Below are 144,179 nucleotides of genomic sequence, written 5' to 3'. Positions count from 1 at the left end.
TTTTTCGTTAGGGCAAGTCCGATCGGCAGGAGGCCACGGGGAAGACCCAGGACACATTGGGAAGACTATGTCTCAGGCTGGCCTGGGAACGCCTCGGGATCCCCCGAGAAGAGCTGGACAAAGTGGCTGGGGCTTCTCTGCTTAGGCTGCTGCCCCCGCAACCCGACCTCGGATAAGCGGAAGAAAATGGAAGGATTTAGTATCACAGTTATACTGTCATATTGAGTAAAAAAACTATTTTTCATAGATTCAATATTACAGGCATCTTTAGATGGATTGCATGTTTGGTTTTGGAGATATGTTTATACAACTTTCATATTTAGTATGACAGTTATACTGTCATATTGAGTAAAAAAAAAAAAACTTGTGTCTGCAAACCTTACAAAAGATTATTATTCTAGTAAAACTAACACAGATACATTTTTCCAAGCATTATTAGCATTTGTTGTTTTGGAGTTGTAATGCTTGCGTTGAGAGGCGATGGGCTCGGGTGGCAATTCTTGTTGCCCCCCGGCTCAAAGCCTGCACGTTGGAGTTCAACCCAGTGGACCAGTGGGTAGCTTTCCTCCGCCTTCGGGTAGGGGGAAGGGTCCTGACTGTTGTTTGGCCTTACGCGCCAAACGGCAGCTCAGAGTACCCACCCTTTTTGGATTCACTCGAGGGAGTACTGGAAAGTGCTCCACCGGGTGATTCCCTCGTTCTACTGGGGGCCTTCAACGCTCATCTTGGCAACAACAGTGAAACCTGGAGAGGCGTGATTGGGAAGAATGGCCACCCGGATCTGAACCCGAGTGGTGTTTTGTTATTGGACTTTTGTGCTCGTCACAGATTGTCAATAACAAACACCAAGTTCAAACATAAGGGTGTCCATATGTGCACTTGGCACCAGGACACCCTAGGCCGCAGTTCCATGATCGATTTTGTAGTTGTGTCATCGGATTGATTTTTCTCATGTTTTGGACACTCGGGTGAAGAGAGGGGCGGAGCTTTCTACCGATCACCACCTGGTGGTGAGTTGGCTGCGATGGTGGGGGAGGATGCCTGACAGACCTGGCAGGCCCAAACGCATTGTGAGGGTTTGCTGGGAACGCCTCCGGAAGAACTTTGAACATGTCACGAGGGAGGCGCTGGACATTGAGTCTGAGTGGACCATGTTCCGTGCCTCTCTTGTCGAGCCGGCTGATTGGAGCTGTGGCCGCAAGGAGTTTGGTGCCTGTCGTGGCTGTAATCCTAGAACCCGCTGGTGGACACCAGCAGTGAGGGATGCCGTCAAGCTGAAGAAAGAGCCTATCGGGTCCTTTTGGCTCTTGGGACCCCAGAGGCAGCCGACAGGCCAAGCGAAGTGCGGCTTCAGCGGTCGCAGAGGCAAAAACTCGGACATGGGAGGAGTTTGGAGAAGCCATGGAAAACGACTTCCAGACGGCTTCGAAGCGATTCTGGACCACCATCCGCCGGCTCAAGGGGGGGCAGCAGTGCACTGTAACACCGTGTATGGTGAGGATGGTGCGCTGCTGACCTCTACTGCAGCTGTTATTGATCGGTGGAGGGAATACCTCGAAGACCTCCTTAATCCCACCAACATGTCTTCCTATGAGGAAGCAGTGCCTGGGGAATCTGTGGTGGGCTCTCCTATTTCTGGGGCTGAGGATGCCAAGGTAGTTAAAAAGCTCCTCAATGGCAACGCCCTGGGGGTGGATGAGATCCGTCCGGAGTTCCTTAAGGCTCTGGATGCTGTGGGGCTGTCTTGGTTGACAAGACTCTGCAACATCGCGTGGACATCGGGGGCGGTACTTCTGGATTGGGAGACCGGGGTGGTGGTTCCTCTCTTTAAGAAGGGGAACCAGAGGGTGTGTTTCAACTATCGTGAGATCACACTCCTCAGTCTTCCCGGTAAGGTCTATTCATGTGTACTGGAGAAGAGGCTACGCCGGATAGTCGAACCTCGGATTCAGGAGGAACAGTGTGGTTTACGTCCTGGTCGTGGAACTGCGGACCAGCTTTATACTCTCGGCAGGGTCCTTGAGGGTGCATGGGAGTTTGCCCAACCAGTCTACATGTGCTTTATGGACTTGGAGAAGGCATTCGACCATTTACCCCTGGAAGTCCTGTGGGGAGTGCTTAGAGAGTATGGGGTAACGGACTGTCTTATTGTGGCGGTTCGCTCCCTTTGCAAGAGTCAGAGCTTGGTCCGCATTGCCGGCAGTAAGTCGGACCCGTTTCCAGTGAGGGTTGGACTCCGCCAAGGCTGCCCTTTGTCACCGATTCTGTTCATAACCTTTATGGACAGAAATTCTAGGCGCAGTCAAGGCGTTGAGGGGATCCGGTTTGGTGTCTGCAGGATTAGGTCTCTGCTATTTGCAGATGATGTGGTCCTGATGGCTTCATCTGGCCAAGATCTTCAGCCCTCACTGGATCGGTTCGCAGACGAGTGTGAAGTGACTGGGATGTGAATCAGCACCTCCAAGTCCGAGTCCATGGTTCTCGCCCGGAAAAGGGTGGAGTGCCATCTCCGGGTTGGGGAGGAGATCTTTCCCCAAGTGGAGGAGTTCAAGGACCTCAGAGTCTTGTTCACGAGTGAGGGAAGAGTGGATCGTGAGATCGACAGGCGGAACGGTGCGGCGTCTTCAGTAATGCGGACGCTGTATTGATCCGTTGTGGTGAAGAAGGAGCTGAGCCGGAAGGCAAAGCTCTCGATTTACTGGTTGATCTACGTTCCCATCCTCACCTATGGTCATGAGCTTTTTGTCATGGCCAAAAGGACAAAATCACGGGTACAAGCGGCCGAAATGAGTTTCCTCCGCTGGGTGGCGGGGCTCTCCCTTAGAGATAGGGTGAGAATCTCTGTCATCCGGGAGGAGCTCAAAGTAAAGCCATTGCTCCTCCATTTCGAGAGGAGCCAGATGAGGTGGTTCGGGCATCTGGTCAGGATGCCACCCGAACGCCTCCCTAGGGAGGTGTTTTGGGCACGTCCGACCGGTAGGAGGCCCAGGAAGACCCAGGAAACGGGAAGCTTATCTCTCCCGGCTGGCCTGGGAATGCCCCAGGATCCCCCGGGAGGAGCTGGACGATGTGGCTGGGGAGAGGAAAGTCTGGGCTTCCCTGCTTAGGCTGCAGCCCCCGCGACCCGACCTCGGATAAGCGGAAGAAAATGGATGGCTGGATGGATGGAGTTATGTTTAAATAACAGTCATAAAGAGTAAAACCTAATTTTTGTATTTGTAAACCTTACCAAAACAACTGATTTTAGTAAAACTCACACAGATTCAATATTACAGGCATTTTTAGACATTTTGCTTATTTGGTGTAGGAATTATGATGGAATACATTGTTTTTGCTTATTTCGCATTATCTCAGGATTTTAAGAACTTTACTGTCATATTGAGGAAAACAAATACTTTTTGTGTTTGCAAGCCTTAAAAAAGCATATGTTTTCACAAGAATGCCTTATTTCAGGCATTATTAACCATTTTTTATGTGTAGTTTAGGCATACTTGCCAAGCCTCCTGGATTTTCCAGGAGACTCCCGAAATTCAGCGCCTCTCCCGAAAACCTCCCGGGACAAATTTTCTCCTGAAAATCTCCCTAAATTCAGGCTGATCTGAGTGAGGACAGCCTGTATTCACGTCTGCTTTCCCACGATATAAACAGCATGCCTGACCAATCACGTTATAACTGTAGAATGATCGAGGGCGAGTTCTTGGTTTCTTATGTGGGTTTATTGTTAGGTAGTTTCATTCACGTCCTCCCAGCACGGTAACAACACAACACAACAGCAGTCACGTTTTCGTCTACCGTAAGCAGTTCGTCTGCCGTAAACAGCAATGTTGTGACACTCTTTAAACAGGGCAATACTGCCATCTACTGTACATGCATATGTGACAATAACATCCAGGGCTTTTAGAGAGTGCAGTGCACAACTGCGCACACAACAAGGAGACGAAGCAGAAGAACGCGGAAGATACAGCCATGGCGACGCCGACGACGAGTAAGATGAAGAAACACGCTTATAAGTTCCAAGCCGCAGCTGCGATTGGACCTAGATAGCCTCCGGGAAGAAGTAGTGGAATACCAAGTGCTTGGCAGTGAAGATCTTCCTCAGGAAGCAAAGATTGACCGGTTTTTGGCCATGCTCGGGAGGGATGGAAAATTCCAGACTCTCGTGCATTTGATGAAAGCACTTTTGTGCGTGCCACACAGCAATGCATCATCAGAGAGGGTGTTCAGCATGGTTATAAAAATAGTGACAGAGAATAGAACAAGGATGGACAATTCAACCCTTAACTCAACAATGAGTAGATGAGTGTTATGTGTGTGTATATGTGTAAATAAATGAAAACTGAAATTCAAGTATTTATTTTATTTATATATATATATATATATATATATATATATATATGTATGTCTTATATCTCCTGATGATTGAGGGAACCCCTCATGAAACAGGCCTGTAGAGATGAAGTAGTCTTGTGATTTTTTCCCCACACATACATATATATATATATATATATATATATATATATATATATATATATATATATATACACACATATATAAAAAAAACTTGACTTTCAGTGAATTGTAGCTATATATGTATATATATATATATATATATATATATATATATATATATATATATATATATATATACATATATAGCTACAATTCACTGAAAGTCAAGTTTTTTTTATATATGTGTATATATATATATATATATATATATATATATATATATATATATATATATATATATATATATATATATATATATATATATGAAATACTTGACTTAGTGAATTCTAGCTCTAAATATACTCCTCCCCTCTTAACCACGCCCCCACCCCACCCCCGACCAAACCTTCCCCACCCCCACCTCCTGAAATCGGAGGTCTCAATGTTGGCAAGTATGAGTTTAGGAGTTATGTTTAAATAACTGTCATAGTGAGTGTGGCAGCTACACTGTCATATTGAGTAAAAAAAAACTAACTTGTGTCTTTGCAAACCTCACAAAAGAAAACTTTTCTAATAAAAATCACAAAGATACATTTCTTCACGCATTATTAGACATTTTTCATGTGTGGTTTAGGAGTTATGTTTAAATAACTGTCATATTGAGTGTGGCAGTTATACTGTCATTATGTGTAAAACCTAATTTTGTATTTGCAAACCTTATAAAAACAACTGATTCTAGTAAAACATAGATTCAATTTTACAGGCATTTTTAGACATTTTACATGTTTGGTTTAGGAGTTGTGTTTGAATACATTTTTTATTGCTATTTTCGTTAGGGCAAGGCCGACCGGCAGGAGGCCACGGGGAAGACCCAGGACACATTGGGAAGACTATCATTCAAGTACCTTGGGGTGTGGGTGGACAATAAGCTGGACTTGACTGTTAACACAGACCACTTGTACAGGAAAGGACAGAGCTGTACTTCCTGAGGCGGCTGTCCTTTGTCCCACACGCCATTAGACTGTACAACTCTTCTCTGGGGGGAGGGGGGCTACTAGGATGACAGGGGATGCAAATCAATAAGAGTGCAATATTTTTTCAAAACATGGTCACTACTGCCTAGTTTCTCTTGTTATATTCTTATTTTACTGTTATATTTTTATTCTCATTGTTGCTTTTTATTTTTATTCTATTGTAATATGTTTCTATTTTGTTTCAATTTATACCCCCATTATTTACTTTTCACTTTTTACAATTTTGTACACTACTGCTGGAATTTAAATTTTCCTGAGGGAACTCTCCTGAAGGAATCAATAAAGTACTATCTATGTATCTATCTATTTATGTCTCCTGGCTGGCCTGTAAATGCCTCGGGATCCCCCGAGAAGAGCTGGACAAAGTGGCTGGGGAGAGGAAAGTCTGGGCTTCTCTGCTTAGGCTGCTGCCCCCGCAACCTGACCTCGGATAAGCAGGAAGAAAATGGATGGATTTAGTATGACAGATATACTGTCATATTAAGTAAAAAACTAACTTGGGTCTTTGCAAACATTACAAATTATATTTTTTCTAGTAAAACTCACAAATATACATAACTCAAGGCATTATAAGCCATTTTGCATGTGTGGTTTAGGACTTATGTTTAAATAATCGTCAGATTGAGTGTGACAGTATACTGTCATAGTGAGTAAAACCCATATTTTGTAATTGCAAACCTTATGAAAACAAATGATTCTACTAAAACTCACATGGATACAATATTACAGGCATTTTTAGACATAATGCATGTTTGGTTTTGGAGTAATGTTTATATAACTTTCATATTTTGTATGACAGTACTACTGTCATATTGAATAGAAAAAACTAACTTGTATCTGTACAAACCATAAAAAATATTTTTTTTTCCAGTAAAACTCACAAAGAGACATTTCTCCAGGAATTATTAGCCATTGTGCACGTGTGGTTTAGGAGTTATGTTTAAATAAATGTCAAATTGAATGTGGCAGTTATACTGTTATTATGAGTAAAACCTAATTTTTGTAAATGTTAACCATACCACAATACCTGATTCTGGTAAAACTCACATAGATTCAATATTACAGGCATTTTTAGACATTTTACATGTTTGGTTTAGAGTTGTGTTTGAATACATTTTTATTGCTTTTTTCATTAGGGCAAGTCCGACGGGCAGGAGGCCGCGGGGAAGACCCAGGACACATTGTGAGTGAAACCTAATTTTTGTAATTGTAAACCTTACCAAAATACCTGATTCTGGTAAAACTCACATAGATTCAATATTACATGCATTTTTAGACGGATTGCATCTTTGGTTTTGGAGTTATGATTATACACCTTTCATATTTAGTATGACAGTATACTGTATATTACCATTGAGTAAAAAAAAACCTAACTTGTGTCTTTGCAAACCTTACAAAAGATCGTAATTCTAGTAAAGACTTAGACTTAGACTTAGACTTTCTTTTTATTGTCATTCAAATTTGAACTTTACAGCACAGATAAGAACGAAATGTCGTAGTGCAGGATAAAAAAGCAATAAGGTGCATATTTCGATAAATAAATATATAAATACTATATATGGGACGGCGTGGCGCAGTGGAGGAGTTGTCGTGCGCGACCCGAGGGTCCCTGGTTCAATCCCCACCTAGTACCAACCTCGTCATGTCCGTTGTGTCCTGAGCAAGACACTTCACCCTTGCTCCTGATGGGTGCTGGTTAGCGCCTTGCATGGCAACTCCCTCCATCAGTGTGTGAATGGGTAAATGTGGAAGTAGTGTCAAAGCGCTTTGAGTACCTTGAAGGTAGAAAAGCGCTATACAAGTACAACCCATTTATCATTTATTTATATATATATATATATATATATATATATATATATATATATATATATATATATATATATATATATATATATATATATATAATAAATAAATATATATAAATAGATAAATAGATTACTGTGCAGATAAATATATTGCACTTTTTCCACATGCGGCCACGTTTATGGGTGTATGTTATATTGTTTTTTCATTCCAGCGAATTAATTAATTTTGAGGGGAGTTGAGGAGATAATTTAATTATGATGCGTTCAAGAGTCTTACGGCCTGAGGGAAGAAGCTGTTACAGAAGCTGGAGGTTCTGCTTCGGAGGCTGCGGAACCTCTTTCTAGAGTCCAGAAGTGAAAACTGTCCTTGGTGGGGGTGGGAGGAGTCTTTGCAAATTTTCTGAGCCCTGGTCAGGCAGCACTTTTTGCCATCTCCTGGATAGGAGGAAGAGGAGTCCTGATGATCTTTTCCGCCGTCCTCACCACTCTCTGGAGATACTTCCAGTCTGAGGCACTGCAGGCTCCAGTCCAGACAGAGATGCTGTTGGTCAGCAGGCTCGCTATAACAAAGATACATCTCTCCAAGCATTATTAGCTATTTTGCATTTGTTGTTTAGGAGTTATGTTCAAATAACTGTCATAGTGAGTAAAACCTAAATTTTGTATTTGCAAACCTTTCAAAAACAACTGATTCTAGTAAAACTCACACAGATAGAATATTGCAGGCATTTTTAGACATAATGCATGTTTGGTTTTGGAGTTATGTTTCTATAACTTTCATATGTATGACAGCTATACTGTTATATTTAATAAAAAAACACTAACTTGTGTCTTTACAAACCTTACAAAATATTGTTTTCCCAGTAAAACTCACAAAGATACATTTCAACAGTCATTATTAGCCATTTTGCATGTGTGGTTTAGAAGTTATGTTTAAATAACTGTCATATGGAGTGTGACCGTAAAGTCATAGTGAGTAAAACAAACTAACTTGTGTCTTTGCAAACTTTACAAAATATAATCATTCTAGTAAAACATACAAAGATACATTTCTCCAAGCATTATTAGCCATTTTGCATTTGTTGGTTAGGAGTTATGTTTAAATAACTGTCAAAGTAAATAAAACCTAATTTTGGTATTTGAAAACCTTACAAAAACAACTGATTCTAGTAAAACTCACACAGATACAATATTACAGGCATTTTTAGACATAATACATGTTTGGTTTTGGAGTAATGTTTGGCGCAGTGGAAGAATGGCCGTGCGCGACCCGAGGGTCCCTGGTTCAATCCCCACCTAGTGCCAACCTCGTCATGTCCGTTGTGTCCTGAGCAAGACAGACTCTTGCTCCTGATGGGTGCTGGTTAGCGCCTTGCATAGCAGCTCCCTCCATCAGTGTGTGAATGGGTAAATGTGGAAGTAGTGTCAAAGCACTTTGAGTACCTTGAAGGTAGAAAAGCGCTATACAAGTACAACCCATTTATTTATTTATTTATATCTAGTAAGACAGCTATACTGTTATATTGAGTAAAAAAAACTAACTTGTGTCTTTACAAACCTTACACAATATATTTTTTCTAGTAAAACTCACAAAGAGACATTTCCCCAGGTATTATTAGCCATTGTGCATGTGTGGTTTAGGAGTTATGTTTAAATAAATGTCAAATTGAATGTGGCAGGTATACTGTCATGAGTAAAACCAAATTTTTGTAATTGTAAACCTTACCAAAATACCTGATTCTGGTAAAACTCACATAGATTCAATATTACATGCATTTTTAGACGGATTGCTTGTTTGGTTTTGGAGTTATGTTTTTACAACTTTCATATTTAGTATGACAGTTATACTGTCATATTGAGAAAAAAACAACTAACTTGCGTCTTTGCAAACCTTACAAAAGATCATTATCCTGGTAAAGACTTAGACTTTCTTTTTATTGTCATTCAAATTTGAACTTTACAGCACAGATAACACAATTTCGTTACATAAGCTCATGGTAGTGCAGGATAAAAAAGCAATAAGGTGCATATATAAATAAATATAAATAATAAATAAATATATATATAAAATAAATAAATATACTAAATATATATAAATAAATAAAAAGATTACTGTGCAGATAAATATATTGCACTTTTTCCACATGCGCCCACGTTTATGGGTGTATGTTATATTGGGGGTTTTTTTATTCCAGCGAGTTAATCCATTTTGAGGGGAGTTGAGGGGATAATTTAATTATAATGCGTTCAAGAGTCTTACGGCCTGAGGGAAGAAGCTGGAGGTTCTGCTTCGGAGGCTGCGGAACCTCTTTCTAGAGTCCAGCAGTGAAAACAGTCCTTGGTGGGGGTGGGAGGAGTCTTTGCAAATTTTCTGAGCCCTGGTCAGGCAGCGCTTTTTGCGATCTCCTGGATAGGAGGAAGAGGATTCCTGAAGATCTTTTCCGCCGTCCTCACCACTCTCTGGAGAGACTTCCAGTCTGAGGCACTGCAGGCTTCAGTCCAGACAGAGATGCTGTTGGTCAGCAGGCTCTCTATAACAAAGATACAGTTCTCCAAACATTATTAGCTATTTGCATTTGTTGTTTATGGCTTCACGGTGGCAGAGGGGTTAGTGCATCTGCCTCACAATACGAAGGTCCTGAGTAGTCTTGGGTTCAATCCCGGGCTCGGGATCTTTCTGTGTGGAGTTTGCATGTTCTCCCCGTGACTGCGTGGGTTCCCTCCGGGTACTCCGGCTTCCTCCCACTTCCAAAGACATGCACCTGGGGATAAGTTGATTGGCAACACTAAATTGGCCCTAGGGTGTGGATGTGAGTGTGAATGTTGTCTGTCTATCTGTGTTGGCCCTGTGATGAGATGGCGACTTGTCCAGGGTGTACCCCGCCTTCCGCCCGATTGTAGCTGAGATAGGCTCCAGCGCCCCCCGCGACCCCAAAGGGAATAAGCGGTAGAAAATGGATGGATGGATGGGTTTAGGATTTATGTTTAAATAACTGTCATAGTGAGTAAAACCTAAATTTTGTATTTGCAAACCTTACAAAAACACTTGATTCTAGTAAAACTCACAGATACAATATCACAGTCATTTTTTAGACATAATGCATGTTTGGTTTTGGAGTTGTGTTTGTATAACTTTCATATTTAGTATTACAGTAAAACTGTCATATTGAGTAAAAAAAAAAACAACTAACTTGTGTCTTTACAAACCTTACAAAATATGTTTCCCAGTAAAACTCAAAGATACATTTCTACAGGCATTATTAGCCATTTTGCATGTGCGGTTTAGGATTTATGTTTAAATAACTGTCATATTGAGTGTGACAGTAAAGTCATAGTGAGTAAAACAAACTAACTTGTGTCTTTGCAATGCTTACAAAAGAAAATGTTACTAGTAAAACTCACAAAAGATACATTTCTTCATGCATTATTAGAAAATGTTCATGTGTAGTTTAGGAGTTATGTTTTAATAACTGTCAAATTGAGCGTGGCAGTTATACTGTCATTAAGTGTTAAACCTAATTTTTGTATTTGCAAACCTTACAAAACAACTGATTCTAGTAAAACTCACATAGATTCAATATTGCAGGCATTTTAGACATCTCACATGTTTGGTTTATGAGTTGTGTTTGAATACATTTTAATTGCTTTTTTCGTTAGGGCAAGTTCAACCGGCAGGAGGCCACGGGGAAGCCCCAGGACAAATTGGGAAGACTATGTCAGCCGGCTGGCCTGGGAACGCTTCGGGATCTCCCGAGAAGAGCTGGACGAAGTGGCTGGGGAGAGGGAAGTCTGGGCTTCTCTGCTTAGGCTGCTGCCCCCGCAACCCGACCTCGGATAAGCGGAAGAAAATGGATACATTTAGTATGACAGTTATACTATTATATTGAGTAAAAAAAACTAACTTGTGTCTTTCAAAACCTTACAAATTATATGTTTTCTAGTAAAACTCACAAAGATACATCTCCAGGCATTATAAGCCATTTTGCATGTGGTTTAGGGGTTATGTTTAAATAACTGCCATATTGAATGTGGCAGTTATACTGTCATTATGAGTAAAACCTAATTTTTGTAATTGTTAACCTTACCAAAATACCTGATTCTGGTAAAACTCACATAGATTCAATATTACAGGCATTTTTAGACGGATTGCATGTGTAGTTTTGAAATTATGTTTATACAACTTTCTTATTTAGTATGACAGTGATACTATCATATTGAGTAAAAAAAAACTAACTTGTGTCTTTGCAATTCTTACAAAAGAACATTTTAGTAAAACTCACAAAGACACATTTCTTCATGCATTATTAGAAAATGTTCATGTGTAGTTTTGAAGTTATGTTTATATAACTTCCATATATAGTATGACAGTTATACTGTTATATTGAGTAAAAAAAACTAACTTGTGTCTTTACAAACCTTACAAAATATTGTTTCCCAGTAAAACTCACAAAGATACATTTCTACAGGCATTATTAGCCATTTTGTATGTGTGGTTTAGGAGTTATGTTTAAATAACTGAAATTGAGTGTGACAGTATACTGTCAAGCTGAGTAAAAAAAAAACTAACTCGTGTCTTTGCAAACCTTACAAAAGAAAATTTTACTAGTAAAACTCACAAAGATACATTTCTTCATGCATTATTAGAAAAATGGTCATGTGTAGTTTAGGAGTTATGTTTAAATAACTGTCATTTTGAGTGTGGTAGTATAACTGCCACACATATTGAGTTATAAAGTTAAGTGTAAAACCTAATTTTTGTATTTGCAAACCTTACAAAAACAACTGATTCTTGTAAAACTCACATAGATTCAATATTGAAGGCATTTTAGACATTTTACATGTTTTGTTTAGGAGTTGTGTTTGAATACATTAGTATTGTTTTTTTCGTTAAGGCAAGTCCAAACGGCAGGAAACCACGGGGAAGACACAGGACACATTGGGAAGATTATATCAGCTGGCTGGCCTGGGAACGCCTCGGGATCCCCCGAGAAGAGCTGGACGAAGTAGCTGGGCTTCTCTGCTTAGGCTGCAGCCCCCGCAACACGACCTCGGATAAGCGGAAGAAAATGGATGGATTTAGTATGACAGTTATACTATCATATTGAGTAAAAAAAAAACTAACTTTTGTTTTTGTAAACATTCAAAATATATTTTTTCTAGTAAAACTCACAAAGATACATAGAGTTTAAATAACTGTCATAGTAAGTAAAACCTTACAAAAACAACTGATTCTAGTAAAACTCACATGGATTCAATATTACAGGCATTTTTACACATTTTGCATGTTTGGTTTAGAAATTATGATGGAACACATTTTTATTGCTTTTTTCGCATTATCTCAGGATTTTAAGAATATTACTGTCACATTGAGTAAAAACTACTTTCTGTGTTTGCAAGGTTTAAAAAAGCACATTTTTCGAGTAAAACTCCTAAGGATGCATTATTTCAGGCATCATTAGCCATTTAGCATTTGTAGTTTAGGAGTTATGTTTAAATAACTGTCATTAAATGTAACAGTATACTCTCATATAGAGTAAAACCTAATTTTTGTATTTGCAAACCTTACAAAAACAACTGATTCTAGTAAAACTCACATGAATTCAATAGTACAGTTATTTTTAGACATTTTGCCTGTTTGGTTTAGAAATTATGATGGAATACATTTTTATTGCTTTTTTCGCATTATCTCAGGATTTTAGGAATATTACTGTCATATTGAGTAAAAAACTACTTTTCGTGTTTGCAAGCCTTAAAAAAGCATATGTTTCGAGTAAAACTCACAATAATGCATTATTTCAGGCAATATTATCTCATTTTTATGTGTAGTTTAGGGGTTATGTTTATTTACTGTCATATTGAGTGTACATTGTCATGGTGAAAAAAACCTAATTTTTTTCATTTGCAAAAATTTCAAACACAACCGATTCTAGTAAAACTCACATGGATTCAATATTACAGGCATTTTTTACACATTTTGCATGTTTGATTTAGGAAATATGATTGAATAAATTTTCATTGCTTTTTTCGCATTATCTCAGGATTTTAGGAATATTACTGTCATATTGAGTAAAAAACTACTTTTTGTGTTTGCAAGATTTGAAAAAGCATATGTTTCGAGTAAAACTCTGTAGAATGCATTTTTTGAGGCATCATTAGCCATTTTGCATGTGTATTTAGGAGTTATGATTACAAAACTGTCATATTGATTGTGACAGTTTACTTTCATAAAGAGTAAAACCTAATTTTTGTTTTTGCAAACCTTACTAAAACAACTGATTCTAGTAAAACTCACATTGATTTAATATTACAGGCATTTTTGGACATTTTGCATTGTTGGTTTAGGAATTATGTTGGAATAAATTTTTATTGCTTTTTTCGCATTATCTCAGGATTTTAAGAACATTACTGTCATATTGAGTAAAAAACTACTTTTTGTGTTTGCAAGCCTTAAAAAAGCATATGTTTCGAGTAAAACTCACAATAATGCATTAGTTCAGGCAATATTATCTCATTTTTATGTGTAGTTTAGGAGTTATGTTTATTTATTGTCATATTGAGGGTACTTGTCATGTTGAAAAAAACCTAATTTTTTTATTTGCAAAAATTTCAAACACAACCGATTCTTAGAAAACTCACATGGATTCAATATTACAGGCATTTTTACAAATTGTGCATGTTTAGTTTAGAAATTATGATTGAATACATTTTTATTGCTTTTTTCGCATTATCTCAGGATTTTAGGGCTATAACTGTCATATTGAGTAAAAAACTACTTTTTGTGTTTGCAAGATTTAAAAAAGCATATGTTCCGAGTAAAGCTCCGTAGAATGCAATATTTGAGGCATCATTAGCCATTTTGCATGTGTATTTAGGAGTTATGATTACAAAACTGTCATATTGATTGTGACAGTTTACTTTCATAAAGAGTAAAACCTAATTTTTGTTTTTGCAAACCTTACTAAAACAACTGATTCTAGTAAAACTCACATTGATTTAATATTACAGGCATTTTTGGACATTTTGCATTGTTGGTTTAGGAATTACGTTGGAATACATTTTGATTGCTTTTTTCGCATTATCTCAGAATTTTAAGAACATTACTGTCATATTTAATAAAAACTACTTTTTGTGTTTGCAAGCCTTAAAAAGCATATGTTTCGAGTAAAACTCACAAGAATGCATTATTTCAGGCAATATTAGCTCATTTTTAAGTGTAGTTGAGGAGTTATGTTTAATTTACTGTCATATTGAGTGTACATTGTTATGGTGAAAAAAAACAAATTTTTGTATTTGCAAAAATTTCAAACAACCTAATCTAGTAAAACTCACATGGATTCAATATTACAGGCATTTTTACACATTTTGCATGTTTGATTTAGGAAATATGATTGAATATATTTTCATTGCTTTTTTCGCATTATCTCAGTATTTTAGGAATATTACTGTCATATTGAGTAAAAAACTACTTTTTGTGTTTGCAAGATTTGAAAAAAGCATATGTTTCGAGTAAAACTCCCAAGGATCCATATTTCAAACATTATTAGCCATTTTGCATTAGTAGTTTAGGAGTTATGATTAAAAAACTGTCATATTGATTGTGACAGTTTACATTCATAAAGTGTAAAACCTAATTTTTGTTTTTGCAAACCTTACTAAAACAACTGATTCTAGTAAAACTCACATGGATTTAATATTACAGGCATTTTTAGACATTTTGCATTGTTGGTTTAGGAATTATGTTGGAATACATTTTTATTGCTTTTTTCGCATTATCTCAGGATTTTAGGAATATTACTGTCATATTGAGTAAAACACTACTTTTTGTGTTTGCAAGATTTGAAAAAGCATATGTTTCGAGTAAAACTCCGTAGAATGCATTATTTGAGGCATCATTAGCCTATTTGCATGTGTAGTTAGGAGTTATTTTTAAATAACTGTCAATTGAGTGTGACAGTATACTGTCATAGTGAGTAAAACTTAATTTTTGTATTTGCAAACCTTATAAAAACAACTGATTCTAGTAAAACTTACATGGATTTAATATTACAGGCATTTTTAGACATTTTGCATTGTTGGTTTAGGAATTATGTTGGAATACATTTGTATTGCTTTTTTGCATTATCTCAGGATTTTAAGAACATTACTGTCATATTGAGTAAAAAACTACTTTTTGTGTTTGCAAGCCTTAAAAAAGCATATGTTTCGAGTAAAACTCACAATAATGCATTATTTCAGGCAATAGTAGCTCATTTTTATTTGTAGTTTAGGAGTTATGTTTATTTACTTTTATATTGAGTGTAATTGTCATGGTGAAAAAAACCTAATTTTTTTATTTGCAAAAATTTCAAACACAACCGATTCTAGTAAAACTCACATAGATTCAATATTACAGGCATTTTTACAAATTTTGCATATTTAGTTTAGAAATTATGATTGAATACATTTGTATTGCTTTTTTCGCATTATCTTAGGATTTTAAGAACATTACTGTCATATTGAGTAAAAAAATACTTTTTGTGTTTGCAAGCCTTAAAAAAGCATATGTTTCGAGTAAAACTCACAAGAATGCTTTATTTCAGGCAACATTAGCTCATTTTTAAGTGTAGTTTAGGAGTTATGTTTAATTTACTGTCATATTGAGTGTACATCGTCATGGTGAAAAAAAACCTAACTTTTGTATTTGCAAAAATTTCAAACACAACCTAATCTAGTAAAACTCACATGGATTCAATTTTACAGGCATTTTTAGACATTTTGCATTGTTGGTTTAGGAATTATGTTGGAATACATTTTTATTGCTTTTTTCGCATTATCTCAGGATTTTAGGAATATTACTGTCATATTGAGTAAAAAACTACTTTTTGTGTTTGCAAGATTTGAAAAAGCATATGTTTCGAGTAAAACTCAATAGAATGCATTATTTGAGGCATCATTAGCCATTTTGCATGTGTAGTTAGGAGTTATTTTTAAATAACTGTCAATTGAGTGTGACAGTATACTGTCATAGTGAGTAAAACTTAATTTTTGTATTTGCAAACCTTATAAAAACAACTGATTCTAGTAAAACTCACATGGATTTAATATTACAGGCATTTTTAGACATTTTGCATTGTTGGTTTAGGAATTATGTTGGAATACATTTTTATTGCTTTTTTGCATTATCTCAGGATTTTAAGAACATTACTGTCATATTGAGTAAAAAACTACTTTTTGTGTTTGCAAGCCTTACAAAAACAACTGATTCTAGTAAAACTCACATGGATTTAATATTACAGGCATTTTTAGACATTTTGCATTGTTGGTTTAGGAAATATGATTGAATATATTTTCATTGCTTTTTTCGCATTATCTCAGTATTTTAGGAATATTACTGTCATATTGAGTAAAAAACTACTTTTTGTGTTTGCAAGGTTTGAAAAAAAGCATATGTTTCGAGTAAAACTCCCAAGGATCCATTATTTCAAACATTATTAGCCATTTTGCATTAGTAGTTTAGGAGTTATGATTAAAAAACTGTCATATTGATTGTGACAGTTTACTTTCATAAAGAGTAATACCTAGTTGTTGTTTTTGCAAACCTTACTAAAACAACTGATTCTAGTAAAACTCACATGGATTTAATATTACAGGCATTTTTAGACATTTTGCATTGTTGGTTTAGGAATTATGTTGGAATACATTTTTATTGCTTTTTTCGCATTATCTCAGAATTTTAAGAACATTACTGTAATATTGAATAAAAACTACTTTTTGTGTTTGCAAGCCTTAAAAAAGCATATGTTTCGAGTAAAACTCACAAGAATGCATTATTTCAGGCAATATTAGCTAATTTTTAAGTGTAGTTTAGGAGTTATGTTTAATTTACTGTCATATTGAGTGTACATTGTCATGTTGAAAAAAACCTAATTTTTGTATTTGCAAAAATTTCAAACAACCTAATCTAGTAAAACTCACATGGATTCAATATTACAGGCATTTTTACACATTTTGCATGTTTGATTTAGGAAATATGATTGAATATATTTTCATTGCTTTTTTCGCATTATCTCGTATTTTAGGAATATTACTGTCAAATTGAGTAAAAAACTACTTTTTGTGTTTGCAAGATTTGAAAAAGTATATGTTTCGAGTAAAACTCCGTAGAATGCATTATTTGAGGCATCATTAGACATTTTGCATGTGTAGTTTAGGAGTTATGATTAAAAAACTGTCATATTGATTGTGACAGTTTACTTTCATAAAGAGTAAAACCTAATTTTTGTTTTTGCAAACCTTACTAAAACAACTGATTCTAGTTAAACTCACATGGATTCAATAATACAGGCATTTTTAGACATTTTGCATTGTTGGTTTAGGAATTATGTTGGAATACATTTTTATTGCTTTTTTCGCATTATCTCAGAATTTTAAGAACATTACTGTCATATTGATTAAAAACTACTTTTTGTGTTTGCAAGCCTTAAAAAAGCATATGTTTCGAGTAAAACTCACAAGAATGCATTATTTCAGGCAATATTAGCTCATTTTTAAGTGTAGTTTAGGAGTTATGTTTAATTTACTGTCATATTGAGTGTACATTGTCATGGTGAAAAAAACCTAATTTTTGTATTTGCAAAAATTTCAAACAACCTAATCTAGTAAAACTCACATGGATTCAATATTACAGGCCTTTTTACACATTTTGCATGTTTGATTTAGGAAATATGATTGAATATATTTTCATTGCTTTTTTCGCATTATCTCAGTATTTTAGGAATATTACTGTCATATTGAGTAAAAAACTACTTTTTGTGTTTGCAAGATTTGAAAAAAGCATATGTTTCGAGTAAAACTCCCAAGGATCCATTATTTCAAACATTATTAGCCATTTTGCATGAGTAGTTTAGGAGTTATGATTAAAAAACTGTCATATTGATTGTGACAGTTTACTTTCATAAAGAGTAAAACCTAATTGTTGTTTTTGCAAACCTTACTAAAACAACTGATTCTAGTAAAACTCACATGGATTTAATATTACAGGCATTTTTAGACATTTTGCATTGTTGGTTTAGGAATTATGTTCGAATACATTTTTATTGCTTTTTTCGCATTATCTCAGAATTTTAAGAACATTACTGTCATATTTAATAAAAACTACTTTTTGTGTTTGCAAGCCTTAAAAAAGCATATGTTTCGAGTAAAACTCACAAGAATGCATTATTTCAGGCAATATTAGCTCATTTTTAAGTGTAGTTTAGGAGTTATGTTTAATTTACTGTCATATTGAGTGTACATTGTCATGGTGAAAAAAACCTAATTTTTGTATTTGCAAAAATTTCAAACAACCTAATCTAGTAAAACTCACATGGATTCAATATTACAGGCATTTTTACACATTTTGCATGTTTGATTTAGGAAATATGATTGAATATATTTTCATTGCTTTTTTCGCATTATCTCAGTATTTTAGGAATATTACTGTCATATTGAGTAAAAAACTACTTTTTGTGTTTGCAAGATTTGAAAAAAGCATATGTTTCGAGTAAAACTCCCAAGGATCCATTATTTCAAACATTATTAGCCATTTTGCATGAGTAGTTTAGGAGTTATGATTAAAAAAACTGTCATATTGATTGTGACAGTTTACTTTCATAAAGAGTAAAACCTAATTTTTGTTTTTGCAAAACTTACTAAAACAACTGATTCTAGTAAAACTCACATGGATTTAATATTACAGGCATTTTTAGACATTGTGCATTGTTGGTTTAGGAGTTATGTTGGAATACATTTTTATTGCTTTTTTCGCATTATCTCAGAATTTTAAGAACATTACTGTCATATTGAATAAAAACTACTTTTTGTGTTTGCAAGCCTTAAAAAAGCATATGTTTCGAGTAAAACTCACAAGAATGCATTATTTCAGGTAATATTAGCTCATTTTTAAGTGTAGTTTAGGAGTGGTGGTGATCGGTAGAAAGCTCCGCCCCTCTCTTCACCCGAGTGTCCAAAACATGAGACCGCAAATCCGATGACACAACTACAAAATCGATCATGGAACTGCGGCCTGGGGTGTCCTGGTGCCAAGTGCACATATGGACACCCTTATGTTTGAACTTGGTGTTTGTTATTGACAATCTGTGACGAGCACAAAAGTCCAATAACAAAACACCACTCGGGTTCAGATCCGGGCGGCCATTCTTCCCAATCACGCCTCTCCAGGTTTCACTGTTGTTGCCAAGATGAGCGTTGAAGGCCCCCAGTAGAACGAGGGAATCACCCGGTGGAGCACTTTCCAGTACTCCCTCGAGTGAATCCAAAAAGGGTGGGTACTCTGAGCTGCCGTTTGGCGCGTAAGGCCAAACAACAGTCAGGACCCGTCCCCCCACCCGAAGGCGGAGGAAAGCTACCCACTGGTCCACTGGGTTGAACTCCAACGTGCAGGCTTTGAGCCGGGGGGCAACAAGAATTGCCACCCGAGCCCGTCGCCTCTCAACGCAAGCATTATAACTCCAAAACAACAAATGCTAATAATGCTTGGAAAAATTTATCTTTGGTAGTTTTACTAGAATAATAATCTTTTGTAAGGTTTGCAGACACAAGTTGTTTTTTTTTTTACTCAACATGACAGTATAACTGTCATACTAAATATGAAAGTTGTATAAACATATCTCCAAAACCAAACATGCAATCCATCTAAAGATGCCTGTAATATTGAATCTATGAAAAATAGTTTTTTTTACTCAATATGACAGTATAACTGTCTTACTAAATCCATCCATTTTCTTCCGCTTATCCGAGGTCGGGTTGCGGGGGCAGCAGCCTAAGCAGAGAAGCCCCAGCCACTTTGTCCAGCTCTTCTCGGGGGATCCCGAGGCGTTCCCAGGCCAGCCTGAGACATACTCTTCCCAATGTGTCCTGGGTCTTCCTCGTGGCCTCCTGCCGATCGGACTTGCCCTAACGAAAAAAGCAATAAAAATGTATTCAAACATGTGAAATGTCTAAAAATGCCTGTAATATTGAATCTATGTGAGTTTTACTAGAATCAGTTGTTTTTGTAAGGTTTTCAAATACAAAAATTTGGTTTTACACATAATAACAGTATAACTGCCACATTCAATATGACAGCTATTTAAACATATTTCCTAAACCACACATGAAAAATGTCTACTAGCCTGGAAAAAATAATTTTTGTGAGTTTTACTGGAAAAACATAGTTTGTAATGTTTGTAAAGACACAAGTTAGTTTTACTCAAGATGACAGTATAACTGTCATAATACATATGAAAGTTATATAAACATAATTCCAAAACCAAACATGCATTATGTCTAAAAATACCTGTAAAATTGTATCAATGTGAGTTTTACTAGAATCATTTTTTGCGATGAGGTTGCGACTTGTCCGGGGTGTACCCCGCCTTCCGCCCGATTGTAGCTGAGATAGGCTCCAGCGTCCCCTGCCACCCCAAAAGGGAATAAGCGGTAGAAAATGGATGGATGGGCATTTTTTGTTGTCGTTACTAAATCCATCCATTTCCTTCCGCTTAACCGAGGTCGGGTTGCAGGGGCAGCAGCCTAAACAGAGAAGCCCAGACTTCCCTCTCCCCAGCCACTTCTTCCAGCTCTTCTCGGGGGATCCTGAGGCGTTCCCAGGCCAGCCGGGAGACATAATCTTCCCAATGTGTCCTGGGTCTTCCCCGTGGCCTCCTGCCGGTCGGACTTGCCCTAAACACCTCCCTCGGGAGGCGTTCGGGTGGCATCCTGAGCAGATGCCCGAACCACCTCATCTGGCTCCTCTCAATGTGGAGGAGCAGCGCTTTACTCTGAGTTCCTCCCGGATGACAGAGCTTCTTATCCTATCTCTAAGGGAGAGACCCGCCACCCGGCGGAGGAAACTCAATTTGGCCGCTTGTACCCGGGATCTTGTCTTTTCGGTCATAACCATGACCATAGGTGCAGGATGGGAATGTAGATCGACCGGTAAATTTAGAGCTTTTAATTCTGGCTCAGCTCCTTCTTCACCACAATGGATCTATATAGCGTCCTCATTACTGAAGACGCCGCACCGATCCGCCTGTGGATCTCATGATCCACTCTTCCCTCACTCGTGAACAAGACTCCTAGGTACTTGAACTCCTCCACTTGGGGCCATCTAGTATGTGCCATCGCCTCCTCAACCTGGAAATGGCACCCCACCCTTTACCGGGCGAGAACCATGGACTCGGACTTGGAGGTGCTGATTCTCATCCCAGTCGCTTCATACTCGGCCATCCAATGAGAGCTGGAGATCCTGGCCAGTTGAAGCCATCAGGACCACATCAACTGCAAAAAGCAGAGACCTAATCCTGCAACCACCAAACCGGATCCCCTCAACGCCATGACTGCAATTCTGTCCATAAAAGTTAACAACAGAATCGGTGACAAAGGGCAGCCTTGGCGGACCAAGGCTGCCCTACACTGATCATACAGGGAGCGACCCGCCACAATCAGACAGTCCGATACCCCATACTCTTGTCTTTGAGCCGGGGGGACAACAAGAATTGCCACCCCAGCCTCTCATTGCTTGCAACGCCATAGTGGAAGAGAGTCCAGCACCTCTCGAGGGAACAGGTTCCTGTGCGTAGAAGTGAGTCCAACTATATCTAGCCGGAACTTCTCCACCTCGCACACCAGCTCAGGTTCCTTCCCTCCCAGCGAGGTGACATTTCACGTCAGAAGAGCTAGCTTATGTAGCCGATGATCGGACCGCCAAGTGCCCTGCCTTCGGCTGCCGCTCAGCTCACACTGCACCCGACCTCTATAACCCAGCCCATGAGTGGTGAGCCCATTGGTGGAGGGAACCACGTTGCTTCATTGAGCTGAGCCAGCCAACAGGCGCTCGCCATCGTGCCCCACCTCTGGGCCTGGCTCCACAGGGGAGCCACGGTGACCCGCGTCCGGGCGAGGAAAAATCTAGGACCTCGATTTGTACTTTTCATAAAGGTCTTTGAGCTGCTCTTTGTCTGATCCCTCACCTAGGACCTATTTGTCTTGGGGGAGCCTACGAGGGGGCATAGAAGCCCACAGACAGCATAGCTCCTAGGATCAGTGGGCCCCGCAAACTCCTCTACCACGATAAGGTGGCGGCTCAGAAAGGAGGTTATATAAACATAACTCCAAAACCAAACATGCATTATGTCTAAAAATGCCTACAATATTGTATCTGTGTGACTTTTACTAGAATGGGTTGTTTTTGTAAGGTTTGTAAATACAAACATTTGGTTTTACTCACTATGGTAAATGGGCTATACTTGTATAGCGCTTTTCTACCTTCAAGGTACACAAAGCGCTTTGACACTATTTTTACATTCATCCATTCACACACACATTCACACACTGATGGCGGAAGCTGGCATGCAAGGCCCTAACCACAACCCATCAGGAGCAAGGGTAAAGTGTCTCCCTCAAGGACACAACGGACGTGACGAGGTTGATAGAAGGTGGGGATCGAACTAAGAACCCTCAGGTTGCTGGAACGGCCACTCTCCCAACTGCGCCACGCCTTCCCCATGTATACTGTCTCTGTCTCTGTATCTGACAGTTATTTAAACATAATTCCGAAACCACACATGCAAAATGGCTAATAAGAGAAATGTATCTTTGTGAGTTTTACTGGAAAAAAATATTTTGTAAGGTTTGCAAAGACACGTCTTTTTTTTTTTTACTTAATATGACAGTATAACTGTCATACTAAATATGAAAAGTTATAAACCTAACTCCAAAACCAAACCTGCATTATGTCTAAAAATGCCTGTAATATTGTATCTTTGTGAATTTTACTAGAATCAGGAGGTTTTAAGGTTTAAAAATACAAAAATTAGGTAACTAACAGCCACACACAATATGACAGTTATTTAAAAACTCCTAATCCACACAAGAAAAATGGCTATTTATGCCTGAAATAATGCATCCTTAGGAGTTTTCCTTGAAACATATGCTTTTTTAAATCTTGCAAACACAAAAAGTAGTTTTTTACTCAATATGACAGTAATGTTCTTAAAATCCTGAGATAATACGAAATGAGCAAAAAAAAATGTATTCCATTATAATTCCTAAACCAAACATGCAAAATGTGTAAAAATGCCTGTAATATTGAATCAATGTATGTTTTACTAGAATCAGTTGTGTTTGAAAGGTTTGCAATTAGAAAAAGTGGGTTTTTTTCACCATGACAATGTACACTCAATATGACAGTAAATTAAACATAACTCCTAAACTACACATAAAAATGAGCTAATATTGCCTGAAATAATGCATTCTTGTGAGTTTTACTCGAAACATATGCTTTTTTTAAGGCTTGCAAACACAAAAAGTAGTTTTTTACTCAATATGACAGTAATGTTCTTAAAATTCTGAGATAATGCGAAAAAAGCAATAAATGTATTCCAACATAATTCCTAAACCAACAATGCAAAATGTCTAAACATTTCTGTAATATTATATCCATGTGAGTTTTACTAGAATCAGTTGTTTTAGTAAGGTTTGCAAAAACAAAAATTAGGTTTTACTCTTTAGGAAAGTAAACTGTCACACTCAATATGACAGTTTTTTAATCATAACTCCTAAACTACTCATGCAAAATGGCTAATAATGTTTGAAATAATGGATCCTTGGGAGTTTTCCTCGAAACATATGCTTTCTTAAGGCTTGCAAACACAAAAAGTATTTTTTTACTCAATATGACAGTAATGTTCTTCAATTCCTGAGATAATGCGAAAAAAGCAACAAAAAAAATCTTCAATCATAATTTCTAAACCAAACATGCAAAATGTTTAAAAATGCCTGTATTATTGAATCCATGTGAGTTTTACTAGAATCAGTTGTTTTAGTAAAGTTAGCAAAAACAAAAATTAGGTTTTACTCTTTATGAAAGTAAACGTCACACTCAATATGACAGTTTTTTAATCATAACTCCTAAACTACTCATGCAAAATGGCTAATAATGTTTGAAATAATGGATCCTTGGGAGTTTTCCTTGAAACATATGCTTTCTTAAGGCTTGCAAACACAAAAAGTTTTTTTTTACTCAATATGACAGTAATGTTCTTAAAATTCTGAGATAATGCGAAAAAAGCAATACAAATGTATTCCAACATAATTCCTAAACCAACAATGCAAAATGTCTAAAAATGCCTGTAATATTAAATCAATGTGAGTTTTACTAGAATCAGTTGTTTTAGTAAGGTTTGCAAAAACAAAAATTAGGTTTTACTCTTTATGAAAGTAAACTGTCACAATCAATATGACAGTTTTTTAATCATAACTCCTAAACTACTCATGCAAAATGGCTAATAATGTTTGAAATAATGGATCCTTGGGAGTTTTACTCGAAACATATGCTTTTTTCAAATCTTGCAAACACAAAAAGTAGTTTTTTACTCAATATGACAGTAATATTCCTAAAATACTGAGATAATGCGAAAAAAGCAATGAAAATATATTCAATCATATTTCCTAAATCAAACATGCAAAATGTGTAAAAATGCCTGTAATATTGAATCCATGTGAGTTTTACTAGATTAGGTTGTTTGAAATTTTTGCAAATACAAAAATTAGGTTTTTTTCACCATGACAATGTACACTCAATATGACAGTAAATTAAACATAACTCCTAAACTACACTTAAAAATTAGCTAATATTTCCTGAAATAATGCATTCTTGTGAGTTTTACTCGAAACATATGCTTTTTTAAGGCTTGCAAACACAAAAAGTAGTTTTTATTCAATATGACAGTAATGTTCTTAAAATTCTGAGATAATGCGAAAAAAGCAATAAAAATGTATTCCAACATAATTCCTAAACCAACAATGCAAAATGTCTAAAAATGCATGTAATATTAAATCCATGTGAGTTTTACTAGAATCAGTTGTTTTAGTAAGGTTTGCAAAAACAAAAATTTGGTTTTACTCTTTATGAAAGTAAACTGTCACAATCAATATGACAGTTTTTTAATCATAACTCCTAAACTACTCATGCAAAATGGCTAATAATGTTTGAAATAATGGATCCTTGGGAGTTTTACTCGAAACATATGCTTTTTTCAAATCTTGCAAACACAAAAAGTAGTTTTTTACTCAATATGACAGTAATATTCCTAAAATACTGACATAATGCGAAAAAAGCAATGAAAATATATTCAATCATATTTCCTAAATCAAACATGCAAAATGTGTAAAAATGCCTGTAATATTCAATCCATGTGAGTTTTACTAGAATCAGTTGTTTTAGTAAGGTTTGCAAAAACAAAAATTAGGTTTTACTCCTTATGAAAGTAAACTGTCACAATCAATATGACAGTTTTGTAATCATAACTCCTAACTACACATGCAAAATGGCTAATGATGCCTCAAATAATGCATTCTACGGAGTTTTACTCTGAACATATGCTTTTTTAAATCTTGCAAACACAAAAAGTAGTTTTTTTACTCAATATGACAGTTATATCCCTAAAATCCTGAGATAATGCGAAAAAAGCAATAAAAATGTATTCAATCATAATTTCTAAACTAAACATGCAAAATTTGTAAAAATGCCTGTAATATTGAATCCATGTGAGTTTTCCTAGAATCGGTTGTGTTTGAAATTTTTACAAATAAAAAAATTAGGTTTTTTTCAACATGACAAGTACCCTCAATATGACAGTAAATAAACATAACTCCTAAACTACACATACAAATTAGCTAATTTTGCCTGAACTAATGCATTATTGTGAGTTTTACTCGAAATATATGCTTTTTTAAGGCTTGCAAACACAAAAAGTAGTTTTTTACTCAATATGACAGTAATATTCCTAAAATCCTGAGATAATGCGAAAAAAGCAATAAAAATGTATTCCATCATAATTTCTAAACCAAACAGGCAAAATGTCTAAAAATAACTGTAATATTGAATTCATGTGAGTTTTACTAGAATCAGTTGTTTTTGTAAGGCTTGCAAACACAAAAAGTAGTTTTTTACTCAATATGACAGTAATGTTCTTAAAATCCTGAGATAATGCGAAAAAAGCAATAAAAATGTATTCCAACATAATTCCTAAACCAACAATGCAAAATGTCTAAAAATGCCTGTAATATTAAATCCATGTAAGTTTTACTAGAATCAGTTGTTTTTATAAGGTTTGCAAATACAAAAATTAAGTTTTACTCACTATGACAGTATACTGTCACACTCAATATGACAGTTATTTAAAAATAACTCCTAACTACACATGCAAAATGGCTAATGATGCCTCAAATAATGCATTCTACAGAGTTTTACTCGAAACATATGCTTTTTCAAATCTTGCAAACACAAAAAGTAGTTTTTTACTCAATATGACAGTAATATTCCTAAAATCCTGAGAAAATGCGAAAAAAGCAATGAAAATATATTCAATCATATTTCCTAAATCAAACATGCAAAATGTGTAAAAATGCCTGTAATATTGAATCCATGTGAGTTTTACTAGAATCGGTTGTGTTTGAAATTTTTGCAAATGAAAAAAATTAGGTTTTTTTCACCATGACAATGTACACTCAATATGACAGTAAATAAACATAACTCCTAAACTACACATAAAAATTAGATAATATTGCCTGAAATAATGCATTATTGTGAGTTTTACTCGAAACATATGCTTTTTTAAGGCTTGCAAACACAAAAAGTAGTTTTTTTACTCAATATCACAGTAATATTCCTAAAATCCTGAGATAATGCGAAAAAAGCAATAAAAATGTATTCCATCATAATTTCTAAACCAAACAGGCAAAATGTCTAAAAATAACTGTAATATTGAATTCATGTGAGTTTTACTAGAATCAGTTGTTTTTGTATGGTTTGCAAATACAAAAATTAGGTTTTACTCTATATGAGAGTATACTTTTACATTTAATATGACAGTTATTTAAACATAACTCTATCTTTGTGAGTTTTACTAGAAAAAAATATATTTTGAATGTTTACAAAAACAAAAGTTTTTTTTTTTTTTACTCAATATGATAGTATAACTGTCATACTAAATCCATCCATTTTCTTCCGCTTATCCGAGGTCGTGTTGCGGGGGCTGCAGCCTAAGCAGAGAAGCCCAGCTCCCAGGCCAGCCAGCTGATATAATCTTCCCAATGTGTCCTGTGTCTTCCCCGTGGCTTCCTGCCGTTTGGACTTGCCTTAACGAAAAAAGCAATACTAATGTATTCAAACACAACTCCTAAACAAAACATGTAAAATGTCTAAAATGCCTTTAATATTGAATCTATGTGAGTTTTACAAGAAACAGTTGTTTTTGTAAGGTTTGCAAATACAAAAATTAGGTTTTACACTTAACTTTATAACTCAATATGTGTGGCATTTATACTACCACACTCAAAATGACAGTTATTTAAACATAACTCCTAAACTACACATGACCAATTTCTAATAATGCATGAAGAAATGTATCTTTGTGAGTTTTACTAGTAACATTTTCTTTTGTAAGGTTTGCAAAGACACGAGTTAGTTTTTTTTTTTACTCACTTTGACAGTACTGTTGCACTCAATTTCAGTTATTTAAACATAACTCCTAAACCACACATACAAAATGGCTAATAATGCCTGTAGAAATGTATCTTTGTGAGTTTTACTGAGAAACAATATTTTGTAAGGTTTGTAAAGACACAAGTTAGTTTTTTTTTACTCAATATAACAGTATAACTGTCATACTATATATGAAAGTTATATAAACATAACTTCAAAACTACACTTGAACATTTTCTAATAATGCATGAAGAAATGTATCTTTGTGAGTTTTACTAAAATGTTCTTTTGTAAGGTTTGCAAAGACACAAGTTAGTTTTTTTTACTCAATATGATAGTATCACTGTCATACTAAATAAGAAAGTTGTATAAACATAATTTCAAAACTACACATGCAATCCGTCTAAAAATGCCTGTAATATTGAATCTATGTGAGTTTACCAGAATCAGGTATTTTGGTAAGGTTTACAATTACAAAAATTAGGTTTTACTCATAATGACAGTATAACTGCCACATTCAATATGGCAGTTATTTAAACATAACCCCTAAACCACATGCAAAATGGCTTATAATGCCTGGAGATGTATCTTTGTGAGTTTTACTAGAAAACATATAATTTGTAAGGTTTTTAAAGACACAAGTTAGTTTTTTTTTACTCAATATAATAGTATAACTGTCATACTAAATGTTTCCATTTTCTTCTGCTTATCCGAGGTCGGGTTGCGGGGGCAGCAGCCTAAGCAGAGAAGCCCAGACTTCCCTCTCCCCAGCCACTTCGTCCAGCTCTTCTCGGGAGATCCCGAAGCGTTCCCAGGCCAGCCGGCTGACATAGTCTTCCCAATGTGTCCTGGGGCTTCCCCGTGGCCTCCTGCCGGTCGGACTTGCCCTAACGAAAAAAGCAATTAAAATGTATTCAAACACAACTCCTAAACCAAACATGTGAAATGTCTAAAATGCCTGCAATATTGAATCTATGTGAGTTTTACTAGAATCAGTTGTTTTGTAAGGTTTGCAAATACAAAAATTAGGTTTAACACTTAATGACGGTATAACTGCCACGCTCAATTTGACAGTTATTAAAACATAACTCCTAAACTACACATGAACATTTTCTAATAATGCATGAAGAAATGTATCTTTTGTGAGTTTTACTAGTAACATTTTCTTTTGTAAGCATTGCAAAGACACAAGTTAGTTTGTTTTACTCACTATGACTTTAATGTCACACTCAATATGACAGTTATTTAAACATAAATCCTAAACCGCACATGCAAAATGGCTAATAATGCCTGTAGAAATGTATCTTTGAGTTTTACTGGGAAAAATATCTTGTAAGGTTTGTAAAGACACAAGTTAGTTGTTTTTTTTTTTACTCAATATGACAGTATTACTGTAATACTAAATATGAAAGTTATATAAACACAACTCCAAAACCAAACATGCATTATGTCTAAAAATGACTGTGATATTGTATCTGTGAGTTTTACTAGAATCAATTGTTTTTGTAAGGTTTGCAAATACAAAATTTAGGTTTTACTATCTATGACAGTTATTTAAACATAAATCCTAAACAACAAATGCAAATAGCTAATAATGCTTGGAGAACTGTATCTTTGTTATAGAGAGCCTGCTGACCAACAGCATCTCTGTCTGGACTGGAGCCTGCAGTGCCTCAGACTGGAAGTCTCTCCAGAGAGTGGTGAGGACGGCGGAAAAGATCTTCAGGAATCCTCTTCCTCCTATCCAGGAGATCGCAAAAAGCGCTGCCTGACCAGGGCTCAGAAAATTTGCAAAGACTCCTCCCACCCCCACCAAGGACTGTTTTCACTGCTGGACTCTAGAAAGAGGTTCCGCAGCCTCCGAAGCAGAACCTCCAGCTTCTTCCCTCAGGCCGTAAGACTCTTGAACGCATTATAAATAAATTATCCCCTCAACTCCCCTCAAAATGGATTAACTCGCTGGAATAAAAAAAAAACCAATATAACATACACCCATAAACGTGGGCGCATGTGGAAAAAGTGCAATATATTTATCTGCACAGTAATCTATCTATTTTTTATATATTTATATATATTTATTTATTATATATATATATATATATATATATATATATATATATATATATATATATATATATATATATATATATATATATATATATATATATATATATATATATATATACAGTATTTATATATTATTTATATATATTTATGTATCGAAATATGCACCTTATTGCTTTTTTATCCTGCACTACGACATTTCGTTCTTATCTGTGCTGTAAAGTTCAAATTTGAATGACTAAAAAGAAAGTCTAAGTCTAAGTCTTTACTAGAATAACGATCTTGTGTAAGGTTTGCAAAGACACAAGTTAGGTTTTTTTTTTACTCAATGGTAATATACAGTATAACTGTCATACTAAATATGAAAGTTGTATAATCAAAACCAAACATGCAATCCGTCTAAAAATGCATGTAATATTGAATCTATGTGAGTTTTACCAGAATCAGGTATTTTGGTAAGGTTTACAATTACAAAAATTAGGTTTCACTCATAATGACAGTATATCTGCCACATTCAATTTGACATCTATTTAAACTTAACTCCTAAACCACACATGCACAATGGCTATTAATGCCTGGAGAAATGTCTCTGTGAGTTTTACTAGAAAAAAAATATTTCGTAATGTTTGTACCGACACAAGTTAGTTTTTTTTACTCAATATGACAGTGTTACTGTCATACTAAACATGAAAGTTATATAAACATAACTCCAAAACAGAATCAGTTGTTTTTGTAAGGTTTGCAAATACAAAATATGGGTTTTACTCACAGTATACTGTCACACTCAATCTGACAGTTATTTAAACATAACTCCTAAACCACACATGCCAAATGGCTAATAATGCCTGGAGAAATGTCTCTTTGTGAGTTTTTCAGGAAAAAAAATATTTTGTAAGGTTTGTAAAGACACAAGTTAGTTTTTATTACTCAATATGACAGTATTACTGTAATACTAAATATGAAAGTTATATAAACACAACTCCAAAATCAAACATGCATCATGTCTAAAAATGCCTGCACTATTGCATCCATGTGAGTTTTACTAGAATCAGTTGTTTTTGTAAGGTTTTTGCAAATACAAAAATTAGGTTTTACTCACTATGACAGTTATTTAAACATAACTCCTAAACAACAAATGCAAAATGACTAATAATGCTTGGAGAAATGTATCTTTGTTAGATTTACTGGAAAAAATATATTTTGTAAGTTAGTTTTTTTTACTTAATATGACAGTATAACTGTCATACTAAATCCATCCATTTGCTTCCGCTTATCCGAGGTCCGGTTGCAGGGGCAGCAGCCTAAGCAGAGAAGCCCGGACTTCCCTATCCCCAACCACTTCGTCCAGCTCTTCTCGGGGGATCCCGAGGTGTTCGACAGCCCAGCCGGGAGACATAGTCTTCCCAATGTGTCCTGGGTCTTCCCCGCGGACTACTGCCCGTCGGACTTGCCCTAATGAAAAAAGCAATACAAATGTATTCAAACACAACTCTAAACCAAACATGTAAAATGTCTAAAAATGCCTGTAAAATTGAATCTATGTTTTACTAGAATCAGTTGTTTTTATAAGGTTTGCAAATACAAAATTAGGTTTTACACATAATGACAGTATAACTGCCACACTCAATATGACAGTTATTTAAACATAACTCCTAAACCACACATGAAAAATGTCTAATAATGCGTGAAGAAATGTATCTTTGTGATTTTTATTAGAAACGTTTTCTTTTGTGAGGTTTGCAAAGACACAAGTTAGTTTTTTTTACTCAATATGACAATATGACACTCACTATGACAGTTATTTAAAGATAACTCCTAAACTCATACTTGCCAACATTGAGACCTCCGATTTCAGGAGGTGGGGGTGGGGAAGGCATGGTCGGGGGTGGGATGGGGGCGTGGTTGGGGGTGTGGTTAAGAGGGGAGGAGTATATTTAGAGCTAGAATTCACCAAGTCAAGTATATATATATATATATATATATATATATATATATATATATATATATATATATATATATATATATATATATATATATATATAAATATATACACACATATATAAAAAAAACTTGACTTTCAGTGAATTCTAGATATATATATATATATATATATATATATATATATATATATATATATATATATATATATATATATATATATATATATATATATACATATATATATATATATATATATATATATATATATATGTGTGGGGGAAAAAATCACAAGACTACTTCATCTCTACAGGCCTGTTTCATGAGGGGTTCCCTCAATCATCAGGAGATATAAGACATATATATATATATATATATATATATATATGTATATATATATATATATATATATATATATATATATATATATATATATATATATATATATATATATATATATATATATATATACATATATATATATATATATATTTAAAAAATAAAGACTTGAATTTCAGTTTTCATTTATTTACACATATACACACACATAACACTCATCTACTCATTGTTGAGTTAAGGGTTGAAGTGTCCATCCTTGTTCTATTCTCTGTCACAATTTTTATAACCATGCTGAACACCCTCTCTGATGATGCATTGCTGTGTGGCACGCACAAAAGTGCTTTCATCAAATGCACGAGAGACTGGAATTTTCCATCCCTCCCGAGCATGGCCAAAAACCGGTCAATCTTTGCTTCCTGAGGAAGATCTTCACTGCCAAGCACTTGGTATTCCACTACTTCTTCCCGGAGGCTATCCAGGTCCAATCGCAGCTCCGGCTTGGAACTTATAAGCGTGTTTCTTCATCTTACTCGTCGTCGGCGTCGCCATGGCTGTATCTTCCGCGTTCTTCTGCTTCGTCTCCTTGTTGTGTGCGCAGTTGTGCACTGCACTCTCTAAAAGCCCTGGATGTTATTGTTACATATGCATGTACAGTAGATGGCAGTATTGCCCTGTTTAAAGTGTGTCACAACATTGCTGTTTACGGCAGACAAACTGCTTTACGGTAGACGAAAACGTGACTGCTGTTGTTTTGTGTTGTTACCGCGCTGGGAGGACGTTAATGAAACTACCTAACAATAAACCCACATAAGAAACCAAGAACTCACCCTCGATCATTCTACAGTTATAACGTGATTGGGCAGGCAGGCTGTTTATATCGTGGGAAAGCAGACGTGAATACAGGCTGTCCTCACTCAGATCAGCCTGAATTTTGGGAGATTTTCGGGAGAAAATTTGTCCCGGGAGGTTTTCGGGAGAGGCGCTGAATTTCAGGAGTCTCCTGGAAAATCCAGGAGGCTTGGCAAGTATGCCTAAACTACACATAAAAAATGGCTAATAATGCCTGAAATAAGGCATTCTTTTGAGTTTTACTCGAAACATATGCTTTTTGTAAGGCTTGCAAACACAAAAAGTATTTGTTTTCCTCAATATGACAGTAAAGTTCTTAAAATCCTGAGATAATGCGAAATAAGCAAAAACAATGTATTCCATCATAATTCCTACACCAAATAAGCAAAATGTCTAAAAATGCCTGTAATATTGAATCTGTGTGAGTTTTACTAAAATCATTTGTTTTGGTAAGGTTTACAAATACAAAAATGAGGTTTTACTCTTTATGACAGTTATTTAAACATAACTCCATCCATCCAGCCATCCATTTTCTTCCGCATATCCGAGGTCGGGTCGCGGGGGCTGCAGCCTACGCAGGGAAGCCCAGACTTTCCTCTCCCCAGCCACTTCGTCCAGCTCCTCCCGGGGGATCCTGGGGCGTTCTCAGACCAGCCGGGAGAGATAAGCTTCCCGTTTCCTGGGTCTTCCTGGGCCTCCTACCGGTCGGACGTGCCCGAAACACCTCCCTAGGGAGGCGTTCGGGTGGCATCCTGACCAGATGCCCGAACCACCTCATCTGGCTCCTCTCGAAATGGAGGAGCAATGGCTTTACTTTGAGCTCCTCCCGGATGACAGAGCTTCTCACCCTATCTCTAAGGGAGAGCCCCGCCACCCGGCGGAGGATACTCATTTCGGCCGCTTGTACCCGTGATTTTGTCCTTTCGGTCATGACACAAAGCTCATGACCATAGGTGAGGATGGGAACGTAGATCGACCGGTAAATCGAGAGCTTTGCCTTCCGGCTCAGCTCCTTCTTCACCACAACGGATCAATACAGCGTCCGCATTACTGAAGACGCCGCACCGTTCCGCCTGTCGATCTCACGATCCACTCTTCCCTCACTCGTGAACAAGACTCTGAGGTCCTTGAACTCCTCCACTTGGGGCAAGATCTCCTGGCACTCCACCCTTTTCCGGGCGAGAACCATGGACTCGGACTTGGAGGTGCTGATTCACATCCCAGTCACTTCACACTCGTCTGCGAACCGATCCAGTGAGGGCTGAAGATCTTGGCCAGATGAAGCCATCAGGACCACATCATCTGCAAATAGCAGAGACCTAATCCTGCAGACACCAAACCGGATCCCCTCAACGCCCTGACTGCGCCTAGCAATTCTGTCCATAAAGGTTATGAACAGAATCGGTGACAAAGGGCAGCCTTGGCGGAGTCCAACCCTCACTGGAAACGGGTCCGACTTACTGCCGGCAATGCGGACCAAGCTCTGACTCTTGCAAAGGGAGCGAACCGCCACAATAAGACAGTCCGTTACCCCATACTCTCTAAGCACTCTCCACAGGACTTCCAGGGGTAATTGGTCGAATGCCTAAAGTCCATAAAGCACATGTAGACTGGTTGGGCAAACTCCCATGCACCCTCAAGGACCCTGCCGAGAGTATAAAGCTGGTCCGCAGTTCCACGACCAGGACGTAAACCACACTGTTCCTCCTGAATCCGAGGTTCGACTATCCGGCGTAGCCTCTTCTCCAGTACACATGAATAGACCTTACCGGGAAGACTGAGGAGTGTGATCTCACGATAGTTGAAACACACCCTCTGGTTCCCCTTCTTAAAGAGAGGAACCACCACCCCGGTCTCCCAATCCAGAAGTACCGCCCCCGATGTCCACGCGATGTTGCAGAGTCTTGTCAACCAAGACAGCCCCACAGCATCCAGAGCCTTAAGGAACTCCGGACGGATCTCATCCACCCCCAGGGCGTTGCCATTGAGGAGCTTTTTAACTACCTTGGCATCCTCCGCCCCAGAAATAGGAGAGCCCACCACAGATTCCCCAGGCACTGCTTCCTCATAGGAAGAAAATGTTGGTGGGATTAAGGAGGTCTTCGAAGTATTCCCTCCACCGATCAATAACAGCTGCAGTAGAGGTCAGCAGCGCACCATCCTCACCATACACGGTGTTACAGTGCAATGCTGCCCCCCCTTGAGCCGGCGGATGGTGGTCCAGAATCGCTTCGAAGCCGTCTGGAAGTCGTTTTCCATGGCTTCTCCAAACTCCTCCCATGTCCGAGTTTTTGCCTCTGCGACCGCTGAAGCCGCACTTCACTTGGCCTGTCGGCTGCCTCTGGAGTCCCATGAGCCAAAAGGACCCGATAGGCTCTTTCTTCAGCTTGACGGCATCCCTCACTGCTGGTGTCCACCAGCGGGTTCTAGGATTACCGCCACGACAGGCACCAAACTCCTTGCGGCCACAGCTCCAATCAGCCGGCTCGACAAGAGAGGCACGGAACATGGTCCACTCAGACTCAATGTCCAGCGCCTCCCTCGTGACATGTTCAAAGTTCTTCCGGAGGCGTTCCCAGCAAACCCTCACAATGCGTTTGGGCCTGCCAGGTCTGTCAGGCATCCTCCCCCACCATTGCAGCCAACTCACCACCAGGTGGTGATCGGTAGAAAGCTCCGCCCCTCTCTTCACCCGAGTGTCCAAAACATGAGACCGCAAATCCGATGACACAACTACAAAATCGATCATGAAACTGCGGCCTAGGGTGTCCTGGTGCCAAGTGCACATATGGACACCCTTATGTTTGAACTTGGTGTTTGTTATTGACAATCTGTGACGAGCACAAAAGTCCAATAACAAAACACCACTCGGGTTCAGATCCGGGCGGCCATTCTTCCCAATCACGCCTCTCCAGGTTTCACTGTTGTTGCCAAGATGAGCGTTGAAGGCCCCCAGTAGAACGAGGGAATCACCCGGTGGAGCCCTTTCCAGTACTCCCTCGAGTGAATCCAAAAAGGGTGGGTACTCTGAGCTGCCGTTTGGCGCGTAAGGCCAAACAACAGTCAGGACCTGTCCCCCCACCCGAAGGCGGAGGAAAGCTACCCACTGGTCCACTGGGTTGAACTCCAACGTGCAGGCTTTGAGCCGGGGGGCAACAAGAATTGCCACCCGAGCCCGTCGCCTCTCAACGCAAGCATTATAACTCCAAAACAACAAATGCTAATAATGCTTGGAAAAATGTATCTTTGTTAGTTTTACTAGAATAATAATCTTTTGTAAGGTTTGCAGACACAAGTTGTTGTTTTTTTACTCAATATGACAGTATAACTGTCATACTAAATATGAAAGTTGTATAAACATATCTCCAAAACCAAACATGCAATCCATCTAAAGATGCCTGTAATATTGAATCTATGAAAAATAGTTTTTTTTACTCAATATGACAGTATAACTGTCATACTAAATCCATCCATTTTCTTCCGCTTATCCGAGGTCGGGTTGCGGGGGCAGCAGCCTAAGCAGAGAAGCCCAGACTTCCCTCTCCCCAGCCACTTTGTCCAGCTCTTCTCGGGGGATCCCGAGGCATTCCCAGGCCAGCCTGAGACATAGTCTTCCCAATGTGTCCTGGGTCTTCCCCGTGGCCTCCTGCCGATCGGACTTGCCCTAACGAAAAAAGCAATAAAAATGTATTCAAACATGTGAAATGTCTAAAAATGCCTGTAATATTGAATCTATGTGAGTTTTACTAGAATCAGTTGTTTTTGTGAGGTTTGCAAATACAAAAATTTGGTTTTACACATAACAGTATAACTGCCACATTCAATATGACAGTTATTTAAACATATTTCCTAAACCACACATGAAAAATGTCTAATAATGCCTGGAAAAAATTATTTTTGTGAGTTTTACTGGAAAAACATAGTTTGTAATGTTTGTAAAGACACAAGTTAGTTTTACTCAAGATGACAGTATAACTGTCATAATACATATGAAAGTTATATAAACATAATTCCAAAACCAAACATGCATTATGTCTAAAAATACCTGTAAAATTGTATCCATGTGAGTTTTACTAGAATCATTTTTTGTTGTCGTTACTAAATCCATCCACTTTCTTCCGCTTAACCGAGGTCGGGTTGCGGGGGCAGCAGCCTAAACAGAGAAGCCCAGACTTCCCTCTCCCCAGCCACTTCTTCCAGCTCTTCTCGGGGGATCCTGAGGCGTTCCCAGGCCAGCCGGGAGACATAATCTTCCCAATGTGTCCTGGGTCTTCCCCGTGGCCTCCTGCCGGTCGGACTTGCCCTAAACACCTCCCTCGGGAGGCGTTCGGGTGGCATCCTGAGCAGATGCCCGAACCACCTCATCTGGCTCCTCTCAATGTGGAGGAGCAGCGCTTTACTCTGAGTTCCTCCCGGATGACAGAGCTTCTTATCCTATCTCTAAGGGAGAGACCCGCCACCCGGCGGAGGAAACTCTTGTCTTTGATCTTGTCTTTTCGGTCATAACCATGACCATGGGTGCAGGATGGGAATGTAGATCGACCGGTAAATTTAGAGCTTTTAATTCTGGCTCAGCTCCTTCTTCACCACAATGGATCGATATAGTGTCCTCATTACTGAAGACGCCGCACCGATCCGCCTGTGGATCTCATGATCCACTCTTCCCTCACTCGTGAACAAGACTCCTAGGTACTTGAACTCCTCCACTTGGGGCCATCTAGTATGTGCCATCGCCTCCTCAACCTGGAAATGGCACCCCACCCTTTACCGGGCGAGAACCATGGACTCGGCTTGGAGGTGCTGATTCTCATCCCAGTCGCTTCATACTCGGCCATCCAATGAGAGCTGGAGATCCTGGCCAGTTGAAGCCATCAGGACCACATCAACTGCAAAAAGCAGAGACCTAATCCTGCAACCACCAAACCGGATCCCCTCAACGCCATGACTGCAATTCTGTCCATAAAAGTTAACAACAGAATCGGTGACAAAGGGCAGCCTTGGCGGACCAAGGCTGCCCTACACTGATCATACAGGGAGCGACCCGCCACAATCAGACAGTCCGATACCCCATACTCTTGTCTTTGAGCCGGGGGGACAACAAGAATTGCCACCCCAGCCTCTCATTGCTTGCAACGCCATAGTGGAAGAGAGTCCAGCCCCTCTCGAGAGAACAGGTTCCTGTGCGTCGAAGTGAGTCCAACTATATCTAGCCGGAACTTCTCCACCTCGCACACCAGCTCAGGCTCCTTCCCTCCCAGCGAGGTGACATTTCACGTCAGAAGAGCTAGCTTATGTAGCCGATGATCGGACCGCCAAGTGCCCTGCCTTCGGCTGCCGCTCAGCTCACACTGCACCCGACCTCTATAACCCAGCCCATGAGTGGTGAGCCCATTGGAGGAGGGAACCACGTTGCTTCATTGAGCTGAGCCAGCCAACAGGCGCTCGCCATCGTGCCCCACCTCTGGGCCTGGCTCCACAGGGGAGCCACGGTGACCCGCGTCCGGGCGAGGAAAAATCTAGGACCTCGATTTGTACTTTTCATAAAGGTCTTTGAGCTGCTCTTTGTCTGATCCCTCACCTAGGACCTATTTGTCTTGGGAGAGCCTACGAGGGGGCATAGAAGCCCACAGACAGCATAGCTCCTAGGATCAGTGGGCTCCGCAAACTCCTCTACCACGATAAGGTGGCGGCTCAGAAAGGAGGTTTTATAAACATAACTCCAAAACCAAGATTAGGTTGTTTTTTTTCACCATGACAATGTACCCTCATCCATCCATCCATTTTCTACCGCTTATTCCCTTTGGGGTCGCGGGGGGGCGCTGGAGCCTATCTCAGCTACAATCAGGCGGAAGGCGGGGTACACCCTGGACAAGTCGCCACCTCATCGCAGGGCCAACACAGATAGACAGACAACATTCACACTCACATTCACACACTAGGGCCAATTTGGTGTTGCCAATCAACCTATCCCCAGGTGCATGTCTTTGGAGGTGGGAGGAAGCCGGAGTACCCGGAGGGAACCCACGCAGTCACGGGGAGAACATGCAAACTCCACACAGAAAGATCCCGAGCCTGGGATTGAACCAAGGACTACTCAGGTCCTTCGTATTGTGAGGCAGACGCACTAACCCCTCTTCCACCGTGCTGCCCAATGTACACTCAATATGGCAGTAAATTAAACATAACTCCTAAACTACACTTAAAAATGAGCTAATATTGCCTGAAATAATGCATTCTTGTGAGTTTTACTCGAAACATATGCTTTTTTTAAGGCTTGCAAACACAAAAAGTAGTTTTTACTCAATATGACAGTAATGTTCTTAAAATTCTGAGATAATGCGAAAAAAGCAATAAAAATGTATTCCAACATAATTCCTAAACCAACATTGCAAAATGTCTAAAAATGCATGTAATATTAAATCCATGTGAGTTTTACTAGAATCAGTTGTTTTAGTAAAGTTTGCAAAAACAAAAATGTGGTTTTACTCTTTATGAAAGTAAACTGTCACACTCAATATGACAATTTTTTAATCATAACTCCTAAACTATTCATGCAAAATGGCTAATAATGTTTGAAATAATGGATCTTTGGGAGTTTTCCTCGAAACATATGCTTTCTTAAGGCTTGCAAACACAAAAAGTATTTTTTTACTCAATATGACAGTAATGTTCTTCAATTCCTGAGATAATGCGAAAAAAGCAAAAAAAAAAAGTATTCAATCATAATTTCTAAACCAAACATGCAAAATGTGTAAAAATGCCTGTATTATTGAATCCATGTGAGTTTTACTAGAATCAGTTGTTTTAGTAAAGTTTGCAAAAACAAAAATTAGGTTTTACTCTTTATGAAAGTAAACGTCACACTCAATATGACAGTTTTTTAAAAACCTTACAAATTATTTGTTTCCTGTAAAACACACAAAGATACATTTGTCCAGGCATTATTAGCCTTTGAGCATTTGGTTTAGGAGTTATGTTTAAATAACTGTCATATTGAGTGTGGCAGTGATACTGACATTATAAGTAAAACCTTAATTTTTGTATTTGTAAACCTTACCAAAATAACGGATTCTGATAATACTCACATAGATACAATATTACAGGCATTTTTAGGCATAATGCATGTTCAGTTTTGGAGTTATGTTTATATAACATTCATATTTGGTATGACAGTTATACTGTCATATTTAAATAGAAAAACTAACTTGCATCGTTGCAAACCTTACAAAATATGATTTTTTTGGTAAAACTAAAAAATATAAATGTCAACAGGCATTATTAGACATTTTGCATGTTTGGTGTAGGAATTATGTTGAAAAACATTTTTATTGCTTTTTTCGCATTATCTCAGGATTTTAAGAACATTACTGTCATATTGAGTAAAAAACTACTTTTAGTGTTTGCAAGCCTTAAAAAAAATGTTTCGAGTAAAACTCACAAGGATGCATTGTTTTAGGCTTTATTAGCCTTTTTGCATGTGTGGTTAGGAAGTTATGTTTAAATAACTGTCAAATTGAATGTAGCAGTTATGCTGTCATTATGAGTAAAACCTAGATTTTGTATTTGTAAACCTTACCAAAATACCTGATTCTGGTAAAACTCACATAGATACAATATTACAGGCATGTTTAGACTTAATGCATCTTTAGTTTTGGAGTTATAATTATATAACTTTCATATTTGGTATGACAGTTATACTGTCATTTTGAATTAAAAAAACTAATTTGCGTCTTTGTAAAACTTACAAAAGATAATTTTTATAGTAAAACCAACAAAGATACATGTCTTCAGGCATTATTAGACATGTTGCATGTTTGGTGTAGGAATTATGTTGAAAAACATTTTTATTGCTTATTTCGCATTATCTCAGGATTTTAAGAACATTACTGTCATAATGAGCAAAAAACTACTTTTTGTGTTTGCAAGCCTTATAATAGCATATGTTTCGAATAAAACTTACAAGGATGCATTGTTTTAGGCTTTATTAGGCGTGGCGAAGTTGGTAGAGTGGCCGTGCCAGCAATCGGAGGGTTGCTGGTTACTGGGGTTCAATCCCCACCTTCCATCCTAGTCACGTCTGTTGTGTCCTTGGGCAAGACTCTTCACCCCTTGCTCCTGATGGCTGCTGGTTAGCGCCTTGCATGGCAGCTCCCGCCATCAGTGTGTGAATGGATGCATGTGGAAATACTGTCAAAGCGCTTTGAGTACCTTGAAGGTAGAAAAGCGCTTTACAAGTATAACCCATTTATTTGCATGTGTGGTTAGGAAGTTATGTTTAAAAAAACTGTCAAATTGAATGTAGCAGTTATACTGTCATGATGAGAAAAACCCAATTTTTGTATTTGTAAACCTTACCAAATTACCTGACCTGGTAAAACATTCAATATTACAGGCATTTTTAGACTGATTGCAAGTTTTGGTTTTGGAGTTATGTTTATATAACTTTCATATTTAGTATGACAGTTATACTGTCATATTGAGTAAAAAAAAACGAACTTGTTTTTTTACAAACCTTACAAAATATATTTTTCGAGAAAAATTCACAGTTATACATTTCTCCTGGAATTATTAGTCATTTTGAAAGTGTGGTTTAGGAGTTATGTTTAAATAACTGTCAGATTGAATGTGACAATATACTGTCATAGTAAGTAAAACCAATATGTTGTATTTGCAAAACTTACAAAAACAAATTATTCTAGTAAAACTCACATGTATACATCATTACAGGCATTTTTAGACATAATGCATGTTTAGTTTTATAGTTATGTTTATATAACTTTTACATTTAGTATGAGAGTTATACTGTCATATTGAGTAAGAAAAAAACTAACTTGTGTCTTTACAAACCTTACAAAATATTTTTTTTCCAGTAAAACTCACAAAGATACCTTTCTCCAGGCATTATTAGCCATTTAGCATGTTTGGTTTAGGAGTTTTGTTTAAATAACTGTCATTTTGAATGTGGCAGTTATACTGTCATTATGAGTAAAACCTAGTTGTTGTATTGTAAACCTTACCAAAATACCTGTTTCTAGTGAAACTCACATGGATTCAAAATTACAGGCATTTTTAGACATAAGGCATTTTTGGTTTTGGAGTTATGTTTATATAACTTTCATATTTAGTATGACAGTAATACAATCATATTGAGTAAAACCAATATTTTGTATTTGCAAACCTTCCAAAAACAACTGATTCTAGTAAAACTCACATAGATAGAATGTAGGCATTTTTAGACATGATGCATGTTTGGTTTTGGAGTTATGTTTGTATACTTTTTACATTTATTAAGACAGTTATACTGTCATGTTAAATTAAAAAAACTATTTTGTGTCGTTGCAAACCTTACAAAATATAATTTTTCTACTAAAACAAAGATACATGTCTCCAGGCATTAGACATTTTGCATGTTTGGTGTAGGAATTATGTTGAAAAACATTTTTATTGCTTTATTCGCATTATCTCAGGATTTTAAGAACATTACTGTCATATTGAGTAAAAAACTATTTTGTTTGTAAGCCTTAAAAAAGGTTATGGTTCGAGTAAAACTCACAAGGATGCAATGTTTTAGGCTTTATTAGCCATTTTGCATGTGTGGTTAGGAAGTCATGTTTAAATAACTGTCAAATTGAGTGTAGCAGTTATCCTGTCATGAGTAAAACCTAATTTTTGTGTTTGTAAACCTTACCAAAATACCTGATTCTGGTAAAACTTACATAGTTAAAATACTACAGGCATTTTTTAGACATAATGCATGTTTAGTTTTGGAGTTATGTTTATAAAACTTACATTTAATATGACAGTTATACGGTCATATGGAGTAAAAAAAAAATTGTGTCTTTACAAACCTTACAAAAAAAAAATTTTTCCAGTAAAACTCAAAGATACATTTCTCCAGGCATTATTAGCCATTTTGCATGTGTGGTTTAGGAGTTATGTTTACATAACCGTCTTATTGAGTGTGGCAGTTATCCTGTCATGAGTAAAACCTAATTTTTGTATTTGTAAACCTTACCAAAATACCTGATTGTGGTAAAACACAGATTCAATATTACAGGATTTTTTTTTAGACATAATGCATGTTTGGTTTTGGAGTTTTGTTTTTATAACTTTCATATTTAGTATGACAGTTATACCATCATATTGAGTAAAAAAAAACTAATTTGTCTCTTTACAAACCTTACAAAATAATTTTTTCCAGAAAAACTCACAAAAAAACTGACAACTCTGTGTTGCAGGGTTCTCTCCAGGACCGACAAACTGTGGCCAGGCGTTACCAAGGTTACAATGTTTTTATTTTTCTTTCCAGTTCAAAAGTCTTTTTCCTCTTTCAGTTCAACAAGTCTTTCTCCTTCCCTTCTCTCTCGCCTTCTGGTTTCCCTCTAAATTTTCAGCTCCCCCTCTGCGGTCACCAACGCTGCTAATAAAGAGACAGGTGATTAGATAACTCGTTCCAGCTGAGACATTCACCTGTCATCTGCTTCACAGCCGGCTCCTGCACATGCCCCGCCCACAGGCGACGCGTGGACCACGCCCCCTCAAACATGCCTCCACCGCCAGTCTCAGGCCGGCAGCCGTCCCGCCGCGCCGCGCCGACTTCCTCTCGCGGCCCTCTACGGGGGGAGTTTGCCACGGCCATCTGGGCCCCCGGTCTGTGGACCACCTGGAAGTTGTAGGGTTGCAACGCGAGGTACCGCCGGGTGATCCTCGCATTGGCATCCTTCATGCGGCGGAGCCATTGGAGCGGTTTGTGGTCCGAGCAGAGGCTGAAGGCGCGCCCCAACAGGTAGTACCGAAGGGCCCCGACTGCCCACCGGATGGCGAGGCACTCCCTCTCTACCGTGCTGTACCTCGCCTTCCGGTCCGAGAGTTTTCGGCTGATGTACAGGACGGGGCGGTTGACGCCCCCCACTCGCTGGGACAGTACCGCCCCCAGCCCCCTGCCCGACGCGTCTGCCTGCAGACAGAAGGGAATGGCAAAGTTAGGCATGCACAGTATCGGCTCCTCGCAGAGGGCTTTCTTTACCTTCTCAAACACCCGCTGGCACTGCTCCGACCACTGGACCAGTTCTGGAGCCACTTTCCGGGTGAGGTCAGTCAGTGGGCTGGTCAGGTCCAAAAACCGGGGAATGAACCGGCGGTAGAAGCCCGCCAGCCCCAAAAACCGCCTCACCTCTTTTTTTGTCTTGGGAGGTGGACAGGCTGCGATAGCCGCTGTCTTGTTCATCTGTGGCCGCACCTGTCTACCCCCTCCAACAAGTGGTACCCCAGATACTGTACCTCCCTCCGGCCAACTGCGCCCCAACTCCTCCTCTTCCCTCACTACCTTCACCATGGAATCAGGCTCCGCCTCCCTCCACTCCTTCAGTAGGTTTAGATGGTAAATTTGGGTGCCTCCGCCCCGGTCCGAGCGCCGAACCTCGTAGTCCACATCACCCACTTGCTGTGTGACCTCAATAGGACCTTGCCAGCGCTCAAGTAATTTGGAGCTGGAAGTTGGGAGCAATACAAGCACTTTTTCTCCCGGTGAAAATTTTCTTAGCCGAGTCCCCCTGTTATACGTGCGCTGCTGACGTTCCTGGGCACGGAGCAAATTCTCGCGTGACAAGTGCCCCACCGTGTGGTATTTTGCTCGCATGTCCATGACATACTGGATTTCGTTTTTGCTGGAGCTTGGCCCCTCCTCCCAGCTTTCCTTAATTATGTCCAGCACTCCGCGCGGCCTCCTGCCGTATAATAAGTCAAAGGGCGTAAAGCCGATGGAGGCCTGAGGTACCTCCCGCATCGCAAACATTAGGGGCTCCAGCCATTTATCCCAATTTGGTTTGTCCTTGTGCGTGACCTTACGGATCATGGTTTTCAGCGTCTTGTTTAACCGCTCCACCAGCCCGTCTGTTTGTGGGTGGTACGCACTGGTGCGGATCGCTTTAATTCCCAATAATCCGTATAGTTCCTTTATTGTGCGCGACATAAAGGACGTGCCCTGGTCAGTCAGAATCTCTTTCGGGATTCCGACTCGGGAGATGACCTGAAACAGCGCTTGCGCCATGCTCTTGGCGGAGATAGAGTGCAGAGGCACTGCTTCGGGATAGCGCGTTGCGTAATCCACCAGGACTAGCACAAAGCGGTATCCCCGTGTGCTCGGGTGAAATGGTCCGATGAGGTCCATTCCAATTCTCTCGAATGGGACCTCCATAAGCGGCAATGGGCGCCTTCCGGATGGCCGCTGGATTCACCAGCTGGCAGTCCGGGCAGGCAGCGCACCAGCGGCGCACGTCTGCCCGAATGTCCGGCCAATAGAATCGGACCTTGACCCGATTGAGTGTTTTATCGTAGCCCATGTGGCCAGACATGGGGTTAAAATACGCCACCTGGAAAACCATTTCCCGGTGGCGTTTTGGCACAGACAACTGGGTGGATTCTTCTCCGGTTTGAGTGTCACGGGTCACTCGGTATATAACCTGTACCTAATAATCGAAAAGTGGGGGTAAATCCGTGCTTTTCCCGGGCGCACCAGCTGACCGTCGATGTAATCCACCTGGTCCCAGGCCGCGCGCAAGGTTTCATCACGGGACTGCTCGAGGGGAAAATCCTCCGTAGGGTGCCAATGGGGCCCCGGGGGGACTTCCTGCGAAGCCCCCGCCGGTTCCCACTCGGCAGTGTCGGATGAACCCGCGTCGCCACAGAGAAACGCGCGGATACTCCCGCGTCGCCACAGAGAATAGCGCGGATACTCCCCTTTCCTACACCCCGTGAACGCATCCCCACACATTGCGTCACTAGGAAATTAAATCCCGGCCAATTTGTCCCTAATATTACGGGATGCGTAAGATGCGTGCTTACCGCAACCTTGACACTATACTTTTGTTCCTGATACCAAATTTGGTATCAGGGACAAAAAAATGGGATACGTGTGCACATCCCCATGAATACACCTTATTTGCCCCCGTGTCGAACCAGGTTTTGGTGGATCATGGACTGTCTACAGCCCGAATCCACCATTGCCCGATATGTACTCCCTTGTACCCTTACCGGGACACAGTACATCTCCCCTGGATCGGGGGCGGGCGCTGGGGGACCGACAACCCGCATCACTTTTTCTTCCGCCTGGGCCACCGCGGAATGGGGGCGTCAATCTCCCGTGTGTGCCTCGTATGCCGCTTTTGCCAAAGCCATGAAGAACATTTTCCAGCGCGAAAGACCAGGACGTGAGGCAGCACGGTCATTACTTCGTCTACAGCAAGGTCAGCGCAGCGTCACGGACTTCGCCATCGAATTCCGAAGGCTCGCTGCTGAGAGCGGATGGCCCACTTCCGCATTGGTGGACGTCTTCTCCCTCGGTCTGGCTGAGCGAGTCCGGAAACACATGATCCCGCTCAAGACTCCCGACAACCTCGACGAGCTTGTCGCTCTGGCGGGGAGGGTTGAAAATCGCCTCGTTGACTGGGAGAGAGAGAGTTTTCGACGTCAGGGACTCTGCACTTCGTCGCGCAGTGGGAGTGGCCATGGAGCGCGTCAAACATTTGCACCGATACCCAGTGTCGATGCCCTGCCGATACCACAGGAAGAGGAACCCATGCTGCTCGGAGGTAATCGTCTATCTCCAGCTGAGAGGGATCGTCGCATCCGCCTCCAGCTGTGTTTATATTGTGGAGAAATGGAGCATCGCCTCTCCCACTGTCCTCATCGTCCTGTTCGCCGCCGCACTCAAGCGCCGCCACCTCTACGCACTCAAGCGTCGCCAACTCTACGCACTCAAGCGCCGCCACCTCTACGCACTCAAGCGCCGCCACCTCTACGCACTCAAGCGCCGCCACCTCTACGCACTCAAGCGCCGCCACCTCTACGCACTCAGGCGTCGCCTCCTCGCCCTGTTCCAGCTTCACATCCTCCAGCGATCGACCATGCCCCTCTACTGTCCGCTACAGGTCAGACACTGTCCAGACTTCAACTATCGTGTACGCTAGCCTGGGACTTATCCCAGAAATTGGACATTAGGGCACTTGTTGATTCTGGTTCCGACGATAATTTCATCGATGAGTCTGTAATTAAGCGTTATTCCATACCCGTTACTAAGTTACATAAACCTAGAGTTGTCCGATCCCTCGACGGAGGCCACCTGGCGAGCGTTATACATCAGACCCTTCCGTTATCTCTTCAATTATCTGGGAACCATTTTGAATCAATCATTTTTCTAGTCATACCCTCTCGTTCTGCTCCGGTTGTGCTTGGGCTTACCTGGCTAGCTAAACACAATCCCCATATTGACTGGGCCAAAGCTACAATAATTAATTGGGGAATTTTTTGTCATTTACATTGTCTGCGGTCTGCATGCCCTCGCACAAGGTCCTCGCGCGTCGTCACACAGGAAGTCATTGATTTGTCGGTTGTGCCCACTGCTTATCACGACCTTAAAGAAGTTTTTAGCAAAGATCGAGCGTTGTCGTTACCTCCACACCGTCCCTACGATTGTGGTATTGATCTCCTCCCTGGTGCTACACTCCCTTCTTCGCGACTATACAACATTTCTCGACACGAAAGACATGCTCTAGAGGACTATATCACTACTTCACTTGCTTCTGGTCTTATCCGCCCATCCAACTCTCCACTAGCTGCCGGGTTCTTTTTTGTGGAGAAGAAGGACAAGACACTTCGCCCCTGCATCGATTACCGTGCCCTCAATAATATTACTGTTAAGAATAAATATCCGCTTCCGCTTCTCGACTCAGCTTTCAACCCACTACACACTGCTAGACATTTCACCAAATTGGACCTCCGCAATGCTTACCATTTAGTTAGAATTAAGCAAGGAGATGAATGGAAAACTGCTTTCAACACATCCCTAGGACATTTTGAATACCTGGTCATGCCTTTCGGCCTCACCAATGCTCCTGCCGTTTTTCAGGGCCTCATAAATGACGTCCTGCGCGACATGCTCGACCGTTTCGTGGTAGTTTATTTAGACGATATACTAATTTTCTCACCTACCCCTGAACTACACGTCCAGCATGTTCGCTTAGTGCTCCAACGCCTTCTTGAAAATCGTCTGTATGTCAAAGCTGAGAAATGTGTTTTTCATTCTGAGTCGGTTCCTTTTTTGGGTTTTATTGTTGAAAGGGGTCAACTCCGAGCAGATCCGGCGAAAATACAGGCAGTGGTTGATTGGCCCACACCCACTTCTAGGAAGCTCCTTCAAAGGTTTCTAGGTTTCGCTAATTTTTATCGTCATTTTATTCGTAATTTTAGTCGAGTAGCGGAACCATTAACAAGACTTACTTCCATTAAGCTTCCCTTTTTGTGGACCTCAGAGACTCAATCTGCTTTTGAGAAACTCAAGTCTTTGTTCACCTCTGCACCTGTTCTTATCCATCCTAACATATCCTCTCAATTTGTTGTCGAGGTTGACGCATCTGACTCCGGCGTGGGGGCTGTGCTCTCCCAGCGCTCCACCACCGACCAGAGGCTGCACCCCTGTGCCTTTTTCTCACGCCGCCTGACTCCTGCTGAACGTAATTATGACATTGGCAATAGAGAACTACTCGCTGTGGTGTTGGCACTACAAGAATGGAGGCACTGGCTGGAGGGCTCGGAGACCCCGTTTTTGGTGTTCACAGACCACAAGAATCTGGCCTATATCCGTACTGCTCAACGGCTCAATCCTAGACAAGCGAGGTGGGCGTTGTTCCTAGCCAGATTTAATTTTACCATGACCTTCCGCCCCGGTTCCCAGAATGGTAAACCAGATGCTCTGTCAAGGATGTACTCCTGCCCCGAGGAAGAGGTCAAGACCGAGACAATCATCCCTCCATCACGAGTACTGGGAGCGTTGCAGTGGGACAATGAAGGCCGCGTTAAGGAGGGACTCAAGAACGTTCCCTCTCCTAAGAACTGCCCTCAAGGGCGTTTGTTTGTGATCCCAGAGCTCCGTCCTGAAGTACTAAACTGGGCCCACAGCTCCAAGGTCGCTTGCCACCCGGGCATAACCCGTACTTTTTTCCTCCTGTCCCAGCGCTTCTGGTGGCCAACCTTCAGGGCTGACACAAAGGACTTTGTATCGGCCTGTGCCTCTTGTGCCCGTAATAAAGCATCACACCGGGCACCAGCCGGTCTTCTGCGCCCGCTTCCCATTCCCTCCCGCCCGTGGTCCCATGTGGCATTGGACTTTGTCACAGGACTTCCACCATCCAAGGGCAACACAGTGATATTGACTTTGGTTGACCGCTTTTCTAAGATGGCCCATTTTGTCGCTCTGACCAAGTTACCCTCTGCACTCGAGACTGCTGAACTGCTCGTACGCCATGTCTTCCGGCTGCATGGTATCCCAGTGGATGTAGTTTCGGATAGAGGTCCACAATTCTCGTCTGCTGTTTGGAAGGCGTTCTGCAAGGCATTAGGAGCATCACCCAGTCTTTCCTCAGGATACCACCCACAGACTAACGGTCAGACTGAACGCACCAATCAAGACCTAGAGGCCGCAATCCGCTGCGTCTGCCACCAGCAGCCGGCCTCCTGGGCCTTCAGTCTACCGTGGATAGAGTACGCACATAATACACTCATCAGCTCGGCTACAGGTATGTCACCTTTTCACTCTGCCTACGGTTACCAACCCCCCGTTTTTAATTCTCTGGAAAAGGAGGTCGCCGTCCCATCTGTGGCTGCCCACCTGCACCGCGCACATCAAGCCTGGCGCAATACCCGGTCTGCATTGCTACGCACCTCAGAACGCAACCAGCGCCTTGCTAACCGCCACCGCAGTACAGCACCAGACTACAAGCCCGGTCAGAAGGTGTGGTTGTCGTCTCGTGATCTTCCTCTCCAAGTGGACTCTAAGAAGCTTCAGCCAAGATTTATTGGGCCTTTTTCCATTGAACGTATCATCAATCCCTCCGCCGTTCAACTACACCTTTTGACTCCCTAAGGATACATCCTTCGTTCCACGTCTCACTCATCAAGCCCGTTTCCACCAGTCTCTTGAGTCCTCCAGAGGTGCCTCCTCCACCTCCCAGGCTTATTGATGGCCATCCTGCGTTCTCTGTCAAGGCCATTCTTGATGTGAGAAGGGGCAGGGGTTTCCAGTATCTGGTGGACTGGGAGGGCTACGGCCCCGAGGACCGATCCTGGGTCTCGCGTTCCCTTATCCTAGACCCTACACTTTTAAATACATTTTATGTTCGTTTTCCAGAGAAACCAGGTAAGCCGCCAGGTGGCGTCCTTTAAGGGTGGGGTACTGTTGTGTTTTTATTTCCCTGCTTTCTCTTTTATTGTGATGTTTCCTCAGCTCATTAGTCTCCAGCGAGGGGCGGACACTAGGCACACCTGCAAACCATTTCTTCAGAGTATTTAAGCTCGTCACCCACAGCTGGGCCTTGCTGGTTATTTTTCCTGCACCTTCCACGTGCATGTGCCTACTTCGCCTCGTCAGTACCGGTATGTTGTTTTTCCTTAATCCTGTAAATCCTAACGTGTTGTGTTTGTTTCCTAGCCTCCTTGAGGCAACAAGGACCTTATCCTGTGTCTTAGTGTGCCCTGGCTTCTCCCCCTGCCGACCACTGAGAAACCTGTTTTCATTTAAGTATTCATGGTGTGCACTTCTGCCCCCATCGCTTTTTGTTACACTTTTTGGACTCATTAAATGTTTTCCCTTTTTGTTATTCAAACTTGCCTCTCGTCTCTGCATCCCGGGGTCACCCCCTTGACCAGTTCGTAACAACGAAGGTCCTATATATGTATATGTATATTTATATATATATAATAAAATAAATGTATATATAAATATATATATATATAGCTAGAATTCACTGAAAGTCAAGTATTTCATATATATATATATATATATATATATATATATATATATATATATATATATATATATATATATATATATATATATATATATATATATATATATATATATATGAAATACTTGAGTATATAAATATATATATATATATATATATATGAAATACTTGACTTGGTGAATGCTAGCTGTAAATATACTCCTCCCCTCTTAACCACGCCCCCAACCACGCCCCTCCCCGCCCCCCGCCTTCCGAAATCGGAAGTCAAGTATGCCTTTTACTTTCATCTAGTGTCTACTACGGCTGTACGACATACCGGTATTAGTATAGTACCGCGATACTAATGAATCGTATTCGGTACTATACCGCCTCTGAAAAGTACCGGTCCAACGACTTGGTATCGAATTGATACCCAAATTTGTGGTATCATCCAAAACTAATCTAAAGTATCAAACAACAGAAGAATAAGTGATTATTACATTTAACAGAAGTGTAGATATAACATGTTAAAAGACAAAATAAACAGATAATAACAGTAAATGAACAAGTAGATTAATAATTCATTTTCTATCACTTGTCCTTAATAATTTTGACAAAATAATAGAATGAGAAATGACACGATATGTTACTGCATATGTCAGCAGCTAAATTAGGAGCCTTTGTTTGCTTACTTACTAATAAAAGACAAGTTGTCTTATATGTTCACTATTTTATTTAAGGACAAACTTGCAATAAGAATCATATGTTTAATGTACCATAAGATTTTTTGTTAAAATAAAACCAATAATGCAATTTTTTGTGGTCCTCTTTATTTAGAAAAGTATTGAAAAGTACCGAAAAGTATCAAAATAATTTTGGTACCGGTACCAAAATATTGGTATCGGGACAGCACTAGTGTCTACATTTAAGTCTGTGAGCTATAAAACAAATAAAACATCAATACCGTATTTGTATTACAATTTCTGTTGAAATCCTGTTTTTTTAGGTCAATGCTACAAGTCACACTTAAAACGTTGATAGCAAATTCCTAAAAGCTCAAGTTGATTCAATGTTGTTTTAAAAAAATAATCCTCAAAACATCGCAACTTTTGGCGCAACTTTCTGAAAAAGATGCTGCAAATTCAGGAATTTTAGGCCGCAACAATTGCAAAAAAAAAGGCTGCAAAATCATCGAGGAACTGGATAAGCAATTTAGAAAATCATACCCAAATAACATCAATGAAATGTTGCTACAAATAAAATATTGTTTAAGGTTGTGACTAAACTGTTAGCACAATGATATGTTTGAAAGGATACGCCAATAAAGAAAAACTTATAGTCACCAAATGTATGTGTCTAAAATCTCACATTAAGACTTGAAAAAAGGTAATGTCATGATTTGAGTAGATTTTTGTAATGGCGAGAGCGAGCGTTCCCTCACCATCTTTGTCGACATCCTTGGCCATCTGACCGAGCTCCCTCTTTGTCGGGTTGATTCCCATCAAGCTCATCAGCCTCTCCAGCTCCTTCGTCTTCACATCTCCATTTCCCACCTCGTCAAACATCTCAAAAACTCCTTTGTACTCTGTGATCTGATCCGGGCTTAATTTGCTGGCCTGTGGAGTAAAAATGTTACTTAATGGATGAGTAAAAGGAGAATGTTGCAAGCTACCATGTTTGTGTTGCTGCAGGACACAACTGGCAGCAGATGCAGGATGACACAAGGATGCTTAGGCCTGGTTACTTCTAATACTTTGCCCCCAGAGCCAGAGGTGCTTGCTTCAAGACCTTTTAGGGCTCTCAGAGGATGGACACACTGGACACCCATGAGAAATATTTCATAATAACATGCAGTATTTTGCATGAATTGGTGTTGTAGAATGAGAAGCAATTGCTGAAGTCATGATGAGAAAATATTTAAAGAATCATAAACATCCCTCCTGTGGGAAGTCCAATTATGAGCCAGTAGCAGGTGTTAGAAAATAGCCAAATAAGGAAACAGCTATAATTAGAACTGACACCCAGCATTGCAGTTTTCCTAATAGTTGACCACAGCAAAAAAATACTTCAGTACAGTTGTGGTCAAACATATCGATACTCTGATCATTTGCATCAATCCTTAATACATCCCTTTTTACTTCACCAATTCAATGTGAAATGATTTTTAAGATTGGAGTTCCGAAGTGGCAAATAACTTGTACTTACATATAAATGTATGACGTGATCTGCACGTGTTTACTAACGGATCCTTTTGAACATCCTGTGTATATCTACACTCAGTCCCTCCAGGATTTCGCGGGCATTTTTTGTGATTGTTATGACCTAAAATTCCTGAATTTGCGGTAGCTTTTTCAGAAATGTTCCGCAGAAGTTGTCCAATATTATTGGACAATTTTTTCCAATAATATTGAATCAACTTGTGATTTTATGAATTTGTTAGCAACGTTTTAAAGGGGAACATTATCACAATTTCAGAAGGGTTAAAACCATTAAAAATCAGTTCCCAGTGGCTTATTTTATTTTTCGAAGTTTTTTTCAAAATTTTACCCATCACGCAATACCCCTAAAAAAATCATCAAAGTGCCTGATTTTAACCATCATTATATACACCCGTCCATTTTCCTGTGACGTCACACAGTGATGCCAATACAAACAAACATGGCGCATAGAACGGCAAGGTATAGCGACATTAGCTCGGATTCAGACTCGGATTTCAGCGGCTTAAGCGATTCAACAGATTACGCATGTATTGAAACGGATGGTTGTAGTGTGGAGGCAGGTAGCAAAAACGAAATTGAAGAAGAAACTGAAGTTATTGAGCCATATCGGTTTGAACCGTATGCAAGCGAAACCGACGAAAACGACACGACAGCCAGCGACACGGGAGAAAGCGAGGACGAATTCGGCGATCGCCTTCCAACCAACTATTGGTATGTATTTGTTTGGCATTAAAGGAAACTAACAACTATGAACTAGGTTTACAGCATATGAAATACATTTGGCAACAACATGCACTTTGAGAGTGCAGACAGCCCGGTTTTCATCAATTAATATATTCTGTAGACATACCCTCATCCGCTCTCTTTTCCTGAAAGCTGATCTGTCCAGTCCAGTTGGAAATGCATCTGCTTTGAGTGTCGCAGGATATCCACACATTCTTGCCATCTCTGTCGTAGCATAGCTTTCATTGGTAAAGTGTGCGGAACAAACGTCCAATTTCTTGCCACTTTCGCATCTTTGGGCCACTGGTGCAACTTGAATCCGTCCCTGTTCGTGTTGTTACACCCTCCGACAACACACCGACGAGGCATGATGTCTCCAAGGTACGGAAAACCGTCGAAAAAACGGAAAATAACAGAGCTGATTTGACTCGGTGTTTGTAATGTGTTTGAGAAAATGGCGGATTGCTTCCCAATGTGACGTCATGTTGTGACGTCATCGCTCCGAGAGCGAATAATAGAAAGGCGTTTAATTCGCCAAAATTCACCTATTTAGAGTTCGGAAATCGGTTAAAAAAATATATGGTCTTTTTTCTGCAACATCAAGGTATATATTGACGCTTACATAGGTCTGGTGATAATGTTCCCCTTTAAGAGTTCATAGTAACCTTAAGTTCAAACCCCGGCCGAGTTATACCAAAGACTATAAAAATGGGACCCATTACCTCCCTGCTTGGCACTCAGCATCAAGGGTTGGAATTGGGGGTTAAATCACCAAAAATGATTCCCGGTCGCGGCGCCGCTGCTGCCCACTGCTCCCCTCACCTCCCAGGGGGTGAACAAGGGTGTGTGTGACAATCATTGGTACTTTAACTTTAACTTTAACCTAAAAAACACAGAATTTCAACAAAAATTTCAAAACGAATACTGTATTGATGTTTTAATCATTTAATAGCACACACACACTTTACTGTAGTCACTAGATGGCAGTAAAAGCACACACTTAAAGCTCATGTCAAATTACTGTACTGTTTAAAAAATCATTGTACCTAATACTAGTAATAATTACAAACCCCGTTTCCATATGAGTTGGGAAATTGTGTTAGATGTAAATATAAACGGAATACAATGATTTGAAAATCATTTTCAACCCATATTCAGTTGAATATGCTACAAAGACAACATATTTGATGTTCAAACTGATAAACTTTTTTTTTTTTGCAAATAATCATTAACTTTAGAATTTGATGCCAGCAACACGTGACAAAGAAGTTGGGAAAGGTGGCAATAAATACTGATAAAGTTGAGGAATGCTCATCAAACACTTATTTGGAACATCCTACAGGTGAACAGGCAAATTGGGAACAGGTGGGTGCCGTGATTTGGTATAAAAGTAGATTCCATGAAATGCTCAGTCATTCACAAACAAGGATGGGGCGAGGGTCACCACTTTGTCAACAAATGCGTGAGCAAATTGTTGAACAGTTTAAGAAAAACCTTTCTCAACCAGCTATTGCAAGGAATTTAGGGATTTCACCATCTACAGTCCGTAATATCATCAAAGGCTTCAGAGAATCTGGAGAAATCACTGCACGTAAGCAGCTAAGCCCGTGACCTTCGATCCCTCAGGCTGTACTGCATCAACAAGCGACATCAGTGTGTAAAGGATATCACCACATGGGCTCAGGATTACTTCAGAAACCCACTGTCAGTAACTACAGTTGGTCACTACACCTGTAAGTGCAAGTTAAAACTCTCCTATGCAAGGCGAAAACCGTTTATCAACAACACCCAGAAACGCCGTCGGCTTTGGTGGGCCTGAGCTCATCTAAGATGGACTGATACAAAGTGGAAAAGTGTTCTGTGGTCTGACGAGTCCACATTTCAAATTGTTTTTGGAAACTGTGGACGTCGTGTCCTCCGGACCAAAGGAAAAGAACCATCCGGATTGTTATGGGCGCAAATTTGAAAAGCCAGCATCTGTGATGGTATGGGGGTGTATTAGTGCCCAAGACATGGGTAACTTACACATCTGTGAAGGCATCATTAACGCTGAAAGGTACATGCAGGTTTTGGAGCAACATATGTTGCCATCCAAGCAACGTTACAATGGACGCCCCTGCTTATTTCAGCAAGACAATGCCAAGCCACGTGTTACATCAACGTGGCTTCATAGTAAAAGAGTGCGGGTACTAGACTGGCATGCCTGTAGTCCAGAACGGTCTCCCATTGAAAATGTGTGGCGCAATACGAAGCCTAAAATACCACAACGGAGACCCCGGACTGTTGAACAACTTAAGCTGTATATCAAGCAAGAATGGGAAAGAATTCCACCTGAGAAGCTTAAAAAATGTGTCTCCTCAGTTCCCAAACGTTTACTGAGTGTTGTTAAAAGGAAAGGCCATGTAACACAGTGGTGAACATGCCCTTTCCCAACTACTTTGGCACATGTTGCAGCCATGAAATTCTAAGTTAATTATTATTTGCAAAAAAAAAAAAAAGTTTATGAGTTTGAACATCAAATATCTTGTCTTTATGGTGCATTCAATTGAATATGGGTTGAAAAGGATTTGCAAATCATTGTATTCCGTTTATATTTACATCGAACACAATTTCCCAACTCATATGGAAACGGGGTTTGTAGTAGGCAGCAGGGTGGAACAGGGGTTAGTGCATGTGCCTCACAATACGAAGGTCCTGGGTTCGAGCCTGGGGTCTTTCTGTGTGGAGTTTGCATGTTCTCCCCGTGACTGAATGGGTTCCCTCCGGATACTCCAGCTTCCTCCCACTTCCAAAGACATGCACCTGGGGATAGGTTGATTGGGAACACTAAATTGGCCCTAGTGTGTGAATGCGCCTGCTATGAGGTGGCGACTTGTCCAGGGTGTACCATTCCGCCCTAATGCAGCTGAGATAGGCTCCAGCAACCCCCGCGACCCCAAGAGGGACAAGTGGTAGAAAATAGATGAATAGTAATAATTATATTTACAGAACCACTGTTATTGTCTGCTATCTGCTGCGTCGCCCACAAGCGTCTCGCTTTGTCAGTGATAAATATATAAAGGCACATTATCCTACAATAGTAGGTTACTACGAACATAATAAAACAATCACTTACTGTACAATGTCTGCTCTCACTGGAATCCTGACTGATGGGATGTTTATAGCTTTCAGCACAAGACTTGTATTCCTCGTTTAGAATTAGAATCAAAATCAAAATCATCTTTATTGGTCAAGAATGTAACATACAAGGAATTTGAAATTGTACTGTGCTCTCTTTGTTCAATGCAATAAACAAGGAAAAACGCAAAAACCATAAGAGAGCGCAGTATTGTGGCGGCCATCCACGGCCCCATCTTGGTATGAAACAAGGGGGAGAGAGACATTTAAGAATGCAAGGACATAAAAGAGCACAGCGCTCATGCAATAAGCTGCCACTTCAGAGGCGCTATTTCTACGTACAGCTACAACTAAAAACAAACAAAAACATTTAATAACTAATACATGTTGCACACATGATTGCACCATGCATAGACAAACAACAAAACAAAACAAAAACACAATTTCAACACCCACACACATCACGGGGGCTTCTAACCACGTTAAACCCATATTCCGATCTAACAAAGGTCTTAACTCATTCTCCTTCTATGTCACATCAATATGGAATGCACTCCCAACAGGTGTACAAGAATGTGCATCTCTATCCTCCTTCAAAACCGCACTAAAAGAACACCTCCAGGCAACTTCAACCCTTGACTAACACCCTCCCCACTCCACATCCCACCTCCCCGGATTGTAAACGATCAAATGTATATACTTGTTCTTATGCTTTCTGAACTCACTATGTTCACTGCTCGCTGTACATATCCTACCAAGTCAGACCTACACTGTTTCAATGTCCATTTCTCTGATGATGCAATTGTTGATCACTGAAGTGCTTATATCAACCAAACCTAACCCCCCCCCCCTCGCCCCCCCTCCACATCCCACCCCCCGGATTGTAAATAATGTAAATAATTAAATGTATATACTCTGATGATTAACTTGTGTGATGACTGTATTATGCTGATAGTATATATTTGTACCATGAATTGATTTACGTGGACCCCGACTTAAACAAGCTGAAAAACTTATTCGGGTGTTACCATTTAATGGTCAATTGTACAGAATATGTACTGTACTGTGCAACCTACTAATAAAAGTTTCAATCAATCAAAATTCTGCGGCGCTCCAGGACCTCGTCTGCTGAGGTGGTGTGGCAGCATGGCCAAGGGAGCAACCGAGGGAGCCATTGCCGTCCTAGCCTGCCTGCTAACTCTCGGCCAATGTCCAGTCCACGTGGATGAGCGAGAATCCGTCCAAGAGACAGACGTGTCCAATACAAGCTCTTTCAACCAGGGCTCTGCAAAGCTTGTCCATCCCGACCCCCAACGCTACTACGTCCGCAACCCTCCTCTGTTGCATTTCCTCCAGTACATCTGCGTAGACTCCAACTCCAATGTGGAAGACAGCCAGCAGCTGATCTCTAGCGCAAACATGGCCACGGCTCCCCCCGAGGCACATCCTTAAGTTCTCAAAAAAAAGCAACAAAAAGCAGCACAGAAACCACAAAAGTGTCACCCCTTGTTGCGCTGCCCTGAAAGGCCGATCCAAAAGGCAAAAAAAACACCTGTTTCTGTCATCTGACATCACATGGACAAAGATAAGACCTTCTGGAGGAAAGTTCTGTGGTCAGATGAAACAAAAAATTTGCTGTTTGGCCACAATACCCAGCAATATGTTTGGAGGAGAAAAGGTGAGGCCTTTAATCCCAGGAACATCATACCTATCGTCAAGCATGGTGGTGGAAGTATTATGCTCTGGGTCTGTTTTGCTGCCAATGGAACTGGTGCTTTACAGAGAGTAAATGGGACAATGAAAAAGGAGGATTACCTCCAAATTCTTCAGGACAACCTAAAATCATCAGCCCGGAGGTTGGGTCTTGGGCGCAGTTGGGTGTTCCAACAGGACAATGACCTCAAACACACGGCAAAAGTGGTAACGGAATGGCTAAATCAGGCTAGAATTAAGGTTTTAGAATGGCCTTCACAAAGTCCTGACTTAAACGTGTGGACAATGCTGAAGAAACAAGTCCATGTCAGAAAACCAACAAATTTAGCTGAAAGAGGAGTGGTCCAAAATTCAACCAGAAGCTTGCCAGAAGCTTGTGGAAAAGGCGCCTTATTGCAAAAGCGCCTTATTGCAGTGAAACTTGCCAAGGGACATGTAAGCAAATATTAACATTGCTGTATGTATACTTTTGACCCAGCAGATTTGGCCACATTTTCAGTAAACCCATAATAAATTCATAAAAGAACCAAACTTCATGAATGTTTTTTGTGACAAACAAGTATGTGCTCCAATCACTCTATCACAAAAAAATAAGAGTTGAAATTATCGGAAACTCAAGACAGCCATGACATTATGTTCTTTACAAGTGCATGTAAACTTTTGACCACGACTGTATATATAAGGAAAATTATGATGAATTCATCATAATTCTAACTCAGATAGAAACAAGTGGGAGAAAACAAACAACAAGATGTCTTCATCACAATGTCTACAGTTGAATATAAGAGTTGACCAATCTTTTGGCTTGTGGCCACAACATTCTACTACACAAGTGTGATGCATGATTTATAATCAAACACAAACTTACCGACTCAGAGGCGATGCATCAGGTCCATATGTCAATAGCTGCATAAGATAGTTTACCCCTCAGTGATCGAGGCACCGCTGGAAATAGTTCTTCGGCAGTAGCTCTTATAATAAAAATGTCCCTAATACTTGGTTATAATGCAGGTCACAAAATGTAAATGAAGTATTGTTGCCGCTTTTGGAATGTTTTTAGAGGGTTTTATGGGCAAAAATGTTCACTCCCAATAGGTACATTGTTGGCCTTCGAGAACAGTGTTTCCTAACCATAGGGCCACGAGTGGGCCGCCAAAAAAACATCTGTTTCTCAGCTGTGGTCCATATAGGTCACAGCGGTACTCAGTTGTAATACACTTTTCCACCACTTTGGCAATAATGACAATATCAAACAAACAGAGGAAGTCTGGAGCTAAAGTCAGAGAAAAGTTTTTTAAGCGCAAAAGTTATAACTAAAGTGGTAAAGCTGTATTTCAATTTGCACTTTAATATTATTGACAGTTTATTTAAGAAACATAATCCGTATTTTTTGGATTATAAAGCGCCCTTCAAATCCTTTTATTTTCTCAAAAATCGACAGTGTGTCGTGTGTGCTTACCGACCTCGTTGCAATTTTTAAATGTGACCGGTAGATGGCAGGCACCCATACAAGACACATGTGGACTGCAAGTTGATGCCTGTTCAATAAATGACGCTAGCAAGCAAGCCCAAAACTTTGATGTTTCATTGAGAATATAGAACATTACACACAGCACTCAAAAATCTATCAAAAAGTTTTAGTACAACTTTGGTAAGCTAAGAAGCCACACTGCTTAATCGATTGTTGGCGCATTACAGCTACCATAGTCAGGCGTTTTTCTCTTCAATATACAAGTATTATGGAAGGACGCCAAAATAGCACCTATTAGAAGACATATTATCCAGAGTTTTGTTTTGCAATACCATGTAAAAATCATTTTTCTTACCATATTAGTACCTGCTGAGGTGTATTTGGGATCTCAATAAATAAATAAACAGTTTATTTCCCATGAATTCGTTTTGGTACAAAATATGCATCAAATTAAATCCAAGTTTGATTTAAAAAAACAGGGCCGGCCCGTGGCATAGGCCGTATAGGCAAATGCTAAGGGCGCCGTCCATCAGGGGGCGCCACGCCAGTGCCACAAATGTTGGAGAAAAAAAAAAAAAAAAAGAAGTTGGTTCTATTATTTCTAAATACAAAAAATAATCCCACATTAATTAAAATGCAAAGTAAAGCCTATTTAATAGAAATATTATTTGTTACAACATTACCCCCCCCCCCCCCCCCCCCCCCCGCACGGTGCGCCCCCTCCCTTCCCGTATCATGACTCTTTTTGGACGTCACCACATCAAAAAATCAACACAAGATGTCAAAACGGCCAAAACTGTCAGGTGCCCAGGGAAGAAAAAAGAGAAAAGAAGAGGAGGAGAAACGAGAAAATACAGAGGTAGCAGGTAGGTATTAGCCTACATGAAATTATTTGTCTGTTACAGAATGTGATAGTAACCTGGCTTTTTAGCATTAAGCTAATGTTACATGATTCGGCAATTGCTAATAAATAGCTAGTTCTGTTTTAACGTCGGGTTAATATTCTGGAGGGGGCTAAATTGTTATGGAAAATAATAATGTAACGTTAGGTAATTACAGTACTCCCGCCTTACATTCCTCAGGGACATTTCTTTCTTTCTTTAGTTTATTTGGAACATGAACACACTTACATCATAATACATCACACAATTTCATATCATTTCATTTTACATCATGCCCGAAAAGGAGTAGGAAGAAGCAAAGCTTATTTAATCCTACCCCTTTCCCACTTCAAAGCGTTTACAAATATATAGAATTATTTACTGACCTTTTTATATAATAAAATAACATATATGAATTAGTATACAACAGTTTTGTAATATGTAATTAATTAATTAATTCAGTCATTATTAACATACTGAGATGAAGAATATCTTATTTTCAATAAGGTTGAAAGTATTTCTCATAATTCTTCTTCTTTGTACTCTGTAAGCACTATTATTTTGAACAACCTCTTAAACTGAATCATATCAGTACAATTTTTAACTTCTTTACTTAATCCATTCCATCATTTAATTCCACATACTGATATGCTAAAAGTTCTAAGTGTTGTACGTGCATATAAATGTTTGTATTAGATCTTTTAAGCAGGTGTTTTTTGTTTACATTGTTATTGCCTTCTGGTTAGCTAATGTTTGCCCTGCAGGTAATAGTCACTTTTCCACCCCTTTATATATTAGGTATAGTTGTAAGTAAAAAAAAAAAGGTCAAAGACAAAGCTATTCGGGTTCTTGTGAGTATATACACTTCACTGCCGATGTGGGGGGGCGCCACCTAAAATCTTGCCTAGGGCGCCAGATTGGTTAGGGCCGGGCCTGTAAAAAAATACAAAAATCGCTTCACGCAAGTAAAAGAAAAGTGAGGAAAAAATATAATGGGGAGGGGCTCCAAATAAAATTCTGATTTGGGCCCCAATTTAGCCTGGGGCGGCGCCGATCATATTGTCTGTGATATTTGTCTTAAAGGGGCTAATAACGCCGTTGTTAGTGATCAATAAGACGTATTGATCCCGCTTATTATTGGTGAGGCAGCAGTGGGGGCTGCCTGTGCCTGCCTGCTGCAGCGTGGGGTTTCCCAGCGATGACTGCAGGGTCACCGCGCCCATCTCGACGTTCGATGGCCGGACGAGAGTGCTTCATCGGCAAAGGGCAGATGTTCAGACGGGTCTAGAAGGGAACATGATGTCGTCTTACTGAGTGAAGGATAGCAAAGTGAAATATTTTAATATAAATTAATATACTTTTGTCCAAGCAGGCTTGTGGGTGTGATCGCCCCCCCCCCCTTTACTAAAAAGCAAGCTAGCTAGCTCGGCCATAGTTGTTCGGCTAGCCGTGTGCTCTTTGCTTATTCCTGCCTTTCCATCGTCTGGGTTGCCGGTCAATGCCAAAACGAAAAAAGCAAAGCCACGTTGATTCAGGTAAGCTGAAACGTGGTGAGTGTTTATGTGTGTTTTTATCTCTTCTATGCAGTGTGCAGGGAGTTATTGTGGCCGAATAAAGCTGGCCGGGGGTGGGGTACTGCTAGCTGGCTAGCCCCTTCTTTAGCTATGGAAGTCAGCAGCTAGTTGGCATTTGTGTCATAAACCGTCAAAAGTAGTTGTATAATCCATTATCCTCTTAATGTTGCACATTTTCACAAAATAGTGATGGTAGCCTGGAATGCCGGTGGAAGCTTCTAGAAGGGGCCCTTTACACAACATTGCAATCAGAGTCACACTGTTCTGGGCATTACTGCACAAAATAGTGTACCAGCAACTCTTAATAGTGTTAACTCATTAATCCCTTTACTTTTTTGCCTTAAAGTGCAGTGATTTATTTCTATGGAAAATACAATCCTGACAATGATGGATTGGGTTGGGCTCAAATGCTGCATTTCGCTAATAATCGCAACTTTCAATGCTATGTTAGTATGGATTAATTTGACAAATTGCAGTGTATATCCTTTGAGATATGTAAGTATGTAAAATATTTTTTTTATAAAAAGTTGACTTATTTTCTCAGTTTTGCACGAACTGACGAGTGCATCGGTGTGTTGTGTGTAATTTTTTTTTTTTTTAACATATTTTAGCGAACACCGAATGAACGCATTTTTTTTATTGAGGAGTGTACAAACGAGCAGTTATTTTGTGGAAGTGAAGCAGGCCATCGCCGCCCGACCTTGTAGTTTTACGGGCTGGAGGAGGAGTAGATGGTTCACAAATCCACGCTAAGGTTGTAATTGACTAAGTAGACGCCGTTTAATAAGATTGTTGGTGTGGAATTAAGTGGACTTGTGCAGGTTTGTTTTTTTATTCGAGTCGCTTCTTACAGCTGGTTAGCTTAGTTTGACAACTGTCAGTTGCAATTGCGGAAGTGATGCTGTTACGTTTTTGAATGCGTCCTATTTGTCCAAAAATTATGCGTGTGTCTTGTTGAATTCGTTTTAGTTCCATTTGTGGATGAATGACACGGGTATGTACGAGTGGAGTGTTTTAATAGCTCAGGCTGGCCTGCCTGCAGGCCGCCACTTCAATGCTACAAGCTAAGCTAACTAGGCAAGATGGCGTTTAGCTGCATCTTCTCTCGAAGCGGCTGCAAGTCATTCACTGCACTACGCGTCGTCTCTCTCTCTCTCGAAAGTACACAGTCATACATTATTTTGTCGTAAGTTACACTTTTTTTTTTTTTTTTTTTTACTTAAAACTGACGAAGTAGCTATCCTGCAGCTATGCAAATGCAATGCAAACAGTCCCGTTGTAGGTAAATCACTGTAGTGCATACTGTGGCTACATCAACCACGCAAATAAAAAGGGATGCAAAACACTCACAAATAAGTATTAAATATGATAAACCAACATTGCTGAACTGGGTCATAATGATCCATTGGAAAATTATGTGACTTAACTGTCAGTGCCAAATCTAGGCAATTGTCATAAGCAGGTTGTATTTAAATGAATTAAGACTCATCCACTTTATGAATGGAAAATCATATTTTTAATGCTCTGCTTGGCTTGGCCAGCTGTTTGTGTTAGTGGACATGGATAGGATTACACACTCATTGACTGAGGATTATAGCCTCTAAGGATTATGGACTTTGCACAATGATATTGCTAGTTATGTTCTTTACCCCCGAGTGACATCTGTAGCCCCATGACACATCATATGGTTGCAGCTCAACACTTCAATATTTGGTATTTGTGATCTAGCAGGCACACAGGAAGCAGGCTGACTGATAGCAGAGCAGCTAGTGAGCTTCCAACTCCAGGCTGTTTACCAGCACTCATTGTTTATCAGGTAGTCAGCTGACCCCGATCAGGCGCTTGGGGAAGGAGAAGTGATGAGAGAGAGGAACTGCAAGCCACAGAGGTCAATGAGGAAATAATCTTTTTTGTGTCATTAGTAAAAACACATGAACTTTCAATCAGCTTTTTATGAAATATACTAATACACAAATGTCACAAAGTTGCTTTTTTGTGAAGTTCTCTTGAGCCGAAAGAGTCACTTTCTACTCAATCCTCTATGTGAAAGATCCCATGTTGTGCAAAATGTATTCTTCAAAGATGTTCCAAAAGAAAGATTACCTCCCTCCTGTTTAAGCTACACTTTTCAAATACAAGAGGCACTCAAATGATCGCGTCCGAAGATGCAGGGTTTCGTGATATCATGAAAGAAAAAACACTTTTCCTTCTGCAGAGGATTCTGCCAATTACCCGCTCCCAGCTAGAGAAGCCTGCTTTGTGTATACATTAACTACTTCACAAAGGACAGGTTTATTTAAAAAATAAAAAGACTTCCCTGCATATCTCAAAATAAAGGCTAGGGCTCTGCCAATTATCCATCACTCAATTTACAGATGTGGGAGCTGTAAATTTGACAAATTGTAGATCCTGAATCGTATTTGAATGGTGCAGTGCCTAAAGATTCCCACTCCTAATAATACTAATCATTGGAAGATGGTTTTCAGGGTGATAAAGGTGTCAGTGAATGATACCACCCAGTCATCGCTTCACATGGCACACTTGTAAGATTAAAGAGGGTAAGTGTTGAAGGAAGGTCATCCAATCAAAAGGACATAACTTGGTAAGGTCCACAACACTAGTGGGTGTTCTGAACATGAAAATTGAACCTCCCATTGAAACATTGGTTCTACTCAGTTGTTAATTTACATTAATTGCTGATTGACTTGACTTGTAATGGACTGGTATCTGTGAAATTGGATCAGCTACTGTGTACTTTTTATTTATTTTTATTTAAATAGAACCATGTAAAGGAATATTCATGGCTATCTTGAGTACCAGTGTTGGTCAGTCTGGTCACTGTCTGCATTTCTGTATTAGAATAGTTTGGCGCCGTCTCAAACACTTAAATCTGCCTCCTAATGTACTTCTGTTTGAAACTCTTTGAATAATTAATACTATCGATCCGAGCATGCTAAATGTTGCTGGCAGTCATGTTGTCGCCAAATGCGTGTTTGTGTTGAGCAACCCATGCAAAGATTGCTCTTTAAAGCTGGGAAATGCAACACGGATGTTCTTTCTGCCACGGGATATTGGAACATGAGGGAGTGCTGCTAATGTTGAGTTCTGGTATCCTGCATTAAAGAAGTCAGTTGTTAGAGCACTTTCTGTCATTGTTTGTGGCTTTGTAAATGGATTATTGATCACACCTTGGGAGTATCCCTGGGATTGAGGTCAGCGAGATGAGGATAGTTGTAAATCATGTCTGGGATTTGTTTGGCTCGTATGTCGGGATTATGAAATTAAAGCAGGAGAGTCAGCCTGGCCTAGTACTATGCGAGAGTGTTCTTAAATATATATATATTTTCTTCCCTCTCACACACATACTTTTGTCTGCTATGGCTGAGGGTTTTTTTTTCTTGGCCTCAGTCTGGACTTCTCTCCAGGGGCCCAGGCTTAGACTGATTTTTATTTTATTTTTCCCAACCCTCCCCAGTGTTTGCCTGTTTCAGGTGACTACCTCTTGAATGCCTGGCTGGCCATCAACTGACACACCCTCCGCGATATATATATATATATATATATTAGTCCATTCATATGTACATACATACATACATACATGTTGGCCCTGCGATGAGGTGGCGACTTGTCCAGGGTGTACCCCGCCTTCCGCCCGAATACAGCTGAGATAGACTCCAGCACCCCCGCGACCCCAAAAGGGACAAGCGGTAGAAAATGGATGGACATACATACATACATGTATGTAGGGCTGGGCGATATGGACGAAAAATTATATCTAGATATATTTTTGCTTAAATTCGATATATATTTTGATATATTTTCCAATGAAAGTACTGTATTTTCCGCACCATAAGGCGCCCTGGGTTATAAGCCGCGCCTTCAATGACCGACACCAGCAGATGACATGGCACCCCAAACCATCACTGATGGTGGAAACTTTACACTAGACTTCAGGCAACGTGGATCCTGTGCCTCTCCTGTCTTCCTCCAGACTCTGGGACCTCGATTTCCAAAGGAAATGCAAAATTTGCATGGTTGGGTGATGGTTTGGGGTGCCATGTCATCTGCTGGTGTCGGTCCACTCTGTTTCCTGAGATCCAGGGTCAACGCAGCCGTCTACCAGCAAGTTTTAGAGCACTTCATGCTTCCTGCTGCTGACCTGCTCTATGGAGATGGAGATTTCAAGTTCCAACAGGACTTGGCGCCTGCACACAGCGCAAAATCTACCCGTGCCTGGTTTACGGACCATGGTATTTCTGTTCTAAATTGGCCCGCCAACTCCCTTGACCTTAGCCCCATAGAAAATCTGTGGGGTATTGTGAAAAGGAAGATGCAGAATGCCAGACCCAAAAACGCAGAAGAGTTGAAGGCCACTATCAGAGCAACCTGGGCTCTCATAACACCTGAGCAGTGCCAGAAACTCATCGACTCCATGCCACGCCGCATTAATGCAGTAATTGAGGCAAAAGGAGCTCCAACCAAGTATTGAGTATTGTACATGCTCATATTTTTCATTTTCATACTTTTCAGTTGGCCAACATTTCTAAAAATCCCTTTTTTGTATTCGCCTTAAGTAATATTCTAATTTTGTGACACACAGAATTTTGGATTTTCATTTGTTGCCACTTCAAATCATCAAAATTAAATGAAATAAACATTTGAATGCATCAGTCTGTGTGCAATGAATAAATATAATGTACAAGTTACACCTTTTGAATGCAATTACTGAAATAAATCAAGTTTTTCAAAATATTCTAATTTACTGGCTTTTACCTGTAGATCCAACGAATCGATGACTAAATTAATCGCCAACTATTTTTATAATCGATTAGTTGTTGCAGCCCTAATATATATATATATATATACACACACACGCTCTCTCTGTCTCTGTGTGTGTGTCTCTCTCTCTCTGTCTCTCTCAATTTCAATTTCAATTTAAAGGGGCTTTATTGACATGTGAAACATACGTTTACATTTCCAAAGCCAGCATTAAAACACAAAACAATTAAAAATGTATCAAACTTTAAACACCTATCGAAATTAAAACTATGTACAATTTTAACTCTGTCTCTCTCGTCTCTCTCTCTCTCTCATGTAATTTGTAATATCTAATAAAAAGACTGTAGATAAATGTTATCCATATATCTAAAGACAAATATTAGTTTTTTTTATTCTTTAATATCAACTTGTCAGCTTTTTGTCATTACATGATGCCTTTATCTCTATTTTTACATTTTGATAGAGGGAGTTTTTATTATTATTTATTTAAGTTATGTACATTTATATGTACATGTAGGAACACACAGGTCTGGCTATAAGAATAACACATTGCATAAATAGCTTCCTCTTTGGTCGATAAGGTTAAAAACATGAGATAATGTGGCATATTGTAAATGTAGTTGACTTAAGTTGAGTTTTATTTCGAACAATTATACAATTTCAATATAATTCATCACATATTACACATCTGTGATGAGGTGGCGACTTGCCCAGGGTTAGTTTGTGCAGTTTCTTAAACTGGATCTTACTAGTGCATTTTTTTTTCATCCATTCCATAATTAAATTCCACATACTGATACTAAGTGTTTTAATGTGCTTTGTATATAGATTTAGCTGTTTGCAAATGCACCAAATCATGTAAAAAATGTTGGTTCACTAAAGGGTTTGTATGTTTACTATACCCAACATTGTGTATTATACCAACTGACCTTTTTTTGTGAATGAAGTGTGCTTGTGTAATTATATCACCATATTTATACACAATGGCTCAGATATGGTAACGCGAGCAAGCAATAAAGAATGTGTAGTTATTTTTGGTCCAATATATAAGTTGCTTGGTTCATTATATAAATATGTTTTTGCCACCTTCTGTTGTATATTTTGTATATATTTGTTATGAGATTTCCACTTCATTTTCTCATCCATTATTACACTTAAACATTAGATTTATTTGACTCTGTCAATGTTTACTCAGTCCATTTGTGTTTGACTTTTTCTTGTACTGTTACCGAATAGCATTATTATTGCATTATGTAGGTTGTTGTTTGCAACTCTGGACTGGTTGTATATGTACTGTACGTGTAGGAGACAATCAAAGCCAATGTTTCATTCAGTCCGTGTGAAAGTGTTTTACAAAGTTTAACTTGTAAATGTGACAAATATAGACATTGCTGGTAACACATGCTAGCTGTTGGTGCTGGTCTTAGATTTCTTTGGCTTAAAAAATGATGACTTACATGGGGCTGGGCCCATAAAACGATATAATTCTATATCGCAATAGACATGTCCTCGATAACAATATAAAATGTGTTCCATAAATATATATATTTTTTGGCCGGAAGAAACCAGAAAGAATGAAGCATGCTGAGCCTGCAAAACAGGAAGTGGTCAGTGAGCGATGGGAGGGACATGCTAAACAGCCAATTGTGCAACAGTATCAAATATCAAGTTTGGTTGCGTCATTTCGCTGTCCTGCTGTTGCTTCACTGCACAGAGTGAGGAGAAACTAAAGATGAGTGCTGCAGAGACAAAATTGCAAATTGAATCGTAATTAGGTTTTTTCTCAATTGTGCAGCCCTATATACCGTATTTTCCGCACTATAAGGCGCACCTAAAAACCACAAATTTTCTCAAAAGCTGACAGTGCGCCTTATAACCCGGTGCGCTTTATATATGGATAAATATTAAGATTCATTTTCATAAAGTTTAGGTCTCGCAACTACGGTAAACAGCCGCCATCTTTTTTCCCCGTAGAAGAAGCGCCCGGTGCATGCTGGGATATGTGACGTTTCATTTCCATTTGTGTGTTTATGTAAAGACCCCAAAATGGCTCCTATTAAGTGTGTTGTCTGTCTAATTATAAATAATGCAGACGAGGCGTGTTAACTGAGTTCTCAACGTTTACTCACAGCGTGCTCATAACCACATTCTAACTCCCAGCATACAACAACGCTTCTCAGGGCTACCGCGCATGCTCGTCACTATCGTTGCATGCTGGGTAGTGTAGTTGTTATATTTGCTAGCTCATAACATCACATTAAGAGACACGCTTACGCGCTTAATTCACTACTCGCCGTCATTCCGGGTGGATTGACAAAAGACCTCCAGCCGCTAGATATTGGTGTCAACAGGGCATTCGAAGCTAGACCGCAACTACGGTAAACAGCCGCCATCTTTTTTCCCCGTAGAAGAAGCGCGCGGTTCATGCTGGGATATGTGACGTTTCATTTCCATTTGTGTGTTTATGTAAAGACCCCAAAATGGCTCCTATTAAGTGTGTTGTCTGTCTAATTATAAATAATGCAGACGAGGCGTGTTAACTGAGTTCTCAACGTTTACTCACAGCGTGCTCATAACCACATTCTAACTCCCAGCATACAACAACGCTTCTCAGGGCTACCGCGCATGCTCGTCACTATCGTTGCATGCTGGGTAGTGTAGTTGTTATATTTGCTAGCTCATAACATCACATTAAGAGACACGCTTACGCGCTTAATTCACTACTCGCCGTCATTCCGGGTGGATTGACAAAAGACCTCCAGCCGCTAAATATTGGTGTCAACAGGGCATTCGAAGCTAGACCGCAACTACGGTAAACAGCCGCCATCTTTTTTCCCCGTAGAAGAAGCGCGCGGTTCATGCTGGGATATGTGACGTTTCATTTCCATTTGTGTGTTTATGTAAAGACCCCAAAATGGCTCCTATTAAGTGTGTTGTCTGTCTAATTATAAATAATGCAGACGAGGCGTGTTAACTGAGTTCTCAGCGTTTACTCACAGCGTGCTCATAACCACATTCTAACTCCCAGCATACAACAACGCTTCTCAGGGCTACCGCGCATGCTCGTCACTATCGTTGCATGCTGGGTAGTGTAGTTGTTATATTTGCTAGCTCATAACATCACATTAAGAGACACGCTTACGCGCTTAATTCACTACTCGCCGTCATTCCGGGTGGATTGACAAAAGACCTCCAGCCGCTAGATATTGGTGTCAACAGGGCATTCGAAGCTAGACTGCTAACTGCGTGGGAACAATGGATGACCGAAGGCGAACACACCTTCACTAAGACAGGGAGACAGCGAGATCCATTTTGGATCCCACATTCGCCCAACTTTTCAATTCGGACACCGAAGGAGAATAATTCGAGGGATTTATGAATGAAGAATAACTTCAGAAAGTGAGCGTTATGTTTATTTTGTGTGTTGTGACATTAACGTTCGAGCAACATTATGTTGCTATTGCTCTGCACTATTTTGAATTTTACTATGTTTGTGATTGCACATTTGCGTACATTTTGGGACAGAGTTGTTAGAACGCTGGATTTTAATATATTATTAAAGTTTGACTGACCTATCTGACTGTTTTTTTGACATTCCCTTTAGCGCAGCGTAGGCGCGGCTTATAGTCCGGGGCGGCTTATAGGTGGACAAAGTTTTGAAATATGCCATTCATTGAAGGTGCGGCTAATAACCCGGGGCGGCTTATAGTGCGGAAAATACGGTACATGTAATTATTGTATAAAAAATAGGGAGACATATTTTAAACAAAGGTGTCAGTAACATGTGTTTAAAGGCACATAAACTAATATAATATTTTCTTCCATTAAAATTGCAATCTGAATAAGGTCTTTCTCAAAATTGTGCAGCCCTATATAGATGTAATTATTGTATATGATTAAGTAGACATATTTTAGACAAAGGTGTCAGTAACATGTGTTTAAAGGCACATAAACTAATAAAATATGTTCTTCCCTCATAACAATCTTTAATTGAGTCCACACTTACTTAGAGCTGCCAATCTTTTATTTTAGGTACCACTTCACTCTTACCTGAGTGTATGTAACTTACACAATAACAATAGCTAATAACAAATGAATTAGTAATAACATGGACATAAAAATAACATTTGTAAATAAAAATATTGGCAGTGTCTGTAAATATACAGTTAATACAAAAAAGTTAATCTACCCTCTGTTTGGCACCAATTCCTCTTGCCGTTATGTTAGTTTAGCTTTCATTGTGCTGTCTGTCTCTGCTAGTAGCAGTCTGCTACGTCGTTGACATCCAAAAGTTATTTTAAGTGATGTAAAAAAGTAGCAATATTGCTGCAGTTACATCAACTGCAGCCCGGATTTTTAAATTCAGATATAAATAAAAGATAATTATAGCATACAATGTTTTTATGACATACTGCGATATATATTATATCGTGCAGGTAGGTTGACCAGTCACCATCTTCAGCCTTGCAGTTGGACATCCAAATATAAAGCATGTATGAATTTGAAAGGCTTCTTTGTTTTGTTTTATTTTTTATTTTAGATCAAGTGCCCCAATAGCTGGAGAGAAGTAACCTAAAAAGCCGATTAAGATGAGTGAACTGGACCAGTTACGCCAAGAGGCTGAGCAACTAAAAAATCAGATCCGAGTAAGTCAACCTTTTTACTTTTGTTTGTTACTTTTTCCATTTGTTGTATGAAAACAGTCAAAGTTCCACTAATGAAACAAGTGGTGTGACTTGGAATTTGTCTTTTCTTGTTGACAGGATGCCAGGAAAGCATGCGCAGATGCCACGCTATCGCAGGTACAAATCCTCGTATAATATTTTTGCTGTTAAAGCTTCTCATTATTTAGACCAAGGGTCACCAACGCGGTGCCCGCGGGCACCAGGTAGCCCGTAAGGACCAGATGAGTAGCCCGCTGGCCTGTTCTAAAAATAGCTCAAATAGCAGCACTTACCAGTGAGCTGCCTCTATTTTTTTAAATTTTATTTATTTACTAGCAAGCTGGTCTCGTTTTGCTCGACATTTTTAATTCTAAGAGAGACAAAACTCAAATAGAATTTGAAAATCCAAGAAAATGTTTTAAAGACTTGGTCTTCACTAACTGACAAAGAAACAGATAACAGATTTGGTGTCCAGTTCAAAGTGTAACATGATTTATTTAAAAATTTGAGAATTGAGTTTTGTATTTTACATGAGTTATTATTTGTACAAACATGGTGCAAAGTAATTCATGATTTGTTAAAAAATGTTAGTGGCTAGCTAGTTAAAATGGGATATTGTGATTTCACAAGACTGTCTTAGAAGTGATCATTTGAAAATGTTCAATTTGAAAAATGTGCACTTAGAGAAAATATAAAAATAAAGTGTTGCATATTGATATTTATCTGTTTCTATATATATTTATTGTGAGAAATCATTAAGATGATCAGTGTTTCCACAAAGATAAATATCATTAATTATTAATAATAACATGGAGTTAAAGGTAAATTGAGCAAATTGGCTATTTCTGGCAATTTATTTACCGTATTTTCCGCACCATAAGCCGCCCTGGGTTATAAGCCGCGCCTTCAATGAACGGCATATTTCAAAACTTTGTCCACCTATAAGCCGCCCCGTGTTATAAGCCGCATCTAACTGCGCTAAAGGGAATGTCAAAAAAACAGTCAGATAGGTCAGTCAAACTTTAATAATGTATTAAAAACCAGCGTTCTAACAACTCTGTTCACTCCCAAAATGTACGGTAATGTGCAAATGTGCAATCACAAACATAGTAAAATTCAAAATAGTGCAGAGCAATAGCAACATAATGTTGCTCGAACGTTAATGTCACAACACACAAAATAAACATAACGCTCACTTTCTGAAGTTATTCTTCATTCATAAATCCCTCGAATTCTTCTCCTTCGGTGTCCGAATTAAAAAGTTGGGCGAATACGGGATCCAAAATGGCCGGCTCCGTCTCGTCGGAGTCAGTGTCGCTGTTGTTGTCCAGCAGTTCTGTGAATCCTGCCTTCCGGAAAGCTCGGACCACAGTTGTGACCGAAATATCCGCCCAGGCATTTACGATCCACTGGCAGATGTTGGCGTATGTCGTCCAGCGCTGTCTCCCTGTCTTAGTGAAGGTGTGTTCGCCTTCGGTCATCCATTGTTCCCACGCCGTTCGCAGTCGTGCTTTAAATGCCCTGTTGACACCAATATCGAGCAGTTGGAGTTCTTTGGTTAATCCACCCGGAATGACGGCGAGTGTTGTATTTGTGTGCTTCACTTGTTTTTTGACACCATCTGTGATGTAAGTTTAAATTCTGCGTTATACGCGTGTCGCTTAGTAGGAGCCATTTTGTGGTCTTTACAGATGTAAACACACAAAGGAAATGAAACGTAATACCCGCGCGCTTCTTCTTCTACGGGGGCGGGTGGTTACTAACCGTAGAAGAAGAAGCGCTTCCTCTTCTACGGGGGCGGGTGCTTACCTTGGCAGTTGCTTACCATAGAAGAAGAAGCGCTTCCTCTTCTACGGGGAAAAAAGATGGCGGCTGTTTACCATAGTTGCGAGACCGAAACTTTATGAAAATAAATATTTATATTAATCCATATATAAGGCGCACCGGGTTATAAGCCGCACTGTCAGCTTTTGTGAAAATTTGTGGTTTTTAGGTGCGGCTTATAGTGCGGAAAATACGGTAAGTGTGTATCAAACTGGTAGCCCTTCGCATTAATCAGTACCCAAGAAGTAGTTTTTGGTTTCAAAAAGGTTGGTGACCCCTGATTTAGACTATCCAGTAGTCATGTCCACATTCAGAACTTAGTAAACAGAAGCAGCTAGAACCCATTAAGCAGCACCGATCAACGGCTAATCAATTTCCACAGCCTGCACGGTGGCTTGTTAGCAGGGCAGTGCTGGCTTTATTGGTATGCTGCCAATTAAAACAAGTTGAATGCAGCAGATTTAACACCATGCTTGAGAGAGATAACCCAACCACATGGTCCCACCACTCCTTTTACAAACATATTGAACATTTCTGTTTCAGTTGGATTGTAAAAACCCAAGTTTATGTACAGTCTGTATGTCTGTGTCACAATGCCCAAATATTACTGTTAACACCCATTAAAAGTCATCATTATTAATTATTGTTCAATTCTAAGGTTGTTTCTGTGTTTGCCTGCTTATATAATAAAAATTATTGGGCCGACGCTGCTTTTCAGATTACGGCTAACATTGACCCCGTCGGACGAATTCAGATGCGTACAAGACGGACACTGCGGGGTCATCTGGCTAAAATCTATGCCATGCACTGGGGAACAGATTCCAGGTAAACATCCATGACGGCCAAGTTGTAGTATACAGTTGTACTTCGACTTACTTTTATTTGTTTGTTGTTTATTTGTTCTATGACAGACCCCGTAGCCCAAAATACTTGCTGCTCTGATCTATTCACTGATGAAATTAATTAATAAAAAAAAAACAGCACAATGTTGGCATGTAACATGTTTATAAATAAATAAATACATTTTTAGATAAGAAATATTGTATGAAAAAACAATACACTGTCCTCTACACTTTCTTTAAATCCATCGTCGGACAAAGCAAATTCAAGCATGCAAGACAGTATGTTTTGGTCAGATCTTAAAGGGTTCACTGTAGGACTGGGCCAATAACACATTTTGCTGGTTGATATATAATCCTTCAAATTATTGCCATTATATGATATTTTCCTCTTTATTTTGGCACCAAATTAAGCACTATCATGTAATCATAATATATAATAGCAATGCAAGTAACTATTTTAAAAGCAAATGACTTTGATTTTTTTCATTAGCATTTTTAACTATTGTAGTTGGAAGCTCAAGAAATTGTAATTATCTTAAATAAACAATAAGCATATATTTGTATGCAAAAGTTGCACTCCAATAAGTATTGAACATTTTGATGTACATATTTGATATTTTTTTCTTCTCTCTTTTCAAGAAATTGGGAATACTGGCCCATTCGTCCGTGTTGATAGGCTAATCTTGCTCATTCGGTTTGAAGCAGAAATATTCCCACAATGGGATATTTGGCTTTGTGATCATATTTTCTTGTTACCTTGCTGAGCTAGTTGTGACTTGCTAGTGAGAAGCTCAGCAACTAGAGACTAGTCGTGACTAGCTAGGTGCTGTTGCTGTCTGAAGCTAGCATTCCTGCCTCCACTCCACAGTGACAAAGAGGATTCACTCCTGTTATTTAATTATGCTATTGAGCTAATCCGCTCAGGTGCTGAGAATGATGTACAGAGTGTTCAAAGCTGTACATTGAACAATATGTTTATTAATATTGTGTCTTCATTAAATTTTGTTGGGACAAGCGGTAGAAAATGGATGGATGGATATTCAATAAATGTTTATGTACATGTAGACACCCAAAGTTTGGCTGTGTCACTCACTACATTTCCATGCACTAAATTAGTCTGATTTCTCTAATAGTATTTTTTTTTGTATTTTCACACCTACATGTGAAGTCCCAGTGTCCATGCACATTATCTAATGTGACTAATGGATATACGCCCTATACCTCCCGTTCACTGGGGGATGCTTATTTCCTTTTAGCGCGGCTTAATGTATTGATTTTTTCCCGGTTGACTATGAGGTCCCACCAAAATAGCTTAGCTCTGTTGTACCTGATGTCCGCTGTAATATTGGCACAGTTTACAAATATGTCTCTAATGGTTATGGTGATATTAAATTAGCAATAACCAATCAATAAATGATCATAGATTGCACCACAAACACGACGCTACAATAAGGTTTCGGGGCAAATGCAGGTCCGATGCAAAAAAGGCTGGCAGGAGAGAATTGTTTCAAAAATAATTTTTGGTCGTAGAATCATGGAAACAAAACTTTCAAATGTCTTGGAGTTCATTCAAAAAAGGCTCTGTGGATTGATGGAAAGACTTTTAAATCCGAAGAAAAAGATGTTTGTGCCCCGATACGGCTCCAGAGGGTTGGTGGGTTGCTATTACTGTGGACAAGCTCTCCAGTTGTGTGGAATACAGAGTTATTGTAAGTCAGTTTGGAGTGCACAAATGCAGAGTGAAGAGGTTTGTGTAGGCTTTGTTTGCCTTTAATATACCTGCATATCTTCCATCTCTTCAATTTTTGTTCGGGAGTTTGAATGAAGCCGCTTTCTTCATTGCCTTAGTTACCTTCTTAAATACATTTCTGCTTGTTTTTTCTCCCATCGATGCACTTCAATATGTTCTGTCCTTTTTAATTTGTGAAGCAAATGAAGTATTGTCTTGATTCCAGTTGTTGCCTGTTCTTATTGAATGGTATCTAGCTCAGGGTAATATGCCGCACGTTGAGACTGGCGCATGCACAATACGAAAGGTCCCCTCCGGCTGCACCCCCCCTTAAGAGATCTGGGGCCGTATTTATCAAGCGTCTTAGAATTACTCCTAAGAAGTCTGCTAAGAGTTGACTTATGAGTAAAGAAACTCTTCGCTGAAAGCTGCACTTAAAAGTTAGTTATCAAGCGTCTTACTCACACTTTCAGCGAAGTGTAGGACTGAATCTTAAGTGTCACACTCAGAGCTGAATTACGACATTACTATGTGCCGTAAACAAAATTTTAGGTGACGTCATTTCTGTGTCCATAGAAATGACCAATCACGGAAGAGAATCCCTTGTCTAAGAATAAAGAAATATCTTAGAAATATTTAAGTGGACAATGGGAGTGTATATTTTGACAATAAACTACAAAACAAACAAACAATATTGGCAATGAATCAAAAATAAATGTTTCCTTTTCTTTCCAATTCATTTTCCCAGTGGCGAGATATCGAAGCATTGTGATGACCTTTAGTTCTGCTGTGAAAGCTCTGCTGCGTGATGTTGCTGATGAGATGACGCCCCTTATTAAATCTGTGACAAAAATAATACCCGCTCTGTCTAAACGATGCCGCTTGATCAGCTGCTCGTCATCAAACAAAGCCAGGACATCCTTCCGCACGTCTCTCTCGCCTCAGTGCCATCCCCCGCTGGCAACTCCTAACCACTTAGGACACCTCTGAAGGTCTCTTAAATATCGTGGAGAGTAGGAGTGATTCTTAGACTTAAGAAAGTTAATAAATAGCTTTTATCCTTAAGTTTGAGAGTAGGACTACATTTCGCAAATTCTCAGGACTTAAATGTACAATGGCACTCTAAGACGCTTGATAAATACGGCCCCTGGGTTTCAATTCCTAAATCCAATTGTGTTAGTCCGGTTTCATCAAAGACCAAACACGATCGGATTAAGGTGTTTCCATGTGTTGTAGGATCCATTTTTGAGAAATCGAACTGATTTAGTGCATGGACCATGTACTGACTGTTTACCTGTAGTCCATTTGATGTCATTAGGAATATTTTAGATAAATTATGTTGATATGTATTCTACAGGCTCTTGGTCAGTGCCTCTCAGGATGGCAAACTCATTATTTGGGACAGCTATACCACAAATAAGGCAAGTATCAGATGTGATCAATGTCATCAATAAAACACAAATGCACACTGGGGACCATGCTCATAAAAAGATGAAATTGTTGCATTGCATGCATTTTTCAAGCTGTCTCTCTTTGTAGGTCCACGCTATTCCACTTCGTTCTTCCTGGGTCATGACATGCGCGTATGCACCTTCAGGAAATTATGTGGCCTGCGGTGGCTTAGACAACATCTGCTCCATTTACAACCTGAAAACTCGCGAGGGGAATGTACGCGTGAGCCGGGAGCTGGCCGGACACACAGGTACCGTATTTAGAATACTTGGCAACTAGACTACATTACTATCACAATGACTATACAGTTGTCAAGAGGTCACATGTAAAAAAACATGATTTTCTTTTTGTTAGGATATCTGTCCTGCTGTCGCTTCCTTGATGACAACCAGATTGTTACAAGCTCAGGAGACACCACCTGGTAAATAAAAAGCACCTGTAAACATTTTATATTGGTGTTGCCTGCGTAACAGTGCACTATTAAGTTGTTGTATTGATGACTGGTGATGGTCTATTTCCTGTGTGACAGTGCACTTTGGGACATTGAGACTGGTCAGCAGACGACTACATTTGCTGGACACACCGGTGATGTCATGAGCCTCTCTCTGGCCCCAGACTCACGGTTATTTGTGTCTGGTGCTTGTGATGCCTCGGCCAAACTCTGGGATGTCCGAGAGGGCATGTGCAGACAGACCTTCACTGGTCACGAGTCCGACATCAATGCCATCTGCGTAAGTCACTAAGGAGTCATTTAATGGCGTATTCACACGTTGATGGATTTGGGTGTGGCGTCCTCTTCGCTCTACTGACCACTGCTGGCCTGCACTCACACTAATCATTTGTGCTTTGCTTGTTCCTTCACTTCTGCTCAGTTTTTTTTTAGAGGCAGTCAGTTTGGAGCCGTTTGCTCACTCTCGCTCACAATCACGTAATGATTTGTCTGTCTGGCTTGTCATTATAAATCCATCCTGTAAATGGCAGTTTAAATTTGCAGTTAGTGCTACTTTAGCTTCTGTACTGAAAGCTGCTCCACCATTAAATGTGAAGTCCACCAACTAGTTTTGACATCACAGTTGAAACAGATGAACGTCAAACACAACAGTCTTACTCGTGAACCACTATATACTGACGGTGGGTGCGTGGTCAATATGACATCATATATGACTAAATTTTGACTGGCAATGATGCATATATTTTCTTTAAAAAGGCTAAAAAAATGTTTTATGATTTAAAAACATATTAGTTATTAATAATACCATTAATAATATTCATTTTTCTTCGTCGCAGCTTAATTCACACGATTGTCAGGCAGCTTGAGCGTAGCATTAAAGCAAGTGAAAGTGAGTGTAGTTTGAGCAGAAAGTGTATAGATATTCTGTTTTTGTTCCAATCGTTCAAATAGTTTTAGTTTGTTAGATTTGAAAAACATAACTTTTGGTGTTTTGGTGATATTCTTTACAATTAAGTCACTTTAAAAACTTACCACACTAATGAAAGTACATTATATATACACCTTAAGTGCACATACATGTAGTAATCACGTTAGATTAATAATTCGGAATAAACTAAAAAAGCAATACAATTATGAAGATTGAGCTCTAATGCCGCTAGCTAAATGCTAACGTACAATGAACTAGCTCATAGACAAGCTAACTCAAATTAGCATAGCCAAATCGCAGAGCACAGATAGTAAATTATTATTATTATTCACACTAACGTTCATATCTATGGTCAATTTGCAGTCTCTAATGAACCTAACATGCATATTTTTGGAATGTGGGAGGAAACTGGAGTGCCCGGAGAAAACACACACACACACGGAGACAAGTGCACACTCCACACAGCGATGTCCAAACAGAGGTTCAAAGATGCACATTTTAACCCCGGAATACGCCCACACGTCTCACCGTTTTTGAGGCATTCTCCCGCTCGTTCCCGCAAACCTGGAAATGCTCTCGTGCGTATACACTAAGTTGCACGGCAAGTCTGCGTTGGTGTGCACATTTAAACACATTTTTGATTTGTGGCGACAGATTAAGCATTAAAGACACTTCCCTTCTTTCCTCAACCGCCATCATTTGCCCGCGACGTTAACCTAATAATTCAAATAGAGTAATAGTTGCTCACAGAGCGGTCCGCCTGCCACCGGCACAAAAGACCCAACGTACAGACTACCGTAATATCAGCCCCAAAGCCATCCACCATCCAAAACACACATAAAATAACGGATGTGATAACATTTCATTTGGCAAAGACATGACTGTGATCAGAACAGTGTGTTCTTTGGAGCATGTGCCTTGTGTGCATACCGGTAATCATATTTTTTTCACTTGTTAGCACTTTATGATCGCACTCTGCAATGGCATATTTATTTTGACTTAGCTTTTTGTCTTTTGTAAATTTTATTTTGACTATTTTTTGTTAAGTTTCATTTTGAAATGAAAGCCCAGTACACATAACCTGACTCTCGCCAGACCCTTGTAGTTCGCTGTGCTCAACACAAGGGTCTGGGCTCGAAGACATTGCAAACTCCTTCCAGTAGCAAAAAATAATGAACCAATCATGATCGCCGGGTGGGATATCCTAGATGAGACGTAGCGCCGAAGCAACTGTTTGATTCAAACAACAATGGCGGCACGGAGCAAGGAGTCGTGTGCTGACATTGATTCTGCTATTGCAACTGTTTTGCCACATCGATCGAATATTAATTATTTAAAAGATAAACAGAGAACGTTTTTGAAGGCATTTATTGGTGGCAAGGATGTTTTGGCTCTTTCCGACCGGGTTTGGATTTCCATGTGAGTGGTTCAAGTAGAACGTCATTCAAGATAACAGACAAGTGGTTTATCCAATCACATACAATCATTTTTTTACAAGGCCCCGCCTTCTGAAATACATCTCCTATTGAGAACTCCCAGATCAATGTGTGGAGCTCAGCGAACGACAAGGATCTGGCGAGAGTCAGGTTATAGTTCACATATTGTTTGTTTAAAATAGAAAAGGCAATAAAAATGTGTTTTACATAACAGTAAATCATAATTAATAATTGTGATTTCGATATTGATAAAAATAATTGTGATTATTATTTTGGCCATAATCGTGCAGCCTTTTTTTGTTTCAAAATAAAGCAATGAGGAAGGTTTTTATATTTGAGCTGTTTTTCAAACGTATTATAGCCAATAGTATGTAAACCATAGACTCTATACGGTATATCAATTCATATAATATATCACTTAAATGTGTTTTCATGTTAAAAAAAGTGTTTTCATGTACCGGTAAAGGAAAAAAAAAATGTTTTTAATGTGTGGCAGCGGAAATCTTGCTGTGGTGTTGCGCCACGATCGTCTACATGTAGGGGAAACCCTTAGATAAGTCAACACACAACAACAATAAACTACCATTCTATGTCCCGCCTAAACACTAACATAAAACATGTCATTTGAACTGTGCTTTCCTATGTGTCTGCAAGGAATGCTGGGTACTCCAGCAGCAATTCTCCTGAACGCTACATTCTAGACTAGTGAATTCTTATGATGTACAATGACGTGTACTAGAATGTACCCATCCCCATTTTTGGCCTCCAATCTAATTTGAGTCCCTATACTTTGCTTATGTAGTTTAGATTATGAAACTAAAAATGTGTATTTATAAAGTAGGGGTGTTCCAATCAGGGTTTTATCTTAGGATTCCATAAATTATATCGGCTGATACGATCCCATGTATGAACTGTAAAATAAAAAGATGTATTAATGGTGAGTGCTAGTTAGAATATCAACACATTTGAAATTAAATCTCTTTTCTATTACATGCAATTGTTTGCTCTAAACACAGTCCATGGTACACCATAACTAAACAAAAGCAAAAAAATACAATTTACTGCTTTTTACTACTTATAGTTAATACTTTGATTTCTGCCCTCAAGGTCTTCTTATGTCAAGGGACATATTCCATGAACTTGTAAATTGGATAAAAACGACAATTATTTTGTGAAAATAAAAAACGATCTAATCACTCCAGTATCAATTATATTATGATACTGTCTTTGGTATCTACACTACAGATATGGATAGATCTACACTCCCCGCAAGTGTAAGCTTATCTTTATAACTGGGGTGCCCAAAGTGGGGCCTAAGGATGGCTTCCCAAATGTAATCCATATAGATTATGAAGTGCACATAATTATTAATATGCCACAAGGCTAACTAGTTACCATATATCTAAAGTTGTAGGGCAAAACGTTTGAGCACCCTTAATCTATACTCTATATTAATCCACTTGTTAAATTGTGTGTTAATAACTGCTTACTTTCTGCTGTAAAACGCTTCCATCTACACTTCTTGAAATTGAACACTTATTTCTTCTGTTGTTTCAAGCTAGTTTATCACCTAGTTTAGTGATTAGCATGCCTTTTTGTCTGCTCCTGTTTGCTCTTACATGGTATTTAACTTGATTAGCCAGTCACTGATCAGTTAAATGAAAAAAGGCTGAAGTTCGCCCAATTTGATCCCACAATTGATATCGGGACATCTCATGTGTACATTATCTTTACAATTGACGCAAACATACATGGGAACAACATTTTTAATGTGCCTTAAAACACGCATGCACTTTTAGCGCTACTTACAATAAAAGCAACACCCGTAAGTGAATGATTTCATGTTCTGATGTTAAATAAGGCTTAAAAGATGACATAATGTCCTATGGCTGCACAATTAATCAAATTGCAATCGTGATCATGATTTTGGCAGCTACGATTAAACAAGGGTGATCGTCGGCGATATTAACATTTAAAAAAACAGGCTCTGCTGCATTTCAAACCAAGCACGTTCACAACCAACAGTCAGCCAACCCCCAGGGGGCGACCAATAGACAGTCACAGTGGACTAATGTGAGAGCGAGTAATAGTGAGTGACAACAAAGGTTGAAGATGGATCACCCAGTAGCTCCCGAAAATATTTTAAGAAATAAAGTTAAGTTTAAGTGCCAATGATTGTCACACACACACTAGGTGTGGTGAAATGTGTCCTCTGCATTTGACCCATCCCCTTGTTCACCCCCTGGGAGGTGAGGGAAACAGTGGGCAGCAGCTGTGCCGCGCCCGGGAATCATTTTTGGTGATTTAACCCCCAATTCCAACCCTTGATGCTGAGTGCCAGTCTTTGGTATGACTCGGCCGGGGTTTGAACTCACAACCTACCGATCTCAGGGCGGACACTCTAACCACTATAAATGCATTATTACATCGTGCCCTCCTTGAAATGAAAGCCAAGTTCACATACTGTGTGTTTGAAATAGAAAGTGCAATAAAACTGTTTAATCAACAGTAATTGTGATTAATAATCGTGATTTCAATATTGATGAAAATAATATAATATATGATTATGACGGCGTGGCGCAGTGGAAGAATGGCCGTGCGCGACCCGAGGGTCCCTGGTTCAATCCCCACCTAGTACCAACCTTGTCATGTCCGTTGTGTCCTGAGCAAGACACTTCACCCTTGCTCCTGATGGGTGCTGGTTAGCGCCTTGCATGGCAGCTCCCTCCATCAGTGTGTGAATGTGTGTGTGAATGGGTAAATGTGGAAGTAGTGTCAAAGCGCTTTGAGTACCTTGAAGGTAGAAAAGCGCTATACAAGTACAACCCATTTATCATTTATCATTTATTATTATTTAGGCCATAATCAAGCAGCCCTACAATGTCACATTTCTTATGAAGCAAACCAAAAAGCTCAGATTTACTTGTCAATACAGATATGGAGTTTTGTGCAATTGATAATTATGCAAATGAGACGATGACATCTCTAATTTTGAGTCTTGCTTATTTTTATTGTGAAAGGTGATGACTGTCATGACTAAATAACAAGTAATTATTCCACGTAAGTGTAGTTGTTGGTCAGCAAGAAAGATGTGGTATTTGACTGATTATTTTGAGCCTTTGTATTTATTTGTAGTGTGACATAATGCATGTGTACTGAAATGGTTTTATGTTGTATTGGATTGCAGTTCTTCCCCAATGGCAACGCCTTTGCCACTGGCTCTGATGATGCCACCTGCAGGCTGTTTGATCTTCGTGCCGATCAGGAATTAATGATCTACTCTCATGACAACATCATCTGCGGCATCACCTCGGTGGCGTTCTCCAAGAGCGGCCGCCTTCTCCTGGCCGGATACGACGACTTCAACTGTAACGTGTGGGACACACTAAAAGCTGATCGCGCAGGTTCGTCCAATAACACCCAATGTGAATCATCTCAATGATCGGTGATGTTCTTATGTTCACACCTGGAGTGTTTTTTTCTGATAGGTGTGCTGGCTGGACATGACAACCGCGTTAGCTGCCTGGGAGTGACTGATGATGGCATGGCGGTCGCCACAGGATCCTGGGACAGCTTCCTGAAGATCTGGAATTGAAGCCTGAAGGTGCGTTTACACCACAGATCAACGTACGTTTCTCTAGAAGCGATTTTAATCGTGCTGAAATGAGCTCAGAGGAATAATTCTGGGCTCATTGTGTTTTAAAACAATCAATAAGCTTGTTTCACGATATGATAATCAAAGGTAGCAGTCTGAATTCATCCAGCCATCAATTTGTGGCTTTTTGTGAAACCCGTCGACATCGACAATCTCTTTGTTTGGACCAACTCAGAAAGTTTTTGTCCTCTTGTCTTCTTATCATTACTTCAAATCACATCAAACTTTTAGAAAACGGGTTTCATACACAAAAAACTGCAAAGCAAAATGCGTTACAGACTTAAAAACAATACCCCGATGACCAAGATCCCCTATTATGTCACACGCACATAAATGCCAAACACACACACATGCGTGCATATGCACGTGTATAAACAAATGGATGCATGGCTGAGTACAGAGGGGATAGGTGAGTTAACACTATCACAGGAGCCATCTGCGCCAGGTCATCAAACCATGGCCACCAAGACGCTGACACAACGCGCCCCCACAGCACGGTCGATAACCCCTGATGAAGAAGGCTTCCTCTGAGGAACGCTGAAAGTAAAAATAATAAAACCTCTAAAATAGTAAGAACCATGAGTAGAAATAAAGAATATAATACTAGTTAAACATACAAAGATTTAAAAAAAAAAAATAGAACTAAATAAATCTTGCATAACTAAAAAGATAAAAAGTAAAGTATGAATGACTTCCATAAAATTAATAAAAATTAGGTATAGGTAAAGGCCATATCAAAAAGGTGGGTCTTAAACCTGCTCTTCAAAACATGATTGTCTCTGCAGCCCTGAAGTTGTTCTCCGGCAAGCTGTTCCATAGCCGTGGGCCATAATGGTGGAAAGATTCCATCCCTTGACTTTGTGTTCAGACTTTTGAAATAATTACAATATGACTGACGGAAGATCTCAGGGTCCGCAAAGGTTTGTAGGGCAAAAGCAAGTGGCGTTGACATGAACTTTGATGTGAAAATTCAATGAAAAATGTTTGTTCATGTTGCCATGTGTTGTAGTTTTGCTGATTTCATCATTAATGCTGCAGTGTTTTTGCAAAAGCAGATTTTTAATTCATATCAAAGAGGAAGTGACTATTACCTTAGCACCTAGGACCAAAATCCTTTCATCTTTCGCCGTTTACTTCTCAATTGTTTGTTTTTCATCCTCTTACACAACAAAGTGGATGAAAAGGCACCTGCAGTGGTGATAAGGCACCTGCAGTGGTGATACGTACATACATCCATCCATCCATCCATTTTCTATCGGCTTCATCGCAGGTTCAACACACAGACAGACAACCATTCACACTCACGTTTACACACAGTAGGCTAAAATAGGCTTCAATCGTACTGTACACGTGCATGCAAAATACGTATGTCGACTACCGCTTCTGTTGACGTGAGTCAGCCAATCTGAATGATGTGGACATAAACGGCTTCTACTGTATTTGTTACACTTTTTCCCCCCACTCGTGAAAGTGTAATTAAATGTTAAATATAAAAGAGCTGGTGACTTTTAGAAAATACAACTAAAAATCACCATTTTTTGCCTTCGATCCGATTATTTGGCTTTGGAGCCGATCCGGTTTTGAGTTGTGATATTTAAAAGAATTGTATTTTAGATTATGAAACTGAAAATATTTTTCAGCAAAAAGTTACATTTTTTAAATTGGGAAAACAAGTACAAGTGATTTCTGCTGCACCATTGTATCACTACCAATTACATTAAGGCAGTTCTTCTCAAATAGTGGAGCAGGCCCTTTGGTAGGGCGCAGTGCAATGCCAGGGGGGCGTGTGTGACCGCGGGGAACACGCTTTATCAGTATTATGCAGTCTCGTGCTTTAAACCCTGCTTTGAAAAGCTGTGCATTCCAAAATGTGTTATTGTAGCCATTAATCCTGACTTCCTCACTTTGATTTAAATAAAATCATAAATTTGTATTCATTTTTGTTTTGTAGGTTAAGGTATTTTATATATTGTGCTCCTGGGGTAATGTTGCTGAGAAATGTACATTTATTGTCATTTATTGAGTTTGATTTTATTTTTCAGCATCATATGGTTCAAATGTTTAGTTTAAATAAGGATTTAATTAATTTCTTTGATTTCAGGCAAATTGATGCACTGGAAACTTTACTGTTTCAGACTAAAAACTGTGTTAATAAAGTTGTTTGTAAGTTGATTTATATTATTTTCTTTAATGTTAAGAAAGCAATTTTATGCAGAGGTGTACCTATAACAATTTTACAGACAAATTATACTATTTATAGTCTTACCAGAGTGTGTGTGGTGGGGGAGGGGGGACATTTTTTCTTTTTCCTGGGCGAGGGGGCGCGTAACAGAAAATGATTTAGAAGCACTGCATTGAGATATTGTTTATTCCAATTGCAGAATAAAAACAGTAAATATGTAAGCTATTCTTTTCTAACCCTTATTTTGTTGGTGAGGTCTGACAGGATGCAACATAGCCATTTTATTGGGAAGGCCGGAAAGCTCTTGGGTTTTTAGGAGCACTTGACTTCAGTGCTGTGTGCGGGAAGTATAACGAGCACCTTGAAGCAAGAGCAGAAGTAAATACTGTATTTGAAGATATAGTAATAGAAGCCATTGCAACTTTTTTTTAGCATAGCCCATGGAGAAGCGGGTGGTGATGCTGGTGAGTCCCTCCCTTTTTTTTGGAAGCTAACGTTAGCACAGTGTGACGCTACAGCTGCTTCGCGCACAAGATCAGCTCATTAGCCAATCTCTGAGTTAAAAAAAAAAAAAATACACTCGAGATGGGGACATCTCTCGTGAAAAGCAAATCCTGGTGAAGTAGCCTGGAAGAAGAGTTCTATATTGAGAATGAAAATAATTGACTTTTGCTTCTGGTCTTTGCCTCCTCAGATGTTCTTTTAACTCCAAAGCCGACTGGAAGACCATTACAACTTGAGAATGTTCACAGCATCTTCTGCAACACTGTTTAAACTGACTTGGACACCACAAACAAACAACACAATTGAAGGGAAAACAAAAAGATTTCCTCCACAAAGAAGAGCACAATTGTCTATCACCTAATTAGGAAAGGATGTCCTGTGGAATCAATCACAACCTTGCGCATTCCTTCTCGGACCATTTCATGTCACCTGAGAGAAACACAACACTAGCATCACAGTCTAACGTGTCTTGACCGCAAACGTGGGAGTATAATTGTACAAATTATTTAACTTTTTTTTTTTTTAAGAATTGTATTCCGATGGTTTGTTATTCTCAATGGCTTTCTTTTTGTCGTATTTCTTTAGTGCTTTTAGATAGGTTTCTTTCTAATCCAGTGAAATCACGTATGACAGATGAGAAATAAACAAGCTTGCATCATATTACACCAGCAGCTTTCCAAAATGTCTCATGTATTTATATACTCGTCCTTATTTCTTGTTTTTCATCACAGCCTTTTGCACATGAAGACGCTTTGCCTCTCAACTACTACTAACATGTTAACTAACCAAGCACATGCTACTAGTTATGAATGCTTGTTCCAGTACAACAGAAGTTCTTAAGCACCTTGTCAGAAGCCCTCACTCTTCTTGTACACGCCTTTGACTCGGACGGGGATAGAGATGGTGTTGCAAGGTAGTGCTGAAGTTATGTGGGCATGGCTGCTTTGAATTTGACCCACTTTTGAGTGAACCAACCTCTCCTGACTAAATAGACACTTCCTTTGCTTGGGACTACAGTTGCAACTCTGTTTATAAAATGTACAAATCAATGTCTGAAAATAATGGTCTGATGTTTTTAAGTTAAGACATTTAATTTTGTCTGACACTACTTAAATTTGATGTGCATGCTGTAGACTTGCTTTCAGTGGTGGAAAAAAAACATCCTAGATTTCTTTTTTGTTTGTTTCTAAAAAGGAGAGTAACCTACTAATTGAAGCTGGTTTTTGGTTATGCATATGAATAACTGGTAATGCTATGCACCAGAGTGACCAAGACAGGAGATAGCTAGTGTAAAATATGCTTACCAGTTATATTGATGCCATTTTTTATATAACAATCTTTATGAGAAGTATATCCTTGGCAAGTCTTTCTCTCCACATCTCTACTCAACGGAACAAAAACGTACAAACATACTCACACACACTGTCCATATTAGAACTTTTGTATTTTTTCCTTTTGGTCTTAAAATGATAAATCAGAACCTCTGAATGACATTTCACTGTATACAGAAGCACTTTTGTTAATGTGACATTCTCACTTTTGATTTATCTGCAATGATGTACTTCAATAAATGTGATGTATTTTTGTGTGGCCACAAGTGAAAATGCAATTCAAACAGATGGATTTCCTTTTCTCTTTCCATGAATATAATAGAGTTCTGCACCCTTATGTAGCTTTCCACTTTTTGTATTTCTTTTCAGTCTGTTGGTGTTCCACGGTGAGCTGGATGCAAGATAGATACTGTACTAAAATGTACTGTTATTGATTGAAAATGTAATAAAAAGCTGTTTGAGAGCCATTGTGCATCGCGGGATTATTTATGTGCGGTAGCTTTTTTTTTGGAATGTGTTTTAAAGTCTACATTTAAAAATCCAAACTATGAAGGAGCGGACACAAACTTGGAAATTACATGGTCCTTGTAAGATGCAAAAGTACATCTTAAAATATTTTCTAAAACCAGGGAGGAGGGTTTACACTCAGTCCATTTTGCACTCTAAATATACTTTATCCAGTAATAAAATATTGCTAGTTTTATAACTCAATCTCAATCAATCTTTATTTATATAGCCCTAAATCACAAGTGTCTCAAAGGGCTGCACAAGCCACAACGACATCCTCGGTACAAAGCCCACATACGGGCAAGGAAAAACTCACCCCAGTGGGACGTCGATGTGAATGACTATGAGAAACCTTGGAGAGGACCGCATATGTGGGTAACCCCCCCCCCCCCTCTAGGGGAGACCGAAAGCAATGGATGTCGAGTGGGTCTGACATAATATTGTGAGAGTCCAGTCCATAGTGGATCCAGCAGGACACCATCCCGAGCGGAGACAGGTCAGCAGCGCAGAGATGTTCCCAGCCGATGCACAGGCGAGCGGTCCACCCCGGGTCCCGACTGGACAGCCAGCACTTCATCCATGGCCACCGGACCTGTGCCCCCCCCCCCCCCTCAAGGAAAAGGGGAGCAGAGGAGAAAAGAAAAGAAACGGCAGATCAACTGGTCTAACGGGGGCTATTTAAAGGCTAGAGTATACAAATGAGTTTTAAGATGGGACTTAAATGCTTCTACTGAGGTAGCATCTCTAATTGTTACCGGGAGGGCATTCCATAGTACTGGAGCCCGAATAGAAAACGCTCTATAGCCCGCAGACTTTTTTTGGGCTCTGGGAATCACTAATAAGCCGGAGTTCTTTGAACGCAGATTTCTTGCCGGGACATATGGTACAATGCAATCGACAAGATAGGACGGAGCTAGACCGTGTAGTATTTTATACGTAAGTAGTAAAACCTTAAAGTCACATCTTAAGTGCACAGGAAGCCAGTGCAGGTGAGCCAGTATAGGCGTAATATGATCAAACTTTCTTGTTCTTGTCAAAAGTCTAGCAGCCGCATTTTGTACCAACTGTAATTTTTTAATGCTAGACATAGGGAGACCCGAAAATAATACGTTACAGTAGTCGAGACGAGACGTAACGAACGCATGAATAATGATCTCAGCGTCGCTAGTGGATAAAATAGAACGAATTTTAGCGATATTACGGAGATGAAAGAAGGCCTTTTTAGTAACACTCTTAATGTGTGATTCAAACGAGAGAGTTGGGTCGAAGATAATACCCAGATTCTTTACTGATTCGCCTTGTGTAATTGTTTGGTTGTCAAATGTTAAGGTGGTATTATTAAATAAATGTCGGTGTTTAGCAGGACCGATAATCAGCATTTCCGTTTTCTTGGCGTTGAGTTGCAAGAAGTTAGCGGACATCCATTGTTTAATTTCATTAAGACACGCCTCCAGCTGACTACAATCCGGCGTGTTGGTCAGCTTTAGGGGCATGTAGAGTTGGGTGTCATCAGCATAACAATGAAAGCTAACACCGTATTTGCGTATGATGTCGCCTAGCGGCAGCATGTAAATACTAAAGAGTGCAGGGCCAAGAACCGAACCCTGAGGAACTCCGCACGTTACCTTAACATAGTCCGAGGTCACATTATTATGGGAGACGCATTGCATCCTGTCAGTAAGATAAGAGTTAAACCACGACAAAGCTAAGTCTGACATACCAATACGTGTTTTGATACGCTCTAATAAAATATTATGATCGACGGTATCGAAAGCAGCGCTAAGATCAAGAAGCAGCAACATAGATGACGCATCAGAATCCATCGTTAGCAGTAGATCATTAGTCATTTTTGCGAGGGCTGTCTCCGTAGAGTGATTTGCCCTGAAACCGGATTGAAAAGGTTCACAGAGATTGTTAGACACTAAGTGTTCATTTAGCTGCTGTGCGACAATTTTTTCGAGGATTTTCGAAATAAAGGGAAGGTGGGACACCGGTCGGTAGTTTACCATGAGGTCAGGATCAAGGTTAGGTCTTTTGAGCAGAGGATGAATAACCGCTTTCTTGAATGCTAGGGGAACAGTGCCAGAGGAAAGTGATAAGTTTATAATATTTAGCACTGATGGACCTAATAATACAAAAAGCTCCTTGATAAGTTTCCCAGGAAGTGGGTCAAGTAAACATGTTGTTTGTTTTATCCCACTTACACGCTGTAATAGTTCCTCTAATGTTATTTCATCAAAAAGAGAGAGACTATTTTGTATTGCAGTATCCGTCGTAGATACAGTTGTATCTACGACGTAACTGAAGTAGTTAGATAATCCATGCACTGTAAAAAATTATATGAATTAATTAATGTAGTATCTATATTTTAGTGATGGATTTTGCAATTTGCGGCCATCTAACGGTTTGAATTATGTCTATTTTCCTTATGATTTAAAACCAGGGGTTTTCAAATTGTGGGGCAGTGCCCCATCAGAGAAGATAAAACAGTTGGCCTGCATAAACTGATTTTCTGGAGTATATTTTGTGGTGTTTCCTGCTCGCCTGGACTGTTTATTCTCTCACTTTAGGACACAGATTGTTGGTGTCAGTTTATTTTGTACATGCATAAAATTACATGTAATACATCACATATTTTCAGTTGTTTCCTTACAGCATGTCCAAAAAGGAGTAATAAGAAGCAGAGTTTATTTAATCCTCCCCCTTTTTATAACAGCAATTGTAACCCATTTGTTGGTTCCCTTTTTGTAACACAACAGTGAATGAAATAGTAAATACATCAATTAATATACTGTATAACGAGTACCGGTAAGTATGAATAATTTTTGAATACATAGACAATAATTAAAGTTCTTATAAATATTTACCGGTAATGTATTTATGGTTTAGCAATGAGATGAATAAGTTTACTGCATTTAAAAAAATTTTTAAATAGGGTTTAAGATGCCTATGAATGTGCTCACTCATCCAGGTCATTGTCATCTTAAGGAATTCAATCGATCGCAACTGGACTGTTTGGTTTGTCTTAGACGTTTTGCCTCATCCAAGTAGGCTTCGTCAGTTTGTGCTCATAGACTTCGATTGGTCGGCTCTAGTCCAGCGGCTGGTGCCAATGACCGTAAGCTTTTTTGGACTGTGATGTCCACATTGGAGAAAACAGGGGCTTTCATTTCGGGTTTTACCTAAAACCCACACATCCTGATCAATACCTACTTTTTGACTTACACCACCCTCCGGAACACAACCTGGGCGTTATCAGAACCCTACAACACAGAGATGATAATGTTCCCTCCAGCCCACAGACCAAGGAGAAAGATCCATCCATTTTCTTCCACTTATCCGAGGTCAGGTCACGGGGGCAGCAGCCTAAGCAGAGAAGCCCAGACTTCCCTCTCCCCAGCCACTTCGCCCAGCTCCTCCCGAGGGATCCCGAGGCGTTCCCAGGCCAGCCGGGAGACATAGTCTTCCCCGTGGCCTCCTGCCGGTCGGACGTGCCCTAAACACCTCCCGAGGGAGGTGTTCGTGTGGCATCCTGAGCAGATGCCCGAACCACCTCATCTGGCTCCTCTCGATGTGGAGTTTTACTCTGAGTTCCTCCCGGATGACAGAGCTACTCACCCTATCTAAGGGAGAGACCCGCCACCTGGCGGAGGAAACTCATTTCGGTCGCTTGTACCTGTGATCTTGTCCTTTCGGTCATAACCCAAAGCTCATGACCATAGGTGAGGATGGGAACGTAGATCGACCGGTAAATTGAGAGCTTTGCCTTCCGGCTCAGCTCCTTCTTCACCACAACGGATCGATACAGTGTCCGCATTACTGAAGACGCCGCACCGATCCGCCTGTCGATCTCACGATCCACTCTTCCTTCACTCGTGAACAAGACTCCTAGGTACTTGAAGAAAGAGTTAAAGTTAAAGTACCACTGATAGTCACACACACACTAGATGTGGTGAAATTACTCTCTGCGTTTGACCCATCCCCTTGTGAGGGGAGCAGTGAGCAGCAGTGGATGAGGAGGTAAAAGGTGACAGACTCAAAACTATTGTCATTCCATATGTATCAGGTCTATCTGAGAAACTTAAAATAATGTTTAACCAACACACCATCCCAGTACACTTCAAACCAGGCAACACCCTGAGACAGACTAGTGCATCCTAAAGACCGGACACCCCACACCTACAAAAACAATCTGGTGTTTGCTTTCCAGTGTAATGATGAATGCACTGATTCATATATTTGGGAAACAAAACAACCACTAAGCCGACGCATGGCAGAGCATAGACGGGCAAACTCTTCAGGATCAAGACTCAGCTGTCTACTTGCACCTCAGGGAGACATAGCACACCTTTGAGAACAAAAATGTACAGATTCTGGACAGGGAGGACAAGTGTTTACGAAAGAGGAGTGAGGGAAGCCAGTTTTGTCAAGGTTGAAAAAAACCATCCCTTAACAGAGGAGGTGGTCTGCGACACCGTCCTTTCAACCATTCCTAAAAGACTCTGCAATTTAGCCTCCAACAAATAACAGGAGTTGGAAACCTTCTGGTGACCAGAATGCCATTTGTGCCATTTGTTTACAACTGAATGGAATGCTTATGTGGGTGATTCCGACTATTCTGGACTGGTAGTTGTCGATCCACAGCGATCGTTCTGCCACACAATACCTCAATGCTAACGAGGGGACATTACACTTCAACACCTGTTGTTGGCTTTGACAGTTAGGATTGCTCGTTTGCATCAAAACAGTTGTTTTTCTTACCTCAATAGAGCGAAACCATCCTTGCCCAGGCACACCCTCCTGGTTTTAGAGTATAAATATTTGGGGTTTTGGCACTAGCTGCTGGACAAGATCTGACCAGTTTTGACCAACCAGTCTTTCTGGCGTCACTTCCTCTCCAAACTCAGTTTGTAAACGATCAATGAGTCCATACAAAGCCAAGAGCCGGAGATTCAAGAAATAGACGGCGCACTTACCCGTGTAAAAAATGTTCCAAGGAGGGGAACCTCAAACGCTGGGTTAGTGTGGCTGAAACGGGGCTTAGGCTGATAATTATTTGTTTAAGGAGTTATCCTGCTTAATGTAGACAGGGCCTAAGTCTATGAGCACGAACTGATGAAGCCTACTCGGATGAGCGGTGAAACGTCTTCCAAGACAAACCAAACAGTCCAGTTGCGATCGATTGAGTGACCTGAGATAGGGTTCAAGATGTTCATCAAGATTTGTCTTTGTACTTTGTGAACACTTTGAGTTTGAACAGTTTCTTAAACTGGATCATGTTAGTACTTTGACTTCCTTGCTTGATCCATTCTATAATTGAATTCCATATGCTGATATACTAAAGGTTTTTAGCATTGGACGTGCATTCAAATGTTTTAAATTACATTTTTATCCAAGGTTGTATTTCTCTTTTCCTGGGTTAACAGGTTTAATTTGGTTTGTACATAATTTTGGCTGTTTGCAAATACACCAAGTCATTGAATTTCAATATTTTTGATTAAATAAACAAAAGGTTTGAGTGTTCTCTATTTTCAACATTATGTGTTATCCGGGAAGAGGTGTCAAACGTAAGGCCCGGAGGGCAAATCTGGCACGCCACATGATTTCAATTTTATGTGACCTTCCACATACTTTTTTTGTGATTATGCTGCATTATTTTTTGTGGCTTGCAAGAAAAAGCTACAAATAATAAAGCACTTTCTAACTCAATGTACGTATTATTCTTTCAATTTTGACAGAAAAACGTAACATTATGTCGTTCGCTTCAGTATTATCTCATCCTGCAACAAGCAAAGCAAGTCATTTGTTAGTAAAACTTCTAGTAATCAAAGAGTTTTCTATGCAAATTGTGTAACAAGGCTATTATACATGTATAAGTACATGTGGTCCTCAATAAAAAAGAAGTTCGAAACACCTGCTCGAGGTAGTCAGATCTAATAATTTTGTCTTGCTCTAACCGAGAGTAACTTTGTTACAAAATATGTTATTATTTTCTCAAGTGACTGCGCCTCACACTTTGAAAAACCCAGATTCATCAAACCAACGTAATTTGTTGTATGCTGTTAAACATATTTAGATATGACATTATCTGCAAGATTTGTATTATACTGCGGTCAAACTTTTCCCCCCTCAAACCTTTATTTCAACAACAATACGATACAAAACTTCATACACAAAACAATCCCCGCATTAGCAACACCTACTTCAAAATGGCAACAATATAATCATAAAAATATGTTAACGTTTGAATGTTTTTTTCATTGACACTTTGAATATATACAAACAAGTTAAAGCAAGTCCAATACATTACAATTAGAGATGTCCGATATTGTCGGCCTATAAATGCATTAAAATGTAATATCGGAAATTATCGGTACCGGTTTTTTTTTATCGGTATCGTTTTTTTTTTTTTTGTTTTGTTTTTTTTATTAAATCAACATAAAAAACACAAGATACACTTACACTTAGTGCACCAACCCAAAAAACCTTCCTCCACACTCATTCACAGAAAAGGGTTGTTTCTTTCTGTTATTAATATTCTGGTTCCTACATCATATATCAATATATATCAATACAGTCTGCAAGGGATACAGTCCGTAAGCACACATTATTGTGCGTGCTGCTGGTCCACTAATAGTACTAACCTTTAACAGTTAATTTTACAAATTTTCATTAATTACTAGTTTCTATGTAACTGTTTTTATATTGTTTTACTTTCTTTTTTATTCAAGAAAATGTTTTTAATTTATTTATCTTATTTCATTTTATTTTTTTTAAAGTACCTTATCTTCACCATACCTGGTTGTCCAAATTAGGCATAATAATGTGTTAATTCCACTACAGTATATATCGGTTGATATCGGTATCGGTAATTAAAGAGTTGGACAATATCGGAATATCGGATATCGGCAAAAAGCTATTATCGGACATCCCTAATTACAATATTCCAAACATTAACAAGATTGAGCATTTTATGTAAACAAAAAATATTAAATTAAAAGTAAAAGACAATACAAATAGATAAAAAATAAATAAAATAACTACAAATAATAAGATATTTAAAAAATGGGCTTATCTGAAACTACTTAAATTCCTCTAATGAGGATAATAATTTAAGGGCTTTTCTACTTTTTACCATCTTCTAAGATGGTATTAATAATTTCAAATCATGAAATCAATGTAAGAATTTGGGTTTCACTTTAAGAAATCAACATTTATGTAGGAAAAATTTTGCTTGCAACTTAATATTACAAATCATTTCTAGTTTGCTATCTTTTATAAATATGAAAAAAAATGAAATCTACTCTATTGTAAATGGGGACATCTTTATACCTTTGTCTTTCAGTCAATCTTTGATCACATTCCAAAAAAAAAAAGATTCACATCTTCTAATCTATAGCATTACAGATATAAATAACAGTTGCCATCTATAATGTTAAATCAACAAAAAATCATAAGGGTATATGTCATTAAAATGTTTTAATTTAATTTATTTAACTTCAGGAAGACTTGGATATGTCATATATCTTGCCCCTATACTCAGGCCCGGCCCTAACCAATCTGGCGCCCTAGGCAAGATTTTAGGTGGCACCCCCCCACATCGGCAGTGAAGTGTATATACTCACAAGAACCCGAATAGCTTTGTCTTTGACCTTTTTTTTTTACTTACAACTATACCTAATATATAAAGGGGTGGAAAAGTGACTATTACCTGCAGGGCAAACATTAGCTAACCAGAAGGCAATAACAATGTAAACAAAAAACACCTGCTTAAAAGATCTAATACAAACATTTATATGCACGTACAACACTTAGAACTTTTAGCATATCAGTATGTGGAATTAAATGATGGAATGGATTAAGTAAAGAAGTTAAAAATTGTACTGATATGATCCAGTTTAAGAGGTTGTTCAAAATAATAGTGCTTACAGAGTACAAAGAAGAAGAATTATGAGAAATACTTTCAACCTTATTGAAAATAAGATATTCTTCATCTCAGTATGTTAATAATGACTGAATTAATTAATTAATTACATATTACAAAACTGTTGTATACTAATTCATAGATGTTATTTTATTATATAAAAAGGTCAGTAAATAATTCTATATATTTGTAAACGCTTTGAAGTGGGAAAGGGGTAGGATTAAATAAGCTTTGCTTCTTCCTACTCCTTTTCGGGCATGATGTAAAATGAAATGATATGAAATTGTGTGATGTATTATGATGTAAGTGTGTTCATGTTCCAAATAAACTAAAGAAAGAAAGAAATGTCCCTGAGGAATGTAAGGCGGGAGTACTGTAATTACCTAACGTTACATTATTATTTTCCATAACAATTTAGCCCCCTCCACAATATTAACCCGACGTTAAAACAGAACTAGCTATTTATTAGCAATTGCCGAATCATATAACATTAGCTTAATGCTAAAAAGCCAGGTTACTATCACATTCTGTAACAGACAAATAATTTCATGTAGGCTAATACCTACCTGCTACCTCTGTATTTTCTCGTTTCTCCTCCTCTTCTTTTCTCTGGGGGGGGGGGGGGGGGCGGCGTAATGTTGTAACAAATAATATTTCTATTAAATAGGCTTTACTTTGCATTTTAATTAATGTGGGATTATGTTTTTGTATTTAGAAATAATAGAACCAACTTTCTTTCTTTTTTTTTTTTCTCCAACATTTGTGGCACTGGCGTGGCGCCCCCTGATGGACGGCGCCCTTAGCATTTGCCTATACGGCCTATGCCACGGGCCGGCCCTGCCTATACTCCCTAGTTCTACTTTTGTAAACTCTTTTAGGATATATTGGCCATTGATTATACATGGAAAATATTGTTTTACTAACACCCCCTCATATATTTGTTAGAACATTTATTATCACAACAATTAATACATTCAAAATAAAGGTATCCCAGACAAGGAGTGGTGTTTAAATATAACACATCTTGAGTCACCAAAGTGGTATTTTTTTGCTTGTTTATTGACGCGTGACTTCTTCCCAGTGTTTTACCAAAATGTGATTGCCTGCCAAAAATTGATTTCCTTCGCGGGAGCGCGCACCGCTCGCTAAACCTGCATTGCTTGGCGTCGTCTGTCCACAGCGGATTACTAGGTGTAAGACAAACACTTCATCTGCTCGGTTATTGTAACGCTACGTGTTTGACATTATTTAAGCCTTTATCGTGTCCGGAAAATAACAGTTTGCCTTTTTTGTGGTATTAATGAGATTTAAAGGACCGTTGTTAGTCCGATGTTGATGTGATAAAACCTCTTTCTTGTTTGGAAGATACATACAATTTTAACTGTTATTTCTTTGTGCACATAATAAATATTTACAAAGGGTTAGGGTTAGACGAAGTCAAGCAGTGCAGGTTTAGTGAGCGGTGCACGCTCCCGCGAAGGAAACCAATTTTGGCAGGCAATCACATTTTGGCACAACACCAGAAGTGAAAACCAGTGGTGTGTTGTACAGCAAGCAGCACGCGAACTATTTGAGTACAAAATAGGGTTAAATCTTCCTGCAAAAAGCAGATACAAGCAAAAATAAATAACTCTATGTATGCAATGAAATAGATCCCCATACTTCACAAAAAAAAACATTGGTGCAGTGATATTAAGAATTATACATCAGGCGCGTTCTCAGACATATCAAATTATTGTGCTGCAGACATCATTCTACACGACAAAACAGATGGAAACTCGGAAAAGCATGGAGGTCTACAACTTCTTTGTGTATGACTGGGTCAAAGAAATTGGTATCAAGACTCTTCTGGATAATATGCATCGTTTTTTGCTCGGGTAAGGTTGCGTTTCATGATTTAACTTTGCGTCTCAATAAGCCATGTTTGTTTGTTTCTCCGTCTTTATCAAACTGCACTCTATCCTGGTCAAAACATATCAGGGCGATAGTTACAAAGATGGGAAGGGCTGTTGGTGTTTCCAGGAAATGTGCTGCTTTTGTTGATCCACCTCTTCTTTGTCAGATTGTTAAGAGTTTAGTCTTGTGTCATCTTAACTATTGTTCTACAGCAGGGGTGTCAAACTCAAATACAGAGTGGGCCAAAATTTTAAACTGAACAAAGCCGCGGGCCAAGGTTGAACAAATTAACCTTTTAATAGGGACCCAAACAAGTTTTGCATTGAATATTGAACATGCAAGGCTTATATAACTTTATAGTGACATGCAAAATCGAGTTTCAAATAATAATAATAATAATAATCAAAAAATATCAATGGCATATCAAATACAATTTAAATAAAAATTGAATGCCTCTTTTCTATTTGCAGCCTTCTGAGGTAAATATCAACATTAACTTTTTCCACAGGCAAATAAATTTGAAAATAAAATAACAATGAATAAAAGAACCATTCAGGACTTTAAACTGCACAGTTTGCAACACACTGATCTAATCTGATGTGCCCAAGCCAGATACCTGGTATCTTTTCTTGGATGCTAGTTCATTAATGTCGGGGCTCAGGCTTTGAGCTGAGGCAACCTTCATTATCCAACGAAGGTGTTCATCAGTCATTATATCTTGTCCACAGTCTTGGGGGGTGCCTTAAATGCACTGCCTTTAACGTACTCTACGAGCTATCGTCACGTCCGCTTTTCATCCATTCTAACATTGTTCAGACCCAGTCACAAGATATGTGCGGCTTCTGTACGCACACACGAGTGAATGCAACGCATACTTCATCAACAGCGATACAGGTTACACTGAGGGGGCCAGTATAACAAACTTTAACACTGTCAGAAATATACGTCACATTGTGAATCCACACAAACAAGAATGACAAACACATTTCGGGAGAACATCCGCACCGTAACACAACATAAACACAACAGAACAAATAACCAGAATCCTTTGCAGCACTAACTCTTCCGGGACGCTACAAAATACACCCCAGCTACCACCAACCCCCCCCCCCCCACACACACACACACACACACACCTTGTAGCGTCCCGGAAGAGTTAGTGCTGCAAAGGGTTCTGGGTATTTGTTCTGTTGTGTTTATGTTGTGTTACGGTGCGGATGTTCTCCCGAAATGTGTTTGTCATTCTTGTTTGGTGTGGATTCACAGTGTGGCGTATATTTCTAACAGTGTTAAAGTTTTTTATTCGGCTAACCTCAGTGTAACCTGTATAGCTGTTGATGAAGTATGCGTTGCATTCAATTAGTGTGTGCGTGCAGAAGCCGCACATGTTATGTGACTGGGCCAGCACTCGTTGGACTGGCTGAAAAGCAGACCTGATGATTTTCGGGAGGGGCGCTGAAGTTTGGAAGACTCCTGGGAGGGTTGGCAAGTATTAGAATTAACGGTGAATGCGGTGTTACCGCGGCACCGCCGCAATATATAATCGGTGGGCCAAATTTGGCCCGCGGGCCAGAGTTTGACACCCATGTTCTACAGCCTGGGCGTCTGCTGCAAGTGGTGAGATCAGTAAGCTCCAGATTGTCCAGAATAGGGCAGCAAGGCTGGTTCTTGGTTGTTCACTAAGAACCAATGTTAACCAAATGCATGCTTCTCTTTCCTGGCTAACAGTGCAGAACAGGTTGTCAGCTAATACTCTTATATTGTTCAAATCAGTAACAGGTAGTAAAACTCCTGCTTTTCTAATGGCCCAAATAGTTCACAGTAGCACTATACATAATCATAATACCAGGGCGTCCAGTGAGGGGCATTTTGTACTCCCTCGTCCCAGGAAGAATGCTTTGCGGAAATCTTTTATTTATAGATCTTTATCGCTCTGGAATAACCTGCCTCAAATTCTCACCGGCATTGAAAGTAAACAGGTTTTTAAAAAGAGAGTAATTTTTTATCTGAGTCTTTAAATTAGTTTGCTCGTTGATGATTTGTTTGGTTTTAACAAAGAAACAAGGAAGTCACAATCTTCGTTCAATGAATGTTCTGCAATTTGTCGTCCCCAAAGTAAGAACTGAACTGGGCAAGAAAGCATTTAGGTTTTCAGCACCGAAGGCTTGGAATAACCTACAATCGAATATTAAACTTCAAACCCTTGTTACATTAAATGAGTTTAAAGCTTCTGTGAAAGGACTGCAGTCTACCTTGTCTGTATGCACATGTGTCATGTGAGCAAGTTTTAATGTTGTTAATGTGATATTTTATGTATTTGTTTACTGTTTTTAATGTAACCTTGCTGCTGCCCTCTTGGCCAGGTCTCCCTTGGAAAAGAGATCTTTGATCTCAATGGGATTTTACCTGGTTAAATAAAGGCTAAATAAAAAAATTATATTGTGTAGTTATATTTAAATGGTAATTATTATTCTGTGACTGTAAATTGTTTGCTTGTTTTCTCATTGATGCTTTTATTTTCTATTTTTTTCTGTATTGTGTAGTTATAATTATATGCTTTTACTTGTAATTGTATTGAATTGTGGACCCCAGGAAGACTAGTGGGTTGTTGAGGCAACCAGCTAATAGGGATCCTTAATAAAAATCAAAAATAAATAAAAATAAAACTTTAACAATACATGTCAACATTGTGTTTGTGCTTTATGATTGTTGCGTTTGGTAAAAAGCTTTGAGGATTTTACTCACATTTGCTTTCTTTTATACGAGATTGTGCTTTTCGAAACACTCGTAGCAATCATGTGTTTAGGAAATACAAATAATATCAAGAAAATACTTAAATGGGAAATAATAGCAATATAATAATAAACAAATAGATTATATAATTTGATTGATTGATTGAAACTTTTATTAGTAGATTGCACAGTGAAGTACATATTCCGTACAATTGACCACTAAATGGTAGCACCCGAATAAGTTTTTCAACTTGTTTAAGTCGGGGTCCACGTTAATCAATTCATAGTAATAATAATACACGTTAAATGTACACTATATTGCCAAAAGTATTTGGCCACCCATCCAAATGATCAGAATTAGGTGTCATAATCACTTGGCCCGGCCACAGGTGTATAAAATCAAGCACTTAGGCATGGAGACTGTTTCTACAAACATTTGTGAAAGAATGGGACACTCTCAGGAGCTCAGTGATTTCCAGCGTGGAACTGTCATAGGATGCCACCTGTGCAACAAATCCAGTCGTGAATTTTACTTGCTCCTAAATATTCCAAAGTCAGCATTATTATAAGAAAAGTGAAGAGTTTGGGAATAACAGCAAGTCAGCCACCAAGTTTTAGGCCACGTAATCTGACAGAGAGGGGTCGGCGGATGCTGAAGCGCATAGTGCAAATACTTTCTGAATCACACTTTTCCATCTGGCAATCTGATGGACCAGTCGGGGTTTGGAGGTTGCCAGGAGAACGCTACATTTCCGACTGCATTGTGCCGAGTATGAAATTTGGTGGAGGAGGAATTATGGTGTGGGGTTGGTTTTTCAGGAGTTGGGCTTGGCCCCTTAGTTCCAGTGGAAGGAACTTCGAATGCTCCAGGATACCAAAACATTTTGGACAATTCCATGGGATGGCACTTCATGTTCATATGTGAGTAAAGGCAGGTGGCCAAATATTTTTGGCAATATAGTGTATATCAAACAAACCATTAACGAAGTGATCACTGCAAACTCATGCATTCTTCAACAGCTACCTTGAAATGGTTTCTAATCGTTGTTTCGTAAAATCTTGCACTCTTCCGCTCTTTGTGATTACATCTAGGGGAACTACGAAGAAACGTTTATCCTTTTTAGCTAATTGAACGATTTGTACGGCCGAAAACAACACAAGCAAATAGCATTTTTCTTCGAGAAAGGCAAAATGGCGCCTGGTAACTATTGAGAACAAAGCTCGCTTGACCACCACACTAATTTAATGTGCGGGACGCGCGCCGGACACGACAGCGGTAAAATCCAAGCAATTGCTTTGGTTATCTTCTGAAACCGACTATATCCTGAAGGAGTTTACAAAAGTTGAGCTAATGAAAATAAAGACAAGATATATTACATACCAAATTCTTCCCAAAATTAAAGAAATACAATTTTTAAATTATTAAAGGAATATACCCTTCAAAGGATTTTTTGAAACTTAAATTGAACATGGAGGTTGATGGCTGTTATATATGTGGAGCCGTAGAGGATGTCAATCATCTGTTTGTGGAATGTGAGAGTGTACATGTGTTTTGGGAGGAGATCAGAGATTGGCTGAGAAACAATAAGGGTGTGGAGATGTCCCCATTCACTATAGAAGAGATCAAATTTAGTATTTTTATAAACGTATGTTTGTAACATAGAAATGTTTGTCAACATTATTACGCTCCAGGCAAAATGTTTTCTACATAAATGTCGATTCATAAAAGTAAGGCCTACATTTTCTAATTGGCTTAATGGTTTACAATTATCAATCAAATCTTGGAGAATGGTTAAGAGTAGAGATGTCCGATAATATCGGGCTGCCGATATTATAAATAAACCTTAAAGGCACTGCCTTTGCGTGCCGGTCCAATCACATAATACCTATGGCTTTTCGCACACATAATTGAATGCAAGGCATACTTGGTCAACAGCCATACAGGTCACACTGAGGGTGGCCGTATAAACAACTTTAACACTGTTACAAATATGCGCCACACTGTGAACCCACACCAAACAAGAAGGACAAACACATTTCGGGAGAACATCCGCATAAACACAACAGAACAAATACCCAGAACCCCTTGCAGCACTAACTCTTCCGGGACGCTACAATATACACCCCCCGCTACCCCCCCCCACACACACACACCTTAACCCCACCCCCCCATACCCCGCCCACCTCAACCTCCTCATGCTCTCTGAGGGAGAGCATGTCCCAAATTGCAAGCTGCTGTTTTGAGGTATGTTAAAACAAATAATGCACTTTGTGACTTCAATAATAAATATGGCAGTGCCATGTTGGCATTTTTTTCCCCCATAACTTGAGTTGATTTATTTTGGAAAACCTTGTTACATAGTTTAATGCATCCAGCGGGGCATCACAACAAAATTTGGCATAATAATGCGTTAATTCCACGACTGTATACATCGGTATCGGTTGATATCGGAATCGGTAATTAAGAGTTGGACAATATCGGCAAAAAAAGCCATTATCGGACATTTCTAATTAAGAGTATAAAAGCCCTTAAATTGATATCTCTGTTAAAAACATTTAAAGTGATTTAGTTAGCCCTTTTTGTCTTTTTTTTAGTAATATTACTCTATCTGTATTTACTAGGGATGTCCGATAATGGCTTTTTGCCGATATCCGATATTGTCCAACTCTTTAATTACCGATACCGAAATCAACCGATACCGATATCAACCAATATATGCAGTCATGGAATTAACACATTATTATGCCTAATTTGAACAACCAGGTATAGTGAAGATAAGGTACTTTAAAAAAAATAAAAAATAATAATAAGATAAATAAATTAAAAACATTTTCGTGAATAAAAAAGAAAGTAAAACAATATAAAAACAGTTACATAGAAACTAGTAATTAATGAAAATTAGTAAAATTAACTGTTAAAGGTTAGTACTATTAGTGGACCAGCAGCACGCACAATCATGTGTGCTCACGGACTGAATCCCTTGCAGACTGTAACCAGAATATTAATAACAGAAAGAAACAACCCTTTTGTGTGAATGAGTGTGAATGAGTGTAAATGGGGGAGGGAAGTTTTTTGGGTTGGTGCACTAATTGTAAGTGTATCTTGTGTTTTTTATGTTGATTTAATAAAAATAAACCCTATACCGATAATAAAAAACCGATACCGATAATTTCCGATATTACATTTTAACGTATTTATCGCCGATATCCCTAGTATTTACTTTTGTTTTCTTTCCTTGATGTTGAAAGTGCCTTGACTTTTGTGTGAATTATAAATGTGTGTTTGTTGTTAAATAAATAAAAAATGAAAAAAATCTTCTGAAACCGACTCATTGTACAACAACATTGAAGCGTTAAACCTATATGTTCATACACTACCAAATGCCACAACTGTCCAACAGCCCACATTCCTATAGAGTTGCATTCTTCAAAAAAAAATGTTTTAAGTTAAATGTGTTGTTTACAAAAAGACGATTACGGGGTGCCGCCATCTTGTAGAATGAGAAAGAATAACGGAAGTTGAGTGGACTATACTATTCTCTCACTCAGTGCGGGTGTGAGCCGTGAAACAAAATGACTCATAAACAGCAGTAACTCGCGTCTGGTGTTTTAATACAACAAGCTGTTGGTTTAAAATGTTCATTAATAAGTGACTCGATGGTGTATAATTCAGTGACGATAGAAAAAAATGAACCTCGGTAAAACTGATGCCGTCTAAATACGATGACGCACTTCCTGCTTCTCTTAGGTAACCCAACCAGGCAATACATGGCGGTGTAACGGTTGGCCTCGTGGAAAAAAGCGGTCCTATATGTCGTATTTCTCGCTATACATACACCTTTTCAAACCGAATTGCGTCTCCAAAAAGCGATTTGTGAGTAATTTGACTTTGTCCAAGTAGAAGTGTACAGTAGGGTCGTTAAAAAGGTATTTTAGAACAGCCGTGTTATTGTGTTGACACAAAACAAAGGCGCACGACAATCAAACCGTCTCGTCTCAATGAATTTGACATGTTGTGAATGCTATTCTTACTATTTCTACTTTTCATAACAAACGTTATCGTTGTCACTTTTTTCCAGGCCGGACTCCATTGAGTGCTGTTAGCCCATTAGCCGCTATCGTAGACGGCTAACGAGCTAGCTGCTAACACGCTCTATAGTGTTTACGCGGTAAAGTCGACTCTTCAGTGCGGGAACGATGGCCGAAGTGTATGTCCGAGTGGCAGAGGAAGAAAATGAAGAGCCAATGGAGATTCCGTCCGAGGATGACGGCACTGTATTGCTGTCAACGGTCGCGGCTCAGTTTCCCGGAGCGTGCGGCCTTCGCTTCAGGAGCCCCGTGTCTCAGTGCATGAGGGGAGTGCGGATTGTGGAGGGGGTCCTGCACGCCCCGGAGAACGGATGGGGGAATATCGTCTATGTCGTCAACTACCCTAAAGGTAACTTCATACCTAGTTAAGTTTGTATACGATTAAAATTAATCAGGTTATACATTGTTTATGGTGTCTTAATTTGAAGGGGACATGTAATGCAAAACCAACTTTTAGACTTAGACTTAGACAAACTTTAATAAAATTGTTCCACACAGTAGCTCAGTTACAATGATGGAAAGGACAATGCAGGTATAAATAGACTACGGCTGCAACTAACAATTAATTTGATAATCGATTAATCTGTCGATTATCACTTAATAATCGGATAAAAGAGCCATTACATTTCTATCCTTTCCAGTATTTTATTGGAAAAAAACAAGCATACTGGCACCATACTTATTTTTGATTATTGTTTCTCAGCTGTTTGTAAATGCTGCAATTTATAAATAAAGGTTTATTAAAAAAGAAAAGAAAATGTCTCTGCCATGCGCATAGCATAGATCCAACGAATCGATGACTAAATTAATCGCCAACTATTTTTTATAATCGAATTTAATCATTAGTTGTTGCAGCCCTAAATTAGACCAAATATAGCGATATAAAATATAACTTATATATGTAATATTTACCTGTTGGTACCTGGTTTTGTTTATTTGGGATCTGGATAATACCCGAAAAGTTTAAATCAAACAATCTTGCCTTACTTCATTCATACTTCCTCCAAATGAGCAGTTTGAAATCATCCCGACTTGTGACGTTTTTCCCAATTGGTGATTTCAGTGGATATCTCCATATATGTAAGAAGAAATCTGCGTGAGTGTGTCCATTACAATCGTTGTCTGACATTGTGTCAATTAATGTTGTCCGGTACCAAAATTATTTTGATACTTTTCGGTACTTTTCTAAATTATAGGGAACCACAAAAAATTGCATTATTTTAACAAAAAAATCTTACGGTACATTAAACATATGTTTCTTATTGCAAGTTTGTCCTTAAATAAAATTGGGAACATACTAGACAACTTGTCTTTTATTAGTAAGTACACAGACAAAGGCTCCTAATTTAGTCTGCTGACATATGCAGTAACATATTGTCATTTTCCATTCTATTATTTTGTCAAAATTATCAAGGACAAGTGGTAGAAAATTATTAATCTACTTGTTCATTTACATTTACATGTTCTGTCTACACTTCTGTTAAAATGTTACAATCACTTATTCTTTTGTTGTTTGGATGCTTTACATTAGTTTTGGATGATACCACAAATTTGGGTATCAATCCGATACCAAGTCGTTACAGGATCATACATTGGTCATATTCAAAGTCCTCATGTGCCCAGGGACATATTTCCTGAGTTTTTAATCATAATATTAATTTTTTTTAAACGAAAGATGTTGTGATGGCCAAAAATAACGATGTAATCATTGTATCGACTAGATAACTATTGTACTTGGTATCATTACAGTGGATGTCAGGTGTAGATCCACCAATGGTGTTTGTTTACATTTTGAAGCCGGTGAGCTACGGTGTGTAGTGAAACATGTTTAGCTATTCCTCGTACTGCAGGGATGATACTTTTAAGAAACGTACTTTATTTGTCGCCATGGAGGTGAGGATTAGTGATTTAGAAGTAACTAAAAAACTGCCGACGGCGGATGGACGTTAGCTGCTAGCTAGCTAGCTAGCCATGTCTTAAAGCACCTCTTCCTGAGGGCGTTTCAGTGTTATAACTTCACCTTTATCTTTAGTTTTTAAGCTAAAATGAGTCCGTTCTCCCCTTTATGTCTACACATCGTCTGCTTGTAAGTACACTAAAGCAGTCACTCTGCACATCCAAACAGGACAGCTCTAGGGCTGCAACTAACGATTAATTTGATAATCGATTAATCTCTCGATTATTACTTCGATTAATCAATTAATAATCAGATAAAAGAGACAAACTACATTTATATCCTTTCCAGTATTTTATTGGAAAAAAAACAGCATACTGGCGCCATGTTCTTTCAACTTGCCAAATAAAACAAGAAAAATTTTACAAAAATGCACACTTTTGACACCCCTGCTATAGATAATAAAAAATTAAATCTGATAAATCTATCGATAAAAAGCAAAGCCTGACGACGCATGCGCATTTATCACAACTCTCTCTGTCTCTCCCCTTCCCTCACGAATGCTGCTGCGCGCACAACTTGTTTTGTTTTTAACCTTCTTAACCCTGAACGTACATTGAAAATACACGCAACCATAACTCAAAATGCCGGACATTTGAGGCATTTAAGAAACACCGCCCGGACAGCCCCGCAAAAGAGGACATGTCCGGTGAAAAGAGGACGTATGGTCAGTCTATCCTAGCCCGGTCATGTCCTCTTTTGCTAGCATGCTAGCAGCTAACGGGCTAGGATAGACTGACCATACGTCCTCTTTTCACCGGACATGTCTTCTTTTGCGGAGCTGTCAGGGCGTAGTTCCTTAAATGCCTCAAATGTCCGGCATTTTGAGTATTGTTTACACAACGTGCAGTACGCTACTTAATATGTACGTGTGGAAACTTGTTCGGTGCACCTCCGCACCGAACCGAAACCCCCGTACCGAAATGGTTCGATACAAATAGACGTACCGTTACACCCCTATTATTTTGATTATTGTTTCTCAGCTGTTTGTAAATGTTGCAGTTTATAAATAAAGGTTAAAAAATTAAAATAAAATAAAAAAAAGTAGCCTCAGCACATGCTCATAGCATAGATCCAACGAATCGATGACTAAATTAATCGCCAACTATTTTTATAATCGATTTTAATCGATTTAATTAATTAGTTGTTGCAGCCCTAGACAGCTCGTATGCGCGTGTGCTGCTGCAAAACTCTTGTGGAATTATAATGCATTTAATCATCAATATAGTAATATTTTACATGTGCAATGAAGTGTACATTGTATTTAACATCAGTGCACACTAACAAAGAGCCATGATACTTTGGGGAAAAGACTGCGTTTCTTCACTTAATAAAACTATATAGTCATCTCAATGTTTTACTTGCTTTTTTATTTGCATACAATGTACAATACTACATTTTTATTTATAGCAGTATTATTTTCAAAAGAAAAGTTAAGTTTGCGCTTTATTGATCTGATAGATTTGTATTACTATTTAATGTGTATTGGTATCTTTATTGATTTATTGGTGTTTATTTGCATGCAATTTGCAATGCTACCTTTTTAATTTTCAGAAGTCTATATATGTATCTATATATGTATAGATAAATATCATTTCTTTATATGATAAATAAATACTTTTAAGCTCGGAAGTAAATGTTTATATACTACATTAGCCAAATGGTTTAGTGCCGTAGACAAGAACAGGAAGTAGGTCTGAGCTGTAGGATGAGAATTTTGCTGTATGAGCAATAAATAGTTTATATATTGTTTCACGTAGTTGTTCCTGATTCGTCTACACAAAAAACAAACATACGTTTTGATTAGACACTAGACATGTGCATTTGAGCATCAGAAACAAATTTGATAAGCGATTGGCCAAAGTGTGCTGAAAAGTTGCATGCTTTAGACAAAGTTGCAAGGCCATGCTTAATTTGTGTGGATCAATTGGAATTTGTGTGAATTGGCAAGATAGCAACATCGCAAAAATCCTGGGGAGACTGTCAAATGTATGTTTTTATATCACCCACAAAAAATGTTTTAATCCATAAAAAACATTTTTTTTATTGGACAACGATGCATTGTTAGTAGTTCCTGTGTAACATGTGCTGACATTGGTGTTTGTCCTGTGATACTTCAGCTACCAGCCTCCAATCAAGTTCATCATTGTGTTTGACCTATTCAGATAACAAAAGAAAAATGGATGAAATTGATGCCTCCTCGGCTGTGAAAATGAAACGAGGCGACATGAAGACGTCCGACCTGATTGTGCTCGGTCTTCCATGGAAAACCACAGAACAGGACCTGAAAGACTACTTCAGCACTTTTGGGGACGTCATCATGGTGCAGGTACTTCCCGAAACAAAACACAAGTCGAATGCGCGTCGCTTGTTTGCATTCACCATCCATTTCCCTCCTCAGGTCAAACGAGACACCAACACCGGAAACTCCAAAGGCTTTGGCTTTGTGAGGTTCACAGAGTACGAATCTCAGGAGAAAGTGGTCTCCCAGCGCCACATGATCGACGGCAGATGGTGCGACTGCAAGCTCCCTAACTCCAAGGTGAATATGGTAATGTCCTCGCCAACACTACCACAATCTAAACCATTTTGAAAAGGTGGGCTTTTATAACCCGTGTGATTTTGTGTTGACAGCAGGGTCCAGACGAGCCGCTGAGGAGCCGCAAAGTCTTTGTGGGACGTTGCACAGAGGACATGACCACCGATGAACTGAGGCAGTTTTTCATGCAGTATGGAGAAGTCACTGATGTCTTCATCCCCAAGCCGTTCCGTGCTTTTGCCTTTGTCACTTTTGCAGATGATCAGGTATTTTCATATTTTGTGTTTGGCCGTCAGTTTACACGTCAACACAGTTTGGAACCAATACTGCTGAAAACCATAAAGTGAATCCTTGTTGATGCACATTTTTTGATCAAAAAATATTTGATTGAAGCTCACTTAATCATGCTTTTTCTCTCCAAAAGTGCAATATAACGTACATGCACCAAGTAACATCACGTCAGTGTAAAATAGTTGATGCGGGGTGAACATAAGTTAAAATATAATGATATACCGTATTTTCCGCACCATAAGCCGCCCTGGTTTATAAGCCGCGCCTTCAATGAACGGCATATTTCAAAACTTTGTCCACCTATAAGCCGCCCCGTGTTATAAGCCGCATCTAACTGCGCTAAAGGAATGTCAAAAAAACAGTCAGATAGGTCAGTCAAACTTTAATAATATATTAAAAACCAGCGTGATGTGGGCGCGCATGGAGTCGTATATCAACATGGACGGAGCTGCGTGAAAAAAGCCACCCGGCCTCTTCGCGTAAACTTACCTTAACCACTCGCTCATCTTTTCTTCATCCATCCATCCCTTCGAGTTAGCTTTTATGATGACGCCGGCTGCAAAGGTCTCTTTTGGCAAGGTCTTCCTTTTGAATATCACCATGGGTGGAAGTTTCTGGCCATTAGCATGGCAAGCTAGAACCACAGTGAAGGATGACTTCTCATTCCCTGTGGTGCGAATATTCACCGTACGTGCTCCCGTTGTATCCACAGTGCGGTTCACAGGAATATCAAAAGTCAGTGGAACCTCGTCCATGTTGATAATGTTCTCTGGCCGGATCTTTTTTTCAGCTATCTTGTTTTTACAATTTGCACGGAAAGTAGCCAGCTTTTCTTGAAAGTCTTTAGGCAGTTGCTGTGAAATAGTAGTCCGTGTGCGGATGGAGAGATTGCGTCTTTTCATGAACCGGAAACCTGTCGCTTAGTAGGAGCCATTTTGTGGTCTTTACAGATGTAAACACACAAAGGAAATGAAACGTAATATTCGCGCGCTTCTTCTTCTTCTACGGGGGCGGGTGGTTGCTTACAGTAGAAGAAGAAGCGCTTCCTCTTCTATGGGGGCGGGTGCTTACCTTGGCGGTTGCTTGCGTAGAAGAAGAAGCACTTCCTCTTCTACGGGGAAAAAAGATGGCGGCTGTTTACCGTAGTTGCGAGACCAAAACTTTATGAAAATGAATCTTAATATCAATCCATATATAAAGCGCACCGGGTTATAAGCCGCACTGTCAGCTTTTGAGTAAATTTGTGGTTTTTAGGTGCGGCTAATAGTGCGGAAAATACGGTAATCTGTTTTTAACACACAGATTTAGATTTAGAGTCGTTAAGTCTAATTTTTAATTTATTTTTTTCATGGTTGAATAAGGTAGATTTCTTCTTCCACTCACACCACTGCTGTTTCACTGTGACATATATGCCTCGCAGTTTTCCCTTGCAGGTTGGCGGGAGTACTGCATACATGATCAACCCTAGTTTTAATGGTTTCATCAAGCCTCCATCCATCCATTTTCTACCGCTTATTCCCTTTTGGGGTGGCGGGGGGCGCTGGAGCCTATCTCAGCTACAATCGGGCGGAAGGCGGGGTACACCCTGGACAAGTCGCCACCTCATCGCAGGTTTCATCAAGCCTATTTGGGTGATGTTTGGCGGGCCAAATGAAAAGCTTTGGGCTACACTATAGTCTGTGGGGCGGTATAGCTCGGTTGGTAGAGCGGCCGTGCCAGCAACTTGAGGGTTGCAGGTTCGATCCCCGCTTCCGCCATCCTAGTCACTGCCGTTGTGTCCTTGGGCAAGACACTTTACCCACCTGCTCCCAGTGCCACCCACACTGGTTTAAATGTAACTTAGATATTGGGTTTCACTATGTAAAGCGCTTTGAGTCACTAGAGAAAAGCGCTATATAAATATAATTCACTTCACTTCACTTCACTTCACTACCCTCCTTGAATGTTGCAAGTTAGTTTGTAAACAGTCTTTTTGAATAACAAATGAAAAACTAACTTGAGGTGTTTTGTTGCTATTTTCTACAATTAAGTCACTGTAAAACGAACCACACTAAGAAAAGTACATTATATGTAGACATGAAGTGCACATACATGTAGAAGTGATGGCGTTAAAAGTGATGTAAAAGCTCACCAAATCGTTTTTTTCCTGAAGCAATCATGAGAACAATTGTGGCAGTTATAGATACAGAACATTTCCAAGTTTTGAACTTGTTAAAAAAAAAAAAAAAATAATAAAAAACTTTAGGACAGAGTCTTGCATTCAGCTGTATGCGAGCAAAACCCATAATGCATTGCGTTTACTACCTCACACTTTCAAGCCCTATAGCGGTATAGATATACTATGCACTGACAATAAGTCAATATTGTTGTCTAAAGAAAAAGTATATGTAGTTGTATGCTAAGTTGTTGACTCGACTAACTGATGCGTTTTTTTTCCAACAGGTCGCTCAGGCTTTGTGCGGTGAAGACCTAATCATCAAAGGCGTCAGCGTCCACATCTCAAACGCTGAGCCCAAACACGGCAACCGGCAGTTTGATCGCACAACACGGTTCGGCAACGGCTTTGGCGCCCAGGCATTCAGTGGCAGCCGTAGCGGGTTAGGCAGCAGCACCAATAGTAACCTGGCCAATTTCGGCTCCTTCAGCCTGAACCCGGCCATGATGGCGGCTGCCCAGGCGGCCCTTCAGAGCAGCTGGGGGATGATGGGCATGCTCGCCAGCCAGCAGCAGTCGTCCACTTCAGGCGCGGCCTCCGGCGGCGCCAGCGCCAACCGGGACCAGAGCCAGTCTTTCAGCGCCGGCAACAGCAACTACGGCGCCAGCTCGGCTGGCCTGGGCTGGGGGACAGGCTCCAACTCCGCCAGCAGCGGTAGTGGGTTTAGCTCAGGCTTTGGGTCCAGTATGGAGTCAAAGTCGTCTGGGTGGGGTATGTAAGCTAAGCGTGTCCGTGTGGTAAGTATCGTGAGAAAGATCAGACCTTTCTTTCTGGTTAAAAAATACTTTTGTGGAAGATGTTTTGTAGATTTGCAGGAAAAAGCTAAAGATTGAATTTGGTGTGTTGTGAGTTGTTTACCAGGAAGTGCTATTTTTTCATGTTTGTATCCTTTTCAACTGGATTCTCTAATGCATGTATTGTAACGTGATGCATGAATGTTTATCATTTGAAGGCAATCTTGCATTGGGAAGAATCTGGTTGAAACTTCGATGTTTTTAGAAATTTTATTTGCAGTCAAGTGGAACAAAAAGCCTTGATTGAAATCTCTTCTGCAGTTGACTCCCACCTTCCGTTTCCCTGCAAGGAAGCTCCAATATGGCGGCATTGTCGGCGCCGTATCGGTATCACTCTCTTCCCGCCTGTAAATGCTTTGCCATCAAACGACGTTCTCACAGACGGTGGGTGTTTTCACTTTTATCCGCTGCGCAAGTGACATTTTTTAGGAACTGATGAGTGCGATTGGGATGGCTTGTGGCGAGGCGATGAGTGAGCGGACTGAGAGGCGTAGAGCGGACTGCTTGTGAACGTGAACGAGCCCAAATTCTGACTGCTTTCTGAGTGTGTGAGTGGAAGCTGCGGATGCTAACGAGCGCCTAACACGGACATCCTTTCATTAGTACCTCAAGGTTTTTTTGTTGGCTTTTTGTTTTTTTTAATCTTTGCAAGATTCTCCTTATTCTTAATGTGTGGACAAAGTGAAATGTATGGAATGTTGTACCGCTTGTATCATCTGAATGGTGTGTGCTGTTTCTTGTTCCTGTAAGTGTGTACTTGATGTGGATGACACCGACTGAAGACGCTAGCGGGTCGGGGTATGGGCACGAGTGCTGGTGTGAGAACGTGGCGTGGTATGTCCAATGCCCCCCTCCTGTAGCGCTTGATGTTTGTGAGGTGTTGGAAAAATGTCAAAAGAAGGGAGTTGTCTAATAAAGTTGGTTTGAATAGATGCTTAGTTGAGTGAGTGGCTTTGCAGAATAAACAATTAATTGGATTCACATATTTAGGGACCTTGGGCTCGGCTGGTTGAGGTCTACATTTGATCCCAGGCTGAAGGACGAAGATGCAACTTCCAACACTTTGAGTGTGTGGCCTTCCCAGAGAGACATGGTAGTACTCGTCTCTTTCATGCTTCTTTCTTCTGCTTGTGTGCGTCTGCAACAAGGTGTGAGTGTTTTTTTGCTGACTGGTCATCCCTGGACGATGTTTGCTATTCTAAAACCGCCTTTTATAGCTCAGGTTTATGACACATTTAATGTGCATCAGATGATGTAAAAGTTTGCTTTGTTTATTCACCTATACTGAAGAAGAGAAAACTATTAAACCTTTTATTCTTTGTTCTCCTCGGTGTCTCTGCTTTTCCTCTTCCAAGAATTCTTTTTTTTCAAATCTTTCTGCTCTTGTTCCAGTTCTTCACTCTTATTTTGTATGTAGACAGCCTGAAATAAAGAGTCAAATGAGACATTTTTTGTGTTGTAAAATATGCTGAAAGGTCAAAGTCAGGTTGTCACACACTTACAAAGTACTTAAAGCACAACACTTTTGGTGCACAACAAGGCTTCACATACCATATGTAGCATATTTACAACTGCAACCATTCATTTGATTAGAAAAATCTTGGATAATCCATCTTTTTGGTTTCGGGCCCCGACTTTTCCACTACAGTGGCCCACTCAACACTGAATTATTAATCTTACTCTTGATTTTAATCATTAATTTATATAACATACGAACCATTTACAATCTTTTTAAATTTTATGAAAACATGCTATTATATAACACAAACTTTAGGCATAGGTCACTCAGAATGATCAGAAGGTTCTAACCAAATATACTGCATAAGAAGGGACTTATAAATAACTGACTAGAAAATACATTTGGCATACAATAATGTTGTGCTAAAATAAACAAAATTAATAATGAATGTTTCTCAAACTCAATAGTAGCTTCATCACTTTAGTCCTAACTTTGCGTTTAAGAAACTTCTCTATGACTTTAGCTCCAGAATTATTTTGTTTAACCACAAGCGGTTGTGTACAACTGTTGTAACTGGGTTTATAGGGGCCACAACTGAGAAACAGATACTTTTTGCCCTATGGTTAAGAAATACTGCACTTAATGACAGTAATTAATTGGAAAAACTGATTCAATAAACAATGTAATTCCGTTAATTGCATGTCCTTGAGTTACAACTGGGCCAAAACATGACTTTAATTTATTTTTAACTTTACTTGTTTTTAAATTGCTATTAAGAACATCAAAAATCAATATATCAGAAGTATTGCTATATCGATATTTCCCCCCACACCCAATAAATTGTATGTTAAAGGGGAACTGCACTTTTTTGGGGGATTTTGCCTATTCACAATCATGAGAGACATGACAATGGATGTTTTTGTGTTAATGCATTCTAAATATTAAATTAATGCGATCAGAAGTCAGCTTACAATGGAGTCTTTGGGAGTCGCTCAATTCTGCCTATAAAGCCCTTAAACATCCAAACACCTCCATTTAGTTTTTATATACAATCTGTAAGTATATATGTAATGTAACGGGCACATTTCTGATAACATTTAATATTTAACTCCACTCAAAATGTTTACGTAGTTTGACCATTTTAAGCATTAAATTAAAAAACATCACAACATAGCTTTTTTTTTTCTTCATCACTGATTACTACTCACTGCAGACTTCATGAGAGCCAACAAACATAAAACATCACTTACTGTGCAAGGTTTGCTGTCAATAGGATGCCGACTGCTGGGATGTTCATATAATCCCATTTAGATTAAAAATTACTCATAATCCATGCAAAGAAATGGGATTAAGTGGCAGGAGGCACCAAGTGTCTTTTTGTGTCGTTCTCGCCAGTTCTGGGTCCTAAATGGCTGTCAAAGTGTACCAACTTGTCGGACTACATCCTCAGCCATCTACTTTCCAGGTGAGAGGCGAGATTTATGATCTAGAATAAAGCGGGAAGCAGCAGACCACTCCATTGTGTAAACACAGGGACACAGGAGTGATCACGTAGCCGCTATAAATAGTTTGTCTGCATTTGCGCTTGCATTATCACTAATACCTAGTTAATATTCAAGTCCCATCCTTCCATCCATCCATTTTCTACCGCTTGTCCCTCTTGGGGTCGCTGGAGCGTATCCCGGCTGCACTCGGGCGCAAGGCGGGGTACACCCTGGACAAGTCACCACCTCATCACAGGGCCAACACAGTCATGAAATGTAAATAGAGTATTGTTGGCGCCTTTTGAATGGTTATTTATTGGATTTCATGGGTGGAATAGAGGACCTCCCATTGGCTCCACTGTAAGTAGACTTATTTACGTTTATTTAATATTTAAAATGCATTTAAAAAAAATAATATCCGTTATGTCTTTCATGATCGTGCACGATAGGCAAAATTCCCCAAAAAGTGCAGTTCCCCTTTAAGAAACATGGTCACCATCAAACAAAACATCCATCCAACATCTTTGAAGGAAAACAAAACTTGACTACAATTTGTTCATTGTCCAGAACATTGGTCAGATTTCTAATGATGATTAAAATGTTGCATCACATTTCTGCTAGCATGTCTTACAAAGCACTTGAACACAACCCATATGGGGCGCCACTTGAGTAACATTGTAACTTACCAATGCGGTGCTGCGGCGAGCCAACAGTTTGACGTCCTCTGCAGACACCGTACATCTTTTAGCATGCCTGAAATGACCGTAAAAATGCTGAGCTCATCATTTATAGGAGAACTACACTTTTTTGGAATTTGACTTATTGTTTGCAATCCTTATGTAAGACAAGCAAAACATTTTTTTAAAACTTTTTTTACATTCTAACTCTTAAATAAAAGCGAGCAAAAGTCCACTAACGATGGAGCCAATGAGAGTCGCTCTAATCCGCCTATAAAGCGCCCTAAAAAACATCCAAAAGCCTGCATCGTTTTATGTATATATGTTATGTAGTAACAGGCACATTCATCATGACATGTGATATTTACATATTTCGATCATTTTAAGCATATGGCAGTGTATTAATTTCACCGATAAATCACAAGTTAATGTTGGCTGTTTCCTTCAAAAACAACTAATCATGGCAAACTTCATTAGAGCCAACAGCAACCACTTTGGGACAAATGATGATCCAGAATCTTATATTTTTGAGCCTGAATATACGGAGAATGAGCTACAACTTTTTGAAGCTGAGTGACAAGCAGATCAAGCAAATAGCACTATTGCTAAGTGCTTGGGTTGGACGATATTGACCAAAACTGATACTGCGGTATTTTTAGTCCAAATGGTATATACCGGTAACTTAAAAAAAACGTAAGGTTGCTTAAGTGTTTTATGGCTAAATAACCAGTGTTTATTTTTGTTGTAAGTAGTAACGTATCGGTTATTCTTAAGAGTAATTAAGTTAGCAGTTACTATGTCGAAGCAGTTTTTGTTCATTTTGCTCATTAACGTTAGGTTTATAGCCTCACACTTTTGTGCGGGGATAGATGGAGCTTCTACTCGCTCACTGTGATAAAAGCCGCTCACTGTTAAATTTAAAACTACTTTCCAGTCACCAAACTGCTATATTACAGTACCTTAGATAGATAGATAATAGATTACTTCTGTTAGCTGCATTGATAGCCACCTCGATTTGTAGTATTTCACAACTTAGAATACGTAACGTGTTCTTGGCCTACATGTGAATGATAGGAAAAATTTCTCAAAAAGGGCAGTTCCCCTTTAAAAGTAGTCCATGTCACTCACTCTAAATTACTTTTTTTTTTAACACCACCAACTAGAACAGTTACTGTTACCATTGGTTGTGTAAAAGACAATATTTAATAAATTAATGTCCATACTTTGCACCTTTAAAAAAAATGTTTATTAATTGTAAATATGCAAATTAAATAATTATAGTATTGATATAATTGTAAAAGTGAATTAAGTAATAATAGTATTCATCTTAATAATTGTAAAAATAAAAGTTAAATAATTATAGTATTAATATAATCATATTTAAAAAAAAATCAAAATTAAGTTAGTGTTAATATAATCATAATTGAAAAATGAAAATTAGGTTGATAGTACAGTATTACTATGATCACAATAATTGTAAAAATGTAACTATTTAACTATAATTGTTCAATAAAAATTAAATAATTACAGTATTAATTTGATTGTACAATGAAAATAAAGTGAGTATAGTAATATTGTAATTATAATTGCAAAAAAAAAAAAGATAATAGTATTAATATACTGTAATCCTAATTGTAAAAATTAAATAACTACGTTATTAATATAATCATAATTAATTTACAATTTCAAATTGTATTTTAGCACTAATAAGATGACCGGCGTACAGGCGATGCTCTGGCACATACACCTTCACACAGCCAGCATATAAAGCGTCCTCACCCACCCGAGTATTCTCCTGTCTCAGACGATGTCCCACAGGTAAGAAAATGTTATGAAAGCAGTTATTATAGCACTTTTCTATTAACTTTCACATTTTCTCAGTTGGCATAATCAAAGAAGTTAACAAAAGAGAAAAAGGTACCTTGCAAACGCCTCCAAATCTTTGGCAAAGATGTCTGAAAAAGAAACAGAAGTTGAAGTTTAAGGAAGTATTTTCGTGACACAAAAGCTGCTGTCTTTACAAAGACTGTACTGTAAAAACTAAATGGGTCTCCACTTCATAAACATGACATACACATCCAACAGGATTTTTAACAATATGGTAATCCTTTTCTAAATATTATGTAATAATATATAGCCATATGTAACAAAAACATCAATATCAGTCAAAAAACATCAATAACACACTTATCATTTCAATAGCAAAAACACCCTAAATAATAATAATAACTAATAATAATAAAAACATCACAATCTGGTGAACAATAATAAAAATTAGTCCTAAATCCAGTCGTACACATTAAAATGTGGCATCAGCGTTGTTTTCAATAGCACATTTGATGTCGTTTTTTTGTGCTCTGTGTGACAAAAATAACTTGCAAAATTCCCCTTCAGTCATTCAACTCTGCCAACTTCAATATTATTTGAATGGCACAAAATGTTTTCCAGGATCTTATAAACGTTAAATAAAATATCCAAATGCTAATTACTTTCTGGCCTAACCAATAACTGGCACACATATATTTTGGTTAAGTTCATTTAGAAACATTGGTGTCTTTATTATAATTAGTACTAAATATTAATAATAATAATAATAATAATAATAACTGGGATTTATATAGCGCTTTTCTAAGTACCCAAAGTCGCTTTACATGTAGAACCCATCATTCATTCACACCTGGTGGTGGTAAGCTACTTTCATAGCCACAGCATGAAAGTTTAAAAGTATATTAATGCAGCATGAAGAATAATGTTTTAATGTAGACACATAGAATAATCATACTGCTGTGATTATATGCATCAAGTGTTCATTCAAGGCTAAGGCAAAATATCCACATATATATCGTGTATCGTGATATAGCCTAAAAATATCGCAATATTAAAAAAGTCCATATCGCACAGCCCTTGTTCAATGATGCCATTTCTGTTTGTCATGTATAATTTTGTCTATTTTGTGTTTATCCTTGAATAAACAGGTCAGTTTCTTGTTACCAACCATTGTGTATTATTCAAACTCCCCTAATTCAGCTGGCTAGTTGTTATCAAGAGTACGAAAACCATTTTCAACATGAATCTGACAACTAAGTAGGCTAAAAAACTTTAAACTTTAATACATGCTCGGATAGGCCAATATCGGTATCGGATCGGAAGTGCAAAAACAACATCGGTATCGGATCGGAAGAGCAAAAACCTGGATCGGGACATCACTAGTTCGTACCCACCACTTAGTCTCTGTTAGTGAATGAATACTAATGTAGTTGTAAATGTATATTATAACAAATGTGCACAATGAAATATGTATCATGTAGTGTTCGTACCCACCACTTAGTCTATGTTAGTGAATGAATACTAATGTAGTTGTAAATGTGTATTATGACAAATGTACACGATGAAAGATGTATCATGTAGTGTTGGATCCACCACTTAGTCTATGTTAGTGAATGAATACTAATGTAGTTGTAAATGTATATTATAACAAATGTGCACAATGAAAGATGTATCATGTAGTGTTGGACCCACCACTTTGTCTGAAGGTAGTCTCTGATATTGCAGCAACGACCTGTCGGCTAAATTTCGTCCGGTGTTCTTCTTCCATCTTCTGACACAGTTGACCAACAGTGTAATGTACAGCTGCCTTCAGTCGCTGTAGTTCAAGTCTTTATTATCATTATTGTCATTAATAGCGAGTAGCGACATTTTTGTCTCATTGGATTCTAGCTAGCTAAACTACAGTAGTTAGCGATAACATTAGCCATGCAAACAAAGTGAAATACTTTAATTACCTGAAGCGTTTCGTCCTCTCCGACTGACATATTGACAGTGAAGTAAAGGTTTACACCGATGAAGTGTGGTGAAACAGCCACTAAATCATAATATGACTTAATTAGGAATGTTTCTGAGATGTCGCGGCACAATTCAAAACAAACAAGTCTGGTGACGTCACGTAGGCTTGTTCGAATTACATTTCACAGCACCACCATGTGGTTAGGAGTTTTCTTCTTCTTTGGTTTAATGGCGGTTGGCAAGCAACCTTCTGGTGTGCATTACCGCCATCTTCTGATATGGAGTGTGGACCGAGATGCAACCCTACTCTATATTATTTTATTTAAGCCGGTTTAAATGTATATAATGCTTTGTATATTACGTGTTCTGAGGGCAATCCTAAATATCTTCCACTACTAACCTAAACTTATTTCCCTTTCTCTATTGTATTTCCTACATTGTATTAAAACATGTCCTACACTTTCAATCTGATGACAATAGTCACACAGCCTGTAATATGTTTCCCTATCAATTTCAAGTTTTAAGTTTGCCCAATAAACTGCTGACGGTTGATCTCTTCTCATGTTTAAAGCTTTGTCATTATTTTCCACATGTAATGCTGCCATGCACTGGGGTTGATTCGTAGCTCCACAACATAACCTTAGTGCCTGTGACTGGATCCTGTCTATTTTCCCAAGTAATGGTTTTGAAGCAGATTGATAAATGATGCATCCATATTCAATAACAGATCAAATTAAAGTGATGTATTTATTCCTTTCAATGTCTGTCTATCAGCCCCCCAATCTTTACCCATCAAAGCCTTCATTATATTTAACAAAAGCCTTCATTATATTTAACACCTTTTTACTTTTCTCCACTATTGTACTGAAATGGATTGACCAGTTCATATATTTATCGAACCATATTCCTAAATATTGAAATACTTGTGCCTCATCTATATTTTCTCCATAAAGTTTAATTTGGAGCTTAATTTGAACCTTCCTCTTTGTAAAATTCATGACTTTAGTTTCCCCAACAGAGAGTCTTAAACCCCAAGCTGTTCCCCATTCTTCAACGTTATTTACCTCTTTTTGAATCTTCTTTTCTTCCACATCACTCCATCATCAGCAAACAGTGCCACCTCCACTAACCCTTCCACTTCACTAAACACTTCATTTATCATTATCTAAAATACAAACCCCGTTTCCATATGAGTTGGGAAATTGTGTTAGATGTAAATATAAACGGAATACAATGATTTGCAAATCCTTTTCAACCCATATTCAATTGAATGCACTACAAAGACAAGATTTTGATGTTCAAACTCATAAACTTAATTTTTTTTTTGCAACTAATAATTAACTTAGAATTTCATGGCTGCAACACGTGCCAAAGTAGTTGGGAAAGGGCATGTTCACCACTGTGTTACATGGCCTTTCCTTTTAACAACACTCAGTAAACATTTGGGAACTGAGGAGACACATTTTTTAAGCTTCTCAGGTGGAATTCTTTCCCATTCTTGCTTGATGTACAGCTTAAGTTGTTCAACAGTCCGGGGGTCTCCGTTGTGGTATTTTAGGCTTCATAATGCGCCACACATTTTCAATGGGAGACAGGTCTGGACTACAGGCAGGCCAGTCTAGTACCCGCACTCTTTTATTATGAAGCCACGTTGATGTAACACGTGGCTTGGCATTGTCTTGCTGAAATAAGCAGGGGTGTCCATGGTAACGTTGCTTGGATGGCAACATATGTTGCTCCAAAACCTGTATGTACCTTTCAGCATTAATGGCGCCTTCACAGATGTGTAAGTTACCCATGTCTTGGGCCCTCATACACCCCCATACCATCACAGATGCTGGCTTTTCAACTTTGCGCCTATAACAATCCGGATGTTTTTTTTCCTCTTTGGTCCGGAGAACACGACGTCCACAGTTTCCAAAAACAATTCGAAATGTGGACTCGTCAGACCACAGAACACTTTTCCACTTTGTATCAGTCCATCTTAGATGAGCTCAGGCCCAGCGAAGCCGGCGGCGTTTCTGGGTGTTGTTGATAAACGGTTTTCGCCTTGCATAGGAGAGTTTTAACTTGCACTTACAGATGTAGCGACCAACTGTAGTTACTGACAGTGGGTTTCTGAAGTGTTCCTGAGCCCATGTGGTGATATCCTTTACACACTGATGTCGCTTGTTGATGCAGTACTGCCTGAGATATTGAAGGTCACGCGCTTAGCTGCTTACGTGCAGTGATTTCTCCAGATTCTCTGAACCCTTTGATGATATTACGGACTGTAGAGGGTGAAATCCCTAAATTCCTTGCAATAGCTGGTGGAGAAAGGTTTTTCTTAAACTGTTCAACAATTTGCTCACGCATTTGTTGACAAAGTGGTGACCCTCGCCCCATCCTTTTTTGTAATTGACTGAGCATTTCATGGAAGCTGCTTTTATACCCAATCATGGCACCCACCAGTTCCCACTTTGCCTGTTCACCTGTGGGATGTTCCAAATAAGTGTTTGATGAGCATTCCTCAACTTTATCAGTATTTATTGCCACCTTTCCCAACTTCTTTGTCACGTGTTGCTGGCATCAAATTCTAAAGTTAATGATTATTTACAAAAAAAAAAGAGTTTATCAGTTTGAACATCAAATATGTTGTCTTTGTAGCATATTCAATTGAATATGGGTTGAAAATGATTTGCAAATCATTGTATTCCTTTTATATTTACATCTAACACAATTTCCCAACTCGTATGGAAACGGGGTTTGTAGTACTGGACTTAATACACTCCCTTGCGGGGTCCTATTTTCCATTTCATGTATCCATCCATCCATCTTCTTCCGCTTATTTGAGGTCGGGTCGCGGGGGCAGCAGCCTAAGCAGGGAAGCCCAGACTTCCCTCTCCCCAGCCACTTCGTCCAGCTCTTCCCGGGGGATCCCGAGGCGTTCCCAGGCCAGCCGGGAGACATAGTCTTCCCAACGTGTCCGTCCTGGGTCTTCCCTGTGGCCTCCTACCGGTCGGACGTGCCCTAAACACCTCCCGAGGGAGGCGATCGGGTGGCATCCTGACCAGATGCCCGAACCACCTCATCTGGCTCCTCTCGATGTGGAGGAGCAGCGGCTTTACTTTGAGCTCCCCGGGGATGACAGAGCTTCTCACCCTATCTCTAAGGGAGAGCCCTGCCACCCGGCGGAGGAAAGTCATTTCGGCCGCTTGTACCCGTGATCTTGTCCTTTCGGTCATAACCCAAAGCTCATGACCATAGGTGAGGATGGGAACGTAGATCGACCGGTAAATTGAGAGCTTTGCCTTCCGGCTCAGCTCCTTCTTCACCACAACGGATCGATACAGCGTCCGCATTACTGAAGATGCCGCACCGATCCGCCTGTCGATCTCACGATCCACTCTTCCCTCACTCGTGAACAAGACTCCGAGGTACTTGAACTCCTCCACTTGGGGCAGGGTCTCCTCCCCAACCCGGAGATGGTAATCCACCCTTTTCCGGGCAAGAACCATGGACTCGGACTTGGAGGTGCTGATTCTCATCCCAGTCGCTTCACACTCGGCTGCGAACCGATCCAGCGAGAGCTGAAGATCCTGGCCGGATGAAGCCATCAGGACCACATCATCTGCAAAAAGCAGAGACCTAATCCTGCAGCCACCAAACCGGATCCCCTCAACGCCTTGACTGCGCCTAGAAATTCTGTCCATAAAAGTTATGAACAGAATCGGTGACAAAGGGCAGCCTTGGCGGAGTCCAACCCTCACTGGAAACGTGTCCGACTTACTGCCGGCAATGCGGACCGAGCTCTGACACTGATCATACAGGGAGCGGACCGCCAAAATCAGACAGTCCGATACCCCATACTCTCTGAGCACTCCCCACAGGACTTTCCGAGGGACACGGTCGAATGCCTTCTCCAAGTCCACAAAGCACATGTAGACTGGTTGGGCAAACTCCCATGCACCCTCAAGGACCCTGCGGAGAGTATAGAGCTGGTCCACAGTTCCACGACCAGGACGAAAACCACACTGTTCCTCCTGAATCCGAGGTTCGACTATCCGGCGTAGCCTCCTCTCCAGTACACCTGAATAGACCTTACCGGGAAGGCTGAGGAGTGTGATCCCACGATAGTTAGAACACACCCTCCGGTTCCCCTTCTTAAAGAGAGGAACCACCACCCCGGTCTGCCAATCCAGAGGTACCGCCCCCGATGTCCACGCGATGCTGCAGAGTCTTGTCAACCAAGACAGCCCCACAGCATCCAGAGCCTTAAGGAACTCCGGGCGGGTCTCATCCACCCCCGGGGCCTTGCCACCGAGGAGCTTTTTAACTACCTCAGCAACCTCAGCCCCAGAAATCGAAGAGCCCACCACAGATTCCCCAGGCACTGCTTCCTCATAGGAAGACGTGTTGGTGGGATTGAGGAGGTCTTCGAAGTATTCCCTCCATCGATCCACAACATCTGCAGTCGAGGTCAGCAGAACACCATCCTCACCATACACGGTGTTGATAGTGCACTGCTTCCCCTTCCTAAAGCGGCGGATGGTGGTCCAGAATCGCTTCGAAGCCGTCCGGTAGTCGTTTTCCATGGCTTCCCCGAACTCCTCCCATGTCCGAGTTTTTGTCTCCGCAACCGCTGAAGCCGCACACCGCTTGGCCTGTCGGTACCTGTCCGCTGCCTCAGGAGTCCTATGAGCCAAAAGAACCCGATAGGACTCCTTCTTCAGCTTGACGGCATCCCTCACCGCCGGTGTCCACCAACGGGTTCTATGATTACCGCCACGACAGGCACCAACTACCTTGCGGCCACAGCTCCAATCAGCTGCCTCGACAATAGAGGCGCGGAACATGGTCCACTCGGACTCAATGTCCAGCACCTCCCTCGTGACATGTTCAAAGTTCTTCCGGAGGTGGGAATTGAAACTCTCTCTGACAGGAGACTCTGCCAGACGTTCCCAGCAAACCCTCACAATGCGTTTGGGCCTGCCAGGTCTGTCCGGCATCCTCCCCCACCATCGCAGCCAACTCACCACCAGGTGGTGATCGGTTGAAAGCTCCGCCCATCTCTTCACCCGAGTGTCCAAAACATGAGGCCGCAAATCCGATGACACAACTACAAAGTCGATCATGGAACTGCGGCCTAGGGTGTCCTGGTGCCAAGTGCACATATGGACACCCTTATGTTTGAACATGGTGTTCATTATGGACAATCTGTGACGGGCACAAAAGTCCAATAACAAAACACCACTCGGGTTCAGATCCGGGCGGCCATTCTTCCCAATCACGCCTCTCCAGGTTTCACTGTCGCTGCCAACATGAGCATTGAAGTCCCCCAGTAGAACGAGGGAATCACCCGGGGGAACACTCTCAAGTACTCCCTCGAGCGAATCCAAAAATGGTGGGTACTCTGAGCTGCCGTTTGGCGCGTAAGCGCAAACCACAGTCAGGACCCGTCCCCCCCACCCGAAGGCGGAGGGAAGCTACCCTCTCGTCCACCGGGTTGAACTCCAACGTGCAGGCTCTGAGCTGGGGGGCAACAAGAATTGCCACCCAGCCCGTCGCCTCTCATTGCCGGCAACGCCAGAGTGGAAGAGAGTCCATCCCCTCTCGAGAGAACTGGTTCCGGAGCCCTTGCTGTGCGTCGAAGTGAGTCCGACTATATCTAGCCGGAACTTCTCGACCTCGCGCACTAGCTCAGGCTCCTTCCCCCCCAGCGAGGTGACGTTCCACGTCCCAAGAGCTAGCTTCTGTAGCCGAGGATCGGACCGCCAAGTGCCCTGCCTTCGTCTTCCGCCCAGCTCACACTGCACCCGACCTCTATGGCCCCTGCTATGAGTGGTGAGCCCATTGGAGGGGGGACCCACGTTGCCTCTTTGGGCTGTGCCCGGCCCGGGCCCCATGGGGACAGGCCCGGCCACCAGGCGCTCGCCATCGTGCCCCGCCTCTGGGCCTGGCTCCGGAGGGGGGCCCCGGTGACCCGCGTCCGGGCGAGGGCAATCTGGGTCCTTTATTTTTATTCTTCATGGAGGTCTTCGAGCTGCTCTTTGTCTGATCCCTCACCTAGGACCAGTTTGTCTTGGGAGACCCTACCAGGGGGCATAAAGCCCCCGGACAACATAGCTCCTAGGATCATTGGGACACGCAAACTCCTCTACCACGGTAAGGTGGCAGCTCAGAGAGGAGCACTTCATGTATTCAGTCTATATTTTTTTACTAAAATGTTTCTACTTGTTAATAAGTATTTTATCCATCTGTACATTTTTCCTGTAATCCCAATGTTATTACATTTTATCAGCAACCCCTGTTTCCACAACATATCATAAGCTTTCTCTATGTCAACAAATATTGCAATTATACTTTTTTTTATTCATTTGTCCTTTTGTATTTTTTTTTCATTTAATTTTTATTGACATCTAGCATCAGACATTCCTATCCATTACATCATATTTGCATACATCACACATCTACCGTCTGCCCCAAATGTCAAAATATGTTTTTGAAAAGAAAAAGAAAAACAGCAAGAAAACAAAACAAAGTAATAACAATATTTACAGATACATCAATAAAATAAAAATAAAAAAAATAATAGTAAATTAATTATAATAATTTACTATAATTTTTGTCCTTTTCTAATTTCGTCTTCCAGCTGCACTGCTGGCTTGTTTGTGTTTCTTGCTGTCCGAAATCCACTTTGGTAGTTTTTTATTATTTCTTCTGACGCTAAATAATATACTAGTCTTTCATTAATAATTTTTTTCCATAACTTTGCCCAAATGTGAAGTGAATGCTATCGGCCTATAATTACCTGCCTCTTCCGGGTCTTTTCCCGGTTTGCATATTGGAATTATTACAGCTTCTTTCCACTCAGCTGGTAATTTTCCTTTTTCATATATCCTATTATATCATTTGAAAACCACTTCTTTGCCTATGTTACCTGAGTTTTTAATCATCTAGTAACTCACCTGGTCTTTTCCTGGTGTCGCATTTTTACCAGTTTCAATATTCGAACCATTTCATTCAAAGAAAATGTCATATATATATATATATATAGTGTTGCTAAAGCCATTATCGTTATCTTCAGTCATTTGCCCAATATTTAAATTAATTGTTTCTTCTCTCTTTTATTTTTCTTCATTTCTCAAATTATCATTACTGTGCACTTTAACAAATGTTTTTGCTAAAAGTTATGCTTTTTCTTTATTTCCTACCACACACTGTGTCCCATCTTTCATCACATGATGTCTATGTTCACTTTTGATCCCTGACATTTCCTTGATCATTCCCCACACCTGCACTAATGGAGTAGTTCTATTTATTGATTCACAAAATGTTCTCCAATACTCTTTTTTCGTCTTTTTAATAACATACCTTACTTTAGCTTGGTGCCTCTTATACCGGATCATATCTTAAAAATTATGTGTTCTTCTTAATATTCTAAATGCTTTATTCCGTTCTCTTATTGCGACTGTGCACGCTTGTGTCCACCATGGCACTATCTTACTTCTTTTCCCTATTCTACTCTTTAGCACAGGGGGCGTCAAACGTACAGCCCGTGGGCTGGATCAGGCCTGCGAACAGGTTTTGTGTGGCCCGCGAGATGAGTTGGCTAAGTATAAAATTGAGCTGTAATTGTTTAATGAAAGAAACTGCTGTTCTAAATGTGCCCACTGGGTGTCGCAATAACAACTCTGTTGGGCAAGCAAACGCTTTATACCGGGGCCAAGCAAAAGGTACGCAGTAAAAACGCATATTGCTATGGTAACGCATGGCTATGGCTCCTCCCCTCGAACAAATGAAACGCAAAACTTGCAGTTTTAGGTCTTCTGCTTCGAACGCATTGTTCTTTGGCACTAAATGTCTCTGTCAAAAATGGGAATGTAACTCAACCATATTTTCTACGTCTGTGTGTGTAGTTTGTTGAGTTAGCACATGGTTAATACCTGGACATGACAAATGAGGTATTTGACACCTGGAAGTTTATTTATTTAGTTCAATCCCAGATAGGCTGTGACTTCATGCTTATTGGCTTTGTAGATACACTGAGACGAAATCTAAGTTCGTTTTGTTTTTCAAACTGCACACATTTGTTCCCCCTCAGAATTCTAAGTGTTTTGTCAAAAGGATTATTTGTGATTTGTGCATTTTAAGAATGTGCTTGTTCTATTTTTGGCCAAAGAAAAAAAAAATCTGAAGTTGTCTTTGTTTTTATGTCATCATGCCATGATTTTACCACTCTGGCCCACCTGGGAATAGATTTTCCTCCATGTGGCCCCTGAGCTAAAATGAGTTTGACACCCCTGTTTTAGCATGCTCTGTTTTGCTGCTTCCATTATGCACTTTGTAATACATATATTAAGTTGCTCAATATTACATATATGTTATATTTTATTTTGCTACTATGGTACACTTTTAGTCTACTTAATACCTGCATTATCCTTTCCATCCTTACCCTCTCCATCCTTTGAAACTGAGCAACTGTGTGGAACAATTTCCCTTGTGGATCAATAAAGTGTGTCTAAGTCTAAGTCTAAGTCTAAAAATAAGTATTAATCGGCTGGACATTTTTAAATGTGCTGGATGCCTGCATGTTTTTCATTCCTAAGAACAGCAATTCTTATCATGTCGAACTTTGATTGGCTGGCTTTTTGTGTGATTGTTGCAGACAAAAATACTTTTTTTTTAATTCAAGGCCACTCTTTGAGAAAGTTGTGTCAAAAATTGCAAGGTTTTGAGGCAATTTAAAAAAACAACAACTTTGAATCAACTTTATGAATATGTTATTACTGTTAAGTACTAATGTCAAAAAGCACATGATTTCAACAAAAATTGTAAAACAAATACTGTATTGATGTTTTACTCGTTTTATACCACACAAACTTAAAAGCAAACAATAGTGGCAGTAAAAGCACATACGCAGAGCTTTTTCTACCTTCGACTCCTATCTTCCTTCTTCTTTTTTGTCTTCTCTTTCTCTCTCTTTACTCTTCCTGCTTTTATCTTGGATCAAAAACCTCAAGGCCTCCATGTATAGTTCAAATAAAAAGAACAGTAAAAGATGTTCTGGCAGTTCTGCAGGCCATTAAAGAGCCGCTGTGAAGGTTTAGTGCAGGCCAGCCGAACATCACCCAAACAGGCTACCATGAATTGATTAGTTGAAAAACTTATTGGGGTGTTACCATTTAGTGGTAAATTGTACGGAATATGTACTGTACTGTGCAATCTACTAATAAAAGTTTCAATCAATCAATCAAAAGGCTTGATGAAACCATTTAAACGAGGATTGCTCGTATATGCCGTACTCCCGCCACCACGCAGGGGGCAACAACGAAAAATGTGTCAGTATAAAGCAGCAGTGAGATGAGTAGAAGAAGACTACTCATTCAACAAAAAACTAAACTAAATAAATTGCGAAAATCTGACTTTTGACAAGGACTGGATAACAAAGTTGTTTTTTAATTTTTTTTAAATATTGAACAACAAACATACATTTATAATTCACTCAACAGTCAAGGCACTTTCAACAACAAGGAAAGAAAACAAAAGCAAATACAGATAGAGTATTAAATATTAATAAATAATAATAATAATAAAACATTTATATATATATATATATATATATATATGAAGACAAAAAGGTCTACCTAAATCACTTTAAATGTTTTTAACAAATATATCAATTTAAGGGCTTTTGTACTCTTAATCATTCTTCAGGATTTGAATGATAATTATAAACCATTAAGCCAAGTAGAAAATGTAGGCCTTACTTTCATAAATCGACATTTATGTAGAAAACATTTTGCCTGGAGCATAATAATGTTGACAAACATTTCTCTATTACAGTTGTTTATCAAAAATACCAAATTTGATCTCTTCTATAGTGAATGGGGACATCTCCACACCCTTATTGTTTCTCAGCCAATCTCTGATCTCCTCCCAAAACACATGTACACTCTCACATTCCACTGGATAACAAAGTATGAATGTTCTTCCCAGAGCAAATGCTCGAATCATTGTTTTCTGTCGGACTTTTTAAGCGACGGACACATTGATCCAGACAAGCAGCATCCACAAGTTTAAGCTTCATCACGAAACTTGGTCAAATCTATGTAAGTAAATGTTGTGCATGAATATATTTAGTTGTTGTTTTTTTAATTGAAATTGCTGACTTCGTGTTGTCTTTTGTATTCCTGGTCGTGTTGTTTTTTTGTTGAAGAGTAACCCTGGGCGATCAGAGCTCGTTTTATACATGTAGCGCTAAATTTGACCAGTAGAGGGCGATAACGCCACACCTTAGGTTTAGTTGTGTCGCGTCACCTTGTTTAAATTAATTTTATTGTATTTATTTTAAATTTTAATTATTTTAAATATATATATATTTTGTGTTGTGTCACCTACTGTTACATTGTGTGCAATGTTTGATGTTGTTTAATTTCTATACGTGTAAACTAGAGATGTTCGATAATATCAGCCTGCCGATATTATCGGCCGATAAATGCGTTAAAATGTAATATCGGAAATGATCGGTATCGTTTTTTTTATTATCGGTATCGTTTTTCTAAAAAAAAATTAAATCAACATAAAAAACACAAGATACACTTACAATTAGTGCACCAACCCAAAAAACCTCCCTCCCCCATTCACACAAAAGGGTTGTTTCTTTCTGTTATTAATATTCTGGTTCCTACATTATATATCAATATATATCAATACAGTCTGCAAGGGATACAGTCCGTAAGCACACATGATTGTGCGTGCTGCTGGTCCACTAATAGTACTAACCTTTAACAGTTAATTTTACTAATTTTCATTAATTACTAGTTTCTATGTAACTGTTTTTATATTGTTTTACTTTCTTTTTTATTCAAGAAAATGTTTTTAATTTATTTATCTTACTTTATTTTATAAAATTTTTTTAAAAGTACCTTATCTTCACCATAGCTGGTTGTCCAAATTAGGCATAATAATGTGTTAATTCCATGACTGTATATATCTGTTGATATCGGTATCGGTAATTAAAGAGTTGGACAATATTGGAATATCGGATATCGGCAAAAAGCCATTATCGGACATCCCTAGCGTAAACATGTAGTTTAATGTGTGAATGTATTTGTAGAATGATTGAGGGCGTGTTCTTGGTTTCTTATGCAGGTTTATTGTAGGATATATATATATATATATATATATATATATATATATGTGTGTGTATATATGTCTTAATAAGGTTATCCAAAAAATAGTGCTCGATACCGTAGTAGAGCGCAATATATGTATGTGTGGGAAAAAAAAATCACAAGACTACTTCATCTCTACAGGCCTGTTTCATGAGGGGTTCCCTCAATCATCAGGAGATTTTAATGGGAGCATTCACATACCATGGTTTATATAGGGCACAGAGTGGGTGGGTACAGGCTGGCGTAGGGGCGTGGTGATTGGCTCATGTGTTACCTAGGAGGTGTTTCCGTCTGTGGCGGCATGCTGATACAATTTCGCTGCGCTTGTTGAGGGATGACAGGTCTGGACGGTAAATAATAAACAGTTTCTCTTTCAAGCATAGGTTGCATCTTTTATTACCACTATTGTAAGGTGTGCTGGATGCATCCAGCACACTGTGCTGGATGCATCCAGCCACAGACGGAAACACCTCCTAGGTAACACATGAGCCAATCACCACGCCCCTACGCCAGCCTGTACCCACCCACTCTGTGCCCTATATAAACCATGGTATGTGAATGCTCCCATTAAAATCTCCTGATGATTGAGGGAACCCCTCATGAAACAGGCCTGTAGAGATGAAGTAGTCTTGTGATTTTTTTTCCCACACATACATATATATGTGTATTTATATATATATATATATATATATATATATATATATATACGTATATACCATGAATTGATTAATGTGGACCCCGACTTAAACAAGTTGAAAAACGTATTCGGGTGTTACCATTTTTAGTGGTCAATTGTACGGAATATGTACTGTACTGTGTAAACTGTACTGTTTCATATAATGTATTCTCTTCCTTTGCAATCTACTAATAAACGTTTCAATCATTCAATCAATGTTTTCATTAACTTCCTCCCAGCGCGGTAACAACACACAAGAGCAACAGTCACGTTTTGGTCTACCATAAAGCAGTTCTTCTGCCGTAAACAACAATGTTGTGACACTCTTAAACATGCAATACTGCCATCTACTGTACATGCATATGTGACAGTGTTAACACGAAACCATATATCAGGAGTGTTAACGTCAAGGCCCGAATTATCTATGGCCCCCTAGATGATATTTGATTAGTATTAGAACTGGCCCGCAGGCCACAGCCGCCTGCTGCTGTTTTGCACGCACCAATACTCCATCAGTGTTGGCGCTAGGAATTTTTAAAATCAAGTCATAAAAAAGGGGTCCCACAGTAAATTTTTGGGGTGCCACTTTTTTGTAAGCGTTTTGAAAACAAATAATAAATGTGTGCGTTATCCTGTTATATCTTACATTCTATATTGTGTTTTGGAAAAAGGTTGTCAAACTTAACTTAATTCATTTAAAAAAATAATATAAAAGAAAACACATTTTTATGCATATGTAAATGTATTCAGTTATAAACATTCATTCACTTTCTTCTTTCCTTCATGGATCTAAACTTTACTGCTGCCGGTGGTTTTTTCAAAATTTTTATTGTTTTTTTTTAGAATGTGTTTGTTCTATTTTTGGCATAAGTAAAACGAAGAAAACAATCTGAAGTTGTCTTGATTTTTGAGTTTTAATGCCATGATTTTAATAGTCCGGCCTGCAGATGCATAGATTTTCTTCCAAGCAGCCCCTGAGCTAAAATGAGTTTGACACACCTGTACTATATTTTATTCATGAAAAAAAATACACAATGGACATCATTGATGTAAAATACCCAATGGACGATATACTTTTTTCATGTTTATTTTATGTTCATATTTTCAGTCTTAAGAAGCGTAAAGAAATAAAACTAAATAGAAGGAACATCAATCCCATACAAAACTTTTGGAGCATCTGTTTCTTCATAGTGTTAACTAGCAGCACACGCTGGAATTGAGTAGCGAGGGCAGAATAATGACTTTATTAACAGTGCAGTGTGAAAGCCGATGTGTTACTTTGTATTTAAGTCAACTAAGTCTCAAAGAAATATAAACTGGGGTGACACTTTCTGACCAAACATCCACATTTCCTTGCCCGGCCCCTGAGCCTTTAAACTCTTGAAGCTGCGGCCCTCTTCATTAAGTAGTTGAATAGTCCTGGTTTAGTGTAATCCTATCTTTAGTCTTGAGTATCAGCAGGTGACAACATGTTGCTGTACATGTTGGTCCTCATGGCGTATCGCAGCAGCAGGTGGATGCCCAGGAAGCAGAGACTCAACTTGTACGTTCTCTTCTATTCCACTTTATTAATATTATTGTTTTATTTTTTAAAACCTGTGTCATTTTTACAGCCAAATAATCAACGTGCTGTTCACAGCCCTCGTGGTGGTCCCTCAGCTGTACGTCATCGCCAGGTACTTTACAACTTTGTAGACAGGTTTGCGGAACATCTGCTGGTCCAAAAAAAGAAAATATGTTTGCTTCCAAAGGCCCAAATCGTCAAGATACTGCAAGCAGCCTTTAGTGAACAACATGTCAGCGTCCATCGCCCTGTCGCTCATCGCATCAGGTAACTATTCTTTAGCCACGTGTTAAAATATGAAATATACCTTTTTTTGAAAAACAACAACAAACATTTGTTTAATAAGTTCTAAGGCAAGTTCCAGGAATACAATCACCACCCCCCACACACACACACACAAAACAAGACATCCATAAAATATAAAATAAGGGGGAAAATAATAAGTAACGACAAATAAAATAAATTAAAACTACACAAAATAAAATAACATTAATATAGGGGTCCCCAAACTTTTTGACTCGGGGGCCGCATTGGGTTAAAAAAATCTGGCCCGGGGCCCGTTTTGCAGGTTTCCCTGTATGTGTGTGTGTGTGTGTATATATATATATATATATATATATATATATATATATATATATATATTTACACACATATATATATGTGTGTGTATGTATGTATATATATATGTGTATGTATATACATATGTATGTCTTTATATATATATATATATATATATATATGTATGTATATATGTATATGTATGTATATATACATATGTGTAAATATATGTATGTATATACAGTATATATACAGTATATGTGCATGTATGTATGTATATATATATGTATGTATATATGTATATATATATATATGTATGTATATGTGTATGTATGTATGTATATATTTGTATGGATATATATATATATATATATACATACATACATACATACATACATACATACACACATATATATATATATACATACACATATATATATATGTATATATATATATATATATACATATATATATATATATATATATATATATATATATATATATATATATATATATATATATATATATATATATATATATATATATATATATATATATATATATATATGGGGCAATCAAAACACTCAGTTTTGAAGAGAGGAAAGAAAACGTCTCCTTTCTTAAAACGGCTCTCTGGAATCATACATTATTGTATCATTAAGTAGAACTGAAGGTTGGATGAAGGGAAATGAGTCCAACAGAAGAAGGGGAGGTATGAAAAACACTAACCTTATAACAGACCTATTTGTCTTTAAGTTGAAGTGGAGTGGTAATTGTTTTTTTTGGTGACACCTCGTGGGCACAATAATTCGCAAAGTTAAGCTCATGACGCATTAGGTTAAATGATGCGGACACAATTGTTACTGAGTACTTTTAAATACTCTTCTGCCTTGGAGACTTTGTATGTGTAAGTAACATACAACTATAATACTTATTTATACTTACACTGCCATATTCTTCAATTATTAATACATATGTCTAGCTTGTGTGCTATTGTGTGCTTCGCTGTTGTGTAGCTGCTAGCTCCTATTAGCCTATTGCCTACAATGTTTACCTTTTGTAATACTTTATCCCCCCCCCCCCCGAAAAAAGGTTTTTCGGTGGTCTTCACCCTAATCGAGACAGTTCCTCAGGGCTTGTGGGCGTCCTTCCAGGTGTTTGGATTGCTGTCATTGGGACACGCAGTGTGCAGCGCCATCTTGACGCTGACTGCGTCCGCATGCGTAAGACGCTCCGCTCCGTCTTGAAAAAATAACGAAATCATCGCAGTGATTTTTTTTCCTTTTTTCTTTCTGCGCCTTTGTAGGCCGCAACCACACCCGAGCTGTACCACATGTCTCTGTTCCTTTCGCTGGCTTCCATTCTGAGCACAGGTAAAAAGTACATGCTAGCACATAATATTTATTATTATTTTATACTTTTCCGTATTACTTATTCTTAGAGATGTCCAATAATGGCTTTTTTGCCGATATATATCTAGCGTCCCGGAAGAGTTAGTGCTGCAAGGGGTTCTGGGTATTTGTTCTGTTGTGTTTATGTTGTGTTACGGTGCGGATGTTCTCCCGAAATGTGTTTGTCATTCTTGTTTGGTGTGGGTTCACAGTGTGGCGCATATTTGTAACAGTGTTGAAGTTGTTTATACGGCCACCCTCAATGTGACTTGTATGGCTGTTGACCAAGTATGCCTTGTGTGTGTGAAAAGCCGTAGATATTATGTGACTGGGCCGGCACGCAAAGGCAGTGCCTTCAAGGTTTATTGGCGCTCTGTACTTCTCACTACGTTCGTGTACCACTCCGTACAGCGGCGTTTTAAAAAGTCATAAATTGTACTTTTTGAAACCGATACCGATCATTTCCGATATTACATTTTAAAGCATTTATCGGCCGATAATATTGGCAGTCCGATATTATCAGACATCTCTACTTATTCTCCATTAAAAAGTGTTACTTTTGATTGATTTCTTTGACTTTTTGAATTGGTTTGAACTGTTCCAAAGTCTAAATGCTCCTTGCTAGTGTGAGTTAAATGCTTTCATGCTAATGTTAGCGTGTTTATGTTAGCATGCGAGCTAACTTTTTCTTAACAGTTTCCACCCTTGTGTTCTTTCAGCTACAGTAGGACGGGGGTTCATACGGCCGCATTCGTTGAGGTTTACCTGACACGTGAAACGTAACAAATTTTGGGGGTGCACTGTCCAGTTTAGCCACCAAATGGCAGTAGAGTGTTATATATCATAAAATAACGTTTCTTGCTAGCTTTTTAGCTAATTTTGTATGTTTAAACCTAAAAGTCATGTTTTTTTATACTTGGTGCCAACTTGGAAGTATGCTTATGTCGCTTATATTAACATGCTAACATTAGCAAGTCAACATTTTATGCTAGTTTTTTTTTTAGCTATTTTTCTATGTTTACACCTACAAGAACTGCATTTTGGTATTTTCTCTTAGCTGGACACCTGTTAGCATGCTATAGTTTTATGCCAGCTCTTTAGCTAATTGTGTATGGTTTGACTTAAAAATCATGGTTTTATGCTCCACGTCTCTTATATTAGCATGCTAACATTTTATGATAACGTTTTATGCCAGCTTTTTAGCTAATTTTGTATGTTAAAACCTAAAAATAGTGATTGAGTTACCAAGTGCTTTCGAGCTAGTATGCTAACAGTTTACGTGTGTTAGCACGTTAACTGTTAGCATGCTAACGCGCTCACAAGTATGCTAACATCTTTTGCTATCTTTTTAGCTAATTTTGTAGGTTTTCACCTAAAAATTGTTCATTTTACCTGGCGCCTCAAATTATGCTAACTTGTCCTATGTGTAGCTGCTGACAGAAGCACATTGTATATATGTTATATAATTTCATAGTTGGTTAGAGTAAATAAATACAATGTATAAATATAAGTTCCTATTTACATATAATGTGATTAAAAATGTATTATGAGGTACGGCTTTTTTTTTGCCGTAGCAGAATATGACGAGGCGTATGTAGTACTTGGCTTCACTGTAACCACGATGGGAGACGAGGGAAGACCGGTGTGTTGTTTCCTTTAATGTTAATAAGCTTACAATGATATGCCGAGGTATACTTATAACGATTTTGTAGACAAATGATACTATTTATAGTCACGGTGGAGAGTGGGGGGGGGGGGGCGCCAAAGATTTTCTTCTTCCAAGGGGGGGGCGTAACAGAAAATAATAGTCCTATGTCAGGGGTCGGCAACCTTTACCACTCAAAGAGCCATTTTGACCAGTTTCACAAATTAAAGAAAACAAGGGAAGCCACAAAACTCTTTTGAAATTTAAAATGAAATAACACTGCATACAAAGTTTTTTTTTGCTTTGTGCTATGTATAAACCAGGGGTCTCAGACACGCGGCCCCGCCCACCTCAGCCGACGCACGGGGGGGGGGGGGTATAATGTAGCCCGGAAGAGTTAGGGATGCATAGGATTCTGGGTATTTGTTTATTGTGTTTATGTTGTGTTACGGTGAGGATGTTCTCCCGAAATGTGTTTGTCATTCTTGTTTGGTGTGAGTTCACAGTGTGGCGCATATTAGTAACAGTGTTAAAGTTGTTTTATACAGCCATCGTCAGTGTAACCTGTATGGCTGTTGAACAAGTATGCCTTGCTGTCACTTTCGTGTTCAAGCAGAAGCTGCTTACAACATGTGGCTGGGCTGGCACACTGTTTGTACAGGATGTATCCATCCATCCATTTTCTATAGCTCATTCCCTTCAGGGTCGTGGGGGGCGCTGGAGCCTATCTCAGGATGTAGAGGGTGTTAAATGCTGTGCCATCACGGCACGCCCTTATTATTGTTGTTAGGGTGAACATCTGAGAATATTTGCCCCGGAAGATTTCTGGGAGAGGCACTGAAATCCGGAAGTCTCCCAGGAAAATCGGGAGGGTCGGCAAATATGCAGCTGAGCCGCATCAGAGTGATCAAAGAGCCGCGGGTTGCCGACCCCTGTCCTATGTCATCATGCTAACATTATGCTCGCTTTTTAACGGATTTTGTTTGTTTAATCTTAAAAATCATAGATTTTGATACTTGCCGACATCTTTGAAGTATGCTAGCATTTTATGCTAATCACCAAAAATTATTCCCGAGCGCGGCCACCGCTGCTGCCCACTGCTCCCCTCACCTCCCAGGGGGTGAACAAGGGGATGGGTCAAATGCAGAGGACAAATTTCACCACACCGAGTGTGTGTGCGACAATCATTTGTACTTTAACTGTACTCTACTTGTTCAGGCAGTTTTATATATTTACACGTAAGATAGGCTCCAGCGCCCCCCGCGACCCCGAAGGGAATAAGCGGTAGGAAATGGATGGATGGATGGACGTAAAAAATAGTGCATTTTAATACTTGGCGCTGTCTCAGAAGTACGCTAACTCGTCCTATGTCACCATGCTTGTCAGAATAATTGTATCCAAGTTATCACAAAACTTTGTGTTTCAATGAGGTCCCGGCGAGTAGACAAAAGCTGTCTTTGAACCTACCAAGAAGAAGGCTTGTAAAACTCCACTGTGTAGGATGGGAAGCAACATGAAGGTGTTCTGTTTCTTTGATGTATTGTAATCAACATAAAGATATTGTCTTGACCCAAGATCTACAAAGCAAAGAGGAAGCAGGACCTGAATCCCCTCCAGGGACCTCTTCTTTGAACTGTTTTACGACCTTTTCTGTGAACTGTTTACAACCTTTTCTTTAAACTGACCCCCTCCCTTAGAAACAGCTGTTGCCATGTAATCAGGGAAAGTCCAAATAAAAGAGGAGGCGTACAATCTTTCGTCAGGGGCGTGGGACGACACTGTAGGACGACACTGTATGTACAAGGGTACAGTGTCTACATGTCTCTCCTCAATTGAGCCAAATTTAATTCTGTCTGTTTAATTCCTTGCTTTTGTCTTGTTTAATAGATGTCATCAGTGTTTGAACCTGACAATGCTAACATTAGCATGCTAACAATTCATGATAGCTTTTTAGCTAAATGTGTATATTTAAACCTAAAAACCATGGATTTTGATGCTAGGCGCCATCTCAAAATTGAAAGTATGCTAACGTCTCTTATATTAGCATGCTAATGTTTTATGCTAGCTCTTTAGCTAATTTTGTATTTTTAAACCTAAAAATAGTGGATTTGGATCTTAGAAGTATACCAGCTATGACTGACCACAGGCCAGAGGTTCAGGGCTCAGATAGCAGGCCCGTCAGAATTTCCTGGTTATTAATAGATGCTAGTACAATACTTGGTCTTAACTTTGACATCACATTGTGTGCTTTTTAGGTGCACTTGTGGTCAAAGGAGTCCTGTGGTTGACAGAAGGCAGGAACAAGTCAAAAGAGTCCAGCTGTCATCCAATCTGCTCACATAAATATTTCATGTGCTTTCCATGCCGCCGGCAGCAGGTAACTCCAAACTATGGCAATGAAAGTCACTTTTAATGCTTGACTGGACCAAAAGCAGGTGTTTTCTTTGGATCCATTCCGGGTGTAAGGGCTCACAGGAAGTTATTGGCGATGTAACAAGTCTTGTATGGATACTAATAGAAGGAATGTTCCGCTGACCAAGTCAAAGATGAATGAGGCATATTAATAATATTAAGTTATTGCATCAAACAGATTTGAGTTTATGGATAAAAAAAAAGAAGCTGGGAAACAATAACCAGATCACCTCAGAGGAAAGTTGTCAGATTTCAACATAAGGAAAGTAAAATATGAAAAGCAACAAGAGCAGTTTTCAAAGAGAAAAATACAAAATTACCTTCTATAATATGTCTTATGATTATTTAAATCTCACATTTTTTGCATATCTTCAGGGGTTAGTGCATGTGCCTCACAATACGAAGGTCCTGAGTAGTCCTGGGTTCAATCCCGGGCTCGGGATCTTTCTGTGTGGAGTTTGCATGTTCTCCCTGTGACTGCGTGGGTTCCCTCCGGGTAATCCGGCTTCCTCCCACCTCCAAAAACATGCACGTGGGGATAGGCTGATTGGCAACACTAAATTGGCCCTAGTGTGTGAATGTGAGTGTGAATGTTGTCTGTCTATCTGTGTTGGCCCTGTGATGACGTGGCGACTTGTCCAGGGTGTGCAGCTGAGATAGGCTTCAGCACCCCCCGCGACCCCGAAAGGGACAAGCGGTAGAAAATGGATGGATGTATTTTCTTAAAAATAAAAAAAATTGTAGTTTTCACCAAGTCCCCTTGGGAAAATCTGGAATATTCCGCATGTCACATGACCCTCAGAAAGTTACATCATTCACATCCCATGAAGTTTGTCTGCTTTATTTTTATTCTATCATAATTCTGCTGTGAAGGTGGTTAAATAATCTCAGCACATTGTTTTTTTCATGTTTAATCTGTCAACATGCTTTTATGTCACGTGGTTATTATATGTCATATTTGATCTATGCTAAAACTCTTCTTCTGCTTAGAAAGCTTGTGCAACAATGAAATAAAGTTTCCTGATATCCATATCAGGAAACTTGATTTACACATTGCACATTTCAATATTCCAAAATGTGTATTATCACATTTACAGTTGGAAAAAAAGAAATTTTATTTTAGCACTGCTTTGGTTGATTTTCAATAATAGCGAATAAGTCAACAAAATGTATTTATTTCCGGTACCAAAGGGTGCATTAAGTGTATTACTGTCTGCAACTGCAGAATTCAAAAGTATTGTAGTAGTGTCTGTAATAAGCATCAGGTTGAGGATATTATGCTTAACAGCTGCGGCTGTAGACAACCTCCAGATGTAGTTTTAGAAAGTAAATATCCCAAGATGGCAGCAGCTGCTTTTGAAATGTCAAGAGTAGCTTTATCTATCTAGCTCTGTGCAAGTTCAAAACATTTAATTACAACCAACTCATCAGTGCTGTTATTGATGACTCAGCAGTTTGGTTTTATTGTTGTCCTCCTCGCATTGGTTGTGTTGTACAACATAATTGTTCATGAATCACCAAGTGACCACAAACACACACACTTTCTCAAGCACTGCGGACCATTATATAAGGTAGAAATATAACTTGTAAATTAACTGCATAAATATTTTATCTACACTCTTTGAATCAATGGTTCTTTTTGCCTTCTTGTTATTCTTTGTATTGGAAAAGCACTTTAAATTGCCGTGTGTAATAATTGTGTTCTATGAATAAACTTGCCTTGCCGTTAGTACATTTTGGAAAGAACCAATCATTTCGTTAGCCTCACTTTGAAAACACTGAAACGTGACACATTTGACACAACATTCATTTATTTGAAGTTTTGTAGATTAAAATGTTTCATATATTGTTCTAAGTTAACATTGCTGATCAATTTGAGTGATCATTTATTGAGTTTACAAAATTTTATTTTTCAGTTTCAAATGGTTGAAATCGGTCAAAAAAATTTTAGTTTGAAAAAGGATAAAAACATGTTTTAATTTTGGGCAAATTGGTGCACTTTAAATCTTTTTTGACAGACTAAAAACAATGTTAATAAAATTTGTTCTTTGCTGTAAGTTGAACTATATTTTTTCTTTATTGTTAAATATACAATTTATGCAGAGGTGTACTTATAACAATTTAACAGACACATACCATTTATAGTTGTATTTGTAATGAGCAGCACTGTAATAAACACTTACTAATACAGGAGTTAAAAAACGTCACATTAGCCAAGAGGCTAATTCTAGTGCCCTGCTGGGATAGAATAGTGAATAAAAATGTTGGAAAAGTAGATTTGATAAAGAAACAAACACAGCTGATTATTAAAGTGCGGCACAGGATGATTTGCATAATATTTGACTAGTGTAAACTGAAATATGTGCTTTAATCAGATTGGTATATGCCTCCACTTTGACAACTGTTTCAACTTTAAATATTCAAACTTTTTCCAATGCGCTGAGATTGTAGTACTACAAGTACATTGTGTGTATTTGTACACAACTTCCCCAACACAAGTCTAAGATGTGCTAACCTAAAAGAGCATCATAGTCGATGTACCAGGCTAGCGAGCCTTCAGAGGGTCGGACCCCCGTGACGGGCCACTTGTCAGGGCGGTCCTTGCTGCGGCTCAGCTGGGTGATGAGCTCGTGTTTGTTTTTGCCCAACACTAACACGGCCACCTTTTGAGCTCGGTTGATGGCGCCGAGCGTGAGGCTCATGCGGCGGTGTGGCTTCCCGGGGCTCTCTCTGAGGACCACCAGGCCCTCCTGGCTGTCGGTGGCATCGCCGCCGGGGAAGAGCGACGCCGTGTGGCCATCATGGCCGACTCCCAGGAGCACAAAGTGGAAGCTGGAGGCGTTGACGTGGTTGGCGATGTCCTCCTGGTACATTTGTGCTGCGTGGTCGTCCTCCACGCAGAGACGCTGGCCCAGCTGCACCAACATGGGGTGGATGTTGAGGTAAGGGACGTGCACGTGCTGCAGGAGATGCCGCTGGAGGTTGAAGAAGTTGGACTCAGGATCGCTGAGCGGCACGCAGCGTTCGTCCACCATCCAAATGTGGGTGTTCCTCCACGGGAAGGAGAAGTGGTGCAAGGCCAGCCTCTGGAAGAGAGCGATGGGCGTGGCCCCACCGGAGAGGGCCAGGTGGAAAACGCCGCCTTGGAGCACCGCCGCCTCTGCCGCTTCCTGCATGTCTGCCGCCAGACGCTCCACCAGCTCCTCGGCCCAAGCGGACACCATAGTGGCGTTACGGAACTTCCCTTGCATGGCCTGGAAACTAGCGGCCGACGCTCCGCCTACGTGATCCGGGCTGATGATCACCGCCTCGCTGGTGAAGCCGATCTCCTTCCCCTTCAGACAAACGTCCAACAGGTCTCCGTTGTCGGCGCCTCCGGGGTACACGCGGGGGAAGGAGCCTGCTAAGCTCTGAAGCAGCGGCGTCCAAAAGCCCCAAGAAGCTAAAAGATTCTCAGTACTAATGAAAGTATTTTTGTGTCCAGTGAAGATGTGAGAGATGAGTTCTGCATAAGCTTCCTGCTGTACTTTTGGGGTTTGGATGTAGTAATGTGAAGCTGGCAAGCCCACAACAAGAATATCCGCTTGCTCCGTCACTTCCTTCCACTTGCCCTCCATCACAGAAGGCTTGAAGAGGTTCTTGGTCACCAGGACTGCTGGGTATTGAAGGTTGCCGTGGCCAAAGTAGAAAATGATCTGCTTGGGCTTGCAGTGAAGGTTGTGCTGGTCCTGCACACAGAACACGTCATTCTTAAAGAGAACACGTGCGTATCCCACACGCTGGTCCAACATCTTCCCTGCCAGCAGAAGAAAGGGCACGCCCTCGTACTGCGCCGCCTCCATGTGCGCCAAAACGGCTGCAACAGACAATTCATACTCTTGGATTGCAACTTTTTACACTTGGACAAAAACATGAATAAGTTCCCACCTGCAAACGTTGGCGTCAGGCTGACGTGATCTTTGGTCTTGTTGAGCTCCTGCTGGACCTCAGCTTGGTACGCTTGGTACTGGCCCGTCACCGCTTGGTTCTTGCCTAAAGGCAGCAGAGAACTGAAGATCCGAAGCTTGTTCTGGAGAACGTCCTCACTGTCGCTGAGATTTGCAGGAAGCCTCATCGTCAGTAGAGTCAAGACCTCAGTCAGGTGGTTCTGTATCACGTCTCTGATCACGCCGTACTGATCATAGAAGGGAATGCGAC

General features: G+C 39.5%; 5 protein-coding genes across 8 annotated transcripts in view; 3 read left to right on the top strand and 2 right to left on the bottom strand.

Annotated features, from left to right (window-relative positions):
- The first annotated feature begins 62,063 nt into the window (after positions 1-62,063).
- LOC133570874 (guanine nucleotide-binding protein G(I)/G(S)/G(T) subunit beta-1-like) lies at positions 62,064-88,699 on the top strand. Its single transcript, XM_061923638.1, has 11 exons — positions 62,064-62,420; positions 71,779-71,884; positions 72,002-72,040; positions 74,445-74,551; positions 77,655-77,718; positions 77,837-77,999; positions 78,104-78,170; positions 78,279-78,480; positions 83,752-83,968; positions 84,053-84,168; positions 87,096-88,699. Exons 2-10 carry the CDS (start codon positions 71,828-71,830, stop codon positions 84,157-84,159), a joined length of 1,023 nt encoding a protein of 340 aa, XP_061779622.1. The 5' UTR covers positions 62,064-62,420; positions 71,779-71,827; the 3' UTR covers positions 84,160-84,168; positions 87,096-88,699.
- Positions 88,700-105,017: 16,318 nt separating this feature from the next.
- tardbpb (TAR DNA binding protein b) lies at positions 105,018-114,107 on the top strand. Of its 4 annotated transcripts, none has more exons than XM_061923636.1 (6): positions 105,018-105,169; positions 105,375-105,733; positions 109,504-109,667; positions 109,740-109,880; positions 109,976-110,143; positions 112,611-114,107. In XM_061923636.1, exons 2-6 carry the CDS (start codon positions 105,493-105,495, stop codon positions 113,100-113,102), a joined length of 1,206 nt encoding a protein of 401 aa, XP_061779620.1. In that variant the 5' UTR covers positions 105,018-105,169; positions 105,375-105,492; the 3' UTR covers positions 113,103-114,107. The 4 variants fall into 4 exon arrangements, with proteins under 4 accessions (XP_061779620.1, XP_061779619.1, XP_061779618.1 ...); XM_061923635.1 differs by having other exon boundaries at positions 109,973-110,143; XM_061923634.1 differs by having other exon boundaries at positions 109,740-109,889.
- A 320-nt stretch (positions 114,108-114,427) lies between these two features.
- Positions 114,428-120,781, bottom strand: cenps (centromere protein S). Its single transcript, XM_061923637.1, has 5 exons — positions 120,580-120,781; positions 120,317-120,440; positions 118,719-118,752; positions 116,807-116,873; positions 114,428-114,599 (listed from the first exon to the last, which is right to left on the bottom strand). The coding sequence occupies exons 1-5, from the start codon at positions 120,607-120,609 to the stop codon at positions 114,489-114,491; spliced, it is 366 nt and encodes a 121-aa protein (XP_061779621.1). The 5' UTR covers positions 120,610-120,781; the 3' UTR covers positions 114,428-114,488.
- A 9,727-nt stretch (positions 120,782-130,508) lies between these two features.
- LOC133570793 (uncharacterized) overlaps positions 130,509-144,179 on the top strand; it is a 48,645-nt gene continuing 34,974 nt past the window's right edge. Inside the window, exons 1-7 of the mRNA XM_061923510.1 lie at positions 130,509-130,671; positions 133,858-133,955; positions 134,026-134,088; positions 134,164-134,243; positions 135,627-135,757; positions 135,841-135,907; positions 139,826-139,947. Coding sequence (XP_061779494.1) covers positions 133,882-133,955; positions 134,026-134,088; positions 134,164-134,243; positions 135,627-135,757; positions 135,841-135,907; positions 139,826-139,947 — 537 coding nt within the window. The 5' untranslated portion in view covers positions 130,509-130,671; positions 133,858-133,881. The remainder of the gene's footprint in view (positions 130,672-133,857; positions 133,956-134,025; positions 134,089-134,163; positions 134,244-135,626; positions 135,758-135,840; positions 135,908-139,825; positions 139,948-144,179) is intronic.
- Positions 142,332-144,179, bottom strand: part of h6pd (hexose-6-phosphate dehydrogenase (glucose 1-dehydrogenase)) — a 12,917-nt gene continuing 11,069 nt past the window's right edge. The window contains exons 4-5 of the mRNA XM_061923631.1: positions 143,910-144,179; positions 142,332-143,838 (exon numbers count right to left, since the gene is read on the bottom strand). Coding sequence (XP_061779615.1) covers positions 142,493-143,838; positions 143,910-144,179 — 1,616 coding nt within the window. The 3' untranslated portion in view covers positions 142,332-142,492. The remainder of the gene's footprint in view (positions 143,839-143,909) is intronic.

This window comes from Nerophis lumbriciformis, linkage group LG28 (genome assembly GCF_033978685.3).
Source record: "Nerophis lumbriciformis linkage group LG28, RoL_Nlum_v2.1, whole genome shotgun sequence".
Classification (NCBI taxonomy): Eukaryota; Metazoa; Chordata; class Actinopteri; order Syngnathiformes; family Syngnathidae; genus Nerophis; species Nerophis lumbriciformis.
The sequence above is the reverse complement of the archived record's forward strand: the minus strand, read 5'-3'. Positions and strand labels throughout refer to the sequence as shown.

What these genes read in the sequence shown, in the direction of transcription:
- cenps (XM_061923637.1), bottom strand. Translation starts at nt 120,609, where the DNA reads ATGTCAGTCGGAGAGGACGAAACGCTTCAG. An exon ending in GACTACCTTCAGACAAAGTG is followed by an intron (nt 118,753 to 120,316) that starts GTGGGTCCAACA and finishes TTTCTTTTTCAG; the next exon opens with ACATCTTTGCCAAAGATTTG. An exon ending in CTCGCCGCAGCACCGCATTG is followed by an intron (nt 114,600 to 116,806) that starts GTAAGTTACAAT and finishes TCTTTATTTCAG; the next exon opens with GCTGTCTACATACAAAATAA.
- tardbpb (XM_061923633.1), top strand. Translation starts at nt 105,493, where the DNA reads ATGGCCGAAGTGTATGTCCGAGTGGCAGAGGAAGAAAATGAAGAGCCA. An exon ending in TGTCGTCAACTACCCTAAAG is followed by an intron (nt 105,734 to 109,503) that starts GTAACTTCATAC and finishes TGACCTATTCAG; the next exon opens with ATAACAAAAGAAAAATGGAT. An exon ending in TCACTTTTGCAGATGATCAG is followed by an intron (nt 110,144 to 112,610) that starts GTATTTTCATAT and finishes TTTTTCCAACAG; the next exon opens with GTCGCTCAGGCTTTGTGCGG.
- LOC133570874 (XM_061923638.1), top strand. Translation starts at nt 71,828, where the DNA reads ATGAGTGAACTGGACCAGTTACGCCAAGAGGCTGAGCAACTAAAAAAT. An exon ending in GGAGCTGGCCGGACACACAG is followed by an intron (nt 78,000 to 78,103) that starts GTACCGTATTTA and finishes TCTTTTTGTTAG; the next exon opens with GATATCTGTCCTGCTGTCGC. An exon ending in ACTAAAAGCTGATCGCGCAG is followed by an intron (nt 83,969 to 84,052) that starts GTTCGTCCAATA and finishes TTTTTCTGATAG; the next exon opens with GTGTGCTGGCTGGACATGAC.